General features: G+C 35.5%; 1 pseudogene; it reads right to left on the bottom strand.

The window, feature by feature from the left end:
- Window positions 1-25574: 25574 nt before the first annotated feature.
- LOC147584237 (uncharacterized) lies at window positions 25575-132393 on the bottom strand (annotated as a pseudogene).
- Between the last annotated feature and the right edge of the window lie 11786 nt (window positions 132394-144179).

The raw sequence follows: 144179 nt of genomic DNA, 5'->3' as shown, positions 1-144179 counted from the left end.
GAAAGTCTTCTGTGATCCTACGTATATATTGAAGTGAGGATTGTATACAATTAACCCCGATTGTTATGCTTATTACATATCCCAACAAAAGACTTTGATTTGGAAAGTAATGGAGACCTAACTAGCCCTTGATACCTGGGTACTATTCCTGAAAACAGTTTCACAGGATTCAAAAATATTAGGATTAAAGTAAAGATAAATGAATAGGTAAAAGCAGGAGTAGGTAACAAGTCAGGAGGAAATTTTAAAAATATACATGTTATACATATATATCATATATACATGTATATACAACATATATATTATATAAATGAAACACTTTATATATCATTATTAAAAGCAGATCCTCTAAATGTCAATTGGATGCTATTCTTTCACTACTTAATTCACTGCAACATAATGAGACTAGGCACAAAAAAAAAAAGATTAAAGAACAGATCATTGAAGATTTCATTTACTTATAATAGAAACAAAATAAACAAATGAAAAAGCTGAGCAGAGACCTTACTTCTTCCTTTGTTTTCTATTTTTCTGTCTCCGTGTAACTGGAACAATTGGTTATTTTCATATGAACACAATTCACTAAAAATTAACATTGATTTTATCCTCACTTGCTGTCCCATCTATTTAGTTGTAAAGGGGCAGAATTACTTCTATTAGGACAAATTTGCTGGAGGTTAAGATCTATCACAGAATAGATGATGGAAATAAAGAAGAATTGGGAGGACACACAAGAAAGTACAGCACAAAACCTCTCGCTTCTAAAGATAGGTGGTTATTTAAAAACCTTACAACACATTTTTTTTTGCCAAAATTCACAACATCATATAGAGCTGGTCTTTGTAAACTAATATTTCACATCTGTTACCTAAAACTACAGTTTTAAAATAGGAGGTAAGGAGGACATTGGAGTATGCTTAAAATTGGTAGGTTATGCTTTAATTTATAGTCAGAGTTCTTTTCTGTACAGGCCCTACAAATCCCCCTTATGGTGTTGAGGCCATAAAAAGAAAGCGATACTTCTTTGCTTGCTTAGACCCAGCAAGAAAATAGAATCATTGTCTGGAAGTGGGCAGCATGTATAAGCTCCACAAGTGCAATAACCCTAAGTCTTGCTGACCTCTGAGGTTCTGGGGCCATGTTGGATTACTGAGGATGGAAGCTTAATGTAATCCCAGTCCCTGGTAAAGTGGGTCTCATAGAAGCAAGAACAAAAGAGAGAGAGAAAGATGATTAATTCAGATTTTTGACTTGTCTAGAATTTGGTAATAACATCTACTTTTATTTTAGCATGCTTGTAAGTTTTAGATATTAATAATTCATATTTTATTATATGCCACGAGAAATGGGCTTTACAAATCTGTTCTGTTCCTAGGACCTCTAAATGCTTTATTTAGCCACCAATAACACTTACAAAATTGTAGATGCTTGACATATACCTACTGAATAATCAATATGGCATCATTACCAAATTAGAAGTAGTATCTGAAAGGTTACAAAAATGACGTATGGAGTACTGACAGTCTAGCACTCAATGAAGAACATTCTTGTAATATGGACTGGTGGTATAGATTATCAACAATTACTCTAGTTCCAAAGAGAAAAGAGAAAAGAGGCCAGAGGGAAGTCCTCTTCCTTATATCCATCTACTACATGTTTCTCTACAATGTACAATAGCAGACTTTTCCCTAAACATATTATTTATCATTTAAGGCCAACTACATTATAAATACACTGAATAGATTTTGAGTTTCTATGTTGTGCTGGTTATTAAGCTAGAATCTTTCAGCTTCAAACTCATCCATCTACACATGCATAATGCTGGGGTAGAGACTGTGCAAATTACATTTCCCTCTTTACCAGCTGATTCCCTTTTAGGTTTTGCCAACAAGAGCCCTTTGAGGAGATCTGAAAGCTGCAGGCAGACAAAGGGCTCTTCCCTTCCTGTTTGACTACTGTGCCTATAGAGTCACTCAGCCAATGGCTCTTAATTCCTACAGAAGCAGTTGCTTCCTGACTTCAATTCTATTTTTCTCTCCACTGCCAGACCAATCTTATCACAACCCTTCAACAGAGTTAGCAGAATACCATCCTGCCCTTGGTGGTGTGCTCCACTTCCTCAGGACCCACCTTCAAGTCCTGGTTCCCTTTCGTCTCCTTCCAGGGATGGTAGCTACTCCCTGCCATTGGCTATGTGTTATCTCCCAGTTAACTTTTTGCTGGCTACAGTTTCCTAGCACCTTTATAACCAAATCCCTGCTTTCAATAATCTCTTCTAAAGTAATTAGTGTGCGTTTTGTTCTTTGACTGGACTCTGATACATGCATGATGTCAATTTAAATTAATAATTTTTTTCTAATACTTGAATTTAAATGTTTCATAGTTAAGAAGGAGTTGGAATACAAGTTAGGAGACAGATTTTATTTCTGGTTACCTAATTTTGAGCAAATAAAATGTACATTTTGATTTTGTATGTGAAATGAATGATAAAGAACATATACAGATAGGTATATATACATGCATATACACAGATTATCAATTTATTATTTGTTCTCATGAGATTATTTTGTAGGTTAACATACTAATGTGTGCAAAAAGACTTTGAAAAACCATTGTGTAGGCAAATGCTAGTCACTATTATAAAATAAATATTTTAAGTTGACATAAAATGCTGTGTTCATCTTACTTTGCAAATTTCAGAATTTTATGTGTTTGTATATTACAAGAAAACACATCCCGTTTGTTGATATGCATTATTTAAAAAGAAACTATACAGAATGTGTATAAAGTAAAAAATAATAATAATAAATAAATAAAAGAAAAGCTACAAGTTAGCAGGATTAGACAGGAACATATTTATTTTCTTTTGTCCCTGGATACTATGGAAGCTTTCTATTCAGAGAGTGGGAAGAGTAGATAACTTTTTCGTGAAGCTAGTATGAAATATACCCCAACAGTAGAAAAAAATATTTTCTTATGCATTCTGATACAGATTTCTTATTCTCATTGCAAAGAATAGATGTTTTTGCAATTATTTAAAAAAATGCATTAAGGTAATTAACACATTTCATCATAGTCTTCCCTTTTTATTTCCAACTTTGTTCTTACCACTTAGCCACACTCTCATTTCCTTCAAAATTTTATGTTCTCCCTGACCTCAGTGACTTGAGAATGCTCTTTATATTAGTCTGACTCCATTTTTGATGTTCCACTATTGAGAGCTTTCAGTCTCTACCACTTTCCCTTTCCCTTTGGCCCCACATCTGGGAAAATTTGTAAGAAAGCCTGAATTCTTTCTCCTCTGGCACCTGTGGGAAATTCAAACCAGTCAAACACTGACCTGTGTATGGGAATTCTAACCCATGTCATACCTCCTAACCACCATAAAATGCCAAGCCAACCTCTTTTCCCTGCTGTCTCATGCCATTCTTGGATCCGTGGGGAATCCCACTCTGCTCTCTCCAGAAAGCCTCGTTGTGTGAGTAATAAACGTTCTTAAATCCCCTTGATATTTGTGTTGTGTCATTAGTTTCAAACCAGATTTTGACTGAATCGATTCTGCCTGTGCAAGGTGACATAGCTACTGGCACAGAGAACAGGGAGTCTGGGCAATGACCATGCCCCCGGAAGATGTTATTCTCTTGCTCTATCTTACTAGCTCTGTTGCTTGCTGTTAGCATGTCTTCAGTTGTGTTGTGGCCTGGTGGCAAGCTTGTACTTTGATCTGTGCTCTTTTGTGCTACATTTGCTGGGTTCAAGTTTGTCCCCATTACAGATTCATCCCAAACTAAATCAGAAGTTATAATTGGTGTTTAAGAATGAGTATGGAAAATAAGGCTCTCCTTAATGTGATCCTGGCATGTGTCTCTACTGGTGTCTCTATCTATTTGTCAATCTTATTGAAATTACCTACACCACCTAATCAGCAACAGGTAAAATACTTCAGTGTCCAAAATACACTTCAGTCATAAATTTAGCTAAAGTGTTGTATTTGGTACCCATGTCAACAAGCTTGCAGCTGTTGTTTGCATATTTCTTTGAAGGAACACAATACCCCTTTACCCAGAGAGCCATCCAGTACCTCAGTAGCCCTCCAATCACATACACCTTTGCAGGAAAGATCTTAGTCACACTTGTCTGTCTCTAAGAACACAGGTGTGACATCACACGGAAGATATCCTCCACTGAGAAGATTCATTTGACACTCATTCAGGGCATACAAATACTCACAAAGGAACTCATAAAAAGGAGATAGGTCCTTGCCCTATACATAGTACAAGGCCCTGCCACTACAGTTAAATTCCTGAAAAGTATTTGGTAATCAAAGGTTTCTCTATCCCTCACATTGTACAGAAACAGTTATTGACCTTCTTAGCATCCATAAAAGTAAAACAAAGCCAATGTCCTTTAGATTCCACAGGTAATATATTTTGCAATTTTACTTATTTTTTTTTTTTACTTAAGTTTTACTTAAGCCTATCTATGCTGTTACTTGAAAAGTCACTCACATGGAATGAGGTCCCCTACAACAAATTTCTAGAATTTGCCCAAGTTGCAATACAACAATATTCCCATTAGTATTCCCTACAAATTCCTTCCCTGTAAGGTCTTCAGTAACTTTCTTTTATGTATCGTAGAATCTCTGGGCTACTCATAATAGCCATAAATTGCTTATGAATTTCTGGTATAAGAAATGCTCTCCTCAGCCTCATGCTATACATTAGACTGGCAATTGTTGGCTGCTACTGTGCTCTTCTGGAAACAGAGAATCCAAGTCTATGATCCCTGATTCCTAGCTGCCCATCATGCTTTGCAGTTCCTGCAAGGTTGGAATGGCCACCAGTTTCTCCTTGCTAAAAGAGAGGCAAGCCTGGGTTCTCTGGCATATTTTGTCTTTAGGAAGGGTGATTTTTTCCTGAAGTCCGTCGCTTGCCAGATGCCATGGTGCTGGATGGTGAGGTCATCCCCATCCTGACCATACTGTGTGAAGAGTAGAGGGAATTCCTACACTTTAAAGACTGTGTCGCCACCATTCACATGATGGAGCTCTTGAGGAGATGCTGCTTTTCGTTAACCAGACTATGGCCAATTCAGAATGGTACCTGAGGGTCAGCTTAATTGGTTGAATTCAGACAGTCATCTTAGCACTGGATGCCCTGGCCAACACTTGCCCCATCTCTACATTTTTGCAGTGATTTGGCTGTCTGGTGTTGCAAATATCAGCAACAATCTCTTATCCAAGCTTTTTGTTTGTTTGTTTGTTTGTTTGTTTGTTTGTTTTTTACTTTGGGGTAAAGAACTCTAGAAATATCTCACTTCACATATATCTTAAATATAAATGAATGTCAAACATGTTTCCTTACATGTAAAGCCACAATACAAGACACTACACAAAACCAATGATGAGCTCATAAACAAGGCATTCAACAGAAATTTCACCTAATTTATGGCCTCAAAGCTACAAGTATTATAAAGGATAATAAAGTAGTAGCTTACTTAAACAAGCCCAGATATAATTCAATGAAATATGGCATATTTAAGTCATCAGCCAAACATCATGAATTCTAATAGTCTGTAACAATTATGAATTATAACAGTCTGACTATTTTTTTATGTTTGACTACTGATGATTTTCAAGTCCACTACTCCTACTCCTTCTTCTGCCTCACATCTGGATGAGGTAAGAAAGTTCAGATATTCCCTCCTTTGGTACTACTGGAAAGTATAAACCACACAAGTTCCAACCCACATGGAGGAACCTTCTCTTTGCCCCACCTACTAGCCACCATGAAACCCCAAGCCAGTTTTCCTTCCTATTCTTTGATAGCATTCTTGGACCTGTTTTGGAATCTATTCTGTTTTCCCCAGAAAGCCTCATTATTAGATGAGTAGTCAATCTTTTCATACCCTCCTAGCACATGTATGGTGTGATCAGTTTCAACATCTGAATAAATTTTGGGTGAAGGCATCCATCTCACCTCTGTGGACACTCTCCAATCCGGTTTTAGGTTTTTATGGTTGTTTGCATTTTTATTGTGGTAAAAACACATAATATAGAATTTACCATATTAACTATTTGCAAGTGTACATTTCTGTCATGTTAAGTATGTTTATATTGTTGTAAAACATCTCCAGAACTTTTTCATCTTGAAAATCCGTAACAACTGGGTGGCTCAGCCAGTTGAACATCTAACTTTGGCTCAGGCTTTGATCTCACAGTTGTGAGTTTGAGCCTGCACTGGGCTCTGTGCTAACACCTCAGAGCCTGGAGCTTGCTTTGGATGTCTCACTCTCTCTCTCTCTCTCTCTGTCTGTCCCTCCCCCAGTCACTCTCTGTCTCTGTCTTCTCTCAAATAAATAAACATTAAAAAAAGAAAGAAAGAAAATCCATAACTCTATGCCTAATGAAGAGCAACTCCCCTTTACCCCTCTTGAAAGCCCTTGATAAAAGCATTTTATTTTCTGTTTGTATAAATTTAACTACTTTAGATACCAAATGTAAGTGAAATCAACAGCTGTCAGTTTTTATGACTGGCTTATTTCACTTATGTCCTCAAGGATCGTGCATAATATAGCATGTGACAGAATTTCCTTCCTTTTTAAGGCTGAATAGTATTTCATTATATGTATATGCTACATTTCCATTAACCATTCATCCATGGATGGACACTAATGCTGTTTCTATCTCTTGGCTATTGTGAATAGTATTATTATGAACTTGGGTGTGTAAGTATCACTTCAAGACCCTACTTTAAACTCTTTTGGATATACTTCCAGAAGTGGAATTCCTGGATGATATAGCAGTTTTATTTTCAACTTTTTGAAGAATTTCCATAATTGTTGCATCATTTCACAATCCCACAAACAATGCACAAAGGTTTCAATTTCTCCACATCTTCAACAACACTTGTTATTTTTCTGTGTCTTTACATTTTCTTTAGTATAATGAGGGATGTGAGATGATATCTCACTGTGCTTTTGATTTGTATTTCCCTAATGATTAGTGATACTGAGCATCTTTTCATATGCTTTGAGCTAGTTATATAGTATCTTTGATCTTCCTTCTGTTTTGAACTCCTTTTTTTCCCCTTGTTCTTCATTTACTTTATTTATATTTATCATTCTTAAACCACAGCTAATGTATTTTTTCAAGCCATTGGTGATTGTTATGCATTCCCCAATATTCTCCATCTTAGTCTCATTTCTCAAGCAAATATTTTATATCTGTTTTATCTTCCCTAATGTAAAACTAAGCGAGGAAGACACAACTACTGCTCATTTACCTACTGTGCCTGACACTTTCCAGGTGACTTCTAAATACTCTTGACTTTATGACTTTATTTTGTGAGTCAAGGGTTTTTGCTACTTGCTTTGCTGGAGGGAGAGTCTCGACAAAAAAATTATTAAAATGACTTTGAATTAATTGTGATTATTGGCTCTTCCAGTGAGCATTCCTTTTATTGGGCCCAGGAAGTGAACTGCCCCCCCCCCCGCAAAAAACAAAAACAAAAAACAAAAAAACAAAAGAAAATAAAACCCAGTACTATGATAGTGCTAAGTTTAATTTAGCACTTTTTTCCAATAACTGTATTACGTTATTTATTTATTATCAATGATTGTAAGAAACAAAAACACTACATCATGTCTAAATTGCAAATGAGAAATGAAGCTTCAAAAAGCAAGCAGTTTATCCAAGAGCACAAAGCTAGTGTGCAGAGGAACTAGTGGCTTGCATGAGGCAGTCTGGCTGCACAGCCCTCTTGTGCTGCAAAGAAGAGGAAATGGGCCAGAAGAAATCAATGTTTTCCTTAAAATGGGTGTGGAGCTATGCTGTTATTCCAGAGCTGACAGAGAACAAGTGAGTTCAGTGTTTGCAAAGCACTTAAGGGCCAGAATTATTAGCTTCTCTGAAAACGTAACAGAGTAAAATAAGTTTTATACATCTCTTTTAAGGCCAAAACTAAATGCATGCATTGTTTCTCCATTAACTCAGCCATGGAACAGGACTATGTAAATTAACATTCTCAAGTGGTACTTCTTAAACCACGTGTACAGGACTGTTCTTGTCTGTGTATGAATTAAAACAATCTCTTGCCCCTTTTCTTACATTAAATGGATGGCTCTGAAGCAAACCGTGGCTGACCAACTTTCTTTGTCAATTCAATAAGAAAATATGCTTTGTTGATGAACTGAGTCTGAAGAAATGGATATTTGTTGATTCACTCTCAGACATATGTATTCTTTTATGATTTATGGAGTAACTGGTCTCCAGACTAGCATGAAGTAACATAATGTTAAATTACATATGAAGGAAGCCAATTAAAATGTAAAGTTTGCTCAAAATCCAGTTAGAAGGAAAGGATGGCAATGTACTATATGTCTGGAATTAATTATTTATTGTAATTAAGTATGAAATTTATCCCTCTATTTCCAGGTAGCCAACTTGAAAGAGGAAACATTTTGTGCACTAATAAACTCAGTGACTGACTGAAGAAAGCAAACAGGCAATTGTACAATATTTTTTTCTGAAAATGTAATATAAGGAATTATCACATACGTTTCTACTTAAGGAACACCATCTTTTCTGAATAGTTAGCAAAAGAGGAGTCATGATTTCCACACACACACACATACTCACTGCCCCCACCCCACATATACAAGTTCAGTCACATATCAATTGTTTCTCCTATAGTATTCTCTAGAATAATGTTACCACTATCTATTCAGGTGTTCAGTTCAAAAACCCATTCTTGATTCCTCTCCTTTTCTCATCTCTTATATATAATTCATCAACATATCCTGTCAGTGCTCCATCTATAATATATCCTGAACTCATCATCTCCACTGCTAACACCAGTCCAAACCAACATTATGTCTAGCTAGGACTATGGTTTTGGATTCCTAACTGGCCTTCTTTCCCCCGTACAGGAGCAAAGAGCAGCGAGCATGATGTTTTAACTTCAAATCAGGTAATATCATTCCTCTTAAGACCCTTAACTTTCTCTCCCATTGCAATTGGCATAAAACTCAATCTCCTCTATGGTATATAGTAACCTACAAAACTCTGACCTTATCTCCTACCTATTTCTTCCTGGTGTACCATGTGCCAGCTACATTTTTTAAAGCCTCTAGACATACTACTCTCTTACCTTCCTTGTGGGAATGGCACTTAAATATTATTCTATCAAAATAGTGTTTCCCAAGAATTCTGTAGGACTAGTTATTTCCCTTCATTTAGTTCTGAGCCTAAATATCAGTTCCTGAAAAAATTTTTTCTCACTATTCTAACTAAAGTGCACGTCACCCTATTAACCTGCTATGTTTATTACAAAGCATCAATCTCCACATAAAATATTATAATGTCCATATATATTTATAGTAGGTAATTCCCAGAAGAATTGCTTAATAATAAAATATAGTTGGAGGGAAGGGGCCAAGATGGAGGAACAGCATGGGAGATTTTTTGCATCTCATGTCCATGAAATATAGCCATATCAACACTAAACCATCCTGCACAGCTAGAAAACTGATTTGAGGATTAACACAATAATCTGTACAGCCTGAACCACAGACTCAGCAGGTACGTGGCACAGAGAGGTGAACTAGGGGAAAGAGAAGCTGCAGAGGGCAGGGAGCTGTTTTTGCTTGCAGAGAAAGGAGGGAGACGGGAGGGGGGTGGCAGTGGGGGAGAGTACAGGAAAAGCAGCTCCCCCAAAAATAGCTGGAGAGAAAGTGTAAAAGTGTAAACAGCCACAGTGAGTAAACTAAAATGGGCGAAAGGAGAAAGGAGAAAGTTTAAATTCCATTAAGACTCTATAAACAGGGGGAGTGAAGGGTCTGAAATTTCACAGCTCAATACCTGGAGGCTCTGGTGGGAAGGTCGAATCCCCAGGAGCACAGTGAAGTCCGGGGGGTCCTTGGGCCACAGGGGAGAGGCAGATCTCCTGTTGGGAAGACATTTGGTAGAGGTTGTGCAGCCACACCACAAAAAGGTCCCAGCAGATCCCAAAGAACAGCCGCATTCACTGCTGCTAGAACAAGGATGTTAAGGGTGAAGCCTGGTGCCAGATGTGTGTTGTGATTTTCCATTATCCCTGAAATGCTGCTGCTACAAGGTCATGTGAACTTTTTCTGGGGCAGGCTGGCACCCAGCCACAGTCTCTGAACATCAGCAGCAGCACTGTGCCACAAACATTCCTGGGTACGGCCGGCACCCAGCCATTGTTCGGTGAGACCCTCCCACAGAGGTTCAGAACGGGTCAAAGCCACAGTTCCTCAGAAGTGAGGGGTAGGGAAACACAGCCATATTTGAGATAAAACTCAGGAGGGAGGTGCTGCCTGGCAGCCTGACAGCTTGATCACGGACAGTGTAAAAGCAGAGAGTGTATGGAAGCTGAAGACAAAGAATGGGTGCACGATTGCTGATGGGGAGAACAGAGTTCTGATACTAGAGACTGGGTAACTGGGTGATGCCATTTTCACCCCTTCTGTGCATGCACATACACACCCACAAGCTCCACAACAATCCAGCCAAGTAAGCTAAGCAGCGCTATCTAGTGGAGAACTGAGCCATTACACTAAGCCCCGCCCAACTGGGCAAACCTCACTCTTCAGGAACATCACAAATCTCTCTGCCTGCTTAGTTTATGGACTATAAAATGCATCAGGGTTTGACTTCTAGGGGAAAATGATGTAATTTCAATTGTATTTCACTCTGTTCCCTGGTTCATCTATTCAATTTTTTTAACTTCTTTTTCCTGAATAGAAAGAGAAATAAATTATTTTTATTTTCAATTTTTATTAAAAATATTTTTCTCTAATTTTTTTCTCCAAAATTTTTACTTTTTTGTAAATTTTTCAAATTCTATTTTACTTACATCATTTCATTTTATTCTGTTTCATTGTATTCACTTTTTCAAATTTTCAAAAGTTTTCCTTTTTTTTTCTTGTTTCCTCCCTTTTTTTTTCTCTAATCTATCAAGCTCCTTTCAACAACCAGAGCAAAACACACCTAGGATGTAGCATCATTTATCTCACTTTTTTTGCATGCATGTTGTTTTTAATTTTTTAATTTAATATTTTTTTACCTTATTAATTCCTTTTCTTCCTTCAAAATGATGAAATGAAGGAAGTCACCCTTAAGTGAGAGCAGGAAGAAATGATAGCCAGGGACTATACAAACAAGATGTCTGAACCAGAATTTAGAATCACAATAATAGTAATAGTAGCTGGTGTTGAAAATAGATTAGCATCTGTTTCTATGGGGATAAAAGAAGTAAAAGTAAGTCAAGATGAAATAAAAAATGCTATAACTGAGCTGAAATCTTGAATGGTTGCCACAGTTGCAAGGATGCATGAGACAGAGCAGCAAATCAGTGATAAAGAGGGCAAACTTATGGAATGGACAATAATGATGCAGATAAAGAGGGAGACTATGGCAAAGGAGCATGAAATAAAAATTAGAGGACTCAGTGACTCATTAAAAAGGAATAAAATCAGAATCATAGGGATTCCAGAAGATGACGAGAGAAAAAAAAAGGGTAGAAGGGTTATGTGAGCAAATCATAGCAGAAAACTTTCCCAACCTGGGGGAAGACACAGACATCAAAATCCAGGAAGCACAAAGGACTCTCATTAGATTCAACAAAAAACGACCATCAACAAGGCATATCTACTAAATTTCACAAAATACTCTCATGAAAGAAGCAAGGGGAAAAAAAAGCACTTAACCTACAGGGGAAGACAGATCAGGTATGCAGCAAACGTATCCACAGAAACTTGGCAAACCAGAAAAGAGTGGCATGATGGATTCAATGTGCTGAATTGGAAAAATATTGCAGCCAAGAATTCTTTACCCAGCAAGGCTGGGTATTTCACTTCAAAATAGAAGGAGAGATAACACGTTTCCCAGACAAACAAAACTTTGTAACCACTAAACCAGCCCTGCAAGAAATTTTAAGGGGACTTTCTGAGGGAAGAAAAGATGGAAAAAGAAAGACTGAAAGCAACAAAGACTACAAAATCAGAGACCACCACCAGAATCTTCAAATGTACAGGCAAAATATTGGCAATAAATTAATATCTTTCAATACTCACTGTAAATATCAATGGACTCAATGCTCCAATCAAAAAAACATAGGGTAACGGAATGGATAAGAAAACAAGATCCATCTATATGCTCTTTACAAGAGAGCCACTTTACACCTAAAGATACCTTCAGATTGAATGTAAGGGGATGGAGAACCATCTACCACACTGAATGGCTTACAAAAGAAAGCCAGAGTAGTCATACTTATATCAGACAATCTAGACTTTAAAATAAAGACTGTCGCAAGAGATGATGAAGGGCATTATATCATGATTAAGGGATCTGTCCACCAAGAAGACCTAACAGTTGTAAACATTTATGCGCCAAATGTGGGAAAACCCAAATATATAAATCAATTAGTCACAAACATAAAGCAACTCATCGATAATAATACCAAAATAGTAGGGTACTTCAACACCCACTTAAATCAGTCAGTCAAAGAAGACAAAAATCATATGTCTTCACTCATATGAGGACTTTAAGAGACAAAACATATGAACATAAGGGAAGGGAAGCAAAAATAATATAAAAACAGGGAGGGGGACAAAACATAAGAGACTCATAAATATGGAGAATAAACTGAGGGTTACTGGAGAGGCTGTGGGAAGGGGGATGGGCTAAATGGGTAAGAGGCATTAAGGAATCTACTCCTGAAATCATTGTTGCACTATATACTAACTTGGATATAAAAAATTTTTTAATAAAAAGTAAATTAGGGGCGCCTGGGTGGCGCAGTCGGTTGAGCGTCCGACTTCAGCCAGGTCACGATCTCGCGCTCCGTGAGTTCGAGCCCCGCGTTGGCCCCTAGGCTGATGGCTCAGAGCCTGGAGCCTGTTTCCGATTCTGTGTCTCCCTCTCTCTACCCCTCCCCCGTTCATGCTCTGTCTCTCTCTGTTCTAAAAAAAAATAAGTAAACGTTGAAAAAAAAAATTAAAAAAAAAAAGTAAATTAAACAAATAATAAAATAAAGTTACCACTAACATTATTAATGGCTATCACTATTAAGTTCTTGCTATGTGTCAAGTAGTCTTCCAAGCGTCGTGCTGTATTAACTCATTTAACCTTCATAGTTCAGGAGGTCTTACTGCTTCCCTGCTGGGTCCAGAATGCCTAAAACAGTGACTGACATAAGGTAGGAATAGAATAAAAATTTATTTAGTAAATGAATCAAGATGATGCATAATATCCTCAATTATTGCTTTCCTAGAAATGTGAATGAAAACCATTTCAACCACAGTAATATAAAATCAAGACTAAAGTCAAAAATGTTAAAAGTGAAAATTGTGTGTAAACACTTAAAACAGAAAAAACTAAGATTTTCTAAATATCATGGCTCTAGCTCTAGCTACCATCTACTGTTTGTGGTAAACTTCACATGTAAAATATATGTTTCCTCATTGAAAACAGTCAGTAACTTGAGATGAACAGTTTCTGAACAGTACTGGGTGTCTTGTTTGTAACTCTAAATGCATTCAGGTAAACAATGATAATTTGTTAGGTCTTAAAATATTCTTAACATTTCTGACACACATAAGGATGCTCATTATCAATGCAAATCTTATGACGAAAAGAATGTAAATGTATAATGTCAACTTTAATTATAATGGAGGGAATTAAATAACCAGTATTATGTGTCTTTTATTAACATCTGTTATCTTTCAATATTAATCATAAGTATTCATTTATCAAAAGAAATTTCTCCTTAACTCACATAATAAAACTTCCCTCTTAAATTAGTACAGATCTACAATATTTCAGGGTAACTTAAAAAATCTTATAAGCTCAAAAATCCAAATTCTATTTTTCTTATCTTCTCCTCGCCTCCACCGTCAATCCTTCTCCCTTCTCCCACCTCCTTCACTCGCCTTTCCCTCCCTCTCCTCCTCCTCCTTCTCTTTCCTCTTTTTGAAATTTGGCAATGAAACTTATTTTGTACCAAAATGTTATTTGAACTGTAGATATTTGGTATTACTAGTAGTAACACACCTAAATTCATCAATATTCGGTTTATTGTTTTGTACTTAATAACACTGGGGTAACTTGAATAGTGAAACTGTCAAAAGTATTAAATATAAATCCATATGTAATAAAAGAAATACAAATAGCAAAGTTTAGTAGTAATATCTCACAAATGATGTTACTGCACTAGCTTCATCGAGGTATATTTGTGTGGTATCTTAATGAGGAATGTGATGTAGAAAATTCCATATTACTTTGTTTTTATTTAAAAATTTTTTTAAAGTTTATTTATTTATTTTGAGAGAGAGAGGGAGAGAGAGAGAGGAAGGGAGAGAGAGAGGGAGGGGCAGAGAAAGAGAGAGAATCTCAAGCAGGCTCTGCACTGTCAGTGAAAGCCAGATGTGGGGCTTGAACTCATGAACCATGAAACGTGACCTGAGCTGAAATCAGGCTCAGCTGCTTAACTGACTGAGCCACCCAGGCAGCCCCCCACATTACTTTAAACTTTAAACATATGATTTGAAGAAACTTAAACCTAAGTTGTTGAAGTTTCTACACCGGAGCCTGATAGTGGTTACCAGAACTGAAGAAAAATGGGAAAATACCTTATAGTTAAACAAAAAACAAATAAACAAACAAATAATAACTGGTACCAGTACTAAGTAGATTTGCCAGTGAAGTAAACTTACCCTGCTAACTGACCTGTTGGTGATGAAGTAACCTAGAATATATCACAAATAACTAACAATAAAAGATAAATGTAAACATTCAGGAATTCAAGAAGCATCATCATGTAAAATATCTGAAAACCTATAGCAAAATGTTTCTGCAAATCATGAAGCAGCTGAAATTGACAAATTTGATAAGATACTAACTGAAAAATAACATAGTCCTTGGAGAAAACTAAGGAATGAATGATGAGCACTTACAACAATGCACCTGTTGTACAAGCCCATGGATGATGAAGAGATAGCTTAAATGACAAGCATGAGGAAAGCAATGTTCATGAACACAGGTGGAAAAATCCCTAAGATATGGAAAAAGATTGTGATCAAGTAATTGCTTTCCTTGATCATGATCCATTTATCAATCAGCAGGAAACTAGAGCAGTTTATACCCAGAGACTGCTTAGCCAGGAGGCTATTTATTGGGAAAGGCAAACCTGAAATCTCTCTTCAAAAGCAGACTATCAAAGTTCTGCCTTATTATGTGAGAATCCTCTCTGTCCATCATCACATATCCACTTCAACCTGATGAAAATGAAGGTGTTAACGTTGGAGTGACCTGTTTGCTAAGATTCCCAAACAATCTGATATAACAAATATTCATTACATGTAGATGGAGAGTTAGATAAATTTAGACATAGAAATATAAATTTAAAAAAATTAAACACTATTGGAATATTTACAGCTTACAGTTTGCACTTATCTACTATATCACTCATTAGTGTATTACTATATAATTTGACTCTAGCTAAACACAAATGATTATAATTTTTTTATCCCAAATAGGGTGACTGTTTAACTTCAGTAATGGCACTTTATGTAACTAGAGGGTATTGTTTTATAACTTGCTGGGAATATTATAGAATACAGCCCATGAATGTATTATGTTTCTAAAATGTGAATAATTCTGATTTCCAAAATATTTGTGGTCTCAGGGTTTTCAGATATGGGGTTCTGGACCTCTTTAAAATTCTATTATACATGCTTCAGTCACATAATAATTTTAGTAGATTTAACATTAAAACACACCTACTGTTTTCATTTTTCTTGGTCAGCAGATATTAGCAAATATATGACTGTTCTATTGATTTATCACTAAAATACAACCTTTATTTCCTGAATATAATTGGTATATGGTCAAACATATACATACACACACATGGCTAGGAAAAGAACAAGAGGTAGAAAAATAAAAAGGATCTGTCAGAAAATAGAAATGTTTGTGAAAGTGGAAGAAAAAACTTGAAAAAATATGCTGAAAGTAGTGGATGAGATTTTAAGAGATTTCTCAAGTTAGTGAGCAGAGAAAATCTTTTTGTCAGTAAGAAATTCAGCACTTATGAAATGCCTTGACCTAAATGTACAAGTTAATCTAAAGTTGATTTAATGTTACATGGTAATGTTGTCCATTTCTGTGCATATTTTGATCAATGCCAATTTAACTGGAAGATTTCCCAAAAAAGCACACCGTTTGAAAGGACAAACAGAGAAGGGTTAGAGACAGGCCTAGAAGAAACCCATCATCTTCGAACTCTTATGGGATCCGTTGACCTGTGAAAAATGTATTGATGTAAGCATTTATTTGTTTATAATCTTCCTTGTTCTACCCAGGGTCTTTGAAAACTTTATATATGCATGTCTGTGTATGTAAGCCTCTTGAGAATAAAGCCAGAGACTCACTTTTCTTCCACCCCATACAGAAGTGATTTCTTATACACATCCATTAATTTGCATTCTGGAGATAGCTTCCCCCAAAATTATCATGAAAAAAGACAAAGTGTTATAAATATAACTAAATAAAAAAATGTACAGATGTTATGATGAGCTCAAACATAAGACTTGAGAAAGAATTCCTGTTTGTCTCATTTCTTTTACTCCTGCCATAAATTCTTCAGAATCAGCACTTTCTCTTGGCCAGTGACTCATTAGATCCCAAAAAAATCTTATTTGGTAGGATGTTGCATCTCCTCTTTAGATTTAGCCCCATCTGCCTAGAAATTTCTAGACATATTTATGCTGCTAATTCCATCGCTGATACTGACTCACAAAGTCAAATGTTAGCTGATTTTAATAGATTCATAATTTTAGTTTCTGTTCAGAAGGATCAGAGGTACAGTTCTATTTAATCCACAAGAGGCTGTTTTTTGCCTTCATCACTCTATAATAATGACTTTCTCTAAGGTCTCTAATTCCAACAGGCATTTGCAAATTCACTTTACTTGACCCCTCAGCTATAGTTAATACTATTTACCATTCATCCTTACTGAAACACTCAATTTTTCTTGAGTTTACAACGTTGCACCATCTATTTATGTTCTGGTCACTTTTCAGTCTTGTTTTGGCACTTTGTCTTAACCTTTAACTGTTATAGCCCAAAGCTATTATTTTCTTCCCACTCTTAACTCTAGTCCATATGATTTATTCATGCCCATATTCAATTAATGCCTCTGTCCTCTAAAAATTAGAGGACATTTTTTTAAAAAATGCAGGCATGTCTTCCAATTATGTACTCTTGTATAATTATACACAGAAAGTAAAGTAGAATTTTAACTAAACAAGGTGGAAAATTAGACTGTATCTTGATAGTTTCTCCACACTCAACCACTATACAGTTTATTGCAATTCCTTTCAAAATTTTCTCCTCAAATGCTTTCAAATGTGACCACTCCTTTCCATCTCTAAGTAATCTTTGCTATTCTGAATTACTCTGACTTATGCATGGTCTTTGGTGACCATCTACTATTTACCTTTCTAGTTTCCTTTCTATACTGCAGCCAAAAGGATCTTTAAAGATGAAGAGATATCCTATTACTCTCTCATGTAAAATACTTTGTTTCTCATTGTCTTCTGGATAAAATACAAAATCTTTTAGACCAATAAGGCCATTCACATCAAGCCTATGCTTTTATTTGCAGTCTATTCTTTTGCTATTATTCTCATCATTCCTTGTGATAAAATCACACTGGTGTTTTTACCACTCCATCCCTGTCAAATTTCCGTTCATGTCAGTGAATTTGCATGTGCTGTTCCTACTATTTTAAACACTCCCTCCCTACCCATTGCCTAATTTATTCTTATTCATTCTTCAGATTTCAGGAAAATCTTTTCAGGACACCCATAATATCAAGTACCAGTGCTTTATCTTTGCAAGATATCCAAGGTTTCCCATCATATCACTTACCTTGGTAAGATCACTTAACATGATATCTACCCTTTAAACAAGGTTTTACATGTACAATACTGTTGACTATATTTACAGTGTTGAACAGCAGATCTCTAGAGTTTTTTCATCTTGCTTAACTGAAACTTAGGCCCATTCATTTTCCACTTCCTCCAGCCCCTAGTAACCATTATTTTACTCTTCGATTGTATGAATTTGACCGTTTTAGATAACTCATGTAAGTGGAATCATGCAGTATTTGTATTTTGGTACATATTGCCATCTCTGGGTGGAATAAAATATTCTATCTTGATTAATAAGTTATAGTCAATATTTCTTTCTTTTTTTCCTAAATGTTTAAATTTATACAAACTGTTAAGAATGATATATAAGCCTATTCTATTTCATATGATAAAAAATGTTGACTCTTGGGGCACCTGGGTGGCTCAGTTGGTTAAGCATCCAACTTCGACGTGGGTCATGATCTCACCATTTGTGAGTTTGGAGCATGCTTCAGATTTTATGTCTCCCTCTCTGGCTGCCCCTCCCCCACTCTCACTCTGTCTCCCTCTCTCTCTCAGAAATACATAAACATTAAAAAATAAATAAAAACCATGTTGACTCTTTAGGAGAAGAGAGGAAATCTATCTTCACAAACATTAACATTTCATCTGAAAGTAGTCCCTTGTCCATCAAGATCAGATTGCTATGCTATTACAACCATATTTTTTGGCATCTTTGAAAAACCACAGAAAAGTTACATATGAAAATATATCTACCATAAATGTTGAGGGGAAATCAATGTAATTTAATTCTAAAATTGTATACCCAATTAAGTGAACAGTCAGACATTGCCTCATAAAATGTGTTTGTTATTGTGCTTGTTTTTGATTTTCTAACTAGGTTAGTTAAACCATTTTAGAATCTCTCCTTCCTCTCCATTACAATCATCTGTCATCTCTGGTAGATCTAATACCTGGTAAACACTGTCACACACACATATAGGTATGGTACAATTTAGATCAAATAAAAACTTCACTCTCAGTTCTGTGTCTCCACTCTGATATGCTTTGGAGAAAAATAGGCCTACCCCTAAAATAAATAGTATCTATGGCAAAAAGTATAAATGAGATTCACTATCTACTGTGAATCCATATATTTAAAAGTAATAAACCAAACTAACTGTTAAGTAAAATATATACCCTGTAACATTATGCTGTTAAGTATATTTACTGTTAAGGACTGTAAACTAACTGTTAAGTAAAATGTATAAAATACAATTTATGACAAATAGAAAAATATGAATAAGTTATAGTTTTTACATGGAAGTGAGAAAAATATCAAAGACAACTTAATAATTACACATGTATGGATATGGTTTTATAGACAAATGCTGTATGGATGAGAAATAAATGAATATATGTAATTTATAAATTAGTAGATAGTTATTCCATAAAATTTGAGAAATTATGTTGTTATGACCAAGATTTTCATATAACTGGCATTCAACTAACAGTGATGATCTAAAGGATTTAACAAATATATTTGTATTCAAAGCACTCAAAATTTGGTTAGGATTTTACGTGCATGTAGACTAATGTTAATACAAAAGTAATATTGTCATATGTGGTTACAAAACAGTTATAATTTAAATTTAAATTTATATATTAAAATTAAAAGGCAGATACAAATTATAGTTAATACACATTGGAGTTTTAACTCAAAATTTTCTGACACTATTCTTTACATTTTAATATTTTATTCAGTTTTATTTTTGCTTTCACAAAAACAATAATATTTTAATCTCAACATTCAGTGTCTATGCAATTGCTAATATAAATACTTGCTGCTATGTTGCATGCATTTAGAACTGGAACAACATGTGTACAAATATAGTGCAATATGAATTATTTAATAGTTTAAAATTATCCTCAGCCTACTAGGATAATCATTATGAAAAATTTGTTAATTAATGATTAATTCTGGAAATAAATTAGTACATGGAAAAAATAAAAAGAAAAAATGAGAAAATGAATACCCTGACATAACTGAGAAAGTTAAAAATAATACTTTCATATAATAATCAATTGGCCTTTGTTCTACATAAGTTTAATTAAGAAGTTAATTAAACTGCCTGTTTTCTTGCATAAGTACTTTGTAAATTCTTCTCTTAATTCATAGTCCCTATTCCTCAAAATGTAAGCAGTGGCATAACTTATTTACCTTTTGATTTGAGACATTAATCAAAAGATGTGGAGACATGTTTTTCTAGGACCCTAAAAGTTTTAGTTACTGAAACAGTTGAATTGCGTTATTCCATTCTTGAGTCCTAGAAGTGAGTGAAAAGGCACTCATGTATAATAGAATTTTTATAATATACTAAATATGATTGTTATGCCTGTGGTATGTGTTGCCCTCTAAGGCATGGACCCCATGACGGGGTTCTGTCTTGTCTAGGTCTGATACAAACGGATGAGGAGGTGGGAAGGGAGGAAAGTCTCATTTCATATACAAGGCTTGTATACCTCTCTTTGACCAAAAGAAATTCACACAAACCAAGATCTGGGTTTTAAAATTTTTCAGTAAAATGCTCTATATAGTATGACTAGTGAGTGGCAAACAGGGCGATAAATAAACCCTCTGGACAGTTCTAAAGCCTATATAATCTAGTTCCAGAAAAAGAGCAGTTATGGCCTCATATGGCCAGAGTAAGGTGTAGCTGAAGTAGAACAGTGGAGAGAATCGTTCCTTTAACCACAGATTATGAGGTTATTACAGAAGAGTGAGGATAAGCTGAGAGGCTAGAGAAAAAAACATTTTCTTCTGAGAAGAGTCTGACTTCACTTAAGGCAGGGGTTGTGATACAGATCGAATATTTATGTCCCTAAATTTCATATGTTGAAACCTATTCTCCAACATGGCCCAAACCCACTCTTTCACTATTACACTGTACACAAAATTGGACCAATTCATTTGTGGTTTTACACCAAAAACAAATGTGGTATAGCCTATGTATTCAAGAGGTAGAAATTATATAGCAATTACGTAATTGCCGGGTGTGTATAATGAACATTTAAATACTTTTTAACTGATTCCTGGAAAGCATTAAGTCTGGGTGTAATAGTTGATCAACATTATGGTGTGATTGGAAGTAAATAACCCTCCTCTTGTTTGCCTGATGTTTTTCTTTCATACCTTTCAGTCTACAAATTTAGGGTTATTTACTCCTTGAGTTTAGGGCAGCAAGTCTCAAATATTTCTGCACTTAGGAGTCACCTAAGAAGTTTAATTTAAAAACAAGGAAACAAACAAACTATCCCTGAATCTTATCTGAAAATTATCTGAAAATTAATATTTCAGCTCAGGCTAGACATTGATTTAAAGAAGCACTGATTGGGGCGCCTGGGTGGCGCAGTCGGTTAAGCGTCCGACTTCAGCCAGGTCACGATCTCGCGGTCCGGGAGTTCGAGCCCCGCGTCAGGCTCTGGGCTGATGGCTCAGAGCCTGGAGCCTGTTTCCGATTCTGTGTCTCCCTCTCTCTCTGCCCCTCCCCCGTTCCTGCTCTGTCTCTCTCTGTCCCAAAAATAAATAAATGTTGAAAAAAAAATTAAAAAAAAAAAATAAAGAAGCACTGATTTAAACAATTACTTCCCCCAAAACTATCTTTGATAAAGGAAATGAGTGAAGCTGGTATTGGGACAGTAGCTGAAAATTTGTTCCAGAATTGATGGATTTTTATTGAAAAGCATAAGACCAGAAATGATTCAAGCATGGAAATTTGCCACGCAAAGTCAGGCTAGAGTGGCATTGAGTTGTGAAGGGGTACCCTTGGATGTCCAAGTTAGAGTTTAGTAGAGCAAATCAAGGAGATGGTGAATTTACAATTTAACGAAGTCAGAACTCATCTTTCCTTTTTATTCCCACATTAATCTCTTTGTTAAATGGTGAGATAGCACTTCCTAGTAATAGAACACGTTCTATATTTTGTCAAGCCTTTCTGTAAGGGCAGTGCTACTTCATAGCGAATATGATATTCATCCTACTCTTATGTTTTAAAACTATAGGATAGCATGCATTCAGAAGCAATTTATCATGCACATCTGTAATAATGCTACAATTTCAAATAAGCAGCTTACATTATTGATGAAAAAAATTCTTAACTGTTAAAAAATGTCTTTGCTTTAAAAATACCTTTTATCATGAAATTCAACCTAGATTACACTTTACTATTTTTCTTGATTCAGGGTGTTTATATTTTACAGCAGAGTAAAACAGGATAGAATAAAGATTTAACTTGATTTTGAGTGGTGAAACAAACAAGGAACAATAACAAAAAACAAGAAGAAAAAATAATATATTGGTTGTTTAATGCCTTACACGATCAGCTTTAAATCCAATTACATAGTAAGTAAAAAGAGAGACATTCAATATCACTCAGTGAAGATGAGTTTATCAATTCTGAGCCAAAATGGACATGAAAATGAACAACTCTAAAAAGATAAAAGCAAAACAGATGCTGTTACTGTCAAGATGGTACTCTAGGTCAGGCTGCTGGCTTCTTGCCCTAGTCCAACCTTAGAGATGCCACAGAAGAAAAAATGATTTTGAATGGATGGGAAGAATCAAAATAAAGACTGTAAGAACTCCCTAGGGAAGGAGAAGATCAAAGAACAGTAAGAAGCCTTTACCAGAGAATTATGTAAGATCAAACTTTTGAGCCCAGGCCTGCTTTTTCCCATGCTGCTGTTGGTAGATTGCATAATAACAGGAAATAGCAGACTGAGCCCAGTACTATAGTGGTGAGTGGACAGGTAATAGCAAGGTTGTCCCAAAGCTTCTTCAGGTGAGTGAAGCAGACCCAACAGAAGCACAATTTTGGGCTGCCTTTGAGCATCCTGATTCCTGCTCCCTTTCTTAAGACCTTATACCCTCAAAGTGGTGGGCAACTGCAGAAAGGAGAAAATCTCACAGAGGAGAGCTACTTTTATTCTCTCCATAATCTGGATTTAGGATTATGACGTATAAACAAAATTTGCCTGAGATGTTAATTGTGTTATCCAACCTGACATTTTTACATCTGTATATATGCTTGTCTCTTATTTATTTTTACTGACATATTGTACTTGTTTCTGGAGGGAGACAAACCTTCATGGGCCTTTCTCATTATTTGCATGTCCTGAGAGAAGAGGAACCGACTGTCTTTATTCTACATCATCTTTCAAAAATAGAGAGTAAACATTTTGTAATAAATAATGTTTTGCTCTGGGGCAAGAGGCAGGAATGCTTAAAGTTCATAATAATTTTGAGGAGGAGCCAAGATGGCAGAACAGAATGGAAGTTTTCTGTGTGTCTTGCATCCATGAAATACAGCCAGACCAACACTAAACCATCCTACACACCTAGAAAACTGACTGGAGATTTAACACAACAATCTGCACAACCTGAACCAGAGAATTCAGCAGGTACACGATGTGGAGAAGTGATCTTGGGGAGCAAGAAGGTGCAGGAAGGGAGGTGCTTTTGTGAGCGGAGAGAGGGCAGAGACTGGGGATGGTGAGGGGAGAGAATACGGGAAACACACCCCTCCCCAAAAGCAGGTGGAGAGAAAGTGTAAAATTGGAAACAGCTGTAGGGAATAAGCTAAAAAGGGAGAAAGGAGAGAGGAGAGGGTTTAACTTCCATTAAGACCGTAAGCAAGAGGAGTGCAGCCTGCAACTCCATAGCTCGATACCTGGTGGTGCTCTGGTGGGAAGGACAAATCCCCAGGAACAGAGTGGGGTCCGGGAGGTTCTCCAGCCACACTGGGAAAAGTGGTTCCACTGCTGGAAGGACATTTGGTAGAGACTGTTGAAGCCACCTGGTCCCAGGAGACCCCGGAGAACAGCCACATTCCCTGGTGCTGGAACAAGGTCATTAAGGGTGAAGCCTGGTGCCAGATGTGTGTTGTGATTTTCCATAATCCCTGAAATGCTGCTGCTATACTATCTCACGAACTTTTCCTGGGGCGGGCTGGTACTTGGCTGTAGTCTCGGGCACCGGCAGCAGCAGGGTCCAGCAAACATTCCTGGGTGCAGCTGACATTTGGCCATTGCTTGGTGAGACCCTCCCATAGAGGGGCAGAACAGGTCAAAGCTGCAGTCCTTCAGAAGTAAGGGGCCAGGGAAAACAGTCGCATCTGAGACAAAACTCAGGAGAGAGGTACTGCCTGGGGCCTGGTCACGGATAGTGGAAAAGCAGGGAGTGGACAAAGCTGAAGACAGAGGTCGGGTGCATGATTGCTGATCCGGGAGGACAGCCTGGGTAGCTGGGTGGCGCCATTTTCACTGCTCCTGCGCATGCACATTGGCACCTACAAATGCCCCAACAATCCACCCCAGTAGGCTAGCAGCGCCATCTAGTGGAGAACAGAGCCATTACGCTGAGCCCCGCCCAACTGGGCCAACCTAGCTCTTCAAGAACACAAGTCTCACTGCCTGCTTAGTTTATGGACTATAAAGCGCTTCATAGTCTGACTTGTAGGGGAAAATGAAGTACTTTTAGCCCTATTTCAATCTGATACCAGGTCCATCTATTCAATTTTCTTTTCTTTTTTCTTTCTCTTTTACACTTCTTTTTCTTGAATACAGAAAGGGAAAAAACTCATTTTTATTTTCAATTTTTATTAAAAATATTTTTCCTTAATTTTTATTACTATATTTTTTTACTTTTGTGTAAATTGTTTCAAAGTCTACTTCCATTATTTTATATTAGTCTACTTCAGTGTATTCACCTTTCCAAATTTCCAAACGATTACCCTTTTGTTGCTTTTTTCTTTTTCTTTCTTTTTCTTTTTTTCCTCTTTTTCTTTTCTTTTTGTTGAATGCAGAGAGACAAAAACTTCATTTTTTCTTTCAATTTCTATTAAAAATATTTTTGTGTAATTTTTTTCAAATTCTATTTACTTCCATCATTTTATTTTAGTCTACTACAGTGTATTCACTTTTTCAAATTTTGAAGCAATTTCCTTTTTTCTTTTTTTATCTTTTTCTCTTTTTTGCTTGTTTTCTTTTTCTTGAATGCAGAAAAAGAAAAGATTCAAATTTATTTTTAATTTTTATTAATTTTCTTTATTTATTCTACTTTATTCTTTACTTTTATGTATATTTTTTCAAATTATATTTTACTCCCATCGTCTCATTTTAGTCTACTTCAGTGTATTAATTTTTTCAAATTCTCAAATGATTTTCTTTCCCCCCTGCCTTTTTTAAATCTAATCTGTCAAACCACTTTCAACACCCAGACCAAAACACACCTAGGATCTAGCATCATTTATTCGATTAGTGTGTGTGTGTGTGTTTAAATTTTAATTTTGATATTTTTTAATTTTAATTTTTAATATTAATTTTTCTACCTCACTTTTTCCTTTTCTCACTTCAAAATGACAAAATGAAGGAATTCACCCTAAAAGAAAGAGTACGAAGAAACGACAGCCAAGGATTTAAGCAACATAGATACAAGCAAGATGTCTGAACCAGATTTTAGAATCACAATAATAAGAATACTGGCTGGAGTCAGAAACAGATTAGAACCCCTTTCTGCAGGGATAAAAGAAGTAAAAAATAGAATGAAATAAAAAATGCTATAACTGCGCTACAATCACGAATCAAGGCTGGATGAGGCAGAACGGAGAATCAGCAATATAGAGGGCACACTTAAAGAGAATAATGAAGCAGAAAAAAAGAGGGACATTAAGGCAAAAGAGCACAATTTAAGAATTAGAGAAATCAGTGACTCATTAGAAAGGAACAACATCAGAATCATAGGCGTCCCAGAAGAGGAAGAGAGAGAAATAGGGGTAGAAGGTTATGTGAACAAATCATGGTGGAAAACTTTCCAAACCTGGGGAAAGACACAGACATCAAAATCCAGGAAGCACAGAGGACCCTGCATTAGATTCAACAAAAACCAACCATCAACAAGGCATACATAGTCAAGTTCACAAAATACTCAGACAAGGAAAGAATCATGAAAGCAGCAAGGGAAAAAAAGTCCCTAACCTACAAGGGAAGAGAGATCATGTTTGCAGCAGTCTTATCCACAGAAACTTGGCAGGCCAGAAAGAAGTGGCAGGATATATTAAATGTGCTGAATCAGACAAATATGCAGCCAAGAATTCTTTATCCAACAAAGCAGTCATTCAAAATAGAAGGAGAGATAAAACGTTTCCCAGACAAACAAAAATTAAAGGAGTTTGTGACCACTAAACCAGCCCTGCAAGAAATTTTAAGGGGGACTTTCTGAGGGGAGAAAAGATGAAAAATAAATAAATAAATAAATAAATAAATAAATAAATACCAAAAGCAACAAAGATTAGAAAGGACCAGAGACCACCACCAGAAACTCCAACTCTACAAGCATCATAATGGCAAGAAATTCATAGCTTTCAGTGCTCACTCTAAACATCAATGGACTCAATGCTCCAATCAAAAGACATAGGGTAACAGAATGGATAAGAAAACAAGATCCATCTATATGCTGTTTACAAGAGACCCACTTTAGACCAAAGATGCCTTGAGATTGAAAATGAGGGGATGGAGCATCGATCATGCTAATGGTCAACAAAAGAAAGCCGATGTAGCCATACTTAGGTCAGACAATCTATACTTTAAAATAAAGACTGTCACAAGAGATGAGGAAGGGCATTATATCATAATTAAGGGGTCTATCCACCAAGAAGACCCAACAATTGTAAACATTTATGCGCCAAATGTGGGAAAACCCAAATATATAAATCAATTAATCACAAACATAAACTCATGGATAGTAATACCATAATAATAGGTGACTTCAACATCCCACAGCAATGGACACAATGTCACAGTAATGTACAGATCATCTAATCAAAAAATCAACAAACAATGGCTTTGAATGACACACTGGACCAGATGGACTTAACAGATATATTCAGAACATTTCACCCTAAAGCAGCAGAATATACATTCTTCTCCAGTGCACATGGAACGTTCTCCAGAATAGACCATATACTGGGACACAAACCAGCCCTAGGTAAGTACAAAAAGATCAAGAACATACCATGCACATTTTCAGACCACAATGCTATGAACTCGAAATCAACCACAAGAAAAAATTTGGAAAGGTAACTAATACTTGGAGAATGATAACATCCTACTAAAGAATGAATGGACTATCCAAACAGTTCATTTTTTTTTGTAACGTTTATTTATTTTTGAGACAGAGAGAGACAGAGCATGAACAGGGGAGGAGAAGAGAGAGAGGGAGACACAGAATCTGAAACAGGCTCCAGTCTCTGAGTGGTCAGCACAGAGCCTGACGCGGGGCTCGAACTCACGTACCATGAGATTATGACCTGAGCCGAAGTCGGACGCTTAACTGACCGAGCCACCCAGGTGCCCCATATAACTTCAAAGAGAAACTGTAATTTAATTTTAAAGCAAAAATTTCCAAAATTTATATACTTTAATAATTTAAAGAAAAATATTAAATATCTTCTGCAACTCACAAAACATGTCTATTCATCAGATGCTGGTGGAGGCTAAAAGTTTTTACATTGTCCTCTAGGTTTTTTCACATCTTACCTAATTCTGAAGAAGCAAAGACAGACACCCGGATTCATGACATATGACAAATTTGGGCCAAAAGGGAGTGGAAAAAAACAAGGAAGATTCTATTATTGTAACCTAGATGTAGAAATTAGATAGTAAGAATGCTTCAGATTGCAGGCTTTAAAATTACACAGCTTTAGTTTGAGTCTTTGCTTCAACATTTCTAAGTTGTGTTGCTTTTGGCGAGTTATTTATTTAAATTTTCTGCTGGTATCAACAGCGAAATGAGGTGAATAATTTCTGCAGTGTAGAAATGCTAGATGGATTAAATGAGATAATACAATAAAGATATTACCACAGTGTCCAGCATGGAATAAACTGATAGAATTGCCATTTGCTCCATCTAATGCAATGATTCCCTAAATTTTCTGCACATTAGAATCAGGGTGCTATTTGAGAATTAATAATCTCTGAGCCCTTTTCCCAAACAATTACATTAGACTCTTCATGGGGGGAACATGGTCTTGGGTACTTACAAATATAGGAGTTTCTCTGGGCTTCTAGGTGGCTCAATTGGTTAAGTGTCCAACTTCAGCTCTGGTCATGATCTCTCAGTTCGTGAGTTAATGAGTTAATGAGTTCATGAGTTTGGGCCCTTGCATCAGGCTGTACACTGACAGTGCAGAGCCTGCTTAGGATTCTCTCTCTCTCCCATTCTCTCTCTACCCCTCTCTGCCTTGTGTTTTCTCTCTCTCCCTCCAAATAAAAAAATAAACTTTAAAAAAAATCTAGGATTTTCTAATGTGCAGTTGATTTAACTACTACTTTCTAATGGAATGGAACATAGGTGTATACAGTTGACTTATGACTGGAAAAGAAGGCGATTTATCACTAAGATATTACTTTACACCAATCAGAATGACGAGTATGAAAAAGACAAGAAATGACAAGTGTTTGTGATAATGTGGAGAAAAAGGAACCCTTGTGCACTGTTGGTAGGAATGTAAATTGGCGCTATGGAAAACATAGTCACTATGGAAAACATAGGTTTTTTAAAAGATTAAAAATAGAAATACCACACTATCCAGTTATTTCATTGCTGGGTATTTATCAAAAAAAAAATGGATTTGTAAGGATATATATACCCCTATATTTATTGTAGCATTCTTTACTACAGTTAAAATATGGAAACAGCTCAAATGTCTATCAGTAGATGAATGGATAAAGAAGATGTGAGATAGATAGATAGATGATAGATAGATATATAGATAGATAACTAATGGAATATTACTCAGCCATAAAATATAATGAAATCCTGTCATTTGCAACAATATGGATGGATCTGGGGATATTATGCTAGGTAAAATAACGGACAAAGACAAATTCTATATGATTTCACTTATATGTGGAATCTAAAAAAGCCAAACAAATGAGCAAAAAAACAGAAACAGACTCGTAAATATCAAGAACAAATTGGAGGCTTACAGAAGAAAGTGGGGTGGGGGGTGGGTGAAATAGGGGGAGAAGAGTAAAATAAAAAGAGACTTTTCTGAGCCTTTGGTTGCCTTGGTTGTTTCTACATTGATCTTTTAAAATTCCATGCAAAAGAGGCAATTATCTTTTATTTAATTTTTATGAGACTCTTTTAAGTGAAAAGCTTTTTTAAAATTTCTTTCTATAGCTCAGATACTTTCCTAATTCATACATAAGACTTTCTCATTTGTTTTTTAGATTGGCAATCACAGAGCTATAGAATTATAGAATTAATATTAATATTTCTGAGTCTTTATAGAAAATGCTGTGCATGGGTAAATATTTCTCATCTATGCTCAAGACTGTTTCTGAACATTATATAAGTAGATTTTTTTTGTTTTTCTCAGGTTGAACTTGTGCTTTGATTATTCTTTATCAGTCAGTTTTTTAGGTGGCACTTCATATTTGCTCTAAGTTCACTGCAAAACTTACACAGTTAATTATTCTTCCAAACAACTCAGAGGTAAAATTTTACCCACAGGCAGATTTGTTTAAATATGTAAATTTCCTTCAAATAAGGAACTAGGAAAATTGTGAGAAATTCTAAAAAAAAAATTATTTGTACAAAGAGCACAGGACACCAGCCCCATGCTGACAGAAGCCCAGGTGTCACACCAGTCCTTCCATCCTCACATTGGCAAACAGAAACCTCTACACTGGAGCCTTTCTTGGAGACTGGGCACCTTTGGAAGACTGAGCCACAGCAGGAGCTGGAGCCAGAGTCACAGCTGCAGCCTGGGCCTTTGTTTGCCTTGGTCTTGGATTTTGGCTGGCAGAACCTGAGACCCTTGGCAATGTGGGCATGAGCGTGTTTCCTGAGCTGAGAGTAAGCAATGTGGGCAAGTCAATTGAGCTTGAGGCTACTGCCCTTTGGGATCTTGGGCTTGACCTCCTTGGGCTTGATGAGGACGTTGATAGCCTCAGCATGTGCACTAATGGCCTTGGCGTTGTTGGCCTGCATCTTCTTATGGCCCTTTTTGTTGTGCTTCTAGGCAAAGTACTTATTCCTCAGGAACTTCAGGTCTAAGTTAAGACCCCAAAAGATTCATATCTTTGCGACTGGGTTTCTTGATGCCATTTCTGTGCCATTTTCATGACTGATTGTGTGTGGTGTGGTCCTTGGACTTGGCTGTGTCTGCACCAAAGCCCACAGCTCTCAAAGTGCCTTCTTCTTTTTTTTTTTTTTTAAATGTATTGAAGCTGTTTTCTTTGCATTGGAGATCTGAATCACAGTTTACAACATCATTAACCTGATAATGCTTTATAATTACTCATTATCAATGAGGACTCCATGGAACCCTCAATAATAAATTCTATTTGAGAGATTTAAAGAAATTAAAACAGATTGAAAATCAAATTTCAAGAGCTCTTAGAATTATGGGAAAGAAGTACATAGTTAAAGAACACTGTGCTAGGAGTAGCTAGCTTTTCCAGACTCCATCAATACCAGTTAGATACAGATCACTAGAGCACACACAGAAGAAGACAGTGGGGCTGTGAGTGGACGTGGACACTTTACAATCAAACTTCTCTTGCCATGTTTTTTCTTATATTACCAAAAGCTATGATTGAACAACTGGTATTTTTAAAAAGATTTTTCCTCTTCCTTGGGTTCAAAACCATTAAAATTGCTGACCATAATTTCTTAAGCACTAATTAGAGGGCAACTGAAGAAAATCTAGGCAGAGCATGGACATAAGCAATGAATCATGTTAACCACAGACCCCAAAATGCTAAGTCTTTGATGAAATTCCCAGATAAAGATAATTAGCAACATTTCCCTTTGTTTGACTTTTCTTTTGCTTCAGAAGAGAACTTATTTTCATATCACGTGCTTTCTTTGGGGAGAACAATCTGGAATTTCTTAGCATATTTTGTGGTATTTATTTTTCTCTTGATGTATTTCATTCACTGAATTCAAAACCTACAGCATATTCATCTTATTTGCAGGGCTCCTCAATGTGAGATCTCAAAGTACCAAAAGCTATTTAGCTCAGGTTATGTCAACATAGATTGGGTTTGTTGTATCTGGATGCTGGTGCTGGAAAACAAAACAAAACAAAACAAAACAAAACAAAACAAAACAAAACAAAACACCTTGTTCTTCACTTGATTCTGGCTCCTTACTTCCATAAGCTGCTGGCCATTTCCCCTTCGTTACTTATCTATTCAGCCTAACTGCCAACACTTTTGACCCATTGTTAAGCTTTGATATGTCAACTCTGCTAGATTCTCTAGACTTTCCTTTTATACCCAGAGCTATAAGCATTTATTAACTGTGATCTTAGTAGCAAAATTAGGTCTATATTCAACTATGACCTGATTCCTATTCCCTAGCTTTGAATAGAAGAACTAATCTAGCTCACTTTTTTTGTGTATGTGTATATCTATCCAACTCTTCTCATGGAGAGTAAGATAAAGATTCATGGTAAGTTAAATTCTATTAACTACTTTCAGAATCTACTATTCCAACCTTCTTCATACACATATATAAAAAAATTAGTAATGTCATGCTGTCAGAAAAGAGAATATTTGCGTTGAAGAGTGAAAAATGTTTCTCTGACTCTTACCTGTGGAATTGGAGAGCAGATTTGAACTCAATTTACTGATATTTTGTCTTCATAAACACTGAAGCTGAATGAGAACAATGTAGCCTGCTTCTCTAAATTCTTCTTGAACCCTTTATGTGTGTGGGTGATGTAAATCTTCCTCAATCACTAATGATCCCATTATTCTCTGTTCACCTATTCTCTGTTCAGTTATTGTCAATGATTCTCATTGACTCTCAGGGAGAGCCTTTTCTCTTCAGTTGATTCAAAGATCTTTAGTGTTACTTCCAAGTATTTCTCTTTACACTCACCAAATGGCAATGACTCTTCAAGTCTTCTGTATACACCCTATTCTCCAGACTCTTCTCTCTACCCCACATAATCTTGTATTTACCCAAAATGTTCTTTAAGCCTGTTTAGGAGCAAGTTTATTACATTTATATTATTTTATTTTACATAGAATTGCATTCTAACAGACATCACTTTTGGAAGAGTTTTAGTCTCTGTTCTCATTTAGTATTAATTACATGTTTCAGAGATTTTTCATAGTGTGTGATCTCTTTCATTCAGATACATACACATATGTATATATGTGTATATATATATATAAGCAGGGTTGATAATCAAAATAATTCAGTGACTAGAAAGGCATAAGCATAGAGTAAACAAATTAACAAAACAAATCAGTAGTAATAAGGCCTATTATATTACACTGGAACATGCTGGCTGAACATTAAATATGTGCGTGTCTGTGTGTGTCTATGTGTCTAATAATTTACAGATATGATTGGCAGAAATGATGACAGGTTTGCATTTTGGAGAGAGATATCTTTCTTTATAGAAAGTTTAATCTCCCTTTCAAGTTACAGTGATTCTCTGTAAGTTCTTAGATGCTAACTCTAAGTTGTCACCAATTTATTTTCATTTAGCTAACAATATGAACCTTGGACTCCCTAACTAATATCTTATCCTTGAGAGAAATATCATTTGGCCTAGGGGTAACACAATTAATCTATATTGAAGTAAAGATCATTTATTTTTTTAATAGACTGCAGACATGAAACCTCTTTTTAAAAGACATCTTTTATGTTTGTTAGCTTGTTCAGCTGTTTAACTTTTTAAAAGATTGTGAAAATACAATTTCTTGAATTGCATGAAAAGTTAAAGTTATCACCGATTTAAATATATCAATGATATTCCCTACCTGGTATGCTTACAATGTTATAAAATATTGTTCTCAGTTCATTGAACTACTATTATAAGTTTTTACAAAATTTAGTTAAGCATTACAGTGATAGATCATTGATACATAAGGATGTAATTCAAAGTAACTGCAAATTTCATAAGGCAAACTTTGATTGCAATGTGAATTATGTAATTTTATTAGATAATTATACTTCAAAAATTGAAGCAAAAGTAAACAGATTTAGCTTCTGTCAGATTTAAAGCTATCAGCATTCTTTTCAGTATCCCTCTAGTGTTATTAACATCATATGACAAGTCTCTGATAAAACAATATGTAGGTGGATTTTTTCCTCTGGCTTATACCTAGGCATAAATGTTAATTTTTTTTTTTTAATTAAAAAAAAATTTTTTTTCAACGTTTATTTATTTTTGGGACAGAGAGAGACAGAGCATGAACGGGCGAGGGGCAGAGAGAGAGGGAGACACAGAATCGGAAACAGGCTCCAGGCTCTGAGCCATCAGCCCAGAGCCCGACGCGGGGCTCGAACTCACTGACCGCGAGATCGTGACCTGGCTGAAGTCGGACGCTTAACCGACTGCTCCACCCAGGCGCCCCAAAATGTTAATTTTTTTAATGTTTTATTTATTTTTGAGACAGAGAGAGACAGAGCATGAGCAGGGGAGGGGCAGAGAGAGAGGGAGACACAGAATCTGAAGCAGGCTCCAGTCTCTGAACTGTCAGCACAGAGCCTGATGTGGGGCTTGAACTCACAAACCACGAGATCATGACCTGAGCCAAAGTTGGACGCTTAAGGACTGAGCCACCCAGGCGCCCCATATATCTAAGTATAAATATTAAAAGAAATGAAATTTTAGATTACTAATGATGAAAACTTAAATGCTGTGGTAGCCTATTAGAGAATAAAATGTTGATAAATGGAACCTAGTACAATGCTTGAATCACAATTCATATTCTGTTTAAGTAAGCATTTAGATTAACCCACTGATTAGTTATCGGTGAAAACCATGTGGAGTTTTCAGATAACATAAACTAGAAGGCAATGCACACTAAACGTATACTTTTTATTAAACAAGAATTTATGTTATACCTTAAGGAAGAGGCATTAGTAGAGAATTAGTAACATTGTGTTTAGCTACTTTTTAAGATTTTTTTCTAATTATCCAGAAACATTGTTCTTTCTCCATTCATGTAATTTTTTATTTGTAGACTAAAAAGGATAATTTTATTCATATAAAAACGTTAGACTTTTCTTGGCAATAGACTGTTTTCATATGAAACCACAATAAATATTTTAGGAAAGAAATTAAAGACATATAGAAACAAGGCACATGTTGAATTAAGAGACACACTATCCTACTTTATAACTGTTATGCTAAATACTCTCTGTAGTGGTGAAATTTACCAAAGCATGGCAGATTTGAAGAACAATTATTCATAGTCACAATCATAAATGACAGCAATCATGAAACTGTCCTTAAAATACCATCTTTAAACAAAAATAATTAGGTAATAATAAAAATATGGCCTCCAACAAAATGTTAAAAAATAGATTCAACCTCTTTTAAGTATACTAGGAAATATATATGTATACCAGGAAATTTTTATTAGAACCTTATTTGGCATTCCTTTTTCCTTCTATTAATTAGGAGACTGTTTATATGTGTATAAGGCAAAATTCTTCTTTTAGGTTTATTATGTATGAGAACATACCATGAACATAAAGAACTACTCAAAACAATGTAAAGAAGGATCTATATGATCTAAATCCAAAATTGGAGAGTTTAAAAGATGACTCTTCTATATGAAAAGAAATTCAAATGTTTATACCCTTTGTTAAAAAAAATCCCTATCTTCAGATCTAAGCAGTTGAAAGAGGAGAGAAATTTAGATACAGGTTCTAAATCTAGTTGGTATTTATAAACTTCTGAATATAAAATAAAGTTACTAACACAGTGTTACTGATGAACTCCTCCTAAGGTGGCCCTCAATAGAAATTTCAGTGAAGGGGTACTCAAATGGCTATAAATGAGAGATTTTTGAAATTCAGTTAATAATAACAATTGCTATTACTCATTGAACTTTAACGAATATATCTGAAAGTATAATCTGTAGGTACTAACATTTTACAGATTAGGAAATGATACCTAATTTGGGTAGCTGGACTGCTATCACAAAATTAGAGATAGGGGCGCCTGGGTGGTCAGTCAGTTAAGCATCCGACCTCAGCTCAGGTCATGATCTCACGGTCTGTGAGTTCGAGCCTTGCATCGGGCTCTGGGTGACAGCTCGGAGCCTGGAGCCTGCTTCGGATTCTGTGTCTCCTTCTCTCTCTCCCTCTCCCCAACATGTGCTCTGTCTCTCTATGTCTCTCAAAAAATAAGTAATGTAAAAAAAAATTTTTTTAAAAATTGGAGATAGATCCAGATATAGAACTTTGGACTGTCTGATATCAGCATTGGTATCCATAGTGCTACTTTTCAGCTCCTGAATTTTTTTCTATAGCACTTGGATTGAATAAAATTTTAGTTGTTTCTGATGGAGAGTGCATTTTCTACATGCATAGTCACACCCCAAATCCTTTAATGCAATTAGGGAACTGCCTAGGGCATTGTGGCATGAATGAAATATTATCCTTTTCCTTGATGACCTAATACAATAACTTTTTTGAGAAGCTACTATGTTTCATTGTATTTATTTACACATATAGAAGTGGGAAGTGCTGAACTCATGATGCCTTGTACAATTTTAGACAAAAGGTAACTTTTATACTGCTTCACTTATGACAAGTAGTTATTTCCCTGGAAGAGATATTGAGAGATTCAAGAAACTTGTCAGTGTAGCGAGATTTTGGAACTTGTCAGTGTAGACCCAGGAAATAAACTGCAAAAACCTTGGCAACATAAAATAATATAATGGTGACTACAGTTTGGACTTTTGTCTAAAGAAGTTGGGAGACATTGTAATATCAAAGCAAAGGCTTAACTTGTTGGGATCTGTATTGTAGCAAAATGACCTTGGAGCTGTGTATGAAGTTTGGTGTGAAACGAGGGTAAACCAGAGTTAGAAGACAGAATTTAGACACTATTTCAGTGGTTCAGAACAGAAATAATGAGGGCCTGAATGTTAGAATGAATAAGAAGAAAGGTTTTGATCGATACAAATAAGGGCTACCATTGAGAGAGCTTCATGAATCACTGGTTGGGAGAGGAGGGACAGAATTTAAAGAAGAAATGATTTGAAGTTTTCCAGCTTGATTAATTATTGGAATTAAAAGTATCAATGACTCAAAAGAACATCAAAGCACTCTGGGGAAAGTGAGTTTCCAAGAAGTGATTCTAGAAGCCCCTTTTTACTTTCTGAAGAGAGAAGGTGTGTGTGTGTGTGTGTGTGTGTGTGTGTGTATTTTTATTTATATATGCTATATATATATATAATGCTACATATATATAATGCTATATATATGTTATATATATATATATATATATTATGCTATCTATATCTATATGTATATCTATATACTAACATGATGTTACGGTATTTTGTCATGAAGAAAGACTAAAGTACTATTATGGAGTTGTTTTGTTTTGTTTCTTTTCTTTCTGTCCTCTTGTCTCTGAAGATTTCCTGTATTCTGACTGTTTCCCAACACTAACCTAGTTAGTTTTATTTACTGAACAGTAAACGAAGAGGACTCACCTAAAGGTTTTTGGTTTTGTTTTGCTTTGCTTTGTTTTGTTGTTCTTCTGTTACTGTTAAATCCCATGTCAGGAAAGGACTTAAGATAGCACCAAATCTCGAGCAGGTTCAATCAGTTTGAAATTGCTTAAGACTACATTCCAATATTGTTTGTCAGGCCAGAATGGAAGTAAAATTTCCAGACCTCTAGGAACACACAGGAAGTAGAAAATGAATAAGGCTGATAGTTATTTAGTGGTTGTAAGAGATTGCTGTCTTTACTAGCTGAATTTTTAACATTTTTTTAAATATCACATTTTTGAAGAAGAGCATTACCTTTGTATATCAGGACTAATCATTTCCACTAGCTTGATACCCTGACCAATAAATTAAGAACTATGTTATGGCAGCAATGGCAAATGAAGAACTCAAACAATTACCTGGAGAATACAGCCACTGAACGTAAAAACAAATAAAAAACTGTGATTATATACAACAAGATGCACTACCATCCTGATCCATCTCAAAAATAATTTCCTGATCTATGTTTGGAAAAGAATTGCATTCTGTAACACGTTAATAAAAGTAAAGGAAAATAAATGCAAAGAAAGGAGGGAAGGAAGGAAGCAGCAGCAATCACTACACAGATTCTAGCTAAAGTTTAAGTTATGGTGAAGGTAAAATATAGCATATACCTGTAAAATTCTTCTAACCTTTATGTGCAATGGCAGAGTTGAATAGTTATGACAGAGACTTGTATAGCTCAAAAAAGCTAATATAGTGACTATGTGGCTCTTTACAAAAAATGTTTGCAAACCTTTGATCTAGTTAATGTTATCATGTTTTTTATTAGGTAATTAGGCATTATTATAAACTTGTTACATTTATATGGTGGTTTATACACACACACACACGCGCGCTATTTAACGTGATAAGATGTAATTCTCTTATTTGTTTTTTGCTTAACTAATAAAATCATATGACCATATGTTTATAATTTCAGCAAGTAATTTATGTAAAAAGTCATATTTGATCACATTTTTAATCCTAGTATGTTAGATTTCACAACCTTCCGGCATCATCTCAAACTACTAGAATATTTAAACTGATTCATAGTCAAAGAACTTTGGCAAAAGACTGATCTATATTTCTCTGCCTACATACTGGATTCATTGACCAAATGGTTCAATAATCCTGACTAGAAATAAATAGTGAATCACAGGCTGAAAGCTACCTTGAGAACAATTTAATATATTCTGAGAAGAAACTTCTTTAAGACAATTTGACTCTATACTTGTACTTCTTTCTAGTACTGATATTTTGTTGTAAAGATTGTGGTACAGATACTATGTAATAATTACCTAAGATTTATATTAGAAAAGAAAAATACAGCATATAATTTTTTAAATAGGTATCTTGTTTTGCATCCTGTAATAGTTTGAAAAGAGGACTCTAATGAAAAACATTGAAGCAAAACTCAGTGTTAAAAGGAAATCTATTTCTGGTCAATTGACTTTTGAAATGATTTTATAGTGTTGAATATACTTTGAATGCCCTGTAATTTAACACCAGAAATTCATAAGTTAGTATGATATTCTCCAAATGAAAAATTAACTACTTTTTGAGATAAAAGTGTGATCAACCTGTGTGATTTTATCTCTGAGGAGATTCTATGGGCTACAAAATTTTCAAGGTGTTTTGGATATCAGTGTACAATGATTGATGTATAAACAGTTCCTTCTCTCAGTGACTTTCCAATACAGTGCATGAGATAGAAATTAGACAAAAAAAGTAAAGGTAAAATAGTATAGTATAATAAAATATAAAAATAGTGTAATCAAATATTTAAAAATAAATTAGTATAGTATAATATAAGGAAAAGAAAAAAGACTAGGGTACAAGGATAATCACTGTTTTTATGATTTATAATTGGAAATAAATGAAGAAAATGTCCAAATGTAAGGATTAACGACACCAATTTATAGTCTTACCAAGCATAGGGAAGAAAAAATTGCCAGGTATGAATCTCACTCCCATGTCTTCTGAAGTGCCTAGGAGAAAATTGAATGGGCAATTATTTAAATGTTCTGTATGTGGGGTGAGCACTTTGGTGACTTATCCTTGAAGCAGCACCATGAGTCTCTAGATGAACAACAGCAATCCTGTCCAGCTCCCAAGGAAGGAATTAAGGGATGAGGTGGGATTCAGAGTAGAATTAATCTTAGAGGTACTACAAAAAATTTATTAAAAGAATAGGGCAGGGAATGGGGAAGATGGCGGCATAGGAGGACGCTGGGCTCACCGCGCGTCCTGCTGATCACTTAGATTCCACCTACACCTGCCTAAATAACCCAAAAACCGCCAGAGGATTAGCAGAATGGAGTCTCCGGAGCCAAGCACAGACGAGAGGCCCACGGAAGAGGGTAGGAAGGGCGGCGAGGCGGTACGCGCTCCACGGACTGGCGGGAGGGAGCCGGGGCGGAGGGGCAGCCTGCTGGCCAAGCAGAGCCCCCAAGTCTGGCTGGCAAAAGCGGAGGGGCCGGGCGGAGTGTGTTCCGACAGCAAGCGCGACTTAGCGTCTGGGATGTCATAAGTTAACAGCTCTGCTGGGAAAGCGGGAAGGCTGGAGGACAAAGGGAGGGAGAGTTGCTGAGCCCCCAGACGACAGAGCTCAGCTTGGTGGGGAACAAAGGCGCTCACCAGCGCCATCTCCCTCACCCATCCCCCAGCCAAAATCCCAAAGGGAACCAGTTCCTGCCAGGGAACTTGCTCACTCTCCGCAAACACCCAATTCTGTGCTTCTGCGGAGCCAAACCTCCTGCAGCAGATCTGACTCCCTCCCGCTGCCACAGTGCCCCTCCTGAGGTGGATCACCTAAGGAGAAGCAAGCTAAGCCTGCCCCTCCTGCCCCCGTGCACCTTGCCTACCCACCCCAGCTAATATGCCAGATCCCCAGCACCACAAGCCTGGCAGTGTGCAAGTAGCCCACATGGGCCACGCCACCCCACAGTGAATCCCGCCCCTAGGAGAGGGGAAGAGAAGGCACACACCAGTCTGACTGTGGCCCCAGTGGTGGGCTGGAGGCAGACATCAGGTCTGACTGTGGCCCCGCCCACCAACTCCAGTTATACACCACAGCACAGGGGAAGTGCCCTGCAGGTCCTCACCATGCCAGGGACTATCCAAAATGACCAAGCGGAAGAATTCCCCTCAGAAGAATCTCCAGGAAATAACAACAGCTAATGAGCTGATCAAAAAGGATTTAAATAATATAACAGAAAGTGAATTTAGAATAATAGTCATAAAATTAATCGCTGGGCTTGAAAACAGTATAGCTGACAGCAGAGAATCTCTTGCTACAGAGATCAAGGGACTAAGGAACAGTCACGAGGAGCTGAAAAACGCTTTAAATGAAATGCAAAACAAAATGGAAACCACCACAGCTCGGATTGAAGAGGCAGAGGAGAGAATAGGTGAACTAGAAGATAAAGTTATGGAAAAAGAGGAAGCTGAGAAAAAGAGAGATAAAAAATCCAGGAGTATGAGGGAAAAATTAGAGAACTAAGTGATACACTAAAAAGAAATAATCTACGCATAATTGGTATCCCAGAGGAGGAAGAGAGAGGGAAAGGTGCTGAAGGTGTACTTGAAGAAATTATAGCTGAGAACTTCCCTGAACTGGGGAAGGAAAAAGGCATTGAAATCCAAGAGGCACAGAGAACTCCCTTCAGACGTAACTTGAATTGATCTTCTGTACGACATATCACAGTCAAACTGGCAAAATACAAGGATAAAGAGAAAATTCTGTAAGCAGCAAGGGGTAAACGTGCCCTCACATATAAAGGGAGACCTATAAGACTCGTGACTGATCTCTCTTTTGAAACTTGGCAGGCCAGAAAGGATTGGCACGAGATTTTCAGTGTGCTAAACAGAAAAAAATATGCAGCCGAGAATCCTTTATCCAGCAAGTCTGTCATTTAGAATAGAAGGAGAGATAAAGGTCTTCCTAAACAAACAAAAACTGAAGGAATTTGTCACCACTAAACCAGCCCTACAAGAGATCCTAAGAGGGTTCCTGTGAGACAAAATACCAGAGACATCACTACAAGCATAAAACATACAGACATCACAGTGACTCTAAACCCGTATCTTTCTATAATAACGCTGAATGTAAATGGATTAAATGCACCAACCAAAAGACATAGGGTATCAGAATGGATAAAAAAACAAGACCCATCTATTTGCTGTCTACAAGAGACTCATTTTAGACCTGAGGACAACTTTAGATTGAGAGTGAGGGGATGGAGAACTATTTATCATGCTACTGGAAGCCAAAAGAAAGCTGGAGTAGCCATACTTCTATCAGACAAACTAGACTTTAAATTAAAGGCTGTAACAAGAGATGAAGAAGGACATTATATAATAGTGACAGGGTCTATCCACCAGGAAGAGCTAACAATTATAAATGTCTATGCGCCGAATACCGGAGCCCCCAAATATATAAAACAATTACTCAAAAACATAAGCAACCTTATTGAGAAGAATGTGGTAATTGCAGGGGACTTTAACACTCCACTTACAGAAATGGATAGATCATCTAGACACATGGTCAATAAACAAACAAGGGCCCTGAATGAGACATTGGATCAGATGGACTTGACAGATATATTTAGAACTCTGCATCCCAAAGCAACAGAAAATACTTTCTTCTCGAGTGCACATGGAACATTCTCCAAGATAGATCATATACTGGGTCACAAAACAGCCCTTCATAAATTTACAAGAATTGAAATTATACCATGCATACTTTCAGACCACAATGCTATGAAGCTTGAAATCAACCACAGGAAAAAGTCTGGAAAACCTCCAAAAGCATGGAGGTTAAAGAACACCCTACTAAAGAATGAGTGGGTCAACCAGGCAATTAGAGAAGAAATTAAAAAATACATGGAAACAAACGAAAATGAAAATACAACAATCCAGACGCTTTGGGATGCAGCGAAGGCAGTCCTGAGAGGAAAATACATCGCAATCCAGGCCTATCTCAAGAAACAAGAAAAATCCCAAATACAAAATCTAACAGCACACCTAAAGGAACTAAAAGCAGAACAGCAAAGGCAGCCTAAACCCAGCAGAAGAAGAGAAATAATAAAGATCAGAGCAGAAATAAACAATATAGAATCTAAAAAAAAGGTAGAGCAGATCAACGAAACCAAGAGTTGGTTTTTTGAAAAAATAAACAAAATTGACAAACCTCTAGCCAGGCTTCTCAAAAAGAAAAGGGAGATGACCCAAATAGATAAAATCATGAATGAAAATGGAATTATTACAACCAATCCCTCAGAGATACAAACAATTATCAGGGAATACTATGAAAAATTATATGCCAACAAACTGGACAACCTGGAAGAAATGGACAAATTCCTAAACACCCACACTCTTCCAAAACTCAATCAGAAGGAAAGAGAAAGATTGAACAGACACATAACCAGCGAAGAAATTGAATTGGTTATCAAAAATCTCCCAACAAATAAGAGTCCAGGACCAGATGGCTTCCCAGGGGAGTTCCACCAGACATTTAAAGCAGAGATAATACCTATCTTTCTCAAGCTATTCCAAGAAATAGAAAGGGAAGGAAAACTTCCAGACTCATTCTATGAAGCCAGTATTACTTTGATTCCTAAACCAGACAGAGACCCAGTAAAAAAAGAGAACTACAGGCCAATATCCCTGATGAATATGGATGCAAAAATTCTCAATAAGATACTAGCAAATCGAATTCAACAGAATATAAAAAGAATTATTCACCATGATCAAGTGGGATTCATTCCTGGGATGCAGGGCTGGTTCAACATCCGCAAATCAATCAACATGATACATCACATTAATAAAAAAAAAAAAAGAGAAGAACCATATGATCCTGTCAATCGATGCAGAAAAGGCCTTTGACAAAATCCAGCACCCTTTCTTAATAAAAACCCTTGAGAAAGTCGGGATAGAAGGAACATACTTACACATCATAAAAGCCATTTATGAAAAGCCCACAGCTAACATCATCCTCAATGGGGAAAAACTGAGAGCTTTTTCCCTGAGATCAGGAACACGATGGGGATGCCCACTCTCACCGCTTTTGTTCAACATAGTGCTGGAAGTTCTAGCATCAGCAATCAGACAACAAAAGGAAATCAAAGGCACCAAAATTGGCAAAGATGAAGTCAAGCTTTCGCTTTTTGCAGATGACATGATATTATACATGGAAAATCCGATAGACTCCACCAAAAGTCTGCTAGAACTGATACATGAATTCAGCAAAGTTGCAGGATACAAAATCAATGTACAGAAATCAGTTGCATTCTTATACACTAACAATGAAGCAACAGAAAGACAAATAAAGAAACTGATCCCATTCACAATTGCACCAAGAAGCATAAAATACCTGGGAATAAATCTAACCAAAGATGTAAAAGATCTGTATGCTGAAAACTATAGCAATCTTATGAAGGTAGTTGAAGAAGATATAAAGAAATGGAAAGACATTCCCTGCTCATGGATTGGAAGAACAAATATTGTCAAAATGTCAATACTACCCAAAGCTATCTACATATTCAATGCAATCCCAATCAAAATTGCACCAGCATTCTTCTCGAAACTAGAACAAGCAATCCTAAAATTCATATGGAACCACAAAAGGCCCCGAATAGCCAAAGTAATTTTGAAGAAGAAGACCAAAGCAGGAGGCATCACCATCCCAGACTTTAGCCTCTACTACAAAGCGGTAATCATCAAGACAGCATGGTATTGGCACAAAAACAGACACATAGACTAATGGAATAGAATAGAAACCCCAGAACTAGACCCACAAACGTATGGCCAACTAATCTTTGACAAAGTAGGAAAGAATATCCAATGGAAAAAAGACAGTCTCTTTAACAGATGGTGCTGGGAGAACTGGACAGCAACATGCAGAAGGTTGAAACTAGACCACTTTCTCACACCATTCACAAAAATAAACTCAAAATGGATAAAGGACCTGAATGTGAAACAGGAAACCATCAAAACCCTAGAGGAGAAAGCGGGAAAAGACCTCTCTGACCTCAGCCGTAGCAATCTCTTACTCGACACATCCCAAAAGGCAAGGTAATTAAAAGCAAAAATGAATTACTGGGACCTTATGAAGATAAAAAGCTTCTGCACAGCAAAGGAAACAACCAACAAAACTAAAAGGCAACCAACGGAATGGGAAAAGATATTTGCAAATGACATATCAGACAAAGGGCTAGTATCCAAAATCTATAAAGAGCTCACCAAACTCCACACCCGAAAAACAAATAACCCAGTGAAGAAATGGGCAGAAAACATGAATAGACACTTCTCTAAAGAAGACATCCGGATGGCCAACAGGCACATGAAAAGATGTTCAGCGTCGCTCCTTATCAGGGAAATACAAATCAAAACCACACTCAGATATCACCTGACGCCAGTCAGAGTGGCCAAAATGAACAAATCAGGAGACTATAGATGCTGGAGAGGATGTGGAGAAACGGGAACCCTCTTGCACTGTTGGCGGTAATGCAAATTGGTGCAGCTGCTCTGGAAAGCAGTGTGGAGGTTCCTCAGAAAATTAAAAATAGACCTACCCTATGACCCAGCAATAGCACTGCTAGGAATTTACCCAAGGGATACAGGAGTACTGATGCATAGGGGCACTTGTACCCCAATGTTTATAGCAGCACTCTCAACAATAGCCAAATTGTGGAAAGAGCCTAAATGTCCATCAACTGATGAATGGATAAAGAAATTGTGGTTTATATACACAATGGAATACTACGTGGCAATGAGAAAGAATGAAATATGGCCTTTTGTAGCAACGTGGATGGAACTGAAGAGTGTGATGCTAAGTGAAATAAGCCATACAGAGAAAGACAGATACCATATGGTTTCACTCTTATGTGGATCTTGAGAAACTTAACAGAAACCCATGGGGGAGGAGAAGGGAAAAAAAAAAAAGAGGTTCGAGTGGGAGAGAGCCAAAGCATAAGAGACTGTCAAAAACTGAGAACAAATATTTATGTGAGAGAGAAGCCAGAAATTTCCCCTTGATCACAATGAGAGGTAAGTTATCTTTAATATATAAGAAACAGTGTTAGTTTCCTAGATGCTTGTACTGTTATTAGAAAGCTATCCAGGTAGCTTCTTGTTGGAGAAAGGACTACGATCAAATAATTTGGGGGGGGGGGAATTGGAGGGTTTAGTTGAGAAAATATAAACCCTGGGTACAGGCAAAGAAAATGAACGTTTTTGAGATTTCTGCCTGTGACATAGTGGATTCCTGAGACAGTTCTAAAATAGAGCTTCAAATGACATGGCTAGCAAATGACATGGGAATGATGAGGCCTGGAAGGTCTGTAGTAGGGAGGAGCACATCTGCGGATAGGCAAAATATTCAGCTCAGCCTGGCACGTGACCCTCCATATAAGCCATCATTTTACCACCAGTACAACCATGCAGACCCTTGCTGGGATCCAATATCTTAATTTCCCCAGTAAGGGCATAAAACAGGCAACGGTACCCTAATTTTGTGCATTGCATTTAAGCTGTCCATGCCAGGAACAACTGTGCAGCCAGCAATCTTCTTGGTTGATTCAGGAGGTAGATGTTTCTCATTCTCAAATTTTCTTTTTGGGTCAGTAACTGGGAATTCCAAAAAAATAAAAATTACAGTTATGATTGGGGAATATACATTGAAACAAGAAGAATGGATTATCAGTACATGTGTGTATGTATGTATGTATGTATGTATCTATTTTTCTCTCTGATCAGTATCTGGAGGTTGTAATAACTTTAAATTTATAATGTAAACTGGAAATTAACTACAAAATTAATCAGTAGTCATGTAGCACCCCCTCCATCAGCCTACTTAAAAGTATCCTAAATGAACATGTAGTCCAAGTAAAACTGAACAAATACAGCCTTAAAACAAGTCTCCTCTTAAATATTTTTAAAACTCTAAAAAAACAACAAATTAAAACAAATCTCCTCCTCTCAACAATATCCTTGTCTCTATTTTCTTCCTCTAAATAAATTTCAGAGAAGTCAATGAAATATAGAGACTGTGCAGATGGAGTGACTTTTAGAAGACAGACTGATATCTAAGCCTTTTAGATTTGACTAAATCTGCTTGAACATATGAAAATAAAAAAGGAAACATATGAGCTGCTCTGGAAAGGAAATTAAGCTCTCAGTAGAATCTATACAAATAGAAGAGTTTTTCCCTTTTGTTTTGGTTTGTTTTACATATTAGGCTTCCATATAAGATCTTGATTTTAAGGAAGTGGTTTGTTGCTTTAAAAATGCATTTTCAAGGATGTTTCTAATCTGGTTTGATGGAATGTCATTTTAAATTACATGAACATGAATTAAGTAATACCTCCATCATTAGCTCTATGTCATCAAGCTTGCCCCTTGGTTTCTTTGGGTCTCAGTTCTAGTATTTGATAAACACGGATAAAAAATATATTTTTAAAATTTTTTAATGTTTATGTATTTTTGAGAGACAGAAAGAGAGAGACAGAGTGTGAATGGGGGAGGGGCAGAGAGAGAAGGAGACAGAGAATCTGATGCAGGCTCCAGGCTCTGAGCCGTCAACGCAGAGCCTTATGTGGGGCTCAAACTCATGAACTGCGAGATCATGACCTGAGCCAAAGTCGGACACTTAACTGACTGATCCACCCAGGTGCCCCAGGGATAAACATATTTTATGATATTCCAGAGTTGCTTTTATGATTAAATGAAAAGCATTTATGATCAAATGTATACACGTATACAGACCATTTTATCCTCCTTTCCTTGCCTGTGTATTAGATCTTTTTCTAATATGAAATGTTCTTTCACTGATGTTTCTTAGACAAAAGCATATCACCAAGTCTTGGTAACAATTGTGAGAAAACATTGTTTAGGTGAAAATTTTATTCATTTTTATTTTTTTAATGTTTATTTATTTTTCAGAGTGTGAACGTGAGCGGGGGAGGGGCAGAGAGCGAGGGAGACAGAATTGCAAACAGGCTCCTCACTCTCAGCACAGATCCTGATGCGGGGCTCGAACTCACGAACTCATAAGATCACGACCTGGGCCGAGATCGAGAGTAGGATACTTAACTAACTGAGCCACCTAGGTTCCCCTGTTTAGGTGAAAATTTTAGATAAACATTGTTTACTTTACATATTTCAAGCACCTATAATGATAATCTTAAGCCATTGATATTGTTTCTGACACTCTTCAATTATTTTGGACTGGAAAAAACTTTGACAATTGGCTTTTTTGTAATATATACACATTTATTTACACATCTCAATAGATAGATAGATATTAAGCATTTACCAGGCAACAGCTAGACCTAGTGAATATAGTGACTCAGTAAGATACAAACTATAATCTCACAGGTCCTGCAGAAAGTTAGAGTGATGACACAGAAAGTGTCTAAGGGACTAGTTCAGATCTGATGGCCAGCAAAACATTCTGAGAAAATCACATGTAAGCTTAGGTTAGAATGAGTTCTCCATAGAATGAACTCTCCCTTAGAAAGATGACAGGAAGAAGAGTTCAGTTCAGCTAGAATAAGTGGTAGAAAAGCCTTAAGACTGGATTGACTTGAGATATTTGAGAAATAGACCAAAGTCCATGGGTCAGTATTTATGGACAGAGGGCAGTGGCAAAAAAGGGGATTGAAGAGAGCAGGGCGTATAGGTGGAGCATCTCTGTAGGATCGTATACCTTAGGAGGCTTACTGTAGGGCCAAGATATAATCTTTTTGTTTTTAAAAGGCCCATTTTTGTTTCTTTCTTGGCAAGGAATAGTCAGGGGTCAAAGAGAAGCATAGAGACCAGTTAGAACACCAAGGTAGAGAATATGTCTCAGGTAGCAGTAAGGGAGATGGACAGGATTAGACAATAACAGGTTATTCCCCATAGCATATGGTTTTATTCATTTACCAGGCACTCCCCTACACACACACACACACACACACACGTTATTTTAAATTTCTCTCATTACATTATTGAATCTTTCCTCAAATGTTACCTTTCATCTATTTTAGATGAATTCTGTCCTTTTCCTGAGAATGTATTAATCTGATATTATCAATAATAGTCACAGAAAGCTAATTTGACTATTCAAAAACTTTTCCACCAGTTATTCATTTACTATACCATCTTTAATAAGTGTGTGTTGAGTGTACCACTGAATGAATGAGTGAATCAATCAGAAGATGGGATGAAATTTTCATATCTTTGTTTACAGCCTTCAAATTCTAGCTGTGAACTTCAAGGTCCCTAGAGATGCCTTCTTGTTTCTCTGGTTGCATCAATCATCTGTCCATGAATGATCAGGACAGGTTTTATCAGTGACTTTGGTGAATATTTGATTATGCTTCTTCATGCTTTATCGCACTTTGCTTGGTTTGTAGGTGCTCCTGGAACATCTGCTTTTTAATTGGTTGATTCCAAGTCTTTTTTTTTTTGGTTGCTGTTATATTTATTAATATACTTATTAAGCTGTCTACTACTCTGTTAGACATGTTCAAATAGTTTAATTAATCTTCTTTTTTTGCTTTTTTGATCCAAGTACTTAATTTTTATTAGAAATAGCAGCACAAGCAACTGTCCCCAAATTTGCTCCATCTTTATATTCTTATTCAGCATATCTTCTAGGTAAACATTTCTACAGTTAAATATTCATTTGCTTACTTATCTTTTACTTATTCTGAACTTCTGACTAATCGATGGCCCTTTACTATATTTAATTAGAGTTAGACATTATAGAATAAATAGAGAATATCTAATCGGGCAGTCTCAAGCTTGCCTTTAACAATGCAGTATTTTTACAAATGAAATCATAGCATACAAATAAGAAAATAAAAGAGATAATAGAAAAGTTGTTCTTTCTGAAGGAGCTGGTGAGATGGAACCTTCTAGTTTGTTTCAATTTCCCATAAAGTTGCTTCTGATAAGATTGGAGGAACCCATAGCCTCAAATGAATCCAGATTGCAAAGAATGGATTTAATACAGCTTCTTATGTTACAGATGATGACACAGAAATCCAGAGAAATTTATCCAATACAATGCAGCCACCTCAAAGCATAAGTTGGGGTGGCTTCTAGACACCGGGATCATAAGGTAGCAGTATTAAAAAAATCAGAAAGTCTTTGATGTTAAAAAGACTTGGTGTTAAGTACTGCCATTTACTTAATATCACTTTTGTGATCCTGTGAAATTTACCTACTTTCTCTGATAATACAGGCTTTTTAGGAAGTTGTGATAATTGCATGCAAATAAATGATAGTGTATAAAATGTCACCATATTCTATTCAGTACTTTCAGTCATCTTATGGTTTACATAGATAACATTATTCCATTTTATAGATGAAAACATTGAAACCCAGGTATTAACCCAGTTAATAAGTGACTATTCTAGGAATTGAACACATAGACATCTGATATAAAGTTCCATTATATTACTGACAACAGATGTCAATTAAAAAAGAAAGGGTGATGGAGAACCAACAGTGCTATATGTATTTAATGTTTTGCATTGCACTTCCAACATAACAATCTCATTTTTAGTCCATACCAGCCTTATAAAGTAGATTTTGTTACTCTTCTTTCACAGAAAAGGGAACTGCAATTGAGGGGTTAAATAACAATGTCACACAAGTAGAAATCAGAAAACTGGATTTTACCTCAGGATTTTTAATCAAGGACTATTTGAAATTCATGGTGATTTTTCACTCAAATATACGATTCTATTAGAGCCAGATTGAATCTGTTTTGTTACTTGGGACAAGTGGAAAGAATCTACTGATCCTTGCTTCCTGTCTTTTCCTGTCCACTTATTTTTGCTAAATCTCAAAATTACACTATAAAACCTGGAATTATTTAAGAACACAGCAGCATAAATTCTTCTTGTATTTAGGGAAATAAGCAGGGCTTCTTTTCTTCTTTCCTTGAACCTCTTGGTACTTACATAATGTTGAAAGCATCATTAGTGAGATGCTCATCAGAATTTGATATGTATGCTGTGTGTCTAATCTGGGAATCTAGCATCTTGGAACATGCATCAGTGCCTGCTGGCACTCCAGACTCATGACAGTACTTACAGAAAAGGCTCTGGCAGGCCACAACATAAACAGAGCACATGGAAATTACTCAGGATAACTTCCTCCAGGCTATTCTTTCAGCCACAAGACAATACAATACCAGTGTTCATCTAGTTCTGCTGGAAGTCAAATGACTTCTGAGTAGCTTCCAACATCCTCATTCTTAAATTATGAATCTATCTTCCAACCACAAAAACCTGCTTAGTGTGTATTTTCTAGTAGTTAAGAAATTCACACACCCACAGGGAGCTAACTACATATTTCCATTTTCTTATTTCTTCTGTCTTGCTTTCATAATTACATGTCTGGACCATCAAGAAAACACCCACCACTTTTCTTATATCCATTCCCACAAAACCTAATAAAAACATTGACACCTACCTTAAAGTTCTGTACCATTTATCCTTTTAACTGGTTATAAATATCAATAGGATTCCATTGCGGAATATTTTAAAATATAAAAAAGCATAAAGAACAAAAAATCCTACTGGAAGTACTCCTATATTAATGTATTTCCTTTTGGTGCTATGCTTTGAATGTATAAATGCTATGTGGGCCTGAATGTGTGTCTGTATAGGAGCCAATATTGATATTACGTTGTATGTAGTAGGTGTATTTATTTATTTTCATCTTATATTGTGAACAGATCATTAAATATTTAACATGTTGCAGAATATGCCATCTCATGATTATTTCAAACAATATTTAAGCATTTTCCTATTGTTTGCAATTAGATTCTTTCCAAATGCTTCTCAGTAATTCTGATATTAATCTATTTGTGTGAATAACCTTTGATTATGTCTGACTGATTCCTTAGGACAGAGTCACGCAAATAAATAAAAGTCTCTAGAGGATTACTTCATTTTAAATTTCTTAAAATAGTTTGACACAATTAGTTTTCTAGAAGACTATGGAAATTTATGCACAAAACTGCCACTCTTTCTGGTTATTGTAAAGATACCAATGTCTAGTTTTTGTAAAAAACTTAGAAAACAAAGGAAAAAATAGAGAAAAAATAAAAACTACACCAAGTTATACTTCACCAGATTACCCTAAAGACATTTTTGGAGCGCCTGGGTGGCTCAGTCAATTAAGCATCTGACTCTTGATTTCTGCTCAGGTCATGATCTCATGGTTCATGAGGTCCAGCCCTGGCTTCTGGTTCAGTGCTGACAGTGGCGTGGAACCTCCTTGGTTTCTCTCTCTGCCCCTCCCCCGCTCGCACTCTCTCTGTCTCTCAAAATAAATAAATAAATAAACTTAAAAAAAAAAAGACATGTCTTTCCATACAGATATATGGATAGCTAAATTATAGATGTAGTGAAATAGAGAACTAGAGAGAAAAAAAGACAAACGCTAAGATCTTACTACAGAGATGAGTTCCTAATTCTTTCATTGAATGCTATGACATGCTCACTTTATTTGTTTGTAAATACTTTAATATGAAAAGCAAAAAAAAAGTTATTACATATATTTATCAAGTAGAACGTTTTGGATACTTAGCAATACTCTTCTAAACATTTGCCAACATTTTAATACACTTTATAGTTTCATTTTTATATTAAACCCTTTTAAAATAATTTTTATGAAAGTATTATGAAGATGTAACTTTGATTTTATTTTGTTTATAATTCATTTGTTTATTCTACAATATCTATACAGAGATGGGCAATCTTAACTTATGCTATGCCCATATAAATTAGAAATATATTAATGCTGCTTATTCTGTCCATAGAATTATGATTTATTTATCTCCATTGAACTGCTCAGCTGATCAGAGAAAATGAATTCATATAAGTTTACCTAAAGATATCATGGCTGTACTCGTAAGTATGCACATGCATGCGCATGTGTGTATGTTTAACAGAATTCCCCTCCCCTACATTACAGCCAAGTCTGGGTATAGCTAAGCCTGAAGTTTTTCCCTAAAGAAGACTAGAAAACTGCACAGAGCAAAGAAAAGTGGAAACATCATGTGAACTCATCAGAAAGTTTAACTTCCCATCAGTCTGGTTTTTATAATAAGTGAAATATTCCCTTGCCTTCTTTTCTGGATCCAAAAAATATGTTTTATATATCATATAAATATTAACTCTTCATCTAAATTAAAGACACTTAACAGCAGGATCTGTGTTTTATAACTCTTTATATCCCCAAGGATCTAGAGCAGCGCTCTGCACACAATACATTTTCAACAAAAATTCTTATTGATTACCATAATGAAGTACATGGTTATTTTTCTGTCTCAGTAAGTTTATCCGTTGGCAGAACAAGAAAGAAGGAAAGGCTGAATTTTTGTCAGTTCACACTGCTCATGCTTTACAGATTTCAGTCACAATTCTTCCCAGTCCCTGCCTTTCTACATGTGTAACTCCGGAAACACACAGTTATTGAGCATCTGTGTACACTGTGCTCCAAGACCTTTATATCTGGGCTCAGTATTTCTTAGTGTTTTTCTTTTTTCCCAAAAAACTTAGAATAGAAAGCTGCAATAACCATGGTGATGGAGGACAACAGTAGGGCCTATTTTATAGGTTTGGCTATTTGTTTTAAAGGCAGAAAAATGTACTGTATTATGAACATACTTGGTCTGAAGTATAGATAAAAATACAACAGAGAGGAACTTTTGTGTACTGTGTTCCAAAATGGCAAAAGGCAGATGGTGCAATAATATTGAAGGAAAATACAAGGACTTAAAATTAAAAGTGCATATAAAAAAAAAAGAAATAAAGTGATACAAGTACTAAGGGAAGAACAGATTGTTTTGAGCATGTTTTGTTTAGAAAACTAAATGAGAAAACAAAATTTAGAAGGTAGGTCAAAGGATACTGGGCTTAGAAGAGGACAGACTCAGGATTTACAACCATACGTGAAATACGTTAAACAAAAAAACATGGGGCAGGTGAATGAAAACAACATCCATAAATACAATGATGCAAAAAAAAAGATGTTTTGCATTTAGGAAAATCTAATAACAAGGGAAAAAGAAAATAAATGAATAGGATGAAATACATTCTTATACAAAAGCACCTACAAATCTCTACTTCACTTTGCAATGAGAGGAAGCATATTGATATGAAAAAAACAATCAGACTTTAACCAGGATCAAGTTCAGGGGCTGAAAAACTTTAGGTAGCTACGGATAAAATTTGGAATAATGTACAAAGCAAAGTTATTAAAAGTTCCTTTTAATAACTGAGGACTTCCATGGAACCAAAATAGAAATAGAGAGTGGTGTTTGACCATGGGATATACTTTAAGGTTGTTAAACAGATGAATTTTTTTTTAGTTTTCCTAGGACAGCAAAACATATCGTAGTAGATGAATTATAACTACTTTTTATTTTAGGTTTGTTTAATTAGAGATTAATCTTGAAGAGAACTGATTTGTAATGGAAAGTTACTATGTAAAGAAAATACATTAGATGTCATTAAAATCTACTTTGTCAAACTTTTTTGTCTGTGCGGCACAAAGACCATGATTCACATGGGAAGCATGTGGAATATAAGCAGACGTATGGTGCACATGCAACTGGCAATACATTCAGGTGAAAAATTAATCTGCTTTGCATTACTAGTAGAATCTTTGAAAATGTATGTTATTTTAAAAGCAATGTGCTGCTATAATATACAGATGCCAACTCTTCCCTCTTACTCATTAAAAATATATATAAATGTAGAGACTAATCACCACGCATCAAGGATTTATAAGTGCCATCTGTCTGTCTATTACTCTAAAAAGGGCTGTGCTGGGCACAAAATTAGTTACTCCAGAATATCTCTCAAAGTGCTGCCAACATTTACTACCATGCTTCAGTACTCATCATCATTTCTCTCCTAAACTATTTTTCTCCATTCCTCATTATTTCTGAGTAAATTTTAGAAGTGCAATCTGATTGCGCAATTACTCTGCTAAAAATCTGTATGTGGATTACCACTGCCTTTGTTAAAGCTTAAATTTAGTACCATATTTTACCAGATCTTTCTTCATCTTGTTCCTGAATTCTATTCAAGCTCTGTGAGTACCATTCCTGCCATGTATCCTGTGATGCAGGTATATGTCATAAATTACGGTTCATCAAATGGCCAATGCTTTCTCATGGTTCTGTGCCTTGGCAATTACAGCTTGCTGTGCCCAGATCTCCATTTCCCATATTATCCATAGATTTAATGTACGTCCTCAAATGTAGGTTCCCATCACCTTCACCAAACCTTTTGTGACCACTCCATCCTCCCCTGTCCCTAGCACACATACCTAAATTTCACTGGGTGTCTTCCTCCTATAACTCATTAATAACATCTCCACACTATTAAGGTTGCTGATTTCTTTATTTTCTGAGTTGAAAGATAATTTGTTTAGTTACATCCAAGCTTCTGGTAACTTAAAAATTGTGAGTCCTAGTTTCCACACGTGTTAGAACCAGTCTTATTGTGACAGTGGAGCAAAATGAGGTGTGTAAGGTAGATTCTACATAAATGAACGATCCCTTCCTATTGTCCTTTTTCCCCCATTTTCACCAAAATTAGAGTTCTTCATCTGCATATTTTTAAGACTTGGAAAAGTTCCTAGCAGGAATTTAGGATAATATTGATGAAGAAAAGGAAAAGGGAGGATTAAAGGAAGGAGGAAGACAAGGAAGAACAAAAGAGGGCTAGGAAAAGAATTATAGCTTGGAGAGAGTAGGAAGTGGAGAGTAACCCAAGCTCACACAGATGGAGTTGGATCCCCAGATTTCAGAATCCATTTTTCTCTCCTTCCAGAGGTCCTCTCTCGTTGTTTAAAGGGGAACAAGCATCCTCTCCTGTTGCTCAGATTCTGGTTTCAGGTTCTCACTCTTGCTTTTAAACATTGTTTTCTCAGAGGTTTGAGGTTTGGGGAAGGAACAGTCCTTGACTCAGGCATTTTGTACCTCATGAAGCCAAGATTGAGATACAATCTATTTAAGTATTTACTACTGTCTCCTGTCTAGACTTATGTTCTGGCTCTTCTCTTATTTTATTATAATGATGTATTTACACCTATCTCACCCAATGTAAGGCTGCTCTAAAATGTTAGTTTTGGGATTTAACAAGTGTGTACTACTCATTTATTTCCAATTTCCTTACAAGCTTCTGTTTTGTAATTATTTTCTGTTTAAGGGGAATAGTTAAAGGTTAAATCCTGTTTCCAGTTTTTGATATATGCATAGATTAGGACAAGATTTAAATTAAATGTAGGCTTACCTTCTCCTCCTAATACAATATTTTGTCTTTAAAACAAACAGCCACAGAAATGATACCTGAAATAAATAATAGTAATAATATTAATGTCCTCAGCAAATTTCCTTTGTAACCTAGGATTCTGTTTTGTTTCATATTGTTTTAGGTATGTGCTTTCCATTTATGTTCTTGGAAAGCTAATAGATTTCTGAAGGGTATGTTGAATGAGAACATCTTAAAGTGTTATAGAGAAAGAAGACACTGTGAATCTCAGCATGTGCCATATATTGATCCAACTGGTTGAATTCGTAAACTCAGGTAACTTCTCTCCAAAGCTCCGAGTATGTCTCATCATGATTATTGCTCACTCTTTTAAGTCTTTATTCTTATATCACATTCTAACTGTGTGTAAGTACTCACAGATAGCCTACTTATTAATCTAAGGTAGTAGAAGCTGGGGATTGTTAGACTGCAGAAACAGTTCCTAAGAGATCTGGGTAATTTTAATTAAACACGTTTTATAAATAAATAAATAGTAGACTACATCATCCCTAATGACATAAAATGGGGCATAAAATGTCCTTCGATATAAAGTGGTAAAACAAACACATTAAAAAGGAGTTGAAGCTCAGGTCAGAACATGTATAATGAGAAAATGCCTAGAAATTCTAATGACCTTATGGTTTTTTCGGGTAACTTTTATCCAACTAACAAGAAGATTTACATATCATATCAAAGAGATGCTACATTAAGGATGATTAATGGAAAGAGACTTCTCATAATATGCCACAAAATCTTTGGTCTCATTCTTATCAAACTTTTTCTTTTTAATGGATGACTTGGATGAAGATCCAGAAGCCAGGCTTGAAAAGATTATACTACACTGGAGGAATAACTACCACCACATTACAAGAAACAATAATAATAAAAAATACAATTATATGCCCTGGCATTAGAGAAATGTAAAGTATTGGATTCATGGTTAAAAGGAAAAAAAAAAAAAAAACAAAACAATTGCAGGGCACCAGGGTGGCTCAGTCGGTTGAGTGGCTGACTCTTGATTTTGGCTCATGTCTTGATCGCACATTTCGTGAGATCAAGCCCTGCACTGTCAGTGCAGAGCCTGCTTGGGATCCTTTCTTTCCCTCTCTCTCTCTCTCTGCCCCTACCCGCCTTGCTGTGTGTGTGTGTGTGTGTGTGTGTGTGCGCGCGTGTGTCTTTCAAAAAAATAAATACGCTTGAAAAAAAAAACTATTGCACACAATGTGTGAATGGAGGGTTAGAGAAAGGGTTTTGGTAGTTGGGGAGCTGTGTGCTTGGATAGAATTCAAACAGAATAAAATGAAATAAAAAGTCTATTTTGAGGCCCAAGAAAAGAAAACTATTTAAATAATAATAAAAACATAGTATTTGATGAAATAATTGCCTTCAAAAGACTGAGAGCCAATATCTCACCCTGAAGTCTATACTAAAATAGTAACAATACTGTTTTCAAGTCAAAATTTAAGAATATCATGAAAAATCAGCATGTATTCAAAACATGGTGAACAACATGGAGAAAAGAGCAAAGATATAATTAAAAGTAATGGAATGTTGAGACAAGGGCGAGAGAAAGATGCAAGCAGCTAAAATTAGTCTTAGAGCTACAGAGACTGGATAAAGAACAAATGGATATTATTAAGAAGATGCAGATTACCTACCTTACAAGACAATATTTTTAGAAAACTGATCTATTCAACAATGAAATGACCTGACTCAAAGAACACTGAGTTTCTTGTCACTTGCAGTATCTGAGATCTATAATGAATGACCACTTGTCAGAGATACTGACATTGATAATTTCTACTTTGGGTGGGTAGTTAGGCAAGGTTATGTCTTGGGTCAGTTCCAACTCAAAATTTCTGTGATTATTTCAAGTGAAAGTGAAAAATCTTTTAGATTTGATGAACTCACAGTGACATGTGTAAGTATCATAGATAATAAATGCCTGCTAGCCAGCTGGGGCCAAGAATGAACTCTTCTTCTTTTTTTATTACACACAAAGACTATTTAAAAATTTATTTGAGGAGCTGATAGTGGTTCATCCCCTCAGAGCAGTCATTCTTGAATTAATTTGATATTATTAGAGGGGCTTACATGGAGGGGAATAACACACACACACACATGCACGCACACACACACATTCTTCTGGGAGTAATATAATAAACTACAGTATTTTTGTCACTAGAATTTGTGGTACCAATAATAAGAACTTGCCCTTCTCATGCTAATCTAATAGCAGATATTCTTGTTTTATTTCAAATTCATATATGAACAAAATAATAGGGATTCACATGTATAAGTAGGTCTGAAATATGTCAAGCAATTCCATAAATCTAAGTCAGATTTTCTACATGACAAATAACCATTATCAATCTCACGCTAAGTGGATGTTTAAATTTTCAGAAATCAAAACAATTGAAAAATAAAATCAATCATCATAAAAATCAGAGCTATAGTTCATCAGTCATGAGGTGTCAGAAGGTCCCATATTTCCATAACTCCATTCAATCTGAAATAATCAGACAGTGAAAATAAGTTATAAAATACATAAATGTCACTTTCACTTCCCTAGTGTTTTGAACCTGGAAAAATTTAGATTCACAGAGTCTCCACTCAGACATTTTATCTCAGTCTACCCCTGCATCACTAGTTTGCATCACTGCAAAAGGAGAGAAAAAAAATTGCTGAAGCAAGCTTCACAATCTGACCTATTTTGTAAGGATCCAGTTAATCCAATGACCATGTTATGCTTTGGCTTATACTATCAAAATTAATACCCCTGTTTGAAAATGATTCATACACTGCATATGAATAAACCCAACATTTTCTTCTTCTCTTTCGTATTTGTATATAGACCTTGGTAACAAATCTGTACATTTTTTCATTAAAATTATAGTTCAGTAATTATGCACTCCCATCTTGGAATTTCATTCTATATAATCTGTCTCCTCCATCTACTTCTTGCCAATTTATGAATGAACAATTTTTACAGATTCAGGATCTCCATGTGAAGTTATTCTCTCTGTGGCTTACATTTTGGCTGTTGGCAAAGAGTACCAGAGACAGCTCAATCTGATGCCAACTTTGGCAGGACTGAACTTAAGCAGTTTTCCAACATATTTGACTCTGATAGCCTCCTTTCCTCGGTTTATTTGTATTCTGAGAGAACACAATTATAGGCTACAGCAGAAGGGGAATTTAACTTTTTCTTTTATATGTTCTTCATTTACCTTTGCATCAGCAAGAATTAATCCATGTCAAACAATATTCCAAAGATCAATCTTTTTCCTTGAATCACATATTAAAATACTTCTGAGTTATTGCTAGTCAACAATGACCTTCTGATCTTAGAGCTTGATCTACAGAAAATGTAGATAGATCTGCTTTGGATTGGCACAAAATGTACTGTTTGAAACATTGCCCAATAACTAGAGACAGAGGTACTAAAGCAGATGATGTGTAAGCAGGTGCTTCTCAGGCCTCAATGACAGCATTAGCAGCTCTGGTTGGAACCAATCTTTGTTTTGCCAGTTCCCCAACAGTGCACAGTGAAGCATATTCTTTTGCTTTCCAACACCAATGTGCTTGTGGAGGCATGTTTTATATTTTATAAACCAGGATAAGTTTGAGATTCTTTACCCAGCTTTGTACAAACTGCTGAACACTTGTTCTGGTGCCCAGACCATGCCCATGCAGTTTGAGGAGTTCACTGTAACAACATCCCTGTTTTGCTGCTTGTAAAATAGAGCTCATGAGAGTTGTATTAATCTTCTGTTGCTGATATAACAAATTGCCACATATTTAGTGACTTAAAACAACAAAAAAATATTATCTTAAGTTCTGTAGGTTACAAGTCCAATTCACTTCTCACTAGGTTAAAATCAAGGTGTTGGTAAGGATGTGTTCTATTTGGGAGGTTCTTTGGAGGAATCCATTTCTTAACTTTTCCAGCTGTTAGAGGCAACCCACATTCCTTGACTGATGAGCCTCTTCCATCTTCAAAGCCAACAACTACCACCCAAGTTCTTTTCCATTTAACCCACCTAGATAATCCAAAATAATCCTCCTACCTGGCAATTAGCAACCTTTAGTCAAAAGTTTGGCTTTCCTTGTCATGTACTGAACATATTCCCTAGTCCCAGGGATCAAGACATGGACATCTTTGGAGGGCTATTATTCTGCCTACCACAGTTGTGGTTAACAATGTCCTTCTCTTATCCCGGGAAGAATTGCTTCATCTTTGATTGTGATTCTAATTTATTTACTACAATTAAATATATAATTGTAAAATACATATCATTTATTTATTTCATATTTTTAAGTGGAAATGCTACCAGGAAAGTGGTCTATACTCTCCTTTTGGCTAACAGCTCATGGGGAGCAGAAGGGAAAAGCAGACAGTTTATGAAACTATGGTTCAATCCTTTCCTTTAACCAACTTCTTAGACCTTTTGATTCTTAGGCAATAGAATGGAGCTTTCCAATTCATTCACCTTATTTTCCAAGAACTGTCATAGAATTTCTGGCAACAGCTAAAATTTTTGGAAAACTAAAACCTTGGTGACTTTCAAAATAGTGTTGAATTAAAATATATTACAAACACAATAAAACATTTAGAAGCTATGCCCAATTCCAGGAAGTTTCTTTATTTCTATTTCATTTCATTTCATTTTATTTTTTTTACCTACAAAGACTTATTCCCTGTAGCAAATGGATATGTATAAGGGTAACTTTTTTCATGCTCTTAGTGCTTAAGGATCAATTTTAAAAATTACATATAAAACTGCATTTTTTCAAAAAGGATGAAATTTGAGTTTTTATACTGAAAGTAAAATATGTAAATGTTATTAGAGAAAAATGGCTTTTTTTATGAGACTTATTGCCCAGAAGATAAGATTGAAAATTTCTTTCATTTTAGCACCAGTACTGGAAGGAACTGTGTGTTATTTGCTTTGAAAATTTAAGGCTAACACTGTTTTTTTTCTCGCACAATTAGATAAATGCAATTTTTGAAAAGAAACATTAGAAAAATATACACATTTCTATAATTTCAAAAAGTTTTAACACCAAAATTTTCTTTCCTAGTCCATAATCGTAATGCTAATAATACTGATCCTTAAATCAAATCATATAAATGAATGATTAAGGATATAGATAGGTAGATAGATTACTTAGATAGATATGGATATATACCTGTGTATACATATATACATAATTGGTACGGATAATTGAGTATCTTCTATTAATAGTATTACTACCAATGAACAATGTCTTTTTAAAATCTTTTCATGTTTTGGAGCACTTAGGGACCACATTTCACTACATTTAATTCCATCTCTGAAATTTAATTTTACAGATATTTTTAGTTGAAAAAATATTCACAAAACACATACATAAAAGTAACACTCTACAAGTACACAGCTTAACGACTTTTCACAAATTGAACAGAGTTGGGTAGCCAGCATGCGGATCAAGAAGCAAGTACCCCAGAGTCTGTGTATAAGTGGTTTCATCACTGTTTCCACTCACAGAATAACTATCCTAACATCTAACACTATAGATTAATTTTTACTTTATTTGAGATGCATGTAAATGGAATCGTGTAGTGTAATTTTTTCTCACTTCTTTCATTCAACATGATATTTGTGAGACTCTTGTAGTTGTATGTTGTTCACTTTCACTTTTTTATAAAATTTCATTGTATGATTATACCACTTCACCTATTCACCCCAGTGAAGAGGATTGTTGGGTTATTTCCAGTTTGAGCTATGAAAAGAGTTTCACTATCTTTATAAGTGTCTTTTTCGTGAAACACACGCACATGCACAAAGCAATTGTTGGACATGTATCCAGAAGTATTAATTGCATTTCCTTGTGACTACTGAAGTTGAATAGATCTTAAGGTCTTTATTGGCCATTTGATATTCTGTTTGAGTTACTATGTAAATATTTTGTAATTTTTACATTATTATTTTAATGGATTCTCGGGAGATCATTGCATAGATAATGTAACCATGGCCCAGGGATACAGTAGCATCTGGCTTCAGGGATCCCAATGAGACCAGGTTCCACCACTTGCCGCTGACAAAATCCAAAGGCAGAGAGACTAGTGGTGGTGAAACAAGAAAAGAATTTATTTCAGTGAGGCTAACCCTGGAAGACAGAAGACTAACATCACAGGACTGTTTCCAAAGTGCTGAAAATATTTCTAGGTTTAAAAAAGAAAAATGTGGGTCAAAGGTCTGGTGGGTATGTGCAGGTAGGCAGTAAAGGTCAAGTTGATCATTGTCTTGGGGTCAATCACAGAGGATGGTGTCAGGGCAGTTCCTACTGCAAAAGGAGGTAGTTTGGGTTCACATTACAGGGTGATTTGCCTACTGAGATTTTGCCTGAGTTAAAAGATAAGTTAGAAAGAAGAATTTATGTCGCTGTCCAGTTTTCCCAGCACCATTTGCTGAAGAGACTGTCTTTTTTCCATTGGATATTCTTTCATGCTTTGTCAAAGATTAGTTGGCCATACATTTGTGGATCGATTTCTGGGTTCTCTATTCTGTTCCCTTGATCTATGTGTCTGTTTTTATGCCAATACCATACTGTGTTGATGATTACACCTTTGTAATACAGCTTAAGGTCCAGAATTATGATGACTCCTGCTTTGGTTTTCTTTTTTTTTTATTTTTTTATTTTTTTAAAGTTTATTTATTTTTGAGATAGAGAACGACACAGCATGAATGGGGGAGGGTCAGAGAGAGAGGGAGACACAGAATCTGAAGCAGGCTCCAGGCTCCGAGCTGTTGGCACAGAGCCCAATGCGGAGCTCGAACTCACAGACCGCGAAATCATGACCTGAGCTGAAGTCGGGCGCTTAACCAACTGAGCCACCCAGGCACCCCTGCTTTTCTTTTTTTAACATTATTTTGGCTCTTTAGGGTCTTTTCTAAAATTTGCATAAAAATTTTAGAATTGTTTGTCCTAGCTCTGTGAATAATGCTGGTGTTATATTGATAAGGATTGCATTGAATATGTAGACTGCTTTGAGTAGTATTGACATTTTAACAATATTTGTTCTACCAATCCGTGAGCATGAAAAGTTTTTCCATTTCTTTGTGTCTTATTCAATCTCTTTCATAAGCTTTCATTAGTTTTCAGCATATATATCTTTTACCTCTTTGGTTAAGTTTATTCCTAGGTAGTTTATGGTTTTGGTGCAATTGTAAATGGGATCAATTCCTTGATTTCTCTTTCTATTGCTTCATTATTGGTGTATAGAAAAGTCACAGATTTCTGTATATTGATTTTATATCCTGCAACTTTGTTGAATTCATGTATCAGTTCTAGCAGTTTTTTGGAGTACTTGGGTTTTCCATGTAGAGTATCATGTAGTCTACGAAGAGTAAATGCTTGACTTCTTTGTTGCTGATTTTGAATGCCTTTTACTTCTTTTTGTTGTCTGATTGCTAAGGCTAGGACTTCTAAAGCTCTGTTGAATAACAGTGATGAAAAGGGACATCCCTGCTATGTTCCTGACCTTAGGAAGAAATCTCTCAGTTTTTCCTCATTGAAGATGGTATTAACTGTGTGTTTTTTGTATATGGCCTTTATGATCTTCAGTTATATTCCTTCAATCCCTATTTTCTTGAGCGCTTTTATCAAGAAAGGATGCCATATTTTGTCAAATGCTTTTCTGCATCTATTGAGAGGGTCACATGGTTCTGATTCTTTTTTTAATTAATGTGATATATCACATTGGTTGATTTGTGGATATTGAACCAGCCCTGCAAACGAGGAATAAACCCCCCCTTGATTGTGGTGAATAATTCTTTTAATGTATTGTTGGATTCAGTTTGCTAATATCTTGTTGAGAATTTTTGCATCCATGTTCATCAGGGAAATTGGTCTGTGGTTCTCCTTTTCATTGGGTCTTTGGTTTTGGAATCAAGGTAATGCTGGCAGTGCAGAAGAATTAACCTAGACCACTTTCTTACACCATACATAAAAATAAACTCAAAATAGAGGAAAAGGCTACATGTGAGATACAGAATCATCAAAAGCCTAGAGGAGAAAATAGGCAGCAACCTCTTTGACCTTGGCTGGAGAAATTTCTTACTAGACATATCTCCAGAGGCAAAGGAAACAAAGCAAAAGTGAACCTTGGGACCTCATCAAGATAAAAGCTTCTGCACAGTGAAGGAAACAATCAGCAATACTAAAAGGCAACTGATGGAATGGGAGCAGATATTTGCAAATGACATACTGATAAAAGGTTAGTATCCAAAATCTATAAAAACTAATCAAACTCAACACACAAAAAACAAATAATCCAGCGAAGAAATGGGCAAAAGTCATGAATAGACACTTCTCCAGAGAAGAACCCAGATAGCTAACAGCCACATGAAAAGATGTTCAACATAACTTATCATTATGGAAATACAAATCAAAACCACAATGAGATACCATCTAGACCTGTCAGAATGGCTAACATTAACAACTCAGGCAACAACAGATGTTTGTGAGGATGTGGAGAAAGGGAACACTTTTGCACTGCTGGTGGGAATGCAAAGTTGTGCAGCCATTCTGGAGAACAGTATGGAGGTTCCTCAAAAAGTTAAAGATGGAACTAACCTACGACCCAGCAGTTGCATTACTAGGTATTTATCCAAAGGATACAAAAATGCTGATTTGAAAGAACACATAAAATCCAGTGTTTTTCGCAGCAGGATCAACAATAGCCTAATTATGGAAAGAGCCCAAAAGTCCACTGACTGATGAATGAGTAAAGAAAATGGGTGCCCATTACGCATAATAATGGACTACTACTCGGTGATCAAAAAGAATGAAATTTTGCCATTTCCAACAATGTGAATGGAACTAGAATGTAGTATGCTAAGTGAAATAACTCGGTCAGAGAAAAACAAATGCCATATGATTTAACTCATATGTGGGATTTTAGAAACACAACAGATGAACATAAGGGAAGGGAAGGAAAATAAGATAAAAAAAAAAGAGAGGGAGGCAAACCATGAGAGACCCTTAAATACAGAGAACAAACTGAGGGGTGCTGGAGGGGTGTTGTGTATAGGGATGGGCTAAATGGGTGATAGGCACTAAGGAGGGCACTTGCTGGGATGAGCACTGGGTGTTATATGTAAGTGATGAATCACTAAATTCTACCCCTGAACCAATTATTCCTCTATATGTTAACTAAATTGGATTTAATAAAACTTAAAAATTTAAAAAAAGGAATAATTTTATCAGTTGGAAAGTACAGACTGACATCAAAATGGAGGTAGTTGAATTCCACTTTCAATAACAACTTATTATGTTCCAATATGTATTAAAATAAAATAATGTTATTAATATAATTTATTACATTCATTACTGTCAAGATAATTTTAGAAACTTAGAACATTTTGTTTAATTAGTCTTTTTCTATGTTTTGCATTATTTTCTTCATGCACTTTAAGTTTCCCCATTTCAAAAGTCAGTTCTGAGATAAGTAGATGACTGTCTTCTGAGTTGCCCCAGAACACGGTATCATTCAGGTGTAGCTTTACCATACTCTGTTGATATCTTCAGGTTACTCATTTTGCCTTCCTCACTCAATTAAAGATGAATACAGTAGCACAGGGATTAAGTGTGCTGCTTTGACTCCTAATAGCCAAGTTCAAATCCTGGGTTTGCTGTTTACAAACTTGTTGACCTTGGACATGCTATTAACCTCACTTTTAACACCTATAAAAATGGGGAATTATTGACTCTTGCCTTATAGGTCTATTATGACTATTAAGTGAATTAAAGTTACAAAGTCTTTAGAACTCTGCCTTAGTAAGCTCAGTAAACAGTAGCTATTATTACCTATGCCTTGTGGTAGAGATCTGTCCAGACAATAATATGTTACCTTTATGTTACTATCATTATAGGTCAATAAATCTTAATTTTACTAAGACTTGTGTAGATTTTTTCTTTGTTTTATTTTTTTTTAATTTTTTTAACGTTTATTTATTTTTGAGACAGAGAGAGACAGAGCATGAACGGGGGAGGACCAGAGAGAGAGGGAGGCACAGAATCTGAAACAGGCTCCAGGCTCTGAGCTGTCAGCACAGAGCCTGACGCGGGGCTCGAACTCATGGACCGCGAGATCGTGACCTGAGCCGAAGTCGGACGCTTATCTGACTGAGCCACCCAAGCGCCCCTCTTTGTTTTATTTTTGTTGTTGTTGTTGTTGTTGTTTATTTTTGTTTTTTATCTTAGCCATAAAGTACTCCATTACCTAGTTATATCCTTTACATTCCAGTTGAAATTTCTGAATCCTAAAAAAGTATTTTGACCTTTCTCTCTGTTATCATTTCCAAGTACACAGAGAATAGTAACTCATTTCCTTTGATTCCCTTTGTTTCTCTAAATTTTGATTTTTTGGAATCTCCTGCACCAGTGAGTATGATAGATGTCAAAGAGTCTTCTTCTATGCTTTCTGTTGTCAAAGTGACGATTTCCTTTCATCAATCTGCTTCTCTACTCAGGTGCTAATAACCTTACTTGAAAGTACCAAACACATAGTTCACTAACTGTAAGGGAGAAATTTGCCTTAAAGTAGCATGAATCTTTTTTTTTTTTTTAATTTTTTTTTTCAACATTTATTTATTTTTGGGACAGAGAGAGACAGAGCATGAATGGGGGAGGGGCAGAGAGAGAGGGAGACACAGAATCGGAAACAGGCTCCACGCTCTGAGCCATCAGCCCAGAGCCCGACGCGGGGCTCGAAGTCACGGACCGCGAGATCGTGACCTGGCTGAAGTCGGACGCTTAACCGACTGCGCCACCCAGGCGCCCCTAAAGCAGCATGAATCTTGATAAAGTAAAAGGCGATCAGGATTGGGATCCTAAACAAAGCTGATTAACTAGATAGTGAGGATCAAATCTGTGTCAGGAAGTCAGGAAAAAATGAATGCCAGGATAGTCAATATTAAATACCTTTGAAATTTAGAATAACGATGTATTTGATTTGGAAGGTTGGACCTGGGAATGATTTTCCCTAACAAATGTTATGAATACCAATATGATTTATATACATCTTTTATTCAGAAAATGTAGAAGACTTCTGTTTCTGAAGATTCAAGATTTGTGTGCCCTGCAGCTATTTTCCAAAAAGTCTCACTGTTTAGTAGAATAGATACAGCTAGCTTAACGTTTAAATAAATGAGAAAAAAATGAATTTAATTTCAAAATACTTTAAGTATTTATGATTGTACTATAAGGGTGTTAGAGTAGACAATGACCAAGCACAGACTTGTCAAAGAATCTTGTATAGGACCTTTTCCAATTTCCATTTTTATTCCTTCATTACTTACATGCATAAAAATATAGGTTTCTTGTCAATGACAATTTTACAGATAATTCACTTATTTGCTTGAAAGCTCCTTGCTTGTTTCCCCTGAGAAGACTAATAATAGACCTCATTATTCTTAAAAGAATCGATTAAACATAATATAGTTACTGATAAAAAAATTCCTCTTATGCAGAAGCATTTAGCTAGAAATAGAAAATCATATTTTCTGTCATGTTTCAATGATCATAAGTTCATGTAACTAGATTGAGTTACCCTCTCATTCCAATAGAAAATGATTAGTAATTCTTTTCCATAAGGAATACTATAATATTAAATATGTTTATATAAAGAATTGGTTTTGGGGTGTCTGGGTGGCTCAGTTGGTTGAGCAGCCAAATATTGATGTCACTTCAGGTCATGATCCCAGAGTGGTGGGATCGAGCCCCTTATCAGGCTCCGCACTAAACATGGAGCCTGCTTGAGTTTCTCTCTCTCTCCTTCCACACTTCTCCCTGCACCACATCTCTCTCTAAAAAAAAAAAAAAAAAAAAAAAACTTAGAAAAAAAGAATTGGTTTAAAGATTTAAGATAGTACTGACAATAAGTTTTAACATACCTCTGTGTACAAGATGTAGCTATATGTTATTGAAGTTAACTGCCCAATTACCATAGTAAAAATGACACTTGTATATTGTCCACTTCAAGGTTGTCAACAATAGATGTATGCTTACTACATCAAGTTGACTATCCTTAAAACATTGGAAACTCTTTTATTATAATTTTACAAGCAGTTTTGTTAGTTTTATGAGACCAAAAAGAAAAATCATTCCCCTTATTTTATAAGCATACATTTTCTTTTTTCCAAAAACTCATTATGTACTCATGAAATATTCCTACCCTACTCCAAATTATCTCTGCATCATGCTCATAACCTCAGCACAAAGTTCAATAGAGGTTTATTGGATATGTTGGCTTTAATCATTGCGAGCAGTAATGATGAAATTTCACTAGTTTTTGTAAATATTCTCAGAGGCCAGCTAAATCTCAGTCTGTCCTGAGACCATCCAGTTTCCAGATGGTCTTACAATAGAATCTCTTTCTTTTGCCTTGAAAAAACATGTAAGTTTTAAAAGCCAGAGTTCTTGGTAGTGTTGCACATCTACAAAATACACACACAGGGTAATTACTTCTTGGCTATGGTAACTAATATGTAAATATTTTAGAAAATAGTAAACTAACTTTAAAAGTTTTGCAAGTGCCATTTGCCTGCATTAGGAATGTTTAAACAATAAATTTGCTGAAAACTGTTAAAAAAGAAATCTGGGACGGCAAATGTCATTTCTAATCAATATGTTTTATGGTAATTTTATTCTATTTTTTTTGTATTTTTAAAAACAATACTTCAAAATGTACGTGTGTATAGATATAAACTTCTTTGACACTTGAAATATCCCTATTTTTCTTAAATGACCAGCTTTATAAGTCATTTATTGTTATTCTATTTTGAATACTTGTTTCTAATGAGATGAAATGCCAGTTTCAGGCTTAGTTTTGTGGACAATTAGACACACCAAAAAATCACCACCACAGAATCATTGTTTAGTGAGAGGCCTTAAGCATGGAAATTGCTAAAATAAACTTTTCTAACCACAATGGTAAATGGTTTATTCACAGTGGTAATGGAACTATTTGAGCCACTTAAAGAAAACAAATTATGTAGTTGCATTACTGCCATTGCAGAACATCACTGTTTTGTTTTATTTTATTTTATTTTATTTTATTTTATTTTATTTTATTTTATTTTATTTTATCATTTTGTTTTGTTTTATTTTATTTTATTATTTTATTATTTTTAAAATTTATTTATTGTTTAATTTACATCCTAGTTAGTTAGCATATGGTGCAACAGTGATTTCAGGAGTAGATTCCTTAATGCCGCTTACCCATTTAGATGATCCCCCCATCCCACAACCCCTCCAGCTACCCTCTGTTTGTTCTCTATATTTAAGAGTCCTTTATGTTTTCTCCCCTTCCCTGTATTTATATTATTTTTGCTTCCCTTCCCTTATGTTCATCTGTTTCGTATCTTAAAGTCCTCATATAGTGAGGTCATATGATACTTTTCTCTGACTAATTTCGCTTAGCATAATACCTTTCAGTTCCATCCATGTAGTTGCAAATGGCAAGATTTCATTCTTTTTGATTGCCGAGTAATACTCCATTGTATATATATACCACATCTTCTTTATCCATTTTACCATCAATGGACATTTGGGCTCTTTCCATACTTTGGCTTTGTCGATGTCACTGTTGTAAACATTGAGGCTGTTTCCACTTTTCCACTTTCTCTTCTGTTGCTTTTTTTTTTTTTTTTGGACAGTGTGCTTTTCCCGTATTCCCCCCATCTCTGCCTTCTCTCCACAAGCAAAAACAGCTCCCTGCCCTCTGCAGCTTCTCTCTCCCCCAGTTTACCTCTTCGTGCTGCATACCTGCTGAGTTCTGTGGTTCAGGTTGTGTGGATTGTTGTGTTAACCCTCAAATCAGTTTTCTAGGTGTGCAGGACGGTTTAGTGTTGATCTAGCTGCATTTCAGGGATGAGAGATGCAAAAAAATCTTCAATGCTGTTCTGCCATCTTGACCCCTCCTCTAGAACACCATTGTTTTAATAAAATGTGTATTATTTTTTACTTGCTCCTTTTCTCATTCCTCCTCTGTCGCCACCAAACTGAGTCCCCACTAAAAGTTTAAAAGTCACATTTTAATCTGATACACAAAATATTCAGAATTAATGTTCTGGTATTACTTTCCAAGTTCAAAGAACCAAGAAAACATTCTGTCCTCTTGACTTCTTAGGATTTGGGTTTTCTTGAAAATCATGAAATAATTTACATGTGGCATGGCAAATTTTTGAAAAATATATCTGTATGCTTTTAAAGCAATATTGTTTAAAGTGTATTGAGTGTTTATTTGCTTTAGTTAAGCTGATCTCCTTCAAAACAATGGTAAATGCACTTATACTCATTTTAATGATGAGAATATTTAAGATTCTTCAATATGGCCTCCAACTTAAAAGAGTGTCATCCAGGTCAAAAAGTCATGTTAAATAACTAATCATCCTCAAGATTAATTTTTATCATTAATAAAGTATTTGAGAAGAGATAAATTAATGTGAAGTATATTTTTCATGACAGTATTAACTAAAAAAGCCAAATTTTAGTTTACATTAAATGTGGATACATCAAACATTGGAAAGAGAGTAGACTGTCCAAAAAATGAAATTCTTAAGATGATGAGCCTGGGATGGGAAAAAATACAAATTCTTATGAAAAACTATATAAAATTTTAAAAAACACACAAAGAAATAATTTATTTTTCTCTTTGGATTTTTTTGTTTTCTTTCCTAGTTTCAGCAGTCTGAGTTCCATACAGTTTTAGTAACCAGGCATAATCATTCTTAACTACACACACACATACAAACACACATTTGTGCCTCTATGTATGTATGCATCACTTTCTGTTCTCATGCCACTTATATTTTTGTCTATATTATCATATTTGTTATTAAATGATTGTTTTATAAGAATAAATTGTAGAAATTACAGTAGAAACTGTAGAATGCTTAATAATTAAAACAATTTTCTTGCAGGGGGGGAAGGGCAGAGGGAAGGAGAAAGAATCTTAAGCAGTTTCTACACCTGGTGCAGACCCCATGACAGCACTCAGTTCCATGACCCCGGGATCAAGAGCTGAAATGAAATCAAGAGTGAGATACTCAACTGACTGAGCCACCAGGTACGCTGAAATTGTAATCATTTTAATTAACTGTATATCATGGAATATCTTGTATAGCACATCCTGAGGGTTGTTTAGTAAAAGATTAAAATTTTATTAAGAAAGCAAGATAAAAAAAACTTAGAAGCTTTGATTATCACACACTGAGGACAGCTGTGGTAGTCAAAGCTAATGGTTGGAGAACAATCACCTACTGCAAAATTGATAGTACAGATTGACCATGAAAGTACCATTAGAGTGGAAAACACACACACACACACACATCTTTATCTATTCAGGAAAATAGACATTGAGTATTTTGTGTGAAAATATCTGTTTTTCTACAATGTAATTTAAATGTTTCTTTCCTCTCCCCCTACAACTAGAACTGCAATACTTCAAAACATTTTTTAATTAATTAATTAATTAATTTTTAAAATTGTATTTATTTATTTATTTATCTATTTTAAATTTTTTTTAATGTTTCTATTTATTTTTGAGACAGAGAGAGACAGAGCATGAGTGGGGAGAAGACAGAGAGAGAGGGAAACACAGAATCTGAAGTAGGCTTCAGGCTCTGAGCCATCAGCACAGAGCCCGATGCGGGGCTCGAACTCACAGACTGGAGATCATGACCTGAGCTGAGGTCAGATGCTTAACCAACTGAGCCACCCAGGCACCCCCTAGTTTTATTTTTTTTAATTTACATCCAAATTAGTTGGCATATTGTGCAACAATGATTTTAGGAGTAGCTTCCTTAATGCCCCTTACCCATTTAGCACATCCCCCTCCCAGACCCCCTCCAGTAACCCTCTGTTTGTCCTTCATATTTATGAGTCTCTTATGTTTTATCCCCCTCCCTGTTTTTATATTATTTTTGTTTCCCTTCCCTTACGTTCATCTGTTTTGTCTCTTAAAGTCTTCATATGAGTGAAGACATATCATATTTGTCTTCTTTGACTGACTAATTTCACTTGACATAATACCTTCCAGTTCCATCCACAGAGTTGCAAATGGCAAGATTTCATTCTTTTTGATTGCTGAATAATACTCCATTGTATATATATACCACATCATCTTTATTCATTCATCCATCGATGGACATTTGGGCTTTTTCCATACTTTGGCTATTGTTGATAGTGCTGCTATAAACATGGGGGTGCATGTGTCCCTTCAAAACAGCACACCTGTATCCCGTGGATAAATGCCTAGTGGTGCAATTGCTGGGTCGTAGGGTAGTTCTATATTTAGTTTTTTGAGGAACCTCCATACTGTTTTCCAGAGCGGCTGCACCAGCTTGCATTCCTACCAGCAGTGCAAACGAGATCCTCTTTCTCCCTAACCTCGCCAACATCTGTTGTTGCCCGAGTTGTTAACGTTAGCCATTTTGACAGGTGTGAGGTGGTATCTCATTGTGGTTTTGATTTGGATTTCCCTGATGATGAGTGAAGTTGAGGATTTTTTCACGTGTCAATTGGTCATCTGGATGTCTCCTTTGGGGAAGTGTTTATTCATGTCTTTTGCCCATTTCTTCACTAGATTATTTGAGTTTGGGTGTTGAGTTTGATAAGTTCTTTGTAGATTTTGGATACTAACCCTTTATATGATATGTCATTTGAAAATATCTTCTCCCATTCTGTCCGTTGCCTTTTAGTTTTGCTGATTATTTCCTTCGCTGTGCAGAAGCTTTTTATTTTGATGAGGTCCCAGAGTTCATTTTTGCTTTTGTTGCCCTTGCCTCTGGCGATGTGTTGAATAAGAAGTTGCTGCGTCCAAGATCAAAGAGGTTTTTGCCTGCTTTCTCCTCGAGGATTTTGATGGCTTCCTGTCTTACATTGTGGTTTTTCATACATTTTGAGTTTATTTTTGTGTATGGTGTAAGAAACTGGTCCAGGTTCATTCTTCTGCATGTTGCTGTCCACTTTTCCCAGCACCACTTGCTGAAGAGGCTGTCTTTATTCCATTGGATATTCTTTCCTGCTTTGTCAAAGATTAGTTGGCCATACGTTTGTGGGTCCATTTCTGGGTTCTCTATTCTGTCCCATTGATCTGAGTGTCTGTTCTTGTGCCAGTCCTATACTGTCTTGATGATTAAAGCTTTGTAGTATAGCTTGAAGTCTGGGATTGTGACGCCTCCTGCTTTGGTTTTCTTTTTCAAGATTGCTTTGGCTATTCGGGGTCTTTTCTGGTTCCATACACATTTTAGGATTATTTGTTCTACCTCTGTGAAGAATGCTGGTGTTATTTTGGTAGGGATACCATTGAATACATAGATTGCTTTGGTAGTATCAACATTTTAACAATATTTGTTTCTTCCTATCCAGGAGTATGCAATCTTTTTCCATTTTTTGTGTCTTCTTCAATTTCTTTCATAAGCTTTCTATAGTTTTCAGTGTATAGATTTTTCACCTCTTTGGTTAGATTTATACCTAGGTATTTTATGTTTTTTTGTGCAACTGTAAATGGGATCTACTCCTTGTTTTTTCTCCATTGCTTCATTGTTGGTGTATAGGAATGCAACTGATTTCTGTGCGTTGATTTTAATTCCTGAAACTTTACTGAATTCATGAATCAATTCTAGCAGTTTTCTGGTGGAATCTTTTGGGGTTTCCATATAGAGTATCATGTCATCTGCGAAGAGTGAAAGTTTGACCTCATCCTGGCCAATTTGGGTACATTTTATTTCTTTGTGTTTTCTGATTGCAGAGGCTAAGACTTCCAATATTTTGTTGAATAACAGTGGTGAGAGTGGACATCCCTGTCTGGTTTCTGACCTTAGGGGGAAGCTCTCAGTTTTTCCCCACTGAGGATGATATTTCATCATTGGGTTGTTCATATATGGCTTTTATGATCTCAGGGTATGATCCTTCCATCTCTACTTTCTTGAGGGTTTTTATCAAGAAAGGGTGCTGAATTTTGTCAAATGCCTTCTCTGCATCTATTGAGAGGATCATATGGTTCTTGTCCTTTCTTTTATTGATGTGATGAATCACGTTAATTGTTTTCTGGATATTGAACCAGCCCTGCAACCCAGGTATAAATCCCACTTGGTCATGGTGAATAATTTTTTTAATGTATTGTTGGAGTTGGTTGGCTAATATCTTGTTGAGGATTTTTGCATCCATGTTCATCATGGAAATTGGTCTATAGTTCTTTTTACTGGGGTCTCTGTCTGGTTTTGGAATCAAGGTAATGCTGGCTTCATAGAAACAGTTTGGAAGTTTTCCTTCCATTTCTATTTTTTGGAACAGCTTCAAGAGAATAGGTGTTAACTCTTCCTTGAATGGTTGTTTGAATCCCCTGGAAAGCCATCTGGCCCTGGACTCTTGTTTTTTGGGAGATTTTTGATTACTAATTCGATTTCCTTACTGGTTATGGGTCTGTTCAAATTTTCTATTTCTTCCTGTTTTAGTTTTGGTAGTGTATATGTTTCTAGGAATTTGTCCATTTCTTCCAGATTACCCATTTTATTGGCATATAATTGCTCATAGTATTCTCTTATTATTATTTTTATTTCTGCTGTGTTGGTTGTGATCTCTCCTCTTTCATTCTTGATTTTATTATTTGGGTCCTTTCCTTTTTCTTTTTTATCAAACTGGCTAGTGGTTTGTCAATTTTGCTAATTCTTTCAAATAACCAGCTTCTGGTTACATTGATCTGTTCTATTGTTTTTTGGGTTTTGATAGCACTAATTTCTGCTCTAATCTTTGTGAATCCTGTCCTCTTCTGGTTTTGGGGTTTTATTTGCTGTTCTTTTTCAGCTCCTTAAGGCATAAAGTTAGGTTATGTATCTGAGGACTTTCTTCCTTCTTTAGGAAGGCCTGGATTGCTATATATTTTCCTCTTATGACCGCCTTTGCTGTGTCCAAGGGTTTGGGTTGAGGTGTCATCATTCTCATTGACTTCCATATACTTTTTAATTTCCTCTTTAACTGTTTGGATAGCCCATTCATTCTTTAGTAGGATGTTCTTCATTCTCCAAGTATTTGTTACCTTTCCAAATTTTTTCTTGTGGTTGATTCCGAGTTTCATAGCATTGTGGTCTGAAAATATGCATGGTATATTCTCGATCTTTTTATACTTAGGGCTGATTTGTGTCCCAGTACATGGTCTATTCTGGAGAATGTTCCATGTGCACTGGAGAAGAATGTATATTCTGCTGCTTTAGGGTGAAATGTTCTGAATATATCCGTTAAAAGTCCATCTGGTCCAGTGTGTCATTCAAAGCCATTGTTTGCTTGTTGATTTTTTTTTTTTTAACGTTTATTTTTTTGGGACAGAGAGAGACAGAGCATGAACGGGGGAGGGGCAGAGAGAGAGGGAGACACAGAATCAGAAACAGGGTCCAGGCTCTGAGCCATCAGCCCAGAGCCTGACGCGGGGCTCGAACTCACGGACCGCGAGATCGTGACCTGGCTGAAGTCGGATGCTTAACCGACTGCACCACCCAGGTGCCCCTGCTTGTTGATTTTTTAATTAGATGATCTGTACATTGCTGTGACATTGTGTCCATTGCTGTGGGGTGTTGAAGTCACCTACTATTATGGTATTACTATCAATGAGTTTCTTTATGTGTGTGATTAATTGATTTATATATTTGGGTTTTCCTACATTTGGTGCATAAATGTTTACAATTATTAGGTCTTCTTGGTGTATAGACGCCTTAATCATGATGTAATGCCCTTCATCATCTCTTGATACAGTCTTTATTTTATTTATTTATTTATTTTTAATTTTTTTTTCAACGTTTTTATTTATTTATGGGACAGACAGAGACAGAGCATGAACGGGGGAGGAGCAGAGACAGAGGGAGACACAGAATCGGAAACAGGCTCCAGGCTCCGAGCCATCAGCCCAGAGCCTGACGCGGGGCTCGAACTCCCGGACCGCGAGATCGTGACCTGGCTGAAGTCGGACGCTTAACCGACTGCGCCACCCAGGCGCCCCTTCATTTTAAAGTCTAGATTGTCTGATAGAAGTATGGCTACACTGGCTTTTTTTTGTTGACCATTAGCATGACAGATGGTTCTCCATCCCCTTACTTTCAACCTGAAGGTGTCTTTATGTCTAAAGTGGCTCTCTTGTAAACAGCTGATAGATGGATCTTGCTTTCTTATCCATTCTCTTACCCTATGTTTTTTGATTGGGGAATTGAGTCCATTGACGTTTACAGTGAGTACTGAAAGACATGAATTTATTGCCATTATGTTGCTTGTAGAGTTGGAGTTTCTGGTGGTGTTTTCTGGTCCTTTCTAATCTTTGTTGCTTTGGTATTTATTTATTTACTTATTTATTTATTTATTTATATTTTCATTTTTTCTCCCCTCAGAGAGTCCCCCATTAAAATTTCTTGCAGAGCTGGTTTAGTGGCCACAAACTACTTCAGTTTTTGTTTCTCTGGGAAACTTTCTATCTCTTCTTCTATTTTAACTGACAGCCTTGCTGGGTAGAGAGTTCTTGGCTGCATATTTTTCTGACTCAGCACATTGAATATATCCTGCCACTCCTTTCTGGCCTGCCAAGTTTCTGTGGATAGGTCTGCTGCAAACCTGATCTGTCTTCCCTTGTAGGTTAGAGACTTTTTTCCCTTGCTGCTTTCATGATTCTCTCCTTGCCTGGGTATTTTGTGAATTTGACTATGATATGCCTTGTTAATGGTCGGTTTTTGTTGAATCTAATGGGAGTCCTCTGTGCTTCCTGGATTTTGATGTCTGTGTCTTTCACCAGGTTAGGAAAGTTTTCCACTATGATTTGCTCACATAACCCTTCTACCCCTATTTCTCTCTCTTCCTCTTCTGGGACCTTTATGATTCTGATATTGTTCCTTTTTAATGAGTTACTGATTTCTCTAATTCTTAAATCATGCTCTTTTGCCTTAATCTCCCTCTTTTTTTCTGCTTCATTATTCTCCATAAGTTTATCCTCTACATCACTGATTCTCCGTTCTCCCTCATCCATCCTTACCACCACGGCATCCATTCTTGATTGCAGCTCAGTTATAGCATTTATTTCATTCTGACTATTCTTTACTTCTTTTATCTCTGCAGAAAGGGATTCTAATCTATTTTTGACTCCAGCTAGTATTCCTACTGTCGTGATTCTAAATTCTGGTTCAGCATCTTGCTTTTATCTGTGTTGGTTAAGTCCGTGGCTGTCGTTTCTTTCTGCTCTTTATTTTGGGTGAATTCCTTCATTTCATCATTTTGAAGGGAGAAAAGAAATTAATGAGTAGAAAAAATTAAAATTAAAAAATTAAAATTAAAAAATTAAACTCACACACACAAAATTGAATAAATGATGCTAGATCCTAGGTGTGTTTTGGTCTGGGGGTTAAAAGTGGCTTGATAGATTAAAAAAAAAAGAGGAAAGAAGAAAAAAAATCATTTGAAAATTTGAAAAAATGAATACAATGAAGTAGACTAAAATGAAATGATGGAAGTAAACTAGAATTTGAAAAAAAATTACACAAAAGTAAAAAATATAGTAAAAAATAAAGAAATTATTTTTAATAAAAATTGAAAATAAAAATGAATTTTTTCTCTTCTCAAGAAAAAGAAAAATGAAAAAAAGAAAGAAAGAAAAAGAAAGAAACAATATTGAATAGATGGACCTGCTAACAAACTGAAATACGACTGAAATTACTTCGTTTTTCCCCTAGAAGTCAGAATATGAAGCACTTTATTGTCCATAATTAGGTGGTGACACTTGAAGAGCAAGGTTGGCCCACTTGGGCAGGGCTTATTGTAATGGCACCGTTCTCCACTAGATGGCGGTGCTAGTCTACTGGGGGTGGATTGTTTGGCGCTAGTAGGTGCATATACACATGCACGGGATCGGTGAAAATGGCATCACCCAGATACCCAGTCTCCAGTATCGGAATTCTGTTCTCCCCAATCAGCCATCACGCATCCATCCTTTGTCTTCAGCTTTCATCCACTCCCTGCTTTTACACTGTCCCTAACTGAGCCCCAGGTAGTACCTCTCTCCTGAGTTTTGTCTCAGATGTGGCTGTTTTCCCCGGGCCCTTACTTCTGAGGGACTGTGGCTTTGACCCTTTCCACCCCTCTGAGGGAGGGTCTCACTAAGCTATGGCCAAATATGGGCTGCAACCAGGAAAGTTAGCATTATTTTGTTGCTGCCAATTCCTAGAGACTGTGGTCAGATGCCAGCCTGCCCCAGAAGAGATTCCCGAGATAGTGTAGCAGCAGCATTTCAGGGATTATCGAAAATCTCAACACCCATCTGGCACCAGGCTTCACCTTTAATGGCCTTTTTCCAGCATCAGTGAATGTGGCCGCTCTCTGGTGTCTGCTGGGCCCAGGTTGCCTCACAGCCTCTACCAGATGTCCTTCCAGCAATGGAACCACTTTTCCCCGTGTGGCCTGAGAACCTCCCAGACCCCACTCTGTTCCTGTAGATTCACCTTTCCCATCAGAGCACCGCCAGGTATGGAGCTGCGGAGTTGCAGCCTTTGCGCTCCCCTTGTTTACAGTTTTAATGGAAGTTAAACCCTCTCCTCTCTCCTTTCTCCCTTTTTAGTTTAGGCCCTGCAGCTGTTTCCAATTTTCCACTTTCTCTCCAGCTGCTTTTGGGGAGGGGTGCTTTTTCCCATATTCTCCCTCCTGCCCCAGTCTCCGTCCTCTTTCCGCTCACAAAAGCAGTTACAGTAAGGGGTGACCATCTGCAGACCGGAAGACAGTACTCATGAGTACCCAAAGTCACAAGAGCGATGAGAAAAATACATCTCTGTTGAAGTCACTTGATCTGTGTTATTTTGTTATGGCAGACCTAGCAGATGAATTTACTCGGTTTTACTGTTACATAGGCATTCTCATTTAATCCAGTAATATCTCTGAGGATATCAAGCAGGCACAGAATTAATTCAAATTTGGGATTCATTGAAAGTGTTTTTAAAACTTATTCTTCTTAGGGGTACCTGGGTGACTCAGTCGGTTAAGCATTCATTCAGCTCTGGATTTTGGCTCAGGTCATGGTCTCTTGGTTCATGAGTTTGAAACCTGCATCAGGCTCTGCACTGACAGTACAGAGCCTGCTTGGGATTCTCTCTCTCCCCCTCTCTCTGCCTCTCTCCCCCTCTCTCCGCCTCTCTCCCCCTCTCTCCATCTCTCTCCCCCTCTCTCTGCCTCTCTCCCATTCTCTTTCTCTCTGTCTACCCTCCTCTCAAAATAATTAAATAAACTTTAAAAAAATAAATAAAACTTATCCCTAAATATTTCCTGAAAGTATAGAATATGGAAACAAAATTACAAGTGACACTTGAAAAGTTAAATATTGAGCATATTAAAACTGATCAGTCTCAAACAATTTATTTGTAAAATTAAGGTATTAGAATGTACATCCCTTAATTCTGCAGTTAGTCTGACCATTTCATAATCCTGTTTTTTAAAAGTACATTTGGTAGTTCCTTTAAATGGCAATCATTTTAGTTTATGAAACTGAAGACTATTGTCCTTTGTTGTGGAATTAGTCAATTTTAAATGCAAAAGGAAAAGCTGTATAGGTGACATGAGAATAATTAGCATCAATGTGAAAGTTATCTAGAGTTGTAAAATAATGATCTAAAAAAGACAGAAGACAAAAAGGAGGTCAAAGACAAAAAAATTACTCTGGGGTAATGCCTAAAGCCAGCCACTGAATTATGTATCTGGATTTCAGACTCCATCATAGAATAAAATCTCAGACTCATGCTCTTAGGTATAACTTTTTTCCTATTAACGTTACAATCTAACTGCTGTATAAAATGTGAATATACAACACATACAATATATTGTGGGATTTAGGAAGATCTATAATGATGAGCTTCAATTTGGGCTTGTAGGTGCATCATTAAAAGTCATCCTCCTTATGTGACAAATTAATAAATAAAAAAATAGCATTTAAATGCCTAGAACAATATTTTACTCCGATGACCTTAGAGTCATAGTTGGAATTGATACTCATGATTCCACACTAAGAACTTGTATTAATAGCAATCTTTAAAAACAACACATTATAAAAACGATTAGAAACCAATCAAAGATATCTTTCTTCTTAATGGTAAGCAATGATTTTATGACATCTCAGATCAATTTTTTGTTCCAGTTGTTCCAGCCCAGTTGTTAGTAGAACACATGTGATAATCACTCCATGAGCTCTATGAGTTTACAAGTTAATGCAAGAGTAAACACACACACACACACACACACACACACACACACACGGAGTTTGAGAAAGAATAATATGGAGATTTTAGTACTGTTTTAGGTAGAGCAGCGTAGTCACTGAAGGTCTTTTGAGAGTGGCATTTAAGATGAAATCAGAATAATAAATGAGGTTTCAAAAGAGAAAGAAGAAAGGGAGAGATTTATCAACAGGAGAAAACATTTGGGAGTATCTTCAAAACTTGTCATGGGAAAAAAGAAATAAAATGTCAAAGACAATGAAAAAACATAAGAGAGAGAGAGGAGAAAGGAGTTAAAAAATGAAGAGAGATATAAAGGTCAGGTAATCAGGTCTTGTAGTCCTATTAAGGAATTTAGATTTATTTTTCTAAATTAACAGGAAATAATAAAATATTTTAAGAAAGATTTAATACTAAGATTTATCCTAGACACTGTAAATTTAGCAGATATTGGTATAATCTATTGAGATACAAGGGATATTTTTTAAATATTGTTTTCTTTTTTTTTGAACTTATTTCAGTTAGGAATCAAGTGTCCAATGTAAGAAGTGTTAATATTAGGATAACTCTAATGCATCAGTATGAATATCCAGTTAGAAAGATATCTATAAGAAAGGTCTGGAAAAAATATTTTTTAAATATATGTTTTGGTAAACAGAAGAAATATAAAGTTATGAGAAAGGAAGAAATTAGCTGGATAAACTATAGATATAAGGGAGAAGCCTTAGAAGGTCTGGAAAAGTAAACTGAAAAAAATATCTAGAAAGAAAATTAGAATTGTGTGTGTCATGGCAGATATGGAAAGAAGGATCTAGGAAGGAGTGGTCAACTCTGTCAATATTGCTGGGAGGTCAAGTAAGATGAAAACTGAAAACAGATTCTTTTTTTGGCCATTGATGGCGATCTTGGAAGTTTTAGCAGAGGATTGGGAACCAAAGGCATATCAAAATAGATTTAATGAATGCATGAAAGCTTCATATAAAATTTTTATAAAATTTTATTGAGAGACACTTATAAAAGCTTAAATAAATGGAAAAATACCTTATGTTCAGTGATCCAAAATTCAATATTTTAATGATGTAAAGTTTCCTCTAATATCTATAGATTCAAAGCCATCTCTATAAAAACTAACAGATTTTACAAACATTATCAATATGAATTTTAAGATGTATGCACCAGGGGTGCCTGGGGGGCTCAGCTGGTTAAGCCTCTGAGTTCAGCTCAGATCATGATCTCACACTTCATGAGTTTGAGCCTTGCATCAGGCTCTGCGCTGATAGCACAGAATCTGATTCTCTGTCTTTTCTCTCTCTCTCTGCCCTCTTCCATTGGTGTTGTCTCTGTCTCTCTCAAAATAAATAAATAAGTAATGAAATAAACAAACAAATAAATAAATAAATTATAAATAAATAAATAAAAGTTATGCACAAGATTATCCAAGAAAATTTTGAAGAAGAATTGGGTGTTTAGAGAGACTTGACTTACCTGATAGTAAATGTATTATAAATTTTTAGCAGTAAAAACACTGGTACAGTAGAGTGAAAAAATGATAAATTAATGTCAACTAAGCAGAATACTTAAACCTTAAACAAACTCATGCATACATGGACACTTACATTTGTATGTGCGTGTAACTGCATATTGGTGAAAAAAAGACAGGATTTTTCAATGAGTTATTATAGAACAACACTGTAAAGGATTTAGAAAATAATATAGTACACACCATCTTTATGTTTCCTGGATATGTTGAGACTTTTAAAACAAAGACAAAAAGCATTAACATCTCCACAAAGATTAATCTGAATAACATTAAAATATATCTATCATCAAAAGAAACTAAGAGTCAAGTTAAAATAGTAGCCCTATGGTGGAAAAAGATATTTGCCACAAATTTAACCTAGTATCTTAGTATTGAATATTTAAAGTGCTCCTAAGGACCAGTAAGGAAAACTAAAACCTACTATCTAAATGAGCAAACAACTTGAGCAAGCTGCTTACAAAAAAAGAAACTACAAAGGCACCTGGGTGGCTCAGTTGGTTAAGCATCCAACTCTTGGTTTTGGCTCAGGTCACAATCTCAAGGGTTAATGTGATAGATCCCTGCAGGGAGCCTACTTGGTTTTTCCCTTTCCTCTCTGGCCCTCCCCCTCTCATGTGTTCGCTCTCTCTCTCAAAATAAATAGATTTTATTTTATTTTTTTTTTTTTATTTATTTTTTTTTTTTGGGACAGAGAGAGACAGAGCATGATCAGGGGAGGGGCAGAGAGAGAGGGAGACACAGAATCGGAAACAGGCTCCAGGCTCCAAGCCATCAGCCCAGAGCCCGACGTGGGGCTCGAACTCACGGACCGCGAGATCGTGACCTGGCTGAAGTCGGACGCTTAACCGACTGCGCCACCCAGGCGCCCCTAAATAGATTTTAAAAAAAGGAACTACAATGGCCAATAAATAAAACATTAAATAACACTTAAATTAATTAGAAAATTCTACTTACAACCATAGGGAATACTGCTACATATTAACCAAATTTGAGGGGGTTGAGGGAGTCTGTCAATCCAAAATGTTGGTGAAGAGGTGGAGGAACAAGAACTTCTGGTATCATTGTAATTGCTATAATGACTTGGGAAGACAGGTGGATAGTATCAGAAGATACGCTGATGGTACATTTAGCCTATGACTAGCAGCTGCACTCCTAGATCGATTGCCTAAGGGAATTCGGTGCCCATGTTAACCAGGAGACACATATACGAGTGTTTATGTCAGCCTTGAATGAGTAAATGCTGAAAACAACTCAATGGTCGCCAACACTAAAATCAGGAAATAAATTAAGGAAAGCACTTTACAGCAACAAAAATGAATTAATTGTGATTATATGCAGAATGTATAAAAACAAACATAATATGTAGGAAAGAGAAAGAAATATATACAGTTCACTTTTATTGATGTACCTTATTAAAGCTGTCAAAATAAAATTATTTTAAATAATTTACACATTGATTTATACAAGCAAAAGCAATTAAACAATTAACATAAAAGTCAGGAGAGGGGTTACTCAAGGGGTTGATGGAAGTGATTATGGTCTTTATGTATGGCTTTGGGGATCCTGGCAAATTTTCTATTTCTTGACCAGATCAAAAAACTTGTTTGCTCAAGGGTTCACTTCATATTTATCCTTTAAATTTCACATTTATTTATATGTATTTGCCTGCATATTAATGCACTCATCTGTGTGCTAATGCTAACAACAACATGCACACAAAGCAGAATTAGTCGAATATTAAACAGTGACTCTGAAGAAGTCTATAAATAGGAGCAGAGCCACAGGATGGTCATAAAAAGATGTAAAGTTAAGATGCATTTTGTAAACATGGGTGGTGCTCAAGCATTTTATTGATGTAAAAAGTCAGCCTTATACGTATTTTTTTTTAATTCCTGCAAACCTGCTAGTTAATATCTTTATATACTTCATTATTAGATAGTACCACGTTTTTAAAATATATTCTTAGAGCTAATAGTTTGCATTTGGAAAGTTGCTTTCTTCAAAATCCACTGTAGTATTGCAAAAATATGCTTATGGTAAACAAATACCTACTGAGATCGAAAAGTTTAGCTTTCAGAATTTAGAGCAAAAATAATTTCCATTTAAATATACATAATATTCACATGATTGTACTTAAGTTGGAAAGGCAATAGAAAGAGAGTAACAACACTATATAACAGATTTTGCAGGTGATGAACACATTCTACAATAATAATGGGATAAAAATGTCATTTCTTGCTGCAATTCACTTATTCCTAGAACAATGTTTGAAAAAGACCAGTTAATAATAAAAGAAAGGGAAATTACAAAAACAAGGCAAAATTACCCTAACACCAACTGCCAAAACATTTTTTATATACCACTTTGGGTTTTTCCATCTTCACTGAAGTATAATTGACCAAAATTATTTATATTTAGGTTGTATGATGTGATTTTTAAGGTGTACAATAAAATGATTTAATATATACATATACATTGTGAAATTACCACAATCAAGGTAACTTACACATCTCTCATCTCATGTAGTTACTGTATTTTTCCTTTTTGGGGGGATGAGAAGGCTTAAAATCTCTCTTGTAAAGTTTTAAGTATACAATAAAGTATTTAAAAAATTTTAACATTTATTTATTATTGGGGCACCTGGGTGGCTTAGTCAGTTGAGCGTCCGACTTCAGCTCAGCTCATGATCTCGCAGTCTGTGAGTTCGAGCCCCACGCCTGGGCTCTGTGCTGACAGCTCAGGGCCTGGAGCCTGCTTGGGATTCTGTGTCTCCCTCTCTCTCTGCCCCACTCCTGCTCATGCTCTGTCTCTCTCTGTCAAAAATAAATAAACATTGGAGTACTACATGGCAATGAGAAAGAATGAAATATGGCCCTTTGTAGCAACGTGGATGGAACTGGAGAGTGTTATGCTAAGTGAAATAGGCCATACAGAGAAAGACAGATACCATATGTGTTCACTCTTATGTGGATCCTGAGAAACTTAACAGGAATCCATGAGGGAGGGGAAGGAAAAAAAAAAGAGGTTAGAGTGGGAGAGAGCCAAAGCATAAGAGACTCTTAAAAACTGAGAGCAAACTGAGGGCTGATGGGGGGTGGGAGGGAGGGTAGGGTAGGTGGTGGGTATTGAGGAGGGCACCTGTTGGGATGAGCACTGGGTGTTGTATGGAAATCAATTTGACAATAAATTTCATATATTTAAAAATAAATAAATAAACATTAAAATTTTTTTTAAAAATTTATTTATTATTGAGAAACATAGAGACACAGAGCATGAGCAGGGGTGGGGCAGAGAGAGGGGAGACAAAGAATCCGAAGCAGGCTACAGGCTCTGAGCTCTCAGCACAGAACCTGACATGGGGCTCGGGCTCACAAACTTCCAGATCATGACATGAGCTGAAGTCGGTCGCCTAACCAACTGAGCCACCCAGGTGCCCCTACAATAAAGTATTAATACCAACAATCATAAGTACATTATATCCAAGAATTTATTCATCTTATAAATGAAAGTTATACCCTTTGATCATCTTCCTATTTCCTCACTCCCTAGTCCTATCACAACTTTTTTCCCACTCCCCGTTTCTATTCGTTTGACTTTTTTAGATTCCACATATAAATGATATCATAGAGTATATGTCTTTCTGTGTCTGGCTTATTTCACTAAGCATAATATCTTCCAGGTTCATCCATATTATCACAAATGACAAATTTTACTTCATTTTTGTGGCTAAAAATATTCCATTGTATATATAGATCGCATTTCCTTTATTCATTTATTTTTTAATTAAAAAAGGTTTATTTATTTTATTTTGAGAGAGCATGAACAGGGGCAGAGCAGAGAGAATCCCAAGTAGGCTCTGTGTGGTCAGCACAAAGCTGGATGTGGGGCTTGGTTTCATGAACCATGAGATCATGACCTGAGCTGAAATCATGAAGTGGGAGCTTAACCAACTGAGCCAATCAGGAGCCTCTCTTTATTCTTTTATTTACAGACACTTAGTTTGTTTCCATGTCTTTGCTATTATGAATAATGTTGCATTGAACATGTGCAGATGTGTCTTCAAGATAGTGATTTCATTTCCTTCAGATATATAGCTAGAAATGGAATTATTGAACCATGTAATCATTCGATGTTTAATTTTTTGAGGAATCTCCATACTGTTTTCTATAATGGCTGTACCAATTTACTTTGGATTAAAAGTGATTTTATATTCTTATGAAGAAGATAGAATTGGACAAAATTTATGACTTAAATTAAATAGATTATACAACCATAGAGGAAAAAATACAAATACAGTAGTTGTTTCAGAGTATATGTATTTTAAAATTCATATATGTAAAATTTTGGAGATAGTTTAGTCATTTTTATGACTGCTTTATTATTCAAAAGATACACAGCACATGACTTAGAATCACTAAATATATGAATGAACAAAGAAAATATTATTGCCAATTATATATGTGTCTATATGTGTGTAAAGTTCTATGTACACTCTTATTTTTCACAATTTATTGGATTTCAGTGTCTTGTGGCAAAGAAGACTCAGGTCTCTTTACTTCTCTCCATTTCTGTTCCAGGGCAACAGTATTGCTAGGTTGTGATTATTTTGTGTCTCATATTTCACTGTTTTTCCATGGATAGAAGAAATTTATTCACATGGGATGGGATAAAAATGTGTCAGGTCAATGTCTTTACTCCGTGCTCATATTCTACTACTAAATCACTGCTCATTCTGCCAAAACAAGAAACTAGTTCATTGATTTACAATATGAATGGCCTCTGTCTGTTGGTATAAACACAAAAAGCAGAGAATCTTTCAGGACTTTGTAATAAAAAGTCTTGGATGTGAGATGAATGACCTACAAAAGATGAGGAAATCTACCCCTTTCTTCACCTCAGTAATGTCTGTTCTGTGTGTAGAGAGTTGATTTCTGCTCAAGGGATATAAAACTTCCCATCTTCAGTTGCATCAAAATTCTTAGCAGTATTAGGGGCTCTGAATGAATTAAGCTTTGTATATGTCCCTATACAGAAAGATTTAAAAGATTTAAAAAAAAATAAATGCCTCAAGTTTAACTAGAGGGATGTGTGTGTAGACACACACACATCCCTCTAGTTAAACTGTTTTCTTTCACTAATCCCTTCTTCTTCTCAGGCAAATTTTGTGTCTTGTCACTTTTCTCATTTTATAGGAAAGATCATAAAAATAATTTTGATTTTTTTCTCTACAAATTTGATTAGAGTTATTCCAACAGTAATCTTTGATCTCCAAGTATCTTCTTCTGCTTTTCAATATTACAACCTAATTTAGCCTAAGTTGTCCTCTAACTCACTCAACATTTTTAAAAAAGGATTTCTGATCTACATTTATCTGACAAGGTGATGTATCTTTTTGAAGTTTTGTCTTCCATCACATCATGATGGCCTGTCACTCATGTGACAAGGAGTTTAAGATGAATGGAGTTAAGGAGAAAGGTCAAATAAAATGCACTGCCAGGCTCTGGCATGACACAATCCATCAAATGAAAGAGCAAAACCTCTTTAGCCTGTAAGCATTCAATTACAAATTGTCAAATGTTCATGATAATCCTAACTTCTGAGATAAACTGAAAGTGAAGTTTCAAAAATGGAAAATGGCACTAATTTAGTGAAAATAAAATTGGACAACCTTCAAGCATTTTTCTGTTTTTAAATGAACATCATACTAAATTATATCTTCAGAATTTGTTTTATTTCAGTGTTTGATTTTATTTAGATTTAAAACTGAATGCTTCCATGTTAGAAAATTGCTTTAAGGTTGACTGCAAAATAGCATCAAATCTCAAACTCAGTGATTTTAGCAAATATGAAATAAACTCACGTGCCCAGATAATAACAGGTGCAGCATTATATGTCACTATCTTAGAGCTTACAAGTTAATAAAAAGATCAAGGAATATAAATTTGGATATTTTCAGGTGAAAGCAGTTATGTTCTAATGGGGGAAAATGGTATGGATGGCCAAAGGGACTAGTAATTTGACTACAATCACTAATCACTAGTTGGATTTATTACAAAAGTTGAGGTTGTAAAATACCATGTTAAAATTTTACTTTTTCATACTCTAACTTCAAATTTTGGAATTGATATTCATACCAACCTTGAAAGAAATAATTATCATCATCAGAACTCTAAGCAGTTAACAATCACAACATAGTCATACCTTGTTAAAAAGGTCACATAATGAATGAATTTTGGAATCCCAATAAAAACTAATGGAAAAAGATCAATTAGCAGAAACAGATAAGCATTTGGGGGGGAAAAGTCCATTTTGCATGGAAAGCTTCCTATTCTTTTTTACTTGGAGAGGGGCTATATTAATGTCTCCAAAGCAATTCATTCAAATTTCCTAATTAATTTGTTCTTCACAAGCTAAAAAAAACAATCACTTGAATTTTAACTTCTTACTTCACCAAGTAAAGTTTTCAGTATACTCAAGCTGATCTTACTAGTAGTACTTTCAGTAGAAATATCTTTAGATTTTAAAGTTAAGTTAGTTTACTAATTCCATAAACAAATAAGGCTGGTTTCTTAAGAGTAATTATTCATATTTTAAAGTATTTCATTATAGGCATGATTTAGTACATATTTTAATCACTTCTCTTGTGCTATATAAAATTTATCACTTATGTCAGATATATCTATATATATGTAATTAAGAATATCTATGTATGAAAATTATTTGTATATTCTTTGCTGTGGCTTCTCAAGTATTGTGTGTTGCATATCATAGATATCCTTCTCTGTCAGGAATGTGTTTAAGTTGCATATAATGACTCTTATGTTTTCTTAGTTCAATTGAATTTTTATTTCCTATTCAACATCTCAGATGAAATGCAAACTCATTACTATAAATTTTGTTAAGAAATTAGATCATACCTGAGAACTGAGATCTTTTGATAAATTTCTACCTCCCAAATTTTTATGACATGATCCTTTTTTGAAAGGAAATCAGCTACTTAAGAAATGAGGTAGGAACCTGGAGTAGTGGGGCAGATAGACAATTATTTTCCAACTTAAAAATGCTAAAGAATATTCAGAACTTTTTCATGGTATGGTTTTATTTTCAAAGTTAATATAGTTCTCAGATGATATCTGTTCATTTCTTGAGTACACTTTAGAAAAGATAGTTCTAAGACACCAAATAACAAGATCACAAATAAAATTTTCAATAATATTACATTATTGATAATCTGATATCACAGCAAAAAAATTATAACAGAAAATTTGAAAAAGAAGTTTTACTCTTTGTCTTGCAACCACACTATCTTCATATATTGCTAAGAAGTCGATATATATATATATATTTTTTTTAGTGCAATCTAACCAGTACAGAAACATTTCAAATGTGTGAAATTAATAATGGACTGATCACAAAGCATTTAGCAAACATGGTATCTGAAAAGAACTACTAATTTCCATGAAACAATTTCTGCAGGTGCTTGGAGTGGGTTAACATTTTTGAGTGATAAAAATTAAGCTGTTCAAGTGTAAAGGGACAATGATAAGCTGCTTTAGTTGTGACTAAAATTGTAACTGCATTAGAGTCACTGGATCAGGTAGGTGATGTCTCTCTAAAGTGATTGTCATCTAAGAATCTTACATCTCAACCTGACAACCAAGATATATAGAAGTTGATGAGCCACCAAACACCTCAGTGCCCCTTGTTTCAAATCAGACGGAACGCAGGAAGGAGGGATAGCTACCTGTCACATCATAACATAGTTGAACATACTGGCTAGGGAAAAAGGTCACAGGCCCAAAGAATAGAAAAAGAAAAAGAAGAAGTACACATAATGATGATTCACAGTCTTTCATTCCAAGATCTGGCTACTTGCTTTTTACCAAACACCTGCTAGAGTTGTATATATGATTTTTGTAAATGAAACTATAGCAGATTATATAAGATTAACTTTATAGAAATGACAGAGCTTTAAATTATTGCTAACCACTTTGTTCTAAGGCTAACCAGCTTGTTGTAGGATAATCAATGTTTCCAGTTCACAGTACAATATGAAAGTATATTCAGAAGTGTAAAAGTATTTTTAGGAATGAAATTCTTAAAAATAATCCACTATTCAAGTTAAATAGTAGAAAATTAATACAGTAATTAAAATTACACATTGTAAAATGTCTTCTATTTTAAAATACTCCTCAAATGTTATAGGAATTTCCCATTTTTCCAGTTTTATTGATATATAATTGACATATAGCATTGAACTAGCTGAAGGTATGCAACATAATGGTTTGATATATGTATATGTTGCAAAATTATTATTATGAGTCTAGTTAACATCTTCACTTTACACAGTTACATTTGTTTTATAATTAGAACTTTTAAGATTTACTGTCTAGAAACTTTTAAATATGTAATACAGTATGAGCAATGATAGTCACATGTATATCCCCAGGATTTATTTATCTTCTAGCTGAAAGCTTGTACTTTTTGACCACTTTTACCCATTTATCCACCCTCTGACCCTCACCTCAGCAACCACTGAAATGTTCTCTGTTTCTTTAGGATTATTTTTTTAGATTACACATATATTTGAGATCATAGAGTATTCATCTTTCTCTGTGTAAATTATTTCATTTAGCATATTGCCCTCAAATCCATCCAGGCTGTTGACACAGTTTCCCTCTTTTTATTCCTAAAATATTCTATTCTCTCTCTATATACATATACATATACATATACATATACATATACACCACATTTTCATTATTCATTCATCCATGAACACTTAGTTTACTTCTATGTCTTGGATATTGCAAATAATGCAGTAATGAACATGGAGATGGAAATGTCTCTTCAAGATAGTGATTTTGTTTCATTTGGCTATATGCCCAGAAGTGGGAATGTTGAATCATATGGTGGTTCAATTTTTAATATTTTTGTATAAACCTCCGTATTTTTTCTATGGTGGCTGTACCAATTTGCATTCCCATCAACAGTACACAAGGATGCCCTTGTCTTTACATCCCCACCAACACTTGTTATCTCTCATCTTTATCAGGACAGTCATTCTAACAGCTATAAGGTGATATGTCACTTTGGTTTTCATTTTTATTTCCCTGATGATTAGTGATGTTGAGCACCTTTTCATGTATCTGTTGGTCATCTCTAAGTCTTTTTTGCAAAGATGTCTATTCAGTTTTTCTGCCCATTTTTAAATCAGATTGTTTTTTGCTATTGAGTTGTATGAATTCTTTATATATTTTGGATATCAACTCCTTATCAGATACATGATTTGCAAATGTTTTCACCCATGAAATGTTTTGTAGATTTCATGAATACAGCAAAGGTCTTTTGCAGTACATAGTAAATGGGCTAGAGAATGCTTTTTTAAAAATTTTTTTTTTCAACGTTTATTTTTATTTTTGGGACAGAGAGAGACAGAGCATGAACGGGGGAGTGGCAGAGAGAGAGGGAGACAGAATCGGAAACAGGCTCCAGGCTCTGAGCCATCAGCCCAGAGCCCGACGCGGGGCTCGAACCCACGGACCGCGAGATGGTGACCTGGCTGAAGTCGGACGCTTAACCGACTGCGCCACCCAGGCGCCCCTAGAGAATGCTTTTAAAAGAACAATATTCCTTGCCATGTCTCCTGATTATATTGTGAAGTGTAGTGCTTTGGACAGAACATGAATAGAGACAACTTTACACATAGTGACGGTGATATGACAGGAAAAACACATTGAGGTACCATTGGAAAGAAACACACTGAGGTACTATGGAAAGAAAAGTTGTAAGTTTTCATGTAGAATGAAATTAATATTTTAATTAAAAAACTATATTTAAACAATATGTTAGAAACTAAAAGTCATATATAAAAACAATCCCCTCACTTCAAAAAGTAGGTTATTTTGGGGGTGCCTGAAGGACTCAGTAGGTTGAGCATCTGACTTTGGCTCAGGTCATGATCTCAAGGTTTGTGTGTTCGAGGCCCACATCAGGCTTTGTGCTGATAGCATGGAGCCTGCTTTAGATTTTCTGTCTCTCTCTGTCTCGCTCATTCTCTCAAAAATAAATAAGCATTAAACATTTTTTTTAAATCAAAAACTAAGTTATTTGTAACCTTTGCTGATATTTATCCTGAATTGTTATTTTATTCTTCAGGCCTCCAGCCATTCACTCTTCTCCTAAGAATCAAAGATCTCTAGCCCTAGTTCAGAAAGTAGTGTAAAATGTGAATAAGAAGTTTGCCAGAATATTAGTCAAACTTAATACTGAGTTCGAGGCTTAAGATGGCTATGCAGATCCTCTTTATATAATATTGGGCATACTATATAATTAATCATATCCTTGACTTATGAAAATATCTTTAAGTTCAGTAACAGTTGATGTTAAACCAGATGCACTAATCTTTACAAAGTCAGTGATCAATGACTATCAAAGATCAGCAATTAATTGCATGAACATATCTATCAGTAGCCATTTTTCAAAAGTTATTTTTATACATGGGGAAAAAGCTAAACATTTTTACAATGTAGTATTTTTTTAACCCTCTAACATTACATAGTTTGTGCAAATCGCTGCCTTTATTGCTCCCTTGCCAGGCCTGGATCTCCCAGAAGTTAGCAAGAAAGATTTTGAGCTGAATTTTCTTTCCACTGTGACATATCACCACAAATTGTTTCCAGCAAATGAAGTTACCTGTGGTAAAATTAACTAAAGTACATGTCTTTGATCATTAAATCTAAGGGTAAAACTTCTAAGCCCAGCCAAGTAGCTGTAAAGTGACCCTGTCTGAGGCTCTCCAGGCTACTATAACAAAATACCTTAGACTGGGTGGCTTAAACAACAAATGTTTATTCCCTATAGTTCTAGAGGCTATGGGGTCCAAGATCAAGGCACCTAAAGATTTAGGGTCTGGTGAGAGTCTGCTCCTGATTCATAGATAGGCATTTTCTCACTGTGTCCTCATATGCCAGAAGAGGAAAAAGAGCTCTTGGAGGTCTCTTTTGTAAGGGTAGTAATCCTTTTTCAGAGGGCTTCACTCTTGCATTCCCACCAACAGTGCACAAGAGTTCCCTTTTCTTCATTCCTCACCAGCACTTGTTCTTTCTCATCTTTTTGATGGCAGTCAATACATGTGAGATGTGAGGTTATATGTCACTGTGACATGTCATGACCTTTTAAAGACACACTTCCTAATACCATCAAATTTGGGTTTGGATTTCAACATATGAATTTTGTGGAAACACCAATATTTAGTCAATAACAGAACTAGTGTTCAGAAAGGTTAGAACATTTCAGACAGACACAGAGTGTGGAGAAGATGACTTCCAAGTATCTAGAATGAAATATGAGGCAAATACCATTCATTACTTGAGGTACGCAATAAAACATAATCCTTGCAAAGGAAACTGAAATGTCTTTCAAGTTTATGTGGAAGAGAAATCTTTACTGGAGGCAGCTTATTTAGGAACAATTCCCTACTACTATATTGACATTCCAGATACATATTCTAAGCATATGGAAGAAATTGATGTTGTAAGCATTAAGTTAAACCAAAAAAGATGTTAAAACAGGTAATACAATGGCACTAAATTCATATCTATCAATAATCACTCTGAATGTAAGTGGACTAAATGCTCCAATCAAGACATAAGGTATCTAAATGGATAAAAAAATAAGGCCCATCTATACACTGGGGCCATTTAGACTCATTTAGATCCAGACACTTCCAGATTGAAAGTGAGGGAATGGAGAAACATCTATCATGCTAATGGATGTCAAAAGAAAGCCAGAGTAGACAAACTTCTGTCAGAAAAACTAGATTTTAAATCAAAAACTGTAACAAGACAAGAATGGCACTATATCATAATAAAGTGGTCTATACAACAAGATCTAACAATTATAAGTATATATGCCCCCAATTGAAAGAACCTAAATATATAAATCAATTAATAACAAACATACAGAATTCATTGATAATAATACAATAATAGTAGGGGACTTTAACATCCCACTTACAACAATGGACAGATCATCTAAGCAGAAAATCAACAAGGAAACAATGGCTTTGAATGACACACTGGACCAGATGAACTTAACAGATATGTTAAGAACATTTCATCCTAAAGCAGTAGAAGACATATTCTTTTTGAGTGCACATGGAACATTCTCCAGAATAGGTCACATCCTGGGTCACAAATCAGCCCTCAACAAATACAAAAAAAAAATTGAAATTATACCATGCATATTTTCAGACCAACATGCTATGGAACTTGAAGTCAACCACAAGAAAAAAATTAGAACACAAATTATATGGAAATTAAAGAACATCCTACTAAAGAATGAAAGGGTTAATGAGGAAACTAAAGAAGAAAATATTAAAAAAAAGTATATGGAAGCAAATGAAAATGAAAACACTAGAGTCCAGAATCTTTGGGATGAAGCAAAGGAAGTGATAAGAGGGAAGGAAGTATCTAGCAATACAATACTATTCAAGTAGCAAGATAAGTCTTAAATACACAACCTAAACTTACACCTAAAGGAGCTAGAAAAGGAACAGCAAATAAAGCCTAAGGCCAGCAGAAGAAGGGGAATAATAAAGATTAGAGCAGAAATAAATGATATAGAAACAAACAAACAAACCAACAAACAAAAAACCCAGTAGTACAGATCAATAAAATTAAGAACTTGTTCTTTGAAAGAATCATTGAAATTGATAAACTCCTAGCCAAACTTATCAAAAATCAAAGAGAAATCATGAATGAAAGAGGGGAGATCACAACCAACAAAACAGAAGTACAAACAATCATAAGATAATATTATGAGAAATTATATGCCAAAAATTGGGCAATCTGAAAGAAATGGATAAATTCCTAGAAACATACAAACTACCCAAACAGAAACAGGAAGAAATAGAAAATTTGAACAGACCCATAAATAGCAAAGAAATTGAATCAGTAATCAAAATCTCCCAACAAACAAAAGTCCAGGGCCAGATGGCTTCCCAGGGGATTGCTACCAGATATTTAAAGAGGATTTAATACCTATTCTTCTCAAACTGTTCCAAAAAAATATAAATGGAAGGAAAACTTCCAAACTCCTTCTCTGAGGACAGAATTACCTTGATTCCAAAACCAAAGATCTCACTAAAAAGGATAATTACAGGCCAATATCCATGATGAACATGGATGCAAAAATTCTCAACAAGAAGGTTAGCAAATCAAATCCAACAGTACATTAAAAGAATGATGGGGCACCTGGGTGGCTCACTCAGTTAAGTGTCTCACTCTTGATTTTGGCTCAGGTCATGGTCTCATGGTTTGTGAGATGGAGCCACATATCAGGCTCTGTGCTGTCAGCCTGGAGCCTGCTTGGGATTTCCTCTCTCACTCCCTCTCTGCACATCCCCTCCTCAAAATAAATTAATAAGCATTAAAAAAAAATTCCTAGTGTGCTTTGGAAATTGAAAACAAAAATAAATGCAATGTCAGATTAACACTTATTAGTTTATTAATGTAAATCAGTCTACTGGCAGAATAAAGGAAAAAGAAGCAATATGATAAATTCAATAGATGTATAAAAACCATTTTACCAAAATCAATACCCAGTCATGATTAAAATAATAAAACAAACTTATACTAAACATTGTATTAGTCCATTTAATAAATCTAGAAAAAGAAAATTTAAAAATATCAGAAAGGGCAAAACACAACTGTCATTACTTAAAGATAACATTATTATCTGCAAAATTCTATAAAATATACAAATTTTTAAAAAGTGAACTTACCAATGTCCAGGACATAAGATCAAAAAAACAAAAAACCAATTCAGTTCAGGTCATGATATCATGTTCGTGAGCTGGAGCCCTGCATCAGGCTCTGCCTGAAAGTACAGAGCCTGCTTGGGATTCTCTCTCTCCCTCTCTTCTCTACCCTTCCCCTGTTTGCACACACACATGTGCATGTGGTCTCTCTCTCTCAAAATGAATACATAAACTTAAAAAAATATACATACAATATGATTCCACTTGTCAGAACTTCAGAACCAGGGAAACTAATGTAGAGTGGGCAAAATCAGAACAGTGGTTGCCTGAAGGCATAACTGTTGACAGAAAATGGATATGGAGCAACTTTCTGTGATAATGGTAATGTTTGATATTTTCACAGGTGTGCTGGTTACACAGGCATATTAATTTGTCTAAATTCATTATATGTGCATCAAGATGCATGCATTTACCATTATATAATTTTAACCTCAATAAAACAATAAAAGCCCTGTACTACAACCTTGAACTTTAAAGGAATAGAAAGGATGAACATATATTGGTTAAATTTAAGATTCACAAACTTTAAATACAGTAATACCTGACAGACTTTAAAATCATTATGTAGTCTATTTAGTTTTCTTGGGAAGTTTCTACTTCTCAAAATTCAAACCTTATAACTGAAGGAATAGAAAAAATGATGGAGGACAGCTTCAATCACCAGAAATAAAGAGAAGATCCATGGGTAATATTGTTCATTTTTGGATAGATTATAAGAAAGGTGACAAGAACCCCATGTTTCTCAAAAGATGTAGGAAAAATTTAAACTCTAGAGAGATTTACATGAGATAAGAAAAGAATATTCTGATATTATATTTGGTGTAACCTAAGAAAATTCCCCAAATACTTGGTGATTATCTTTTTCTGGAGAGCCTACAAAGAAAATAATTTTTTCATATAGTTGTCATTCTACATATAGATTCTGCAATTTCTTGATATCCCTTTCAATTCTGTGGATGTGGCTACCTAGGGATAAATAAATGTAGAAACAGAAAGCATTAAAGCATTTGTGACTCCACTGCTTCTAAAGCATAATTCATACAGTAGAAATAAGACAACTGAATTTTATGCCTGAGAAAAGGTAGGTTATGTGTCCCTTAAGTCTAAAGTGACATAGTATAAATGGATTGCTCCGTTTTTAGAAATATATCAACTAAAACACTGCTAGGGGTTAGTGTGGAAAGGCATATTCTTCCTAAATGTCAAAATATATAAATATTCATAGCACAGACATTGCAGCCCACATTTTAATGCACTGCCTACGTTATACCATTGGAGTGAGAGACTTGTAAGAACAGTTGCTCATGTAACCATGATACCACATAGTAATGGGGGGATAAAGGTCCCTAAGACAAAAATGGGCACCAGCATAGATACTTCTAGAGAAGGTCTATTTTTTTTTCTAAATGGCTTAAGTGCTTAACAATCATGAAACTTGTTTGTTTGATATCTAAAAAATTTACATTATTTTATAAAATGAAGAAATGGAAATCCACACAAGGTCCACAAAATTAGGCTTTATCATTTACTAGAAAGGGAAAAATCCAAAACAAAAACAAAAACAAAGAAACTGAAAGATTACAGAACAACTATTATACCTTGGAAAATAATATTATACTCAAAAGAGATTTTTTTCTTGGAAAAAGGATGTTTTTTGGCTTAAATAAATTAATGAATATCCTATTACTAAAAGAATGAATAACCCTTGGTGAAAATAATTTTTCTGAAAACTGAAGAACGGGCAATGCTGGTACAGTACAACTGCTAGCATTAACTTAAATTATTTCTAGTACACCTGTGTGTTCACAACGCTGCCAAAAGTAATATGAAAAGGCGGTGGCTGCATGCATGTGTGCACATAGTGCACAAGTGCATAGTGCACTTCACAAGTGCTCTCGCTGAGCATGCAGCCTTTAAGTCATTACTAAAAAACGCACACGTTATTTGAAATAATAAAATAATCTATACACTAATTTAGTTATCAATACCATATCTGAGATGAACATAAATCAACCATTTGGAAGATGAGGGGTAAGTGCAAAGCTGAGGGGAAATTTTGAGCAAGAACACCAAGAGATATTCTTCATGGAAATATTTGAGTCCGATGAAAAAAAGTCTCTGAGTTTCCTGTTAATTAACCTACTGAATTTCCAAAAATATTTAATAATCATTATGATATTAAATATGCTTCCCCAATCATATACTATAAATTTACTATTTTCTTTAAACTTAATTTCTTAAAACTTAACTTTGAAATATATCCCGAATATTATTGGAGTCACGTGTATTCTAGGTTAACTAGTACAAGGGGTAATTCTCAAAATTAGATACCACTGGATCTTTAGCTAGTACTCTACCAATAAAATAGATATTAAAGGTTTCTTCTAGAATCATAAAATCAAGAAAGAATTGGCCATATGCACAAATATATAGTAAGAGATCATTTATTCATCTTTTCCTGATCTAAGCATTCCCTCTTAATATGTCTCAAATGTTCAAGAGTTTCTTCTTGCATACATTTAGTAGGTAAACATTACTGCATTAACTACTGTTAATACCAGTAGTATTAACTAGATTTTCCTAGTTAATCTATTTTTATCGGGAAATTTGTTTTTAAGAAATATGGGTTGTAGTACCAAAATAAGTATATGCCAAAGAGATAGTGTTACGCTTGATTTTCAGTTTCAATTTTATATATCTGTTGAGACTGAACATACCATTATTTGGGAAAGAGGTATTGAGTTTGTATTTAGTACTTTATAAAATATGTGTTTTTAGTTTTTCTTGGCTTTTCACTTTTATTGAACTTTTTTTTCATTTATAAGCTTTTAATTTGATGCAGCAAAATTCATAGCCACAATAAATTATAAAGCTACAGTATTTGTTTTAGTATTTTTATAGTATAACTCATAAACATTGTTTAATTAAAAAAATCAAGATTATTTTGCCCTGTGGATCAATATCATGTGAGTGATCTTAATAAAGTCACTTTTTATCATTATTTTTTTACTCCGCAAAATATAGTCATCTGTTATGGAACTATCACAATAGTTCAATGGCTTAGGCTAGTATTGAATAGTTAATTTAGTTAAAAACATGTTTTATTTCAAGATATTTTACAACAATAAAAATGACATATCCACAATTTACACTGCATAAAAGGTGACCTTGAAGTCAGTGCACTAGATTTTGTTGAAAGACAATTCTACATGGATCTCTCCTTCTTCCATATATCTTGCAAACAGAGGCATGAACTGTCTCTTTTTATGAACTACCTTTTCAAGGATGCTTGTTCAGCAAACATTGTTGGAATATAGCGATAGTGTATCTCTTTGAAGCAAAGGGCAGATACGTTAAGTCCCCATTAAGAAAAGTTCAGGCTTCCCAAACTTATGGTTTCTCCCTGTAATGCAAACCAGTACACATTCAGATATTAGTCTGAGCACAACTACATCACCACATGGGAATCAGGGTCAAATAGAACCGACCCAAAATACACTAATGCTCATGATGCTTGCTGTGATGTGAGTAACAAAACCCTTTCTGCCTAGCAGTCTCAGTCAGCATCCATAAAACAATGGCAAGTTAACTTGTTACCTTGCAAGTAGGATAACATCTCAGATCTTTCACAGTTCTTGACTGGTTGGCATTGAGAATATGATGTTGACAGAAATGGTTTTCCAGAAGAAGAAGGATGAGAGCTTCTTGGGCTAGGATAGGGAATACAAGATGACTCCCTGGGATCAGGATAGTGCATGTTCTTGCCCTAGTAGTGAGCAACGAGGAGAGGCTATATCCCAATGTCCTAGTGAACGGGAATAGAAGAATCAGTTTTTAGAGGCTGAGCAGTGAAAGCATTAAGTCAAGCTGTTCACATGTTGTGTCGTTTGTTGTTCACACTCCTCTGAGGGGACAGTGAGTGTTGAGAAAAGGATATCATTATGTAATGGAGAGGCAAACTCCATGGTCCTAGCTAAAATCCATGGCTCCTTGGCAACTAAATGAAGATGCCTCAAAAGCTAAAACAAATACTGTCTACAAAGAGGAATTTTCAATTCCATATGTAGCTTTGGGCAGACAGAAAACATTAGAAAAACATTTTAGTTAAGCCATGAACAACGTGGCATAAAAATGAAAGCAAATGCAAAGACTTGCTTAAAAACACAGTCATTCTCTCCCTGTGTACTCTGTTTCCTTTCTCCCTCTCTAACATAGCCCTAGCTGGAGACTAAACTGGCAGGTTAAAGCACATCTCTTTGGAGCCACAAACTGTGGAAACAAATCATGGCTTCTTGCTGAGCCTTCTGGTCACTATAGTAGGTTGAATAGCAGTCCTTAAAAGGTATGTCCAAGTACTAACCCCTGCTATCTATGAATGTTATTTTATTTGGAAATAGTTCATTTTCAGATGTGATTAAGTTTAAGATTTTGAGATCAAACTGGATTTAATTTGGGCTCTAAATCCAATAATTTGTGTCTTTATATGAGAAAGGAGAGGAAGATTTGAGACATACAAACACAGAAGACACCCAAAGAGAAAGACCACATGAAGACTCAGGAAGAAAAGTGATACATTTACAAGCCAAGGGACACCAAGGATGATCTGCAGCCACCAGAAGCTGCAATTGAGGCATGGAACAGATTTTTTCCCCCGAGCCTTCATAAGGAACCAATCTTGCGGACATCTTGGTTCTGGCCTCTAGATCTGTGGGAAAATAAATTTCTGTTATTTTAAGCCATCAAGTTGTGGTAATTTGTTAGAGCAGTCCTAGAAAACTAGTCACTATTTGCTGCCCATAATAAAGGCCTGTTCTCTGATGAGAATGACTGAAACCAAGTTGCTGATTGAACCTGCACTAACCAGATTGCACTAATTACTGCCTGCTTAAATCTATCATCATTCCAGATGTTGCAATACATTCATCATCATAGACTGGAACTCTATGTGTACTATTTCCAGGTTATAGGACTGATGCTCCAGTTTCATCAGCTGACTTTGTCCATACCACTATGGCCCTTAACATTAATCTGAATAATATTTGACTTTCTAGATCATTTGAAGTCTGAAAGTGGTATGAATTTTATTGCAAAAACCATTCAACAATGGGCTGAGTGTCCTTTAATGGAACTTCCACAGTACCTAAGATACATAAACATCTGGTATTGCTGAATACTGGAATAGTCTCCTCAAATATTACTCAAAAAGATTTCTGATTCTATATCCATTACCTCTTTCTGGTCTTAACAATACATTTTGGTTATATAAATGCAGCTGTCCCCAGAAAGAGTTCATCTCCTCTTATTCTTAGCAGTGATCAGAGGGTAATGAAAGAAGTAATAAGTTGAGTACATTGTTTGCCAAGTCCTCTACAGTGACATATATAAGGTACATAATAGGTCTCTATTAGTTTTATGAAAGTTCCTTTGTCTCTTTTCTCCTGGTTCTTCTGGATGAAAGCTCTGAGTGTAAAGAGGGTATATTTAGAATAAAAGTTATAGTATAGCTCCTAGAAACACCAGTTTTTCAGAGGCAAGGGAAACAATTATCCCACCACTTTTACAGGGAATATATTAAGTCCTTGAAAGTATAGGGGGAAGAATAACTTTTTTAAAGCTATCCCTAGAGCCCTCTTCCTCATGAAGTAAAATACACTCTGGATTTTTTTCCTACTCTCATTCCTGCAGTCCTCTGTGGTGGGCAGAATTATAAGTTGGATTCTATCTACTCCATGACCTCCCCTACTGTTGTGATCATTGACTTCCTTTCTCCTTGAGTGGAATGGGTTTTGAGACCAGCTTCTAAATAGTAGTATGAGATGTGATAAGATGTCTCTTCCTTGATTAGGTTACATTATATGGCAGTGATAATGGGCTTTGACTCCTGTGACTATGTTAATAGATATATTACAACTATGCTTTGCTAGCATGATCAGAAAAAAATCCCTTTGTTGGCTTAAAGAAGTAAACTGCTAAGTGAGATGGCCCATAGAGAGAGCCATATGGCAAGGAACTGCTCCTAGCCAATAGTCATAAAAAAAAAAAAAAAAAGACTTCAGTTGTACAGCCACAGTAAATAAACTCTACCAGCAACAAAAATGGGCTTGAAAGTAGATCTTTCTCCATTGAAGCCTGTGATGTTATGCGAACACAGACCTAGACAGCACCTAAATTACAGCTTATCAAGACCCTGAATCAGAAGGCCCAGATAAGCTGTGCCCACACTGCTCACATACAGAAACCATGATATAATAAGTATGTGCTGTGTTGAGATGCTAAGTTTTTGGTTATTTGTTATACTACAATAGAAAACTAACATAAAATGTCTTAATTCTTCTATTGGATATCATCACCTCCCATGGCAAATACTACCTGATTGTTGGAATGGACAAAGGACAGGTTGGTCTAACTTCTCTTAGGAAATACCTCAAAAACAAAGGGTAGGTTCAATTACTCAGACTGAATACAGACTTTAAAGACTTACCAGTACAAAAGGAAATGCACCAATGGAGCAATGGAGGCAACTGTGACCTCTGCTAATGTAGGTCCCATTTGGAGGACCTCAACAATTCTAAATCACAATTACTTTCCAGGGGTACAATGTGCATCCTTGGGACTGTTTCTTGTGTATAATCCAGGCATTAACTTGCCTCCTTCCCCAAAACAGTGATGTGCACTTTAATGGTGGTCATAACAGACCTGTAATTGCTTAAGGGGACACCACCTGTAGATCACGTAGCACTCAGACCTTGAGAGGTTCTCTCCTAAATTGGATATCTCTTGGACACTTAGAAAAATTTCTCGGGGAGGGAGTATTAATGTTATCATATACACAGTGCAGGTAAATGTCTCTATAGTGAGAATTATAACATTAGAAAAGGTGTTATGAAATGAGTTTATAACTCATTAGCTAAAGAGATCAGTGATGCCATCTCAGACTCAGCTCACTAACCATGACAGTTGTGGATGACAGAATTACCTTAATTGTCCCCTTTGTAAAATAAGGTAAGTCTATATATTTACTAATATATCATGTTGTAGCTTAATGAATACCTTAGCCGAGAGGAAAGGTCAATACAAAAATGCCAATTAGATTAAAAAAAAAAAGACACTTAGTATTTTAAGTTAGACACTGGTAGTTTACAGAATTTTTTGACTATTTCAGTCTGGGACTGTTAAAGGCATGGTTGAAACAAATGACAAAGATTGGTCCCATCATGCACCTTGAAGTTCCATTGGTGTAGACTTAATTAAATGGCTGAATTAAAACAACTGAATTGATTTTGTCCCAGTCTCTGATCATCAGGTTATTTAGAGTGCCTAGTAAAGAGGTTTAGCCATGAAAAAAAAATCCAGTCCCAGGATGGTGCAGAAACAAGGAGTGGATATTATTAGGAGACATTTCTCAACAGATCTCTAGCATTTCTGTGTATCTAGAAAACAGAAGCATGTAAAGATGCTCATGTGGTAAACAATCTTGAAATACAGAGAGTTCATCTCCTTTCAGAGCAAACAGTCATGCTTATTGTTCATTATAAATTATTTGGATTTTCTGAGCTCAAGGTTCTGTCCTATAATGTAACCTGGATGCAGGCATATATCAGGGTAGCTCTGTGTGGCTGAATAGGACTTGAAGTGCAGGAGGAATCAATGCAAATATTATGTTCACATTCCATGCTGTAATGTGAGAAACAGTCCTTTGCTCTTACCTGGAAGTCCTGCATGTACCTTCTGAGAACATACTTAAAAAACTGTGGCAGGCTAGCCATTTAGCTTATAAATAGGGTAAAATCTTAAATCTTTTATTGTTCTTTACAGATTTATTTTTTATTTTTTATTTTTTATTTTTTTTTTTATATATGAAATTTATTGTCAAATTGGTTTCCATACAACACCCAGTGCTCATCCCAAAAGGTGCCCTCCTCAATACCCATCACCCACCCTCTCCTCCCCCCCACCCCCCATCAACCCTTAGTTTGTTCTCAGTTCTCAACAGTCTCTTATGCTTTGGCTCTCTCCCACTCTAACCTCTTTTTTTTTTTTTTCCCCTCCCCCATAGGTTTCTCTTAAGTTTCTCAGGATCCACATAAGAGTGAAACCATATGGTATCTGTCTTTCTCTGTATGGCTTATTTCACTTAGCATCACACTCTCCAGTTCCATCCACGTTGCTACAAAAGGCCATATTTCATTTTTTCTCATTGCCACGTAGTACTCCATTGTGTATATAAACCACAATTTCTTTATCCATTCATCAGTTGATGGACATTTAGGCTCTTTCCATAATTTGGCTATTGTTGAGAGTGCTGCTATGAACATTGGGGTACAAGTGCCCCTATGCATCAGTACTCCTGTGTCCCTTGGATAAATTCCTAGCAGTGCTATTGCTGCGTCATAGGGTAGGTCTATTTTTAATTTTCTGAGGAACCTCCACACTGCTTTCCAGAGCGGCTGCACCAATTTGCATTCCCACCAACAGTGCAAGAGGGTTCCCGTTTCTCCACATCCTCTCCAGCATCTATAGTCTCCTGATTTGTTCATTTTGGCCACTCTGACTGGCGTGAGGTGATACCTGAGTGTGGTTTTGATTTGTATTTCCCTGATAAGGAGCGACGCTGAACATCTTTTCATGTGCCTGTTGGCCATCCGGATGTCTTCTTTAGAGAAGTGTCTATTCATGTTTTCTGCCCATTTCTTCACTGGGTTATTTGCTTTTCGGGTGTGGAGTTTGGTGAGCTCTTTATAGATTTTGGATACTAGCCCTTTGTCCGATATGTCATTGGCAAATATCTTTTCCCATTCCGTTGGTTGCCTTTTAGTTTTGTTGGTTGTTTCCTTTGCTGTGCAGAAGCTTTTTATCTTCATAAGGTCCCAGTAATTCACTTTTGCTTTTAATTCCCTTGCCTTTGGGGATGTGTTGAGTAAGAGATTGCTACGGCTGAGGTCAGAGAAGTCTTTTCCTGCTTTCTCCTCTAAGGTTTGGATGGTTTCCTGTCTCACATTCAGGTCCTTTATCCATTTTGAGTTTATTTTTGTGAATGGTGTGAGAAAGTGGTCTAGTTTCAACTTTCTGCATGTTGCTGTCCAGTTCTCCCAGCACCATTTGTTAAAGAGACTGTCTTTTTTCCATTGGATGTTCTTTCCTGCTTTGTCAAAGATGAGTTGGCCATACGTTTGTGGGTCTAGTTCTGGGGTTTCTATTCTATTCCATTGGTCTGTGTGTCTGTTTTTCTGCCAATACCATGCTGTCTTGATGATGACAGCTTTGTAGTAGAGGCTAAAGTCTGGGATTGTGATGCCTCCTGCTTTGGTCTTCTTCTTCAAAATGACTTTGGCTATTCGGGGCCTTTGTTCTTTACAGATTTTAAAATACCTTATTTGTTGTGAAATTTGAGAATGCTTATAGCCAGGGAAGAACTTTTATATCCAATTTTTAAAATCAGTTAATTTTACTAAAGAAATAGAAACAATGACATTATTTGCATTTGTATTATATCAGAAATAAAATCATATTCTTTTAGTTATGTACTTAATCACTGTTGTTTGAGATTTTTTTCCTCAGTGATAGAGTTTATTTAATTATGTTTTCCAACAACTAACAACTGTCCATTTATTTCTCCATTTTCTCATAAAAAAGTATTTTAAAATATTATCTGATCAAGAGCCAAAAATAAAAATAGTTTACAGTATATAAATTGAATAATAAAATATTTCTTGAGATACCATACTTTAGGAAGTTATTAGGATTAACCATTTTGAGAATAGGTAAAGACCTATGCTTGTAGTTTTTACACCATAAAATTCATACCATTTTGCAAATTAACATTTTCCTTATAATATGATCTCTCAGTACATTCACATCTACATCATCCATTTTATCATGGTCTGGTGTATAGATATATTGTAATGCATTTAATAATTCTCTTATGATGAATAATTTGGTGATCTCTCGTACTTATTTTTGTGTTAATATAAACAATACTGAAATGAACATCTTCATTCCTTAGATTCTCTAGAATACATTCCTGAAATTGGAATTGCAGGATTACATATAATTTAATTAATTTTCCTCTCTAATGTTTTTAAAATTTAAGTTAATTTATTTTACATCTAAATACCCTTCCTTAATATACAAAAAGTTGAAAAGCTATAACTAATGTATGTCTCTGTCATGAAGAAATAAACTGAGCTATGAAAATTCACCAAAACTTATAAAAATGCACCAAAAGCTGAACTCAAGTAAATGAAGCTTATCTTTAGAATTAGAAACAATGAATTAATTTTAATGAAATAAGTATGATAGATATACAATAATCATGAGGGAGATGATATACCTTATTATGATGTTAATTCTTTCCAAAAATTCATCTATAAATCCAATGAAGTCTTAACCAAGAGAAACTATCAGCCAAATAAAAGCAAAGTTGGCTTCTTCACAAAATCTCATTTTATGAAGTGTATAAAATACAGTTAAGGAGGTAATATGGAAACAGAATTATTATCCTCACAATCTTATTATAAACAACAGAGAAAGTATTAATGATTAACAACTGCAGGTGACAGTTGAAGTAGAGCAAAACTTTATCCCCTAAACTTAGAGAGTAAATGAACCACTTTTTACTGAAGATCTGCAATGAGTCATACCCTTTGTTGGTAGCTTTATAAATATTACATTGAACCAGTAATTAGTTCAAATGAACATACTGAGATAACCATACAAAATGTTTTATTTACTCTCTATTGCTATATTTCAACGGGTCAAAAAGAAAAAAAAGAATTACTATTGGTTCTTTAAAACACCTTTTTCCCCCCTGAAATCTCGATCTTGCACCAATTCCTGTTCAGACACCAAATGCTGACTCAGTGTCTATTATATCTCACTACTTACATTTGTGAATACTAACTTAATGCTTTGACAACTGGCTGTTTATTTCTCTGAACCAGTTACAGTTGACCTTTGAACAACACAGGTTTGAACTGCTCAGGTCCAGTTATACTCAGATTTTTTTTTGGAAATACAGTGCATTACTGTAAATGTATTTCTCTTCCTGATAATATTCTTTTTACTTATTTTTAACGTTTATTTATTTTTGAGACAGAGAGAGACAGAGCATGAATGGGGGAGGGTCACAGAGAGAGGGAGACACAGAATCTGAAACAGGCTCCAGGCTCCGAGCTGTCAGCACAGAGCGCAACATGGGGCTTGAACCCACGGACCGTGAGATCATGACCTGAGCCGAAGTCAGACGCTTAACCGACCAAGCCACCCAGGCGCCCCGTCTTCCTGATAATATTCTTAATAACATTTTCTTTTTTCTGGCTTGTTTTATTGTAAGAATACAGTATGTAATATATATAACATGTAAATATGTATTAATTGACTATGTTATCAGTAAGGCTTCTAGACAACGGTAGGCTATTGGTTGTTAAGTTTTGGGGGAGTCAAAGTTATATGTGGATGTTGGTGCAGGGTTGTCAGCACCTTTAACCAGTGTGTTGCTCAAGGATCAATAGTAATACCATTTAAAAAATTCTGGGGCACCTGGGTGGCGCAGTCGGTTAAGCGTCCGACTTCAGCCAGGTCACGATCTCGCGGTCCGTGAGTTCGAGCCCCGTGTCAGGCTCTGGGCTGATGGCTCAGAGCCTGGAGCCTGTTTCCGATTCTGTGTCTCCCTCTCTCTCTGCCCCTCCCCCGTTCATGCTCTGTCTCTCTCTGTCCCAAAAATAAATAAACGTTGAAAAAAAAAATTAAAAAAAAAAATTAATATATGTAGTTATCCTTTAGACAAGATTTGATCTAAATACTATATTCTTATTTAGATATTCTTTACCTAGTTCATGAGACCAATTTATAATTTGATATATTTTTGAGTAAGATAGCATTTATTTAACCCATCAAGAATATTTAAATAGATGAATTTAGTGGACCAATGAAACTTACTTTCTGCCATATGAATAATATTATAGGAACAATCTAAATGTTTTCCAAAATTATGCATTTCAATAGGCACATTGGTAGATAGACTCTTAAGTGTAACCTATGAACATGCTGAATTCCTAATATTAGTAAAATCTTACATTGGCCTGAGGATTAATGAGGTGACTTCTAAATGTTTATTTATTTTAAAATAAATTTATTTATTTATTTTGAGACACAAAGAGAAAGCATGAGCAGGGGAAGGGCAAAGAGAGAGAGGAAGAAGAGAATTCCAAGCAGGCTCCATGCCATCAGTGCAGAGCCTAACACAGGACTTGATAGCACAACCATGAGATCATGACCTGAGCCAAAATCAAGAGTCAGATGCATAACTGACTGAGCCACCCAGGTGCCCCAGGTGATTTCTAAAAAAAAAAAAAAATACCAGATGAAGATAGTTTTTGAAAAACTATGATATTTATGTGTATTTTTTAAGAATTATAGCTAATAGGAATATTTATTGACCCATGTGGCTGTATCTCTTCAGGTTGATAAACAAGAGCTGAAATTAAAATGCCTTGTTGGAGCTCAACTTATATAGATTTTCATTTCACATCCGGCATTTATAGAACTTGGTATCTTATTGCCTTCTGTCGCCTCTCATTAACTATGTCAGTCTATCTCCACACTGTACATCACATATTACAAGGATGTAATGCAGCAGTGGAAAGGAAAAGAGGATCCTATTTGTATTGGCATCATATATCCACTTTGAATTGAGATACTGTCTGATCAAGATCCAAGAAAAACATGAAGAGAAAAATGGACCAGGCCTCCATCAATATTGCCTTTTGAAATGATTGAGAAATGTGGTAATACTTGATATAACTGGATTTCTGTCACATTAAATAACAGATGTTCTGGGAGCTCCTTCACTACAACAATCTTCATCCCCATATCCAAATGCATTCAAAGTTCTATTAGATATACTTAATGACCTGTTGCCCGAATTTTCCTTCTAATTAAATTATATCATCTAGGTAAATACAAGTAGGAGAAGTTAAATTAAATTAAAAGTAATTTTTTCCCTCCATTATCTTGAACACTGAGATCAAGCCTTTTTTTTTTCAACTGAAGATTATTCAAGATACAAGTTTATTCCATTTAAAGGAGAAAATGAAGATCAGTGATAGTTTGAGTACATAAACAGCATGAAATTTTGTAACTACAGAAAGTAATTAAAATGCTGTTGGCACTTTTGTGTCATATATAATTGTTTTGTTTGGTCAAAAGCATAAGCTGAAATTAACTTGTCTAGGCAGTCTGCCCCCAAATTATAATGTCTAAAACTTGTTTATTTGATAAAACCTATGTTTTAGATGATTATATTTTTGTTCTGTTTTGTTTTTACTTTTCTATTCAGGAAGGATCATGGCTTCTTTCTGAAGACATTAATAAAAGGAAACTACATTTCAATAATATCAAAATGTTTTGGAAACAAAAATGGATTATTTTATTAGCACTCAACTTAAGTTCTGAAACTACACTTTCCCACCTCATATTACTCTTGGGAAAAGAGTAGATTAAGATTTATCTTCAATTAAATTTATGATTCAAATAAAAGTTTTTGATATTTTGATGAGCGCTGGCATGAAATACTGGCAAAATCCTCATTTGGATCTATTTTAAGGAATGGTTGGAAATGGTGTTCAAAATATAATGTATTAATATCTTGCACAAGCTCTAAAATATGTTAATTGTCCTACCAGAATTTCATTTGCCATAGGAACTATGCCCTTTTTATTTAAGTAACTACCTGACAATAACAGAATGGGCATGAAGAATGGAGTCTGTAGAAATGCTTTATCAAAATTAAAATACTCAACTTTTTCAACTATCTTTAGAAAACAAGTTAAGTAGAATATTTATATCTAGAATACTTGAAATGTAAGAAATAAAATTTCTTCACAAATTGAATAACTGTTTCTTAACTATCCAGACAAATTTTCCACCTTTTTTATAAGATAAAAGGAATATTTTGTTTTAGTTTTAAACACAGTACAATAATCCGTCTATGTATTCTTGGCATTTTTATACTAGTTGAGTAGTAGAATTTCTCATTTGTTTTGCAGTTGTTTTTAAAAGGTACTACCTTTATTTAGAAATAAATGGAAAAATCTTTGGATATTTATTAAGTAAGAAGAAAATAGTGATTATAAAAAAAAACTGATATTGAGAATTGAGTTGTTCCCTCTTTCTTATATTTCAGTATCTTTTCCAAGATGCAGTATTTAAATTACATAATTTTAAAAGCCTGAATACAAATATTCAGTGAACATTGACATTGAAGTCATTTTTAAATCATTATTTATCAGTTGAAATTTTTTCTGATTTACATTTAGAATTTTATTTTAATACTGAAGTTACATGATTTGGAATCATGAAAAAGTTAACTGTTTTTTAAAGTTTATTTAGAAAGAGACGGAGAGAGCGCAAGTGGGGTAGGGCCATGGAGAGAGGGGGAGAGAGAGAGGATCCCAAGCAAGCTCCTCGTGCTCAGTGCACAGAACCCAACAAAGGGCTTGAACTCACAAAACCACGAGATCATGACCTGAGCCGAAGTCCGACACTTAACCAATTGAGCCATCCAGGCATCCTCTGGCAAAGTTAACTTTAAGATAATTTTAGATGATAAGAAAATTGCCCTCTGTAAATGCATATGATGCGTAACTCTGTGACCCAGTTTGGCATGTGTTTATGCATCTTAACTTTTTATACATACATATACAAAAAGACTACACAGCCAATTCTGAAAAATGGTTGTGAAAATACTAAATTATTGATTAAAATATATCCTGAGTTTTGGAGATGTTGACAGAAATGTCTAATCACTTGTGCATAATTAGAATTAGAGTGGCTACCTGTATGTGTTTCTAGGAAAAAAAAATTTTTTCGCTTAAATTAAAAAAAATTCATGTGGATATTGAAAGATAAGAAAAATGACACATTTTTCTTCAAAAAGTGGGGCTATCAGGGACACCATTTCAAAAAAAGAATGTGCAATTAACAAAACAGATAAAAGTAAACTGAATATGAGACATCATGTCATATTAAAAGAACAAAGAAAACTAACTGTAAGAACTCCTAAGGAATATAAAAAGATACATTAATATCATGGCAGTGTTTAGAGAGTATATTTATTTTTACAACTATCTTCTACAGTGTGCACTTAAACTATATTTATAAAGCACCAAGTTAAATGTTTATTTATAACATATTTTCTTTTTTCCAGCTTCATTGAGGCATTACTGACATATAACATTGTGTGAATTTAAGGGACAACATGATGATTTGCTACACATATATATTGTGAAATGATAACCACCATAACATTACTTACTACGTCCATCACCTCACATAATTACCTTTTTGTGTCTGTATGTGATAAGAACATTTAGATCTATCCTCCTGGCATCTTTCAAGTATATAATTGTTAACTATAGTCACTACGCTGTGCATGAATTCCTCAGAACTTACTCATCTTCTGACTGAAAGCTTATACCCTTTGATCAAAATCTCACCATTTCCCCCATTTTCCAGATGCTGGCACCCCCCATTCTATTCTCTGTTCTTGTGAATTCAGCTTTTTAAGATTGCACATAGAAGTGAGATTATACAGTGTTTGTGTTTCTCTGTCTGATTTTATCTCATATAGTAGAATGCTCTCAAGGTCCATCCAGATGGCAAGATTTCCTTCTTTCATTAGGCTGAATAATAATCCATTGTAAATGCATTTTATCTTAGGTGTTGTGAATGATACTGCAATGAATATGGGTGTGCACACATCGCTTTAGGACCTTGATTTCACCTCCTTTGAATATATACCCAGAAGTGGGATTGCTGTATCATATAGTAATTTTATTTTATTGTTTACTTGTGTTTTAATTTGAATCCAAGGTAGCTAACATGAAGTGTAATAATGATTTCAGGAATAAAATTTAGTGATTCATCACTTACATATAACACCCAGTGCTCATCCCAACAAGTGCCCTCCTAACGCCCATCGTCTTTTCAGTCCCTCTCCCCACCCAACACCCCACCAGCAACCCTCAGTTTGTTCTCTGTATTTAAGAGTCTCTTATGGTTTGTGTCCCTCTTGTTTAATCTTATTTTTTCTTTCCTTCCCTTATGTTCATCTGTTTTGTTTCTTAAATTCCACATATGGGTGAAATCATATATTTGTCTTTCTCTGACTTATTTCACTTAGCATAATACCCACTAGTTCCATCCATATTGTTGCAAATGGCAAGATTTGATTCTTTTTGATAATCAAGTAATATTCCATTGAATATATATACCACATCTTTTTTATCCATTCATCAGTCAATGAACATTTGGCCTCTTTCCATACTATGGCTATTGTCGATGCAGCTGCTATGAATATTGGGGTGCATACGTCCCTTTGAACCAGCATTCCTGTATCCTTTGGATAAATACATAGTAGTGCAATTGGTGGGTCATAGGGCGGTTCTATTTTTAAGTTTTTGAGGAGCCTCCACACTGTTTTCAAAAGTGGCTGCACCAGTTTGTATTCCCACCAGTAGTGTGAAAGGGTTCATCTTTCTCTGCATCCTTGCCAACATCTGCTGTTGCCTGAATTGTTAATTTTAGCCATTCTGGCAGGTGTGGGATAGTATCTTATTGTGGTTTTTATTTGTATTTTCCAGATGATGAGTGATGTTGAGCATCTTTTCATGTGTCTGTTAGCCTTCTGGATGTTTTCTTTGAAATGTGTCTATTCATGTCTTCTGCCCATTTCTTCATTGGATTACTTCGTTTCTTTGGGTGTTGAATTTGATAAGTTCTTTAAAGATTTTGGATAATAACCCTTATCCAATATGTCATTTGCAATTATCTTCTCCCATTCTGTCAGTTGTCCTTTAGTTTTGCTGACTGTTTCCTTCTCTGTGCAGAAGCTTTTTATCTTGATGAGGTCCCAATAGTTCATTTTTGCTTTTGTTTACCTTGCCTTCGGAGACATGTCAAGTAAGAAGTTGCTGTGGCCAAGGTCAAAGAGGTTGTTGTCTATTCTCTCCTCTAGGATTTTGTTGGCTTCCTGTCTTACATTTAGGTCTTTCACCCATTTTGAGTTTATTTTTGTGTATGGTGTAAGAAAATGGTCCAGGTTCATTCTTCTGCATGTCGCTGTCTGGTTTTCCAAACAGCATTTACTGAAGAGACTGTCTTTTTTCCATTGGTTATTCTTTCCTGCTTTGTCAAAGATTAGTTGGCCATACATTTGTGGTTCTATTTCTGGGTTCTCTAATCTGTTCCACTGATCTATGTGTCTGTTTTTGTGCCAATACTATACTGTCTTGATGATTACAGCTTTGTAATACAGCTTGAAGCCCGGAATACTGATGCCTTCAGCTTTGTTATTTTTTTTTTTAATTTTTTGAGGAACCCCCATTATTTTCCATAGTAGCTGCACCAATTTATGATCGCACCAACAGTGTGTAGGATTCTGTTTTCTCCACATTAGTCATGCCACTTATGACCTCTTGTCTTTTTTATGATAGCCATTTTATCAGATATGAAGTGATATCTCATTGTAGTTTTGAGTTGCATTTCCCTAATGATTAGTGATGTCGAGTGTCTTTTATTGTACCTATTGACAATTGGTAGGTCTTTGGGAAAATGTCTATTTGTCCCTAAGACCATGTTCTAGTCAGATTATTTGTCCTTTTGGTATCGAGTTGTATGGGTTTCTTACATTTTGGATATTAATTCTTAACAGTTTGAAAATATCCATAGGATGTCTTTTTGTTTGTTGATTATTTCTTTTACTATGCCAAGTTTTTCAAATTTGATTCATTCCCATATTTATTGTTTTCTTCTGATGCCTGTGTTTTTGGTGTCATAACACAAATCACTGCCAAGATCAATGCTATGTATCCTTCCAGGAATTTTGCCATTTCAGGCCTTATGTTTTTGAGTCTTTGATCTTTACAAGTTAGTTTTTGTGAGTAGTATAAGATAATGGTCCAGTTTTATTCTTCTGTATATGATTATCCAATTTTCTGAAAATATCTTAGTGAAGAGATGAATACTCTTCATTCCCTTGCTAAGTATTAGTTGACCATATATGTGGGAGTTTATTTCTGGACTCTAAATTCTGTTCCATTGGTCTATGTGCCTATTTTTATGCCAGTATTACAGTGTTTTGATTAGTACAGTTTTGTCATATGGTATGAAATGAGGAAGTGTGATGCCTCCAGCTTTGTTCTTGTTTTTCAGAACTGCTTTGGCTATTCAGTTCCATACAAGTTTTAAGATTCCATATACACTTTAGGATATAATTTTTTTCTATTTCTGTGAAAAATGTCATTGAAATTTTCATAGAAATTATATTGAATCTGCAGATAACTTTGGGTAGTATGGACATTTAAAAATATAAATTCTTCTAATCCATGAACACAAATAGCTTTCCATTTATTTGTGTCTTCTTAAGTTTCTTCATTAAAGTCTTTTACTTTTCAGTACACAGATCTTTCACTTATTTGGTTAAATTTATTCCTAAGTATTTTACTGCTTTCGAGGCTATTGTGATTTGAATTGTTTTTCTTGTTTAGCTATTTCATTGTTAGTATATAGAAACACAACTGATTTATGTATCCTAAAAATTCACTGAATTAATTTACCAGCTTTAATAGTTTTTGGTGAAGTCTTTATGGATTTTCTATTTATAAAATCACATCATCTGCAAAGAGACAATGTTATTTCTTCCTTTCTGATTTTGGCTGTTATGTTGAGCTATATATTCCTTCTATATCCAATTTGTTGAGAGATTTTATCATGAAAGGATGTTAACTTTTGTCAAGTGCTTTTTCTACACTTACTGAGATGATCATAGGAATTTCATCTTTTATTCTACTAATGTGGTGTATCACATTTATTAATTTGCATATGTTGATCCATCTTTGCATCCTAGGAATAAAACCTACTTGATCATGATGTATGTTCCTTTTATAGTTCTGTTGAATTTCATTTGCTAATATTTTGTTAAGAATTTTAGCTTCTATATTTATCAGGGTTATTGGCCCTCAGTTTTTTGTAGTTCCCTTATCTGGTTTTAGAATTAGTGAAATGCTGACCTCATACAATGAGTATTCCCTCCTATTAAGATTTTGGAAAATTTCCAGAGGTACTGGCATTAATGTTTCTTTGAAGATTTTGTAGAATTCACCAGTGAAGCGATCTTCATTGCTGGGGTTTTGTTTGTTGGAAAGTTTTTGATTACTGATGCAATCTCCTTACTGGTTATTGGTCTGTTTGGATTTTTTATTTCCTCAGGATTCAGTATTGTTAAGTTTTATGTTTCTAGGAATTTGCCTGTTTCTTCTAGGTTATTCAACTTGTTGGCATATTAATTGTTCATAGTAGTCCTTTCAATTCTTTATATTTCTGCCATATCATTTTTATGCCTCCTTTTTCATTTCTGATTTTATTTACTTAAGCCCTAGCTCCCGTTTTCTTAGTCTAGATAAAAATGTGTTAATTTTGTTTCCTTTCACAAACAAGGTCTTAGTTTTCTTACTGTTTTCAATTGTTTTCTGTTTTCTATTTTATTTACTTTTGCTCTCATATTTGTTGTGTCCTTCCATTTGCTGACTTTGTTTTGTTTATTCTTTTTCTATTTCCTTGATGTGTAAAGTTAGGTAATTATCTTGATCTTTTTTCTAATCCAGAGGTATTCAAAAAGATAGAGTTTGAACTCTCAACAAAGAGGAAGTCACATTATCTGAGATGCTAAGATTCCCATATACCATTAACACATAATAATATCCAAATTAGTATCTATCAAAAATCACATCATTTCAAAAATACTACTATGTAGAGAACATTGATTCTGAAGCACAGACCCGGGAGATGGCAGCCAGGAGAACAGTGGGCTCACCTTGTCCTGCTGATCGCTTAGATATCACCCACATCTGCCTAAATAACCCAGAAAACCACCAGATGACTAGCAGAATGTACTCTCCAGAGTAAAGCATAGACAAGAGGCCCACAGAAGAGGGTAGGAAGGACAGAAAGGCGGTGTGTGCTACATGGACTGGAAGGGGGGCTGGGGCGTTGGAGGGGCAGCCTGCCAGGCAAGGCAGAGGCCCAGAAGTCTGGATTGCAAAAGTGGAGGGGCCGGTCTCTGTGAGTTCTGACAGCCAGCAGGACTTAACATCTGGAATGTTAAAAGTCAACAGTGCTGCTCTCAGAGAGCAGGGAAGGAAAGAGGACACTGGGAGGGAGAGATGTTAAGCCCCAGAAGACAGAGCTCAGCTCAGCTCGGTTGGGGAACAAAGGCACTGGCAAGTGCCATCTCCTTCTTCCATCCCCCAGTAGAAATTCCAAAGGGAACCAGTTCCCGTCACCGAACTTGCTTGCACCGCTCAAACGCCCAATGCTGTGCTTCTGTGGATCCATCACTCCAATGGGCCTTCCTACCTCCCTGTGCTGCAGTGCCCCTCCTGCAGGGGACCACTGATGGCAAAGCCTGCCCCTCCTGCTCCTGTCCATCTTGTGGATCCATCCCAGCTAATACACCTGATCCCATCAAAGCAGCACCACAAGCTTGGCAGTGTGCAAGTAGCCCAGACAGGGGCCACACCACTCCACAGTGAGTCCTGCCCTTGGGAGAGGGGAAGATAAGGTACACACCAGTCTGACTGTGGCCCAGCGGTGGGCTGGGGACTGGCTTTGGGACTGCAGCCCCGCCCACCAACACAAGTTACTCCTGACAGCACAGGGAAGTGCTCTACAGTTTGGAGTCACTACAGGGACTATCCAAAATGACGAATCGGAAGAATTCTCCTCAAAAGAAACTCCAGGAAGTAGCGACAGCTAACAAACTGATCAAAAGCTATTTAAGCAATATAATGGAACAAGAATTTAGAATGATAGTCATAAAATTAATCGTTGGGCTTGAAAAAAGCATAGAGGAGGGCAGAGAATCTATTTCTACAGAGATCAAGGGACTAAGAAATAGTCATGAGGAGCTAAAAAATGCTATAAATGAGATGCAAAATAAAATGGAGGCAGCCATAGCACAGACTGAAGAGGCAGAAGAGAGAATAGTTGAATTAGAAGATAAAATTATGGAAAAAGAGGAAGCTGAGAAAAAGAGAGATAAAAAAGTCCAGAAGTATGGGGGGAGAATTAGAGAACTAAATGATTCAATCAAACGGAACAATATCCGTATCATAGTAATTCCAGAGGAAGAAGAGAGAGAAAGGGACTGAAGGTGTACTTGAAAAAATCATAGCTGAGAACTTCCCTGATCTGGGGAAGGAAAAAGGCATTGAAATCCAAGAGGCACAGAGCGCTCCCTTCAGACGTAACTTGAAACAATCTGCATGACATATCATAGTGAAACTGGCAAAATACAAGGATAAAGAGAAAATTCTGAAATCAGCTAGGGATAAACAGGCTCTAACTTACAAAGGTAGACCCATGAGAATAGTGGCAGACCTAACTACTGAAACTTGGCAGGCCAGAAAGGAATGGCAGGAAATCTTCAATGTGATGAACAGAAAAAATATGCAGCCAAGACTCCTTTATCCAGCAAGTCTGTCATTCAGAATAGGAGAGATAAAGGTTTTCCCTAACAAACAAAAACTGAAGGAATTCATCACCACTAAACCAGCCCTACAAGAGATTATAAGGGGGATTCTGTGAGTGAAATGTGCAAGGACCACAAAGTACCAGAGACATCACTACAAACATGAAACCTACAGACATACAATGACTCTAAACCCATATCTTTCAATAATAACACTAATGTAAATGGGACTAAATGCTCCAATCAAAAGACATAGGGTATCAGAATGGATAAAAAAACAAGACCCATTTATTTGCTGTCTACAAAAGACTCATTTCAGACCTGAGGACACCTTCAGATTGAAAGTGAAGGGATGGAGAACTATCTATCATGCTAGTGGAAGTCAAGAGAAAGCTGAAGTAGCCATACTTATATCAGACAAACTAGACTTTAAATTAAAGGCTGTAACAAGAGGTAAAGAAAGGCATTATATAATAATTACAGGGTCTATCCATCAAGAAGAGCTAATAATTATAAATATATATGTGCCAAATATGGGGGCCCCCAAATATATAAAACAAATAATCACAAACATAAGCAACCTTATTGACAAGAATGTGGTCATTGCAGGGGACTTTAATACCCCACTTACAGAATGGATAGATCATCTAGACACAGGATGAATAAAGAAACAAGGGCCCTGAATGATACATTGGACCATATGGACTTGACAGGTATATTTAGAACTTTGCATCCCAAAGCAACAGAAGATACTTTCTTCTTGAGTGCACATGGAACATTCTCCAAGACAGATCACATACTGGGTCACAAAACAGCCATTCATAAGTATAAAAGAATTGAAATCATACCATGCACACTTTGAGACCACAATGCTATGAAACTTGAAATCAACCACAGGAAAAAGTCTGGAAAACCTCCAAAAGCATGGAGGTTAAAGAACACCCTACTAAAGAATGAATGGGTCAACCAGGCAAGTAGAGAATAAATTTAAAAATATATGGAAACAAATGAAAATGAAAATACAACAATCCGAACACTTTGGGATGCAGCGAAGGCAGTCCTGAGAGGAAAATACATTGCAATCCCGGCCTATCTCAAGAAACAAGAAAAATCCCAAATATAAAATCTAACAGCACACCTAAAGGAACTAAAAGCAGAACAGCAACGACACCCCAAACCCAGCAGCAGAAGAGAAATAATAAAGATCAGAGCAGAAATAAGTGATATAGAATCTAAAAAAACTGTAGAGCAGATCAATGAAACCAAGAGTTGCTTTTTGAAAAAATAAACAAAATTGATAAACCTCTAGCCAGGCTTCTCAAAAAGAAAAGGGAGATGACCCAAATAGATTAAATCATGAATTTAATGGATTCTGAGAAACTTAACAGAAGACCATGGGGGAGGGGAAGGAAAAAAAAGTTAGGGAGAGGGCCAAACCGTAAGAGACTCTTAACTGAGAACAAACTGAAGGTTGATGGGGGTGGGAAGAGGGGAGGGTGGGGGATGGGTATTGAGGAGGGCACCTGCTGGGATGAGCACTGGGTGTTGTATGGAAACCAATTTGACAATAAATTTCATATTAAAAAAAAAGAAACTGAAAAAAATAATTCTGAAGCACAGAAAATTATCTGCCCTTGTGATTCATTTAACAAGGATTTTAATTTAGTATTATGTGACCAATAAAAGATTAAATCGCAAACTGAAAATTTGAAGCAAAGAAAATTTTATGTATTCTGTAGTTAGTATGTGTGGTAATACTTTCATTTCTCCTCTTCTCAGTTCTGCTTTCTAAGCTGATGTTCAGATAAAATTTTGGAGAACTTAAACATTATTGTTGAGAAACTTGTAAGACTAATGTCAAAAAATCCATAAAAGTTTTTTGTTGATGGAAATATATCCATTGCATCTATAATTTTAAGGGAAATGTGGCATAATATTCTCTGAGTCATGTGAGAAAATTATTTTCCTATAAGGGACAAATCTATGACTTAGTAAGAATTGTTTCCCCATTTTTTGATTATTCTATCCCGCAGTCATATTTCCTTCTAATAAAAGGCTATATAAATGTTTTGTAGTCTATATTAATAGCTACGATATAATGTTTATATACTCATGAATGATATCATTCTCTGAAGGAGAAATTAATCAATATTGACCCACAATAAAATATTTAAAAACTGACATATGTCAAATTTCCTATTTATGTATAACAAAGTCTGTAAAATCACCACAACACTTAACACTAAATCCACCCAGGGGCACCTGGGTGGCTCAATCAGTTAAGGGTCCAGCTCTTGAGTTTGCTTCAAGTCATGATCTCACAGTTCGTGAGATCAAGCCCCATGCTGGACTCTGCACTGACAGTGTGGACTCTGGTTGGGATTCTCTCTCTCTCCCTCTCTCTCTCTGCCTGTTTCTCTCTCTCTCTCTCAAAATAAATACATCCTAACTAATTATGACCAAGTAATTTGAAATTTCAGAATGAACACACAAGTACAGGTTTTCTGTGTTTATTATCCTAAAGTCCACATGTCTCTCATGACACTATTACTTTGCACATATTGTTTCCTTCTAGCTCTTTTTTTCATATGTGTTTCAATAAATTGTAGATATTCTTTGAGAGGTCTTCTAGGAAGTCTTTGTTATCTTCCTATCTGCTCACCTCCTACAGCTTCTCTTTTCCTCTAATATACTAGTACACTAGATGCTCAACTCTACTATTATACTATTTTAAATTCTTTTCTTCAAATCAACATAGAGTACTCTTTACAAAGCTTTGTACCCTTAAAAAATCTGCATATATTGCATAATCTAGTGAACTGCATTATAATATTTAATAAACGAATAAAGTAGTAAGTCAGAGAACAAAGTACTTAAAAAGTGGAGCAGTAAAAGTGGATTTACAGAAAAATGAAAATAGCAGTTTTCAATTTTATTTTATTTATTTATTATTATTTTTTAATGTTTACTTTTGAGAGAGACAGAGAGCAAGAGCATGAGCGGTGAAGCGGCGGAGAGAGAAGGAGACACAGAGTCCAAATCAGGCTCCAGGTTGTGAGCTGTCAGCACAGAGCCTAATGCAGGGCTGGAACCCATGAACCCTGAGATCCTGACCTGAGCCAAAGCAAGAGGCTTAACCAGCTGAGCCACCCAGGTGCCCCACATCTTTCGATTTTAAAGATGGCATTACAGGCAAGAATTTTTCACTTATATTGGTGCAGCTGAGAAGACTGTTACATCAAAATCACTCCCTCTGTCTGTGTCTCTTTCACTCCACACAGAAACACTGTTCTGAATGTTCTGAACATGATGATTAGCTTAGTTTGATGCTGTTAGAGTTTGAGAAAGCTTAATCACCTTAATTTTAAATGGCACCCTGTTTTCTGAAGTTGTTGTCCAATGATCCATCATTATTATATGGCATGTTCACTCAATCTCTTTTTGCCTCAGTTTATGTTATAAAACTGTTTCCATTTCTTTCCTTTTTCTGCCACTGTTCTTTCCAGTTAAAAAATTGACCATTCATAAATTCCTTGGCTAATTCATGAATTTCCCCAATGTTTTCACTTTGTTGTTTAAATATTGAAGAAGAACTTAGGTAGCAATTACACCTTCAAGAAATGGATGTTAAGCCTCTATTAGATTCACATCCAAAGAGTGTAAGTTATGTTAAACTCTATAAAGTTTCTGTTTGTTAAGGAAATTGACACCACACTGCAATTGACACTGCATGACAACTGTGTGACTTCTAAAGTTATTAAAAATAAATAAAAGCCATCAAAAGAGAAGCATTTGTGTAAAACACTGATTTTATAGGACAACCTGAAGTTGAACATGTTTCCCATTATTTTTGAGCTCTAATGGCCCTGTTTGCTTCTTTCTTACAAAGCATAAGTATTTCCATTTGATTATAGTTACTTACAACTTGTTTTAGTTACTTTAGTAGACTGCAATCCTCTTGATGGAGGAGAGAATAGCACTGAAGTATTTGTTTTTCTCATCTTTGCGAGTTACTTACATGGCATGAAGGAGAGAATAGTATCCTTTGCTTTATTCCGAGAGGGAAGTGATTTGCTTGTTCATCCTTTCCAAATCTATCTGCTTTGAAGGAAACCTTATGGAAGAATAGAGTTTCCCCATGTGTTCTAAGTGCTTAAAAGCAAGTGTGTTTAAAGCATAAAGTTTTGAAGTAGTCTACTCAGTTTTTAACAGTTCTCATCTGGAAATAGGGATGTCTATCCTAACATTTTTTCAACTGTGGTTCTTGAACTACCTCAGTAGATACTTACGGGTATTATTTATATATGGCACGCACGAATCTTCATTTTCAACAGTGTCCTGTGTGATACTCATGCTTGCTAAATTGAGAGAATCTAGTATGGCCTCTGAGAAAGTGACTACCTAAAAATAACACAGGTTCTCAAAGATAAAACAATAAGACTGGTTTTGAGAATGAATGTTTCAAACTCAGTGCTGTTCAAAAACCTAGTCATGTTGTTGGGAGGAGATCGCTGATTCAATTTCATTGCTGGTAGATCAGTCTGTTCAAATTCTCTATTTCTTCCTCCTTTAGTTTTTGGTAGGTTATATGTTTGTAGGAACTTATCCATTTCTTCTAGCTTATTCAATTTGTTGGCCTATGATTTCATAATACTCTCTTACAATTGTTATTTCTGTGATGTTGGTTGCTATTTCTCTTCTTTCATTTGTAATTTTGTTTATTAGGGTTCTCTCTCTCTCTCTCTCTCTCTCTCCACCTTTCTCTCTCTCTCTTTTTCATGAATCTGGCTAAAGGTTGATCACTTTTGGTGATCTTTTCAAAGCACTAGCTTCGGCTTTCATTGGTCTATCCTATTGGTTCTTTTTAGTGTCTGTATCATTCATTTCTGCTCCTATCTTTACTATTTCCTTCCTTTTGTTAGTTTGGAGTTTTGATTGTCCTTCTTCTTCTAGCTTCTTTAGGTGTAAGGTTAAGGCGTTTATTTGAGATTTTTCTTGCTTCTTGGGGTAGGCCTGTGTCTTTCCTCTTAGAGTGACTTTTCTGCACCCCAAAGATGTTGGAAATCTGTTTTGATTTTCATTTGTTTCCATGTAATTTTTTATCTCTTTATTTTCTTGTTTACCCCATTCATTGTTTAGTAACATGTTATTTAACCTTCATGTATTTGTGATGTTTTGAGATTTTTGTTGTTGTTGTGGTTGATTTCTAGTGTCATAGCTTTGAAGTCAGAATGACTTTCATCTTTTTGAATTTGTTGAGACTTGTTTTGTGGTCTAATATGTGATCTATTCTGGAGAATGTTCCATGTGCACTTGAAAAGAATAGGTATTCTGCTGTTTTAGAATGGAATGTTCTGCATATATATCTGTTAAATCCATATGGCCCAGTATGTCATTTAAAGCCATTGCTTTCTTGTAGATTTTCTGTTTAGATGATCTGTCTATTGATATAAATTGGGGGTTAAAATTCCCTATGGTTATTGTATGACAATTGATTAGTTCCTTTATGTTTGTTATTGACTGTTTTATGCATTTGGGTGCTCCTATAAATATTTACAATTATTATATTTTCTTGTTGGATTGTACCATTTATTATCATATAGTTCCTTCTTTGTCCCTTGTTACAGTCTTGGTTTTAAAGTCTATTTTGTCAGATATAAGTATTGCTACCCTGGCTTTCTTTTGATACCATTTGCATGATAAATGTTTCTCCATCCCCTCACTTTCAATTGGCAGGTGTCTTTAGGTCTGAAATAAATCACTTGTGGTATATGGGTCTTGTTTTGATCCACTGTGTCACCTTATGTCTTTTGATTGAAGCACTTATTCCATTTACATTCAAAGTAATTATTGATAGGTATCCATTTATTGCCATATTATTACTGGTTTTGTGGTTCTTTTTTGGTTTCTCTCTGATCTTCTCTTCTCTTGCTCTCTTTCACGGTTTGTTGACTTTCTTTAGTGATATACTTGGATTCATTTCCCTTTATTCTTTGAGTATCTATTACTGGTTTTTGATTTTTGCTTACTATTTGCATATAACATCTTTTGCGTATAGCAGTCTATATTAAGGTGATGGTCACTTAAGTTTGAACTCGTTCCTTACTCCTCTCATCCTCACCTTTTAGGCAGATGGTGTCATGCTTTAAATACTTTTATTTTGTGAGTCCCTTCTCTTATTTTTATAGATATACTTATTTTACTGCTTTTATGCTTTCTAGTTTTCTTTCTTTTGTTTGTGGTCTTTCCTTTTTGCTCAGTGTCTCCTTTAATATTTCCTGTAGGGTTAGTTTAGTGTTCCTGAAGTACGTTAGTTTTAGTTTGTCTGAGAAACTCTTTATCTTTCCTTCTGTTGCAAATAATATCTTTGCTGGATACAGTATTCTTGGCTAAATACTTTTCCTTTCAGCAGTTTGACTATATCATGCCATTCCCTCTGGAGTGCAAAATTCCTGCTGAAAAATCCACTCTCAGCCTTATGGGGTTTCCCCTGTATGTAACTGCCTTGTTTTCTCTTGCTCCTTTTAATTTTTTTTTCTTTATCACTACTTTTTGCCATTTTAATTACATGTGTCTTGGTGTGGACCTTCTTGAGTTGTTTTTTTGAGGGGATCTCTGTGCCTCCTGGATCTGGATATCTGTTTCCTTCCCCAGGATAGGAAAGTTTTCAGTTATTATTTCTTCAAGTAAGTTTTCTGCCCCCTTTCCTCTGTCTTCTTCTTCTGGGATCCCTATACTATGAATGCTGTTACACTTGAGGGAGCCACTGAGTTCTCTAAGAATATTCTCAATTTGCATAATAGTTTTCCCTATCATTTGCTCAGCTTGGTCACTTTCCATTTCTCTGTCTTTTAGGTCATTAATTCATCCCTCTGCTTCCTCTAGCTTGTAATTTATTTCATCAAGTTTATCTTTAATTTCATTTATTTTGCTTTCATCTCTGATTGGTTCTTTTTTGTTTCTTTGTTAAGGGTTCCACTTATTTCCTCTACTCTTTTCTCAAATCCAGAGAGTATCTTTATTGTTATTACTTTAAGTTCTCTATCAGGTATGTTACTTATATTCATTTCCCCTAGGTCTCTTCCTGTGGTTTGGTCCTTTTTTTTTTTTTTTTTTTTTTTTCATTTGGGACATATTCCTTTGTGTTCTCATTTTGTCTAACTCTCTGTGTTTGTTTCTGTGTTTAGGAAAATCAGCTACATCTCTTCTCTTGATGGTAATGGCCTTATGTCCAATATGACTAGACATATTAACAGGTAAATTCTACTAAACATTTAAACAGGAGTAAATACCAATAATTCTCAAACTATTCCAAAATATAGAGGAGGAAATAAAACTTCCAAATTCATTCTATAAGACTAGTATCATCCTGATACCAAAACCGGATAAAGACACCACATAAAAAGAGAACTACAAGCCAATATCTCTGATGAACACAATGCAAAAATCCTCAACAAAGTACTAGCAAACTGAATCCCACAATACATTAAAAAAACATACACCATAATCAAGTGGGATTTATTCCTGGGGTGTAAGCATGGTCAATATCCACAAATATGTCAACATGATACATCATATCAACAAGAGAAAAGATAAAAACCATATGATCATTTCTTTTTTCTTTTAATGTTTATTTATTTTTGAGAGAGAGAAAGAGGGAGAGAGAGACAGAGTGTGAGAGGGGGAGGGGCAGAGAGGGAGGGAGACAGAATTTGAAGCAGGCTCCAGGCTCTGAGCTGTCAGCACTGCTGAAACTCACAAGCCATGAGATAACATACTGAGCCACCCAGGCACCCCTGATCATTTCAATAGATATATAAAAAGCATTTGAAAAACTTCAAAATCCATTCGTGATAAAAACATTCAACAAGGTAGGTCAAGAAGGAGTATATTTTGACAATGAAAGCCTCATATGGAAAACCAAGAGTCAACATTATACTTAGTGGTGGGAAACTGGGAGCTTTTCCTTTTAAGGTTGGGAACAAGAGAAAGATGTTGACTCTGACCATTTTTATTCAACATACATCTGGAATTCCTAGCTATAGCAACTAGAAAACATAAATAAATAAAATGCATACAAATTAGTAAGAATGAATTAAAACTATTTGCAGATGACATGATATTCTATGTAGAAAACCCTGAAGACTCCACCAAAACACTACTAGAACTGATAAATGAATTCAGTAAAGTCATAGAATACAAAATAAGGTACAGAAAACTGTTGCATTTCTATACATATGAATACTTCTATACATGTTATACTCCTATAACAATGAAGCAGCAGAAAATAAAATGAATAAAACAAACACATTTATATTTCCACCAAAAGCAATAAAGTATCTAGGCATAAACTTAACCAAAGAGGTAAAAGACCTGTGCATTAAAACTATAAAAAATTGATGAAAGAAATTCAAGATGACACCAAGAAATGGAAAGACATTCCATGCTTATAGATCGGAAGAAAAATGTTAAAATGTCTTCACTACCAAAAGCAATCTCCAGATTTAATGCAATCCTTATAAAAACAGTAACAGCATTTTCAAAGATTTAGAATAAACAATCCTAAATCTGTATGGAACCACAAAAGACCCCGGATAGCTAAAGCAATATTGAAAAAGAAAAATGAAACTAGGGTATCACAATTCCAGATTTCAAGTTACATTACAAAGGTATAGTAACCAAAAAAATATGGTATTGGCACAAAAATAGACACATGGATCAAGCGAAAACCCAAAAATAAACCCACAATTATATGGCCAATTAATCTTCTATAAAGCAGGAAAGAATGTCCAATGGGAAAAAGACTGCCTCCTCAACAAATGGTGTTGGAAACACTGGACAGCAACATGCAAAATAATGAAACTGGACCACTTTCTTACATAATATACAAAAATAAATTCAAAAAGATTAAAGACCTAAGTGTGAGACTGGAACCATAAAAATCCTAGAAGAGAGCAAAGGCAGTATGAAATTTCTCTGACATTGACCAATAGGAACATTTTTTAGATGTATCTCCTGAGGCAAGAGAAATAAAAGTAAAAATAAGCTACTGGGATGACATTAAAATAAAATTCTTTTGTACACTGAAGGAAACAATCAACAAAACTAAAATGCAACCAGTTGAATTGGAGAATATAGTTGCAAATGACATCTCTGATAAAGGGTTAGTATCCAAAATATGTAGAGAACTGATATAACTCAACACTCAAAAATCAAATAACCCAACTAAAAAATGGGCAGAAGACATGAACAGATATTTCTCTAAAAGATATACAGATGGCCAACAGACACATGAAAAGATGCTCATCATCTCTGATCATCATGGAAATGCAAATCAGAACTACAGTGAGATACCACCTCACATCTGTCAGAATGACTAAAATAAAAAACACAAGAAACAAGTGTTGGTGAGGGTGTGGGAGAAAAGGAACCTTTATGCACTACTGGTGGAAATGCAAACTGGTGCAGCCACTGTGGAAAACAATATGGGGTTAAAAATTAACTCCTCAAAAAGTCCAAAGTAGAACTACCCTAGGATCCAGTAATCACACTATTGGGTATTTACCCCTAAAATACAAAAACACTTATTCAAAGGGATGCACTCCTATGTTTATTGCAGTATTATATAACCAAATTATGGAAGTAGCCCAAGTGTCTATCAATAGATGAATAGGTAAAGAAGATGAGTAATATATACAATGGAATATTATTCAGTCATAAAAAACAATAAAATGTTGCCATTTGCAACAATGTGGATAGAGTTATTGAATATAATGCTAAGTGAAATAAGTCAGAGAAAGACAAATACCGTACGATTTCACTCATATATAGAACAAAACAAATGAACAAAGAAAAGAAAAATAAAGTGACAAATGAAGAAACAGATTCCTGACTAAACATGATTACTGGATGATTACTGGAGAGGAAGTGGGTAGGGGGATGGATGAAAGGGGTGATGGGGTTTAAACAGTGCGTTTGTCATGATGAGCACTGGGTGATGTATGGAATTGTTGAGTCACTATATTGTACACCTGCAACTAATATAACACTGTATTTTAATGATACTGGAATTAAAAAAAAAAGTTAAAAGCCTTGCCATGTACGGCTATCACTAGTCTACCAACTCCAGTGAGTTTGTGCAAAACTGCCCATACAGGTACCATAGACTTTTCCTAGCTACAATGTATATTGGACTCATGACAATAAGGCTAAATGGTACACTTTACCTTCAAAGCAGAGAGGTGTTTTCAAACACTCAGTATCTCAGCTCATGAAACATGTAGGACTTAGCCTTTGAAAAGCCTGTGCATAGAAATGAGAAAGGTGGGCCTTAATGTCAGGAACTTGGAAACCATATTCTTGAACTCTTCATTTGAAGTTTTTAAAATAAAGTGAATTATTAGGTGGCTTTACTGAATGCTCAAGGGTTGAAGTAATTTCAATCTATGCTTGATGTAAAGTTCAAGTATAAAACTGAATCAATTTTTTTCTTCTCTACATTTCTTGACCAAAAGATTTAAAAACATGTGTATAGGATAGTGAATTTATAGAGTAATATTGTAGTTTCAATTTTATTGCTTATCCCTCCAGAAAGCACTATAAATTACTCCAGAGAATGGAATAAACTTTCATTTAGACATATGTGGCAAAAGAGAAAGAGAAATAATGCAAAACTGTAATAGTGACAAAATATTTTCAAATATCATAATCTCCTTTATTTTGATACTACCATTTACAAAGTAAGCAGATATTTTATACATCAGAAATCATTATATTTCAAGTAATAGAAAAATGAACTAATTCAGACTTTTAAAATAAAGGGAATTTTTAAGTCACTTCACTGTACAATGTGTGGGTTATTCTAGTTTCAATAGAGGCTGATATCTGGGGTTCCAGCAATATAAACAGGACATGCATCACTCTCAGCTATTTTTCCTTAATCCTGCACCCATTTTGTGAGGCACTCTGTCTTTGCATTTGCAAATAGGGTGTTAGTCTCTTGTACTACATGCTCCCTTGTTCATAGGCAGCAAGAAAGAGAAATTCTGCTTTCTTAACAGCCAAATAAAAGCCATATAATTGAGACCCATAAGCTCTGTTTGCCCTGACTATTTCATATTTACTAACCTGGAAAAATTATCTTGTCCAAAAAGGTAGGTCATGTTGACTGGATTTAGCTAATCTTTGGGCACCCACTAGAAACAGAGGTGGAATAATCTATCCCTCATAAACATTGTAGGCGGGAAATTCTGGGTACTCTTAGAAAGATGATTAAATGATAAAATGCCAACTAGTAGATGTCCAATATATTATTGAAAATGGATACTTTTTAAGAAAAATTGTTTAGTAATTTTTTGAGTCTTTTTTTTGAAGAGCCAGAACTTTCTTTCTTACCTCAAATTGGGCTATAGAAAATTTTCTGACTGTTAAATTGTCTTTCATGGTTAGAGACCTAGCTTTTCATTATTTAGTGAGCTAGGTGAGTATTACTACTCATCCAAAGTTCATATTTAGATTATCTTTTATTTAGAAATAATGTCAACTGCAGGAAACCAACTACATTGGCTTAAAAAATATGCTATCTCCCACCCCTACCCCCACTCCATGTAATGTACAGTCAGAAGGTAAGCAGTTCAGAAGGTGGTCAGGTTTTCAGTGGCATAAGAGACAGGATATCTGTGATTCTCTATGCCCTTGGTTACCAGTAAGTGCAATAACTTTATACCTCCAGAGACCTTGCCAGCAACTGGAGCAGAAAGAGGAGGTAAGCAGAATGGGCTTTGGCATCAGAAATTATCATACCTCCTTGGCCACTCTAGCTTTAAGGGACTCAGAGAACATGAGGACTTTTGTTTTTCTACCAGAGTAAAACTGAGCAAGAGAGAAAGAACAGGAAGAAGGTGCTAAGTGAGTCAACCTATATTGTCTTCTCCAGATAATATTCTCTATTTTTTTTATTGCATTAACCTATTTAGTAACAAAGAAGAGGCCAATCCTAAAAACATTAAAAGCCTGAACTATATTAAGCCTAAGTCTAATGTAAAGAATCTAGTGATAAAACAGATCCACTTAAGGGCTTTTAAGTTTCTTGCTTTAGGCTAGACTAAGATTGATTTCACAAGGAAATTAGAGGTCAGAGTGGGTGCTCAGTACTTACCATTGCTGGTAACTATATACAGGTACAGTCTTCAAAAATGAACTGTATACATTACTCAATTATAAATATCAATGGTCCCATGGTGTAGGAAAACTTGGTTGACTGTCATACCATGGTAGTCATCTTAAAGCCTGTTTTTTAAAAGCACTGGATTTTATGTGAAGAACAAAGGCTGAAGAGTTTCAAGTGCAATAAGAACATTCCATTTAGTTTAAACATTCTTCTTGCATACAGGAGAGTCTGAGCAAGAAGGCTCCCTCCGTTTTCTTTTTCAGATTCACTTTCCCAGTAAGGGAAAAGCCTAAAAAAAAAGGATAATGCTTAGTAGATGATCACACTTGACCAGAATTTAATGAGAGAGATTTTTTTGTGTGCATTTGCTATAAAACTATATGTGATGATACATTCTACTGTATTATTCAGTGTCCTCTAAAAAAAAGACAAAAACTCCCTCAAATTTCAAAGTTAGGGGAAGAAAACACTTCCTAAATAACTGATATGTTTTTAGATTATATAACCATGTATAAAAACCCTTCTACAGGCAGTGTATGTAGTATCAATGATAAAAACAGAAAAACAAGGTGAAAGAGAGGGACAGAGGAAAGAAAGACTGAGTTTCTCCCTGACTGGCCAACTTGGATACATCTTCATCATAACTCTATGTATGATGCAGAACATTAAAGCTGGACCAAAACACTAGCCCTAAAATGGGGGAGATTATGGCCATCACTTTCTTGTATGAAATGACAAATGCCAAAATCTGTACTTAATATGTAGCTGATAATATGTAGCTGATAATATGTAGCTGATATGTGCCAACAGTGAGTAGTAGGTTCTTTTTAGGTGTCTTCTAGGATACCACAAAGACCTAACAACTCTTTCATTTATATCTACTCACTTTATGTTTTCTATGTTTTCATTTAAATTCCAGTTAGTTGACTTACAGTGTAATATCAATTCCAGGGGTACAATAAAGTGATTCAACAATTCCATACAACAAATGGTGCTCATTATAGCAAATGCCCTCCTTAATCCCCAACCCCTCTTTAATCCATCCCCTCACCCACCTCTCCTCTGGTAACCATTAGTTTGTTCTCTATAGTTAAGAGTCTGTTTCTTGAAACTCACTTTATTTTTAAAACTATTTAAGTCAAAGCCTGAGTGATTAAAAAGTTATGACAACTACAGCATCATAAGCCAAACAGATCAAATTCAATATTTCTCCTGAGTATGCCATATATATATATATATATATATATATATATATATATATATATATATATGTATATACATATATGTATATATGTGTGTGTGTGTGTGTGTGTATAAAAGTGAGTACTGCTTTGGTTTCTTTTCTAGATATATCACAATGAGAGAGAAAAAAAGAAAGAGCTTGATAGACCAAGAGACTCTAGAAAATATCACGGAGGAGCAAAACTATAAGTTAAATGTGTCAATGAAATTTTGTGGGGTGGATGTGTCCTAAAAATATTGAAATGCAGAATTTAGTGGCTAGGAGCTTGGTTTAGAATCAACAGACCCTCCAGGATTAATTATTAGCAGTGCAACCTTAAACAGATTACTTAACCTCCTTGAAGTCAGTGTCCTTCTATGTTAATTGGGAAAAACTGTTGGTGGTTTACAGTGTTATTGTGAGAAATGAATAGCATTATATCTGTGAAACACCAATCCTAGTGCTAGTGCTTAATAAGACTTAGTATCATTTGAGGATTTTATCATTTATCTCACCCAAGCAAAAAAATATACCACAAATATGCAAATGTATCAAAAAAATCCCCTAAATATAAGCATATAACAAGATCTATTATTTTAAAGTTTAACAGGGTAAAATATGAATATGTTTGTATAAATTATAGGGTTTTAAATGTCATCTTTAAGAAAAAGGTATAAAATGCCATACATGAAACCCAGACTGTGGGAAAAGCTGTGTAAGGAAAAACATTGATTCTTTAATAAACAGAAAGAAGCCAAGAGAAATAAAGTACATTAAGCCTGTAAAAGGTTGCCTTGGAAATATTTAGATACGACATGTGTTAAAAAGGGATTGTAGATTCTGCTTTGACATTGATAAGAGAAACCTGGAACATGTAGGTCCCTGTGGCAAAGTCCAAAGCATTACAAATGTTAACACGTAATATCAATGAAGTTTTTCATTATCCACTCATTCACTCACTATACTTCAGAGTAGGGGTGTGTCTTTACAAAGAAAAAACAGCATGTGTTATTTAAGCAGAAGCAAAATAACATGGTTAGTTTGAGAAATTCAAAGAACAAAGCTGAAATAATAGAGAATGAGGTTATAAAGATGTAGTGTGATCATACTGTATAATTTTGGATTTTATTCCAAGTGGTACACTGCATCCTAATATCCCCCCAAAATATATAGGAAAATAACCACATACTTCAGCCTACGTTGATAAATTCATAAGAAGGAGGTATTAGTTTAACATCTTTTGTAATCAGTTTCAGACTGGTATAAGTTTAAATTATGAGTAGGCAGGATTCTGCAATTTGGTTGCCAAGGAAGTGATACACTTCTATCTGTATTGCAGTCTTGGAGTGGGCAGAGATGGTAGAAGGAAGTATGCAAGGTAGATCAAAGAAACTAGACACACTCTAAAAGCCCTTGAAATAAACCCATCTCCTGACATTTTAGTTATTAATTGTATTTCCATTTACTGGTTTGCTCTTTTATTTATTATATAAGATTATTTCTTTTTTTTAATTTTTTAATATTTATTTACTTTTGAGAGAGATACATAAGCATGAACGGAGCACAGGCAGAGAGAGAGAGAGGGAGACACAGACTCCAAAGCAGGCTCCAGGCTCTGAGCTGTCAGCACAGAGCTCGAGTCAGGGCTCGAACACGCGAATTATGAGATCACGACCTGAGCCAGAGTTGGAGGCTTCGTCGACTGAGCCACCCAGGCTGCCCTATGTAAGCTTGTTTCTGAGTGTAATTACATTCCTCTGTTGATTTATAATGCATCCTATATAAGAATTAGACTTTTTAAGGATTTACAAATCCTTACATGAAACTAAAGTTTGGCTAGGATGTCAAGCAAAGCACATAGCCATACACTGCTGTAGGAATGTCAGTTTGTACATACACTTTGGAAAACAATTTAGTGCTGTAATAATACCATGAAAATACAAAAGAAATAATAAATACAAAATTCATGCTATTAGTTACTTCCTAGCTGATTCAGCAATGGTCACCCTTGATGTTTCAAAAGCAAGGCTGTTTTTTAATTGATTGGTGTTCAGGAGTTTCCTTTCATTATTGATTATTACTCTTAATATTGCATGTGTATTTCATAATAAAACGGAAATAAAACCGTTTTCAGTATGAAAGTAATCATCCCAAACTGAAATTGTTTACATGCATTTCATATAAATGTCTGTAACAAAGTTACCTCATATGGTTTCTGATCAATTTCTAAGCTTTAAAGAATAAAATGAACAGTCAAATCATCGTTATAAAGGTGACTTTATCTTCTACATAAAGATGAGAAAATATTCTTATTGAAATAAGGGAAGACTATTATTGGCACTCTGCGATGCCACAAAAGTATGTATACATCCTTATACATATATCAAAAGGCTTTGACTACAAACTTGTGTTCTCCCTTGTGAGTATTCAGAAATATATGCCTCCAGTAGCTAAGCTGTAAGAGTTGGAAATTAAAAATAATAATAATAATAATAATAATAATAATAATAATAATAATAATGGAAAATTTAAATTTTCCTGGCCTCTGACATCTATGTAAGACAACTACTGCTAGATGCAATGATTAACTCTGCCTAAATATTAGAACCACTTGGAAGAAATTTATCCCAATGATTTGTGCCTCACCTTTAGAGAATGAGATTTAATTGGTTTAGGTGGAGCCAAAGCATCTGTAGTTTGGAAAAGATCTCCCAGATGATTCTAATGCACTATCACTGTAGTTCTTGAACTTTGATCACCAGACTAGCAGCATCAGCACCTGTGATCTTTTTACCCATTCTTACTTAGGCTCCACCCCCCGAGCTGCTGAATCAGAAACTCTGGTGTTGGGGTCCAGTAGTTTGTGTTCTTACAAGCTTTCCAGGCGATTTGATGCTTCCTGAAGTTTGAGAACCAGTACGATGTGCTGTAAGGTATTTCTTTTAGATTTTCTTTCCCAATTTGCTCCTCAGTAGGGAAAAACATCGTATCAGATTGGAAATTTTGAGACCAGACACTGAGTCTGCTAGGCTTAGCTAATGTTTGCTGAATATAATTGCTTAGGGGTAGCGCTAAACAAAGGTTTGTTACTGTACCAAGTGTTTGTGTAGAATCCTTGAAGTGTTTAGGGTTTGGCCCAGTTTAAAAGTTTATGGTTCCACCACATGAGGACATGTTTAAGACTCATCTTTTTAATGGCTTCTTGGCTCCATTTTAAAAGCCCTTGACAGAAGTGATTGCATTTTATTTTACCTTTTGGATCAAACAGCAGATCCCTTACCCCTTTGGATCAAACAGCAGATCCCCACATACTTCAGGTGGGGGAATGGGTTGAAGCCACTGGTGAAAATTACACGTTAGAGTTTAGAAAGGTTTTTCATCAAATGGATGTAGTAGAAAAGCTAGATGGTGAGAGAACAGGAGAGCAAGTTGTGGTCAAAAGAAGGAAGTAGGTACTGGAAATTGTAAAGCGTGAGTTGAGACTGTATGAACATCGCTTGGAATATGCTTTACGAAGCAGGATGCAGACTCTGAACGTGATGTAAACGTGTTTAACTTGTTTCTGTTAGTCTGTGTGTACTGAGTACAGAGGACTGTTTAAGATGTGGCTGCAAATCCTGGTCTGACATTTCCTGTGTGGTCATTTCCTAATCGGGCAGGTGCAGCTTGTACTTTCTCCTCCCCTTGCATTTATGTTTAAAGAGTATCTTGTGGATATTTTAATATGCATTTCCTTGATGACTAATGTGGTTGAGATTTAGTTCTATTCTGTCATTTTTATTTCTTTTATGAGGAAGAGTGCTGTGTTCAATTTTCTGTTTTCTCATCCACTACTTTGTAACATTGTTAATTTCATAAAAATACATGAATATCTTTCTTAGAATAAAAAAAACCAATATTCCTAATACTGGTTCCCACCCTTGTTACCATTTGATAAGTCTTGCATACTCTTTTTATGTATGTGAGTATTCACAGAAATACCTAATTTTAGTTTGACTTTGTGATTGTACACATACCATATCATTGTTTTTGTGCTGATAGGGAACTTTTTTTCCACAAAACAGTAAGCCCTGATCTGTCCACATCAGTGTCTATAGATACACAATTTAACTGTTACATTATATTCTAGTTTACAGATGGATATTTTAGGGACATGTGGAGTTAATAACATTTTTCATTAGGAGCAATGTATAATTGTGTCCTTGCCCACCATACTCTAATCTGTTAGAATATAAAAGATCATGTCTAACCTAATCACTGTTATCCCTGGGGCCTGGAAGGTCATTGGTACATGGTTGAAAATAGATAAATATTTGCTCAATAAATGACTGAATGGATATACATACTAGTTGGCCCTTCAGTACTTAGAGGGACTTAAACTGTAAGTCTAACTATACAGGATCCTATTGAATTCGGATGTCAAGATGGCTGACCCAGGGTATGTACATTTCAAAGTTTTCTAAGGTATTTTTTTTTCAGACTTAAGTATGAGAAAAATTATTTTTCAGAGTAGTGTTTCTCTAATAATTATGCCAAGATCAACAGCAAGATTACCAAGAGGGAACTTGTGAAGAATGCAAATTCTTTGGCTCCAACGAAGATCTACTAAATCAGAAACTGGGGCTGGGGTCCCACAATGTCTGACTTAACAAGCCCACCAGGTGATGCGAATTTCTGAGAACCACTGCTTTAATAAATAACTTGATTTTGATTGAAGACAGCTGTTTTTAACTAGCTACCAATGGTAGTAAAAATTAGCAGTATTTTTTCCATTAAACATTAAAACATGAAATAAATTGTTGATCATAACCTACTATATTTATTATGCCAGTTGAGAAAAATAGAGAAGTTAGAGTGGATTTCATGGGGAGCCTATATAAACAATCAAATTATTTTAATACCACATCTTAACCAGTGTGAAAAAATAATACTGTTCTCAAATACACAATGTTCTTCCTTATTATTTTTTTAAATGTGTGTGCTTCGGTTATGGGGAAGTACATAGCACAACTTGTATAAAATACACGGTAGTAATTTTTTCTTAAGTTTGGGTTTCCAGCACAAATAGGGCTAGATTTTTATAATTAGGATGTTTTTTTAAATCTCTTTAGTTCCTTTTCATCAGTACATTTATGAAGATGGCAGAAGATATTAAGAGGTCTGAGTTTTTTTTTTTCTTTTTTTTTCCCTCCCATTTTCCTTCTAGTCACAGAGTACTTGAGCATGTTACAATGCAATTTCACTCTCTAGGAGACGGCTATAATTCATTTCTCTTGGTAAACTGAATCAAATGCTGAGAGTATTATGGAGAGCCTCGGCTCGGGACTTCAACACTAGGCTGAGAGGCCTGCTAAGGATGGTGCAGTACAAGTTCTAGAAGCCTAATTGACTCAGTTTGTTCTGTAATAATAATTACAGCCTTTCTTCATTGAGGCCTGTGAAATCTGCCAGAGAGTTTTTAACTCCCTTTTTCCTTTACAGATTTAATCAAAGGTCAGACTCTTTTAAAATGAGAAATTATTATTTTTTATGTATAGTTACCTCCCTAAGGAAATGCACTGGTGTCTTAAGAATTACTGATTGCAATTCAGGCAAGGAGCATGTACCTTTTAGGATATGTAAGAAATAGAATGAAAAACATTTCAATGAACACAATTTCCCTTAATCTCTCCTGAAAATACGCCACAGTTTCTATCACTTAGAAGGAATTAAGTATTTTCTTAAAAACTCGTCGCTTTAAAATTGGTCAGTTAGAATCTGTCTTTCTAATAAATGGAAATCTGTTTCTTTAGTAGCCAGAAGAATTTTACCAGTTTACTGAAAGTTACTGTTTACCTTGATGCATTGCCAACTTAAATATCTTAAAGATTTTACTCAGTTACATGAAGAAAAGCATATTCAACATTTGCAAATAATCACTTAATGTATGTTTTTATTTTAAAGTATCTCAAGTCCTTTTAATTAAGGAGGAGCATATGATAGACACAGAAGAAAAAAACCTATAAGAATATTAGGAAATTTTGGGGTGCTGGGGTGGCTCAGTCCGTTGAAAGTCGTACTTTGGCTCGGGTCATGATCTCAGTTTGTGAGTTCGAGCCCTGCGTCAGGCTCTGTGCTGACAGCTCAGAGCCCGCAGCCTGCTTGAGATACTGTGTTTTCCTCTCTCTCTGCCCCTTCTCCACCTGTGCGCACTCTAGCGCGCGCGCGCGCGCGCTCTCTCTCTCTCTCAAAAATGTTAATAAAAAAGTTGAAAGAATATTAGGGAATTTTATATTTCACATGACAAATCTACATGTATTTTATACAAAAAAAAATACTATTTAGCCATACATAGCTTTAAAATAGGGTACAAAATTGGGGCACCTGGGTGGCTCAGTCAGTTAAGCGTCTGACTTCAGCTTGGGCCATGATCTCACAGCTCATGGGTTTGAGCCCGTGTCAGGCTCTGTGCTAACAGCTCAGAGCCTGGAGCCTGCATCGGATTCTGTGTCTCCCTCTCTCTCTCTCTCTGCCCCTTCCCCGCTCGGGCTCTGTCTCTCTCTCTCTCAAACATTAAAAAAAAAAAAAATAGGGTACAAATTTAAATGCACCTTGGTTTCTGTTCTCAAAGTATTTTAATCTGGTGAACTATTAAGATACTCAAAATCACTAATGTTGTTAAGAGCTTTGTTTAAGTAAATAAGAGGCTTATATATTGATATAAAAATCACTTTTGGAGGCTTCTCCTAATTAAAACTAAACTGCAATGAATTTGTCTTCCTTCTACTCCCCTACTTCACACCAGCACTCCTAAACTTCTTTTTTAAATATACAGCAGGACTTGGCAATAAACAACTCCTGAGAAATTAAAAAGAGAATTAAGTACAAACTGATAAGGAACAGTCCACTGGTATTCTAGTCTCAGATGTTGGTCCTAATAGCTGAGCCTGGGCTTCTGAGAAGCCGGGTAGGGTAGAAAACACAACTTCGGTTTGATGAGGAACTTGGAATTATCTACCTTCTATAAAGCTCAGAACCAAATGAATACTTGATAATCAACGGGAAAGGAGGTGGAAAAAAGCCTATCTTTGAAAATTTGAAATAGCATGACTGGGCCACTTCAGGTTGTGGCTTGTGAACTCCAAATACCTGAAAAGTAAGAAAAACCTAAATCCATAAAATAAACATAAATTGAACAATTATGTACATTCATCAAGTTCACAAAGAAATAAACACTGCAATAGCAGTATTAGTTTCATAACCACAAAGGGATCCCGACTGAAGTTGATACCATAATTAAGAAATTTATAAAATAAGGAGAAAAATCCTATATGATGAGTCCATACATCTGATAAACCCAAAGAACCTCTGAAAAGAGGACAGTTACCTGGAAAATAATATGAAACAAGTAGGATTTAAAAAAAAATCTGAAGTGTTTAATTATTTTTGAGAGAAAGAGAGCGTGAGGGAGGGAAGGGGAGAGAGACAGGAAGACACAGAACCCCAAGCAGGCTCCAGACTCCATGCTGTCAGCCAAGAGCTTGACACGAGGCTCGAACCCACATACTGTGAGATCATGATCTGAGCCGAAGTCGGATGCCTAACCACTGAGCCACTCAGGAACCCCTGAAATAATTAGTTGTAAAATAATTACATGCATAAAAGCTGAGTTAGGGACTTGGGGGGAACAGTAAAACAAATGGGGATATTAAAAAAAACACAACTCCTAAAAACCAACATAACTATTCAAATTAATAACTCCTATGACAGATTAAATAGCAGATTAGGCTCTGGAAGATTGAAATACAGAAGGTGATTTAAGGGAAACCCCGAATGCAAATATAGAAAAAATGATAGCATGAAAGAGGGGTTAAAAAATACAAAATACAAAATGAGAAAGGCCTTTGCACATCTGCTAAGAGTGTCTACATGAAACGAGAAAGATGGGGAAATATCAAATGAGATAGTGGCTGAACAAGTTGGAGGGTTGAAGAAAGACATGAGTTTTTAGATAAGGAACACAATAGATCTTCAACTCATGATGAAATGACAGAAAGTAAAAGTCAAAAAGCACATTCTAAACATTACTGGAAAGAAAAATTTCTACAAAAGGAGAAGCAATGAAATTGGCACAAGATTTTTCATCAGCAGTAATAAATCCCTGAACATGAAATAATAGCCTGAGAATGCAGTATGGGCAGAAAACCTGGATTTCTTTTCCAGTCAAGTCTATTGACAAAAATAGGCCTACAGAAAACATATTTCTTAAGATGTCACATTTGACATTGTGAAGAAAAAGATGTTCAAGCTTACTAGAACAAAAATTACATTTCAATTCCTAACTAATGACTAGATTATATGAGTAAATAAAAAGGAAGGAATAAATTTGCCTTTACTTGCAGTGATGTGATTGTCTACGTAACATTTCAGATTTTCTATGTATTAGAAAAAATTAGTATTTAGCCATTGCTCTTCATGTACAATTAGCAAAATTAAAATGCAAAATTAAAAGTATAATTGTATAGTAGTAATAAGCAAATAAGAAATTGACCTAAAATATTCTCTTGGCATTACAAAGTAAAATAAAAGGTTCTGAACTAAATAAAAGATGTATAAGAATTTTATGGAGAAGTTGGAAATTTACTGAAATGACTTTCTCTCTTAAGTCTTACTTTTTCCAAATGCAAACATACCACATGCCCATTGTAAAAGATAAAATGATTCAAGTGATTAATGTGTATTACAAAAATTAGATTCTCACATCATCTGCCATTCTCAATCATGTTAAATATTTGTGTATGTTTTTTGAGATGAAAGAAAGCATAAATGATACATGTAAGTTTTAAAGCATATGAAAACTGATGCTATACTTAAGAAATGAACCATTATCAACATCCTTCATGGTTTGCCAGCAGTGTAAGGGAATCACTGTCAAGAATTTTTTAATCATTAAAAGAAAGTGTTTAAATACTTAATAAAGGGGCCCCTGGGTGGCTCAGTCGGTTGAGCTTCCGACTTCGGCTCGGGTCATGATCTCGCGGTCCGTGAGTTCGAGCCTGGCGTTGGGCTCTGTGCTGACCGCTCAGAGCCTGGAGCCTGTTTCAGATTCTGTCTCCCTCTCTCTCTGACCTTCCCCCGTTCATGCTCTGTCTCTGTCTCAAAAATAAATAAACGTTAAAAAAAAAAACTTGGGGTGCCTGGGTGGCGCAGTCGGTTAAGCGTCCGACTTCAGCCAGGTCACGATCTCGCGGTCCGTGAGTTCGAGCCCCGCGTCGGGCTCTGGGCTGATGGCTCAGAGCGTGGAGCCTGTTTCCGATTCTGTGTCTCCCTCTCTCTCTGCCCCTCCCCCGTTCATGCTCTGTCTCTCTCTGTCTCAAAAATAAATAAACGTTAAAAAAAAAAAAAAAAATTAAAAAAAAAAAAAAAAACTTAATAAAACGGCAATATACCATGTGCAAAGCTAGAAGAAAACCTATATTAACGATAGCTTATTTCTATAATATATATGGATATACATATATACACATATATGTGTGCATACACGTTTCTATTTAAAATTCTTATCATTTTTGGTAACTTGGCAAGAGGATAATAAAAATCAAAATGGAGGGGCGCCTGGGTGGCGCAGTCGGTTAAGCGTCCGACTTCAGCCAGGTCACGATCTCGCGGTCCGTGAGTTCGAGCCCCGCGTCAGGCTCTGGGCTGATGGCTCAGAGCCTGGAGCCTGTTTCCGATTCTGTGTCTCCCTCTCTCTGCCCCTCCCCCGTTCATGCTCTGTCTCTCTCTGTCCCAAAAATAAATAAAATGTTGAAAAAAAAATTAAAAAAAAAAATCAAAATGGAAAAAACAGCAATGGATAACTAAATTATCAAGAAGATAACAGAGTAAAACATATTTACCCATAGGAATGTATAAGGTGATAACCCATATTTTACAGTCATAGAAATAAAGAGGTTGTATATTGGCACAGGTAGACTGTATGAATAGGATAGAGAACCCTGAAAGATAACAGAATGCAGAAACCTAGTACTGATAACATTGTGTCCATGTCAGTTCATAACCTGTAACTAATATACTGCTCTGGGGGCAGGTGTGGATAATAGGGGACCTGCTTGTGTGGAAGGGCAGAGGGCATATGGGAAATCTCTGGACCTTCCTCTCAGTTTTGCTACAAAATAAAACTGTCCTACAGACCAAAATCCATTAAAAAACTAAAGAAATTGAGCACATAGTAGCAGCAGCTGGAAAAATGGAAGTTACACAATTGCTGCCAATATGGAAAGAAATGATATAAAACAAATTGTATTTTTAAAATGCTTAGTTCAATAATCAAATATTCAATATTTTAAAAGTAAAATATAGAATAAAATATTAAATGATTATGAGTTGCTTAAATAATATACAAAAGGCACAAACCACAAAATAGAAGTATATGTTGACATAATTTAAAAATGGATAAATAACTTATTAAGTTCATAATTTGATATATAAATCAGTTGATAAATCCAATATACATATTTCTTAAAATCACAAAGAGTTACATGCAAGATATTGGCTGGAAGAGAATATGTATAAAACATGTTACTAACAAAGAAATATTTTGCAGTTTTCAACACTATGGACAAAAAACTAACTCACAAATTTTAAAAATCTTAAGATGAAAGAAAATGGACAATATATATAAACAGGCAATTTAAGGATGAGGAGATCTAAAAGGAAATATACGAAAAGTTGCTAAAATTCACTTTGTAATCAGGGTAATCAAGAACAATTTCTTATAACCGACAAAAAGCTATAACTAGATATATGTAAAATTGACAATATTATCAATAAATGATCTCTTATTTAAATTTTAGGATATGTGGGGTGCTTGGGTGACTCAGTCAAGCGTCCAACTTTGGCTCAGGTCATGATCTCACGGTTCATGTGTTCGAGCCCCACGTTGGGCTCTGTGCTGACAGCTCAGAGCCCAGAGCCTGCTTTGGATTCTGTGTCTCCCTCCCATGCTGCCCCTCCCTGCTTATGCTCTGTCTCTCTCAAAAATAAACATTAAAAAAAGTTAAATTTTAAGATGTGAAACAAGTGGACACATGTCCATAAGTATAAAACTGAAATTAAGAACAGTGAGAGGTCTGAAAAATCACTCTTCTTGCAAGGTAACAATTTATCATGTCACTTTCATGCACGCTAGTAGAAGACACAACACGCAGGATCTAAGACAAAAGACTTTATTACTCATGGCATAGTCGATAGCTTGAAAATCAATTCATCTTCGTTCCTCTGGCCCAACACTTCTCATGGAGGTAAATACTATGTACATAATGCACCTCCCTCACAGTTTAGGAAACCAGACCTTAGGAAACTAGTAAACCTGCCCCAAATTTCTCCTGGAAAGAGATGTTTTTATTATTAGACAACAAATGAATGCCCCAGAGGGAGATTCTGTCTTCTAAAGCTGTTCATTGCAGAAATATCTTTGAAAAGATAATATGTAAGCTTACATAAGATATTCATAGATGCTATGGGAAATTGTCTCTCAGTAGTAACAAGAATGGAAATGACCCAGTAAACTTCAAAATAGTGATAATATCTGTGGAGTAAAAACCAAACAAACAACCCCCCCCAAAAAAAAAACCAGATTTCTAAGATGCTTTCAAAAATAACACTAATATTCTATTTACTTCAAAAACATAGGGAAAGTCCTACTTACAGAAAGGAGGGAGTAGCTGCTGCCTAAAACAAACAAAAAGTGGATTAAGAAACAAATTATTAAAAGACATCACGGAGCTACTAAGGCAATGGAACTTAGAAGATTCTCCACTTGATTTCAGCCAACAGGCTGAGAAGCAATGGGACCTGGAAGATTCTAGAGAGAGGAGAACTGTGCAGCAGACTTTCTGTAGCTGATTTTTCTCAGGGAGTATCTACCAATTCTAGGTATAGGCAGGAGACGAAGAGTCTCTATTTTTCCCATTAAGAGTTGCCACTACCAATACGAAATGACAACAGCCAAGATATTGGTGGTTTTGCAAGACTGGAGTAATGTAGTTAAAAACTTTCCAATCTCAAACATACAGTTAGTCTTATGAAGACCTTTTCCAAATCCTAAAGCTATATTGTAGAGAGACAGGTCTTAAAGGTACGGTGACAAGAGAATTGGAAAGCAGGGGGCTAAGACTCTCCAGGAGCCGAAGCATCAGTCTCCTGGCTCAAGCCTGTTTTATTTTTGCGAATTGTCTGATAACAGCAAGCACATACAACAGAGTATTTGGAATCTTGACAGGTCGTGCACCTGCAGTGTATTCCATACTGGGCCATGAGTACATCTGGCACCAGACAAAACATTCTTATCCCAGGCCTGGCACCCATATGATGTCCTTCTGGAGAGAATGAGCAGTCCCGGTGGCCTTCCGTCCTGGGAATGAAACTGCTTTCAGTTTCATCCTGTTCTGTCCCTTTCCTTTAGGACGTTCTTACGATGCCTCTTGTCTCTTCTTCTCCAACATTATATGGATTAGAAGGGAGTATATACTTCACAACCCTTTTGCTGTTATTCTTAACCATATGACTTGCTTTGGTCTATGAGATTTGAGCAGAAGTGACAGTGAAACAGTTCCAAATTTATCATGTAGAAGATGCTGTATATTTCTAGTGTCCCTGTTGGGAGTTTTTGACACTGTTCAAGAAAGAACATATTTGAGGTAGCCAATATCCCTGACCTGAGTTTGATAGATTTTGAGTATATCAAACTCACCTAACCAATTCTACCATCAATACAGAAACCAAAAGCCCTGAAGGAATGCCGATTAAGGTATGTCACTGAGATTTTGGTGGTGTGTGCTATATAGCATCGGTGTGATACTAGATGACTAATACAGAAATTGGTACCTAGGTGAAAATTGTTAACAAAATCTTAAACATGTAACACTGGCTCTAGGGAAGGTGTTAGATAGTAAAGTGTCAGCAAATGCTGGGATCAGTGGACCCATAGTTATGGAGTGCCAAAATACTTGCTAAACCTTGAACTCCAATAAACGGAAAGAAAAAAAAATCTAGTTTATAATCTTGTGGAGCTGGGTGAGGGACCTATGAGACACAACGTTGGATGAGTGAATTGTCTGCTTCTGTTGTAGATCACATGTGCCTATGTGCAAAAAAAAAAAAGCTAAAAATATATACAAGAAAATTACTGAAATGCATACGAGAATTTATCAAGTAAACAGATTATATACAAGGTTAGAGTCCAGTACTTGGCATACCTGTACAAACCATGAGGATCAGATTTTTAAAATATTTCCCTGTACCACAACATCAATAGCATAAAATCTGTAAATGGTATACAAAAGATATATAGTAAAAACTAAAATTATTGAGAATAACTAAAGGAGACATAAATATTTCATGGAATAGTAAATCAGTTATACTCTATAGAGGAAGCACAGCTCAAAAAAAAAAAAAAAAAATCCAACCAGTTACATTTTTTTGAGAGGAAGCAAAGGCCTAACAAATTCTAAAGTTTATATTGGCCTTTTGTAGCAACGTGGATGGAACTGGAGAGTGTGATGCTAAGTGAAATAAGCCATACAGAGAAAGACAGATACCATATGGTTTCACTCTTATGTGGATCCTGAGAAACTTAAGAGAAACCCATGGGGGAGGGGAACAAAAAAAAAAAAAAAAGAGGTTAGAGTGGGAGAGAGCCAAAGCATAAGAGACTGTTGAGAACTGAGAACAAACTAAGGGTTGATGGGGGGTGGGAGGGAGGAGAGGGTGGGTGATGGGTACTGAGGAGGGCACCTTTTGGGATGAGCACTGGGTGTTGTATGGAAACCAATTTGACAATAAATTTCATATATAAATAAATAAATAAAATAAAAAAAAAAAAAAAAAAAAAAAAAAAAAAAAAAAAAAAAAAAAAAGAAAATGAACTCCAAAGGCGAAATGACCCTTGTGAAATGCAAGTAGAAATGATGGACGATGAAAAGAGTAGAAATGTGATAAATATAAATGCCTACTGATTGTAATTACCCCAAATAATAATGCATTGTATTTTTCAATATGTGTACAATTAACAAATATAATATTTACAGCACAAAGAAAAATAGAAGATCTAAATACTGCCATATGTTTCTAAAAATTTAATCCATTATTAAAACTTTTTCAGAAAGAAAAGTCCAGACTTAAATCATTTTGCAGGTGAATCGTCCAAACCTAGAAGGAGGAAACATGACCAATCTTATATAAAGTCCTCTAGAGAATAGAGAAAGAATATTTTCCAACTCCTTAAAGGAGACCCTGTATCCTTCATCATAACCACAACAAGGACTTTATAAGATGACAAAAAAAATCCCTTCACAAGATAGCAAATCAAACAGGTGAATTATCAAAAGTATACTGTATCATGACTAAGTGACAGTTACTCCAAGAATGCTATAGTGATAGGAAATCAGTATAATTTAACATATTAATCAAAGAAAGAAAAATTACATAACCCCAAAAGTGAAGAAAACTATTAAATCTTAACATGCAATCATGTTTAAAACACAAAAACTTTTTATATTAATATGGGGGAAAAGGACTTCCCTACTCTAAAAAATAGCATCTGCCAAAAACTTAGACAAATATCATGCTCAATGGCAAATTACTGAAATTCTTCCTCTAAGGAGAGCAAAACAAGAATGCTTGCTTTCAACCTTTCTAATATTATCCCAAAGGTCCAGGCCAAACCATTAAGTGTTGAAAATAAGTAATTAGTATAATAAAAGAGAAGGAGAAATGACTTAGATTATTTG

Source organism: Puma concolor, chromosome A1, assembly GCF_028749965.1.
Source record: "Puma concolor isolate L17-30 chromosome A1, mPumCon1.1.hap2, whole genome shotgun sequence".
Classification (NCBI taxonomy): domain Eukaryota; kingdom Metazoa; phylum Chordata; class Mammalia; order Carnivora; family Felidae; genus Puma; species Puma concolor.
The sequence above is the reverse complement of the archived record's forward strand: the minus strand, read 5'-3'. Positions and strand labels throughout refer to the sequence as shown.